We start from the raw sequence: 121705 nt of genomic DNA on the forward strand, positions 1-121705 counted from the left end.
TGGTAAGCTGCTTTCTTTGCTCATGAAAGTTTATTGTAGATCATAAATCATGCCTCTCACGTGGATAGTAGAAGGACGACGATGTAATCCCACAATTTTGTACACTTAGACAGCCAATTTAGACGCGGAGTTGCCGGAAAACAACACAAAAGACGCTTGGTTCCTGTCGTGGTATGGGTTTAAATGATCAGACGGTTTATACAAGCAATGTGTTTATTCCGACCAGCCTCAGTCTAGCATAGGATTCAATGTGTCACGACAACAAGCGTCATTACGTAACATCCGGTCAGGGACATCCTGTATGCTATATCAAAAAAAGGCATAACAGATAACACCACATCTCCCTTTCTAGAAAACTAAACAGACTGTAACAATTACAACTGTATGTCAGACAATGTAAAATCTGTAAACCTTTGCATGAAATATAACATGTATTCACTCAGAATGGAATAATGCACTCCTATGACCTCTCAAGAAAAATAACAAAAGCAAACATAGTCAGGATGGTTACACTATTTGCCTCCAAGGATATTGACTGACTATGTTTGCTTTTGTTATTTTTGCTCAGAGGTCATGTCATACTGTCAGAAAAGATGGCCTGACCGCAGCAAGCTCACAGGTCCAGTGAAGGCTTACTGGCCTGATAGAACCATACTTACAGTACACAATGGACTACTGCTCAGGGGCTCTAGACTAGTTATTCCCACAGCGATGCGCAACTCTGTCCAGACTCAAGTTCTGGTCTCTGAATGGAGGCGTTGGTTTGATCCCACTTCTGACACCATGTCGTGGTATGGGTTTTAATGATCAGACGGTTTATACAAGCAATGTGTTTATTCCGACCAGCCTCAGTCTAGCATAGGATTCAATGAGTCACAACATCAAGCGTCATTACGTAACATCCGGTCGGGGACATCCTGTATGCTATATCAAAATAAAGGCATAACAGATAACACCACAGTTCCAACCCCCTTTTCTTTGCAAGGATTATGAGTCATTCTGATTCTAAAATGGGAATATAACAAGATTCAATCAGTTGGCATCCCAATGACAGCAAACATTGTACAGTGTGTGATGTTTTATTATGTTTGTTGGTTCTCATGAAGTCTGCAGTGAGTAGAAATCAGTGATGTAGTGGGGAAAAAAAACAGACTGATATTTTTTTTAAATTAATGCGCCGTGTATGCTTAAAATTATCAAAATATGTAAATATTAAATGTTATTAGTGTGCCTGTTACTGCATTACATACATACTTTTATAGCATGTATATAAAACATTAATGGAAGTGTCTGGATGTTTTTAAAGGGCTTTTATAGGCAGAATAGGGCGACTCCCATGAGCTCCATTGTAAGTGGACTTTTCATCGCATTTATTTAATATTTAGAAAGCATAAAAAATAGAAAACCATACGTGTGCTTGTCTAACATAAGGATTGTGAATAATAGGCACAATTCCAAAGTGCAGTTCTCCTTTAATGTACATTTTACAGATGGTGCTTCAAGTGCCTTGAATGTTCCCCTACTTCCTTAAGTTGTGTGCTTCCTCTGTAATGTCGGCATTTGTTGGATGTTCACTTACTGAATGTAGAGGTTTGCTCCTTAAACCCTGCTTTTCTGTCAGCAGTTGAAGTTGTCCTATTAAGCAAAACCAATGTTTTTTACCTGTTGGTACCTGTTCTTGTGTATATTGGATCCCCATAAGTCTCAAAAATTTGAAATCAAACCATCGAGGCATGGCGGTGATATTTATAAAAATATATTGACTTCTTTGAAACTTGATCCAGACTAACCGTTTGGAATTTGAGACTTTAGTAATGTATTTTGCTTTAGTTACGTCAGCGGATATCTCCATATATGGTTGAGGTTTACCCAAAGTGGTAGCCGGTGTGTATATTGTAGCGTCCCGGAAGAGTTAGTGCTGCAAGGGTTTCTGGGTATTTGTTCTGTTGTGTTTATGTTGTGTTACGGTGCAAAAGTTCTCCCGAAATGTGTTTGTCATTCTTGTTTGGTGTGGGTTCACAGTTTGGCGCATATTTGTAACAGTGTCTAAGTTGTTCATACGGCCACCCTCAGTGTGACCTGTATGGCTGCTGATCAAGTATGCCTTGCATTCACTTGTGTGTGTGAAAAGTCGTAGATCTTATGTGACTGGGCCAGCACGCAAAGGAAGTGCCTTTAAGGTTTATTGGCGCTCTGTACCTCTCCCTACGTCCGTGTACACAGCGACGTTTTAAAAAGTCATTAATTTTACTTTTTGTAACCGATACTGATAATTAAGAAACCGATACCGATAATTTCCGATATTAAATTTTAAAGCATTTATCGGTCGATAATATCGACAGTCCGATATTATCTGACATCCCTGGTTTGCAACCATGTTGATGTTATGATAGAATATACATTCAATGATAGCTCATGCAATCTATCCAAATTGCTATTATTAACTAACAACACCCAGAGCTAATGCAAGTGCATGTAATACGTACATAGGCAATTAAGTCAGAGAAGACGGAAGAGGACATAACACTTAAAATACATTGAAAAGTTAGCGCCTTCTGGGCATCTGTGTAAATGTTGCAAACAGCCACTTTAACTAAACAGTCGTGTTTTCCACAAGATGCCTTAACTGGAATTACAGCCGTTTCTGAAAAAGCCCTGCATCAGGTCGGTTACCGGCAGATTCGAGTGTGGGTGAAAATAATTTTTGCTGGTTTCCGGTAGGAGAGATCAAAGCACATGTGGGGCAAAGCACAACTAACAATACTAGTAAAGTACAGTACTCTAGTATTTACATACACGTCAAGTGTTAGGCAAAAAGTCAAGACTGATGAAGACTGATGCTATTTTTCCCATACAGCAGTAACATGATGAGTCACTTCTGTTCACACATTTTGTGCTGTTAACTCACCACATGACATGTCATTTCCATAAAAACCCTCAACTCATAAGAACCCAAGCCATTCTTGCTTCAAATAAAATGACGGTGGATGTACAACAAACTAAGTGGAACAGAACATTAAAATACAAGTCTGATGTGTTTATGTTAAATATTACTAATTAATGTAAAAGACGTGTGATGTTGCATATATATTCCTTTTTTTACTAAAATAAGTCAAAATTTGAACCTTTTTGTGTAGTACAAATGCACTTTGATTTGAAGAAGGAACATACATTGATGGAAACTCACTGAAAACTAGGGATGATGTTTGATAAGAAATTATCGAGTTCGAGCCTATTATCGAATCCTCTTATCGAACCGATTCCTTATCGATTCTCTTATCGAGTCCAGATAGGTTGTTGTATATGGAAAAAAACACAATATTTGGTTCAACAAATCACTTCACATTCTCTACTATAGTACTTCACATTCGCTACTATAGTATTACCATATCTGAGTTATTGTGCAGAAATGTGGGGAAATAACTACAAATGCAAACGCTACATTCGTTAACCGTGTTACAAAAAAGATCAATTAGACTGATACATAATGTTGGATATAAAGAACATACAAACACTTTATTGAGTCAAAAATATTAAAGTTCAATGATTTGGTAAAATTGCAAACAGCTAAAATGATGTGGAATTAAATGATGGAATGGATTAAGTAAAGAAGTTAAACATTGTACGGATATGATCCACTTTAAAAGGTTGTTCAAATGAATAGTGCTTACAAAGTACAAAGAAGAAGAATTATGAAAAATACTTTCAACCTTATTGAAAATAAGATATTCTTCATCTCAGTATATTAATAATGACTGAATTAATTAATTACATATTACAAAACTGTTGTATATACTAATTCACAGATATTTTATCATAAAAAGGTCAGTAAATGATGTATATATTTGTAAACGCTCTGAAGTGGGAAAGGGGTAGGATTAAATAAGCTTTACTTCTTCCTACTCCTGTAAAGTGAAATGATATGAAACTGTGATGTACTATGATGTGGTCGGATCATGTTTTGTTTAGTTATGTTCTGTTAGTTTTGGACTTCCTTAGTTGTTTTGTGCACTTCGGGGGTTTGTTTTAGTCACCATGGTTACTTATGATTTTCACCTGCCTTGTACGCGCACCTGTTGCTCATCAGACTCTATTTAAAGGCCTACTGAAACACACTACTACCGACCACACAGTCTGATAGTTTATATATCAATGATGAAATCTTAACATTGCAACACATGCCAATACGGCCGGGTTAGATTAGTAAAGTGCAATTTTAAATTTCCCGCGAAATATTCTGCTGAAAACGTCTCGGTATGATGATGTTTGCGCGTGACGTCACGGATTGTGCGGACATATTGGGACACCATTGTGGCCAGCTATTAAGTCGTCTGTTTTCATCGCAAAATTCCACAGTATTCTGGACATCTGTGTTGGTGAAGCTTTTGCAATTTGTTTAATGAACAATGGAGACAGCAAAGAAGAAAGCTGTAGGTGGGATCGGTGTATTAGCGGCTGGCCACAGCAACACAACCAGGAGGACTTTGAGTTGGATAGCAGATGAGCTACCGTGAGTACAGCTTTGGCTTCCAAACATTTGATCGCTTGCCCGTACGTGCGTGCCGCTATGTGCATGTCACGTACGTAACTTTGGGGAAATATATGTGCTGCATGAACTTTACGGAGGTGAACGGTACTTTGGGCTGTGGAATTGAGTGTGTTGTGCGGGTGTTTGATTTGTATTTGCGGGTTATATGGACGGGAGGGCGGAGGTGTTTGTTATGCGGATTAATTTGTGGCATATTAAATATAAGCCTAGTTGTGTTGTGGCTAATAGAGTATATATATGTCTTGTGTTTATTTACTGTTTTAGTCATTCCCAGCTGAATATCAGGTCCCACCCGCCTCTCACAGCATCCTCCCTATCTGAATCGCTTCCACTGCCCTCTAGTCTTTCACTCTCACTTTCCTCATCCACAAATCTTTCATCCTCGCTCAAATTAATGGGGTAATCGTCGCTTTCTCGGTCCGAATCGCTCTCGCTGCTGCTGGCCATGATTGTAAACAATGTGCAGATGTGAGGCGCTCCACAACCTGTGACGTCACGCTACTTCCGGTACAGGCAAGGCTTTTTTATCAGCGACCAAAAGTTGCGAACTTTATCGTCGATGTTCTCTACTAAATCCTTTCAGCAAAAATATGGCAATATCGCGAAATGATCAAGTATGACACATAGAATGGACCTGCTATCCCCGTTTAAATAAGAACATTTCATTTCAGCAGGCCTTTAAGCCTGCCTTTTCCGGTCACTCGTCGTGGCTTCATTGTTTGCATTTGCAACAGTTACGTTGGCATTCTGGTTTTCGAGCTCATGATTCCTGAGCTAAAGTTACCTTAGCTTCTAGTATTCCTGTGCTAAGTAAGTTTTTGCTTTAGCTTCTCGTGCGAACGGCACGCTTTCCTTTTGTTTCGTTCCTGTCTGTTGTAATGCGTATGATTTATGAGAAATAAATCATCTCCTACCTGCACGCTTTCGTCCGGAGCCGTCAGTTTTGCGTCCTGGGAACGAACCACAGCACGCTGCACCCAGCGTTTCCCACACATTCATTTATTTGTGGCGGCCCGCCACGAAAGAATTACTGCCACAAATAGATTTTTCAGCTTTTTTTTGTTTTTTTTTTGTCCTGTCCAGCTTCTCAGGCAAATCATATAGTTGATGTATAGTTGACCTGACCCCAAAGACTTTCCTTACGATAAGGCCTTAAACTATTTTTTTCGGAAGCCCCGGAAAATTCATTGCCCTAACAAAGGGTGCAAAGTCTGCAGGCAGTAGGAAACACATGGTTAAGTGTAGGGAGTAAAACTGATGGCAATCTAAAGTTCAAGATTTTTGGAGCTCTTTGTTCAATGGATCAGATGTTTGATGAAGCTCTGTGTCTATCTACCACCACTACTGTTTTCTGTTTATTTGTTACTGACTGTGGCAGGACACCTCTGCCTCTGTTTCACTTTATGTTGCTGGTAAATAATATGGTTGTAGTAGTAGGCTAAAGTTAAATTATTTAGTATGCATTAATTAAAGGGGCAGAGCTTTAAGAGACATTTTAGCTTTTATATTTTATAAGATATATTTTTTATAAGAACCACAATTAATAAATATATTTCAGTGAATAACTTATTGTTCAAATCTGTATATAAATATGTACATAAAGTGTTGAAATTATACTGTAAAATGGATGGATGGATGGATGTTTAAAACAAAACTGTTATTATTAATTAGTAAGTATACATTTTTTTAGCCTTTTTAGAGAAAATCATATCATTGTAGTAAATTATGCAAATTACTCGATGATGTCATGGTGACCACGCCCATAGCCACGCCCCCACCGCCACAGGTATCTTGGCAGTTTATGGGAAACACTGCTGCACCTCACCGTGACAAATGACTAAGCTACGTGACGTAATTTCTTGTGATGTCTCAAGGGGCATTTCTTGTCGGGACGAGATTCGTTCCCATGGATTTGAATAAAGAACCAACTCTTTTTCTTTACTATAGTGGTCTCGATAACGGGTACCGGTTCTCAAAAAGGGATTAGAGTCCGAGGACTCGGTTCTTTTCTTATCGAACAACCGGGAAAACCGGTTTCGACCATCATCCCTACTGAAAACTAACATTTATTGAAGGTCTGACATTTTTGATATATTGTATTGACAAATACCTCATGTCAGACTTTCCACCGCAATTTTAGGAAAAAAACCTAGATAGTGATTGTGATATTTTACTTGCTTTTCTTCTATGAATCCATTGAAGAAATAAAAACAGTTAAAGAGGTTATATTATGAAAAACCAACTTGTCTTAACTATTGGTACCTGTTTGTTGTGTATTTGGGTTTCTTCATAAGTCCAGAATTTGTGAAATCAAACCATAGAACAATCTTGTCTTCGTCCAAACTTGCTCCAAACGAGCTGCTTGGAATTTGAGGCATTAGTGACGTCCATCCATGTTCTTCCGCTTATCCGAGGTCAGGTCGCCGGGGCAGCAGCCTAAGCAGAGAAACTCCTCACGGTGGATTCTAAGGTGTTCCCAGCCAAGCTGGGACATAGTTCCCCCAACGTGTCCTGGGTCTTACACCTGTGTGAAGTTTGCCCCCGCGCCTCTCGCAAAGTTCTGTTGAAATAGTCTCATTCGTTTGTGCTGTGTTTGTGCAGTTTAAATGGTCGTTTGTGCTGCTTTTATTTTCGAGTTATTAAAGATTATTTTATAGGTCAATCAAAAGTCACGCAGCCGCCCTTGTTCTCAAAATTAAGTCTAAATTAAGCCAAAATTGTCTAATTCCTTTGTGCTGCAAACATTTTGGTTTAGCTATAACAGTTTTTAATAGGGGTGTAACGGTACGTGTATTTGTATTGAACCGTTTCGGTACGGGGGTTTTGGTCCAGTTCGGAGGTGTACCGAACAAGTTTCCACACGAACATATTAAGTAGCTGCCTATGCTAAAGTCTTAACAAGCTGCTCCGCTCCGTTCTGCCTCTGTGTCTGTCAGTACACAGCACCCAGCATTGTCCCACCCACACAACCATCTGATTCGTTACACGCAAAGCGGTAACAGCCAATTAGCAGTGTGTATTCAGAGCGCATGTGTGTGTGTGCGTGTGTGTGTGTGTTACGACAGCAAAGCCCTGTCTGTCTGTTATTTCACTTTACCTATTTCTGTGTTGATTGAGCTGTGTTGAAGCAGCAAAAAAGGACATTATGTTAAATGAAGAGTTTCTGTCTGTGATAGTTGATATAATAATGTAACTGCATCATTAAGCCTACATGAACTCCATGGTGTTCAGGGATGAATAGTCTCTCCTATTGCTATTGTACTATTTTTTCAGCTATAGTTACATTAATCATTAGTAAAGTAGCAGCCTAGTTTTGAATGGCAGGGTCCCTGCTATCACATGTTGATACAAATATAACATTTACATAATAAAAATCAACTACAGGCTTCCCAAATGCTGTAATAAATTAAGCATGATCAGTTGACTTGAAACGGTTTAATGTTGCACTTTTTTATATGTAAAAGAAAAGTTTTGTCATTTTATTTAATCTGAGCAACAACTTGAGGCAGTTTAATGTTGATTAACGTGGGCAGAATTATTATAGTGTTCCCAATGTTAAAAGGATAAAGCCATTGTTTACAAATTTGGTAAATAAATAACCAAAACATTTATATTTTGTTGTTTTCTTACTGTACCGAAAATGAACCGAACCGTGACCTCTAAACCGAGGTACGTACCGAACCGAAATTTTTGTGTACCGTTACACCCCTAGTTTTTAAGTTATTAAAGTTTTATGTTTTTTATGTTATTAAAAAGTAATTAAGTTGTTATTACATGTCAACAGTCCTTAACTATGTCAAACCTCCCCAAACCAATCCCAAACATTTGTGCTGCGTTTGTTCAGTTGAAATGGTTGTTTGTGCTGCTTTGGTTTCTGAGTTATTAAATACTATTTTATAGGTCAATCAAAGGCCACCCAGACGCCCACTTTCTCCAAATTAAACCAAAAAAATCTATTTTGTTTGTGCTGCGTTTGTAGAGTTGAAATATTTGTTTGTGCTGCTTTCGCTTCATTAATAACTCAGAAACAAAAGAAGCACAAACAACAATTAAATGTTAATAACATAAAAAACACAATAACTTAAAAACTATAATAGTTAAACCAAAAATGTTTGCAGCACAAACTATTATATAAACTCCACAGACTACTTTGGCTTAATTTGGAGACCTTTGATAGACCTATAAAATAATCTTTATGAACTCAAATGAAAAAAGCACAAACGATCATTTCAACTCCACAAACCAGCACAAACACAGCACAAACGAATGAGACTATTTCAACAGAGTTTTGCGAGGAGCGCGGGGCCAACTTCACACAGGTGGTTCTTCCCCGTGGCCTTCTACTAGTTGGACGTGCCCTAAACCAGAGGTGGGACCAAGTCATTGTTTTGCAAGTCATAAGTAAGACTCAAGTCTTTGCCCTCAAGTCCTGAGTGAAGTCCCGAGTCAAGACAGGCAAGTCTCAAGTCAAGTCCAAAGTCCTGCATTTTGAGTTTAGAGTCCTTTCAAGTCCTTTTAACCACAGACTAATATATTTTCAAAACGCTGTATTTATTTATAAAAACAAGTGCATTTGACATTGTACTTCATAATAGCACTATTAACCAGTCATTTTAAACATTTAACTCATTCCTTTACAAAATAAACACATTTGAAAAAACAAGTACAACTGTACTTATTTGCACAAGTGTTAACATTGTAGTTCCATGGCATATTGCATTGTAACTAGTTCCACAGCAGTTTCTATCCTCTTCTTACCTTATCTCATTGATCTCAACTCATACTGTATGTGTGTTGATGTGTGCGTACACATGAAAAACATAACAAATACATTAACATAACAATGAACAGAGTTGTACTTTTTAGATGCCAGGGTCTTATGCAATATGTACACATATTCTTAATATAGTATACATTTTAACTGACCTTTATTTGACTATGTTTGTCTTTTTGTAGGTGGCTAAAATACATGGTGCTGCTGACCGCCGTATAACGTTACTGTGTGTGATACATTGACTAACGTAACGTTAAGTATAGGTACCTCATGCAACCCTGCTTAAAAAAAATAACTTGACCAAAAGCATGAATAAGGTAGTGGACTGCAGTGGACGCAACAGATTGCCGTGTTTGCAATGGCATTATAACCATAGACATCTTAGAAGTAGACGCAGCACTGGCTGCTGTGACGCGAGAAATTCGGCCGCCATCTTGAAGTGGTGATGAGGAGCTGGCGAGCAGCCTAAACTGACAGTTGACAGGTAGAAAACAAAGATGCCGGGCTGGTGTTCAGCGTTTTCCTGCTCAAATGAGCGGACTGTTGAAAATAGGAATCGGGGAATTACTTTTCACAAGTAAGATTTAACATTAACATACTTTTGGTTGTATTTTGTGAAAAGAATATTACCGTACCGATCCACCTGTCGATCTCAGAATCCGCTCTTCCCTCACTCACAAGACTCCAAGGTACTTGAAGTCCTCCACTCCAACCCAACCCAGAGATGTCACTCCACCCTTTTCCGGTCGAGAACGTTGAACTCAGATTTAAAGGTGCTGATTCTCATCTCAGTCGCTTCACACTCAGCTGCAAACTGATCCAGTGAGAGCTAAAGATCCGATCCTGGCCAGATGAACTTAGCAGGACCCCATCATCTGCAAAAAGCAGAGACCTAATCCTGCAGCCACCAAACTGGATCCCCTCAATGCCCATACTATGCCGAGAAATTCCGTTCATAAAAGTTATGAACAGAATCGGTGAGGAAGGGCAGCCCTGGCGGAGTGCAACCTTCACTGGAAACAGGTCCGATTTACTGCCGGCAATGCGGACCAAGCTCTGGCACTGATCATACAGGGAATGGACCGCCACAATCAGGGGGTCCGATACTCTCTGAGCACTCCCCAGAGGACTTCCCAAGGGACACGTTCGAATGCCTTCTCAAAGTCTGCATAGCACATGTAGACTGGTTGGACAAACTCCCATGCACACTCGAGGATCCTGCCGGGAGTATAGAGGTGGTCGGCAATTCCACGACCATGAGGAAAGCCACACAGCTCCTCCTGAATGAGAGTTAAAGTTAAAGTTAAAGTACCAATGATTGTCACACACACACTAGGTGTGGTGAAATGTGTCCTCTGCATTTGACCCATCCCCTTGTTCACCCCCTGGAAGTTGAGGGGAGCAGTGAGCAGCAGCGGTGGCCACGCCCGGGAATCATTTTGGTGATTTACAGTGACGTGCAGTCAGTAGAGGCAGGTGAGGCGGGGCCTCACGTGCCATAATGGAAAGAAAAAAAATGTAAAAAGAAAAAAAAATTAATTAAATTGTTATATGTATCCAGTGATTACACTAAAGTTATTTTCCATTTAACTTCACCAGTTTTAGATTATTTTTTATTTAAAATCGCTGAATTTTCACATTTGCCGTTCAAATACTTGCGGTCAGTCACAAGCCAGTTGAGGCACGTCACTGATTTGTGCCTCAACATGGATTGCGCAATGACTCGGCTAACTGCTGGCCTGCTGTGCAGTGAGACCGTATTGCTATATGAATTATATCAGCTAACTAAACTATGTGATAGTTTAGTTAGCTGAAGTATATAATGTACAGTGTATTTTGTCAACAACTGTATGTGTGTCACGTATTTCTTGTGCTGGGCAATCATAAAACGGCTGCAAAAGACGCACTGGCTGAGGCTCGCAGTAATACGGCCTCCTGGTGGTAGAGGGGTGTAGTGATCCCAGAGATCATTCCTCGGCCACAGAAGAAGTGAGAACAAGCAACAGTTAGCAAGTCAAGTGCAGCGATCGTTTATTTTTTCCTCTCGCCTGAACTTTTATTAAAAACATGGAGGATTACATATGTAAAATAAAACAGTTTTCTAAACTGGACTTTCAATCGAAGCAGGAGGTAATAATTAAAGGTAGACCAACGCCAGAGCTAAAAGGTTTGCTTCAGACTTCGGGACAGAAGACCCGTTCTTTTCAAACGGCGTGGTACACACGCAAAGGCTGGCTGTGTGGATGTCCAGCAAGAAAGGTAAGACCATAATAATGTTTTTTTATTAAATGTGCTTTTTTGTGTTCTATAGTTTGTATGTGTAAAGAATGCTGGTATGAGCTTTTAAACATAACCCGTTAACTGCTGCCAATCACATGGTGAATAAGATACTCTTTAGGGTTCATATGTTTGTAAATCTGACTGCGATGTGTCAGTGCCTCACCAGTCATGAACCTCACCGCACGTCACTGGTGATTTAAAGGCCTACTGAAACCCACTACTACCGACCACGCAGTCTGATAGTTTATATATCAATGATGAAATCTTAACATTATAACACATGCCAATACGGCCGGGTTAACTTATAAAGTGACATTTTAAATTTGCCGCTAAACTTCCGGTTCGAAACGCCTCTGAGGATGACGTATGCGCGTGACGTAGACCGGCGAACATGGGTATGCCTTCCACATTGAAGCCAATACGAAAAAACTCTGTTTTCATTTCATAATTCCACAGTATTCTGGACATCTGTGTTCGTGAATCTGTTTCAATCATGTTCATTGCATTATGGAGAAGGAAGCCGAGCAAGCAAAGAAGAAAGTTGTCGGTGCGAAATGGACGTATTTTTCGAACGTAGTCAGCCACAACAGTACACAGCCGGCGCTTCTTTGTTTACATTCCCGAAAGATGCAGTCAAGATGGAAGAACTCGGATAACAGAGACTCTAACCAGGAGGACTTTTGACTTGGATACACAGACGCCTGTAGAGAACTGGGACAACACAGACTCTTACCAGGATTACTTTGATTTGGATGACAAAGACGCAGACGTGCTACTGTGAGTATGCAGCTTTGGCTTTTTTTTGCGTATGTACGTAACTTTTTTAAAATATATAAGCTTTATGAACCTTGGGTTAGGTGAACGGTCTTTTGGGCTGAGTGATTGTGTGTGTTGATCATGTGTTTGAATTGTATTGGCGTGTTCTATGGAGCTAGGAGCTAGCAGAGGAGCTAGGAGCTAGCATAACACGTACCGTACCGTACGTGCGCGTCACGTACGTAACTTTTTAAAAATATATAAGCTTTATGAACCTTGGGTTAGGTGAACGGTCTTTTGGGCTGAGTGATTGTGTGTGTTGATCAGGTGTTTGAATTGTATTGGCGTGTTCTATGGAGCTAGGAGCTAGCAGAGGAGCTAGGAGCTAGCATAACAAACACGCAGGTGTTATTATGCAGGATTAATTTGTGGCATATTAAATATAAGCCTGGTTGTGTTGTGGCTAATAGAGTATATATATGTCTTGTGTTTATTTACTGTTGTAGTCATTCCCAGCTGAATATCAGGTACCGTGAGTATGCAGCCTTGGCTGCTAAACATTCGATAACTTGACCGTATGTGCGCGTCACGTACGTAACTTTTTAAAAATATATAAGCTTTATGAACCTTGGGTTAGGTAAACGGTCTTTTGGGCTGAGTGATTGTGTGTGTTGATCAGGTGTTTGAATTGTATTGGCGTGTTCTATGGAGCTAGGAGCTAGCAGAGGAGCTAGGAGCTAGCATAACAAACACGCAGGTGTTTTTATGCAGGATTAATTTGTGGCATATTAAATATAAGCCTGGTTGTGTTGTGGCTAATAGAGTATATATATGTCTTGTGTTTATTTACTGTTGTAGTCATTCCCAGCTGAATATCAGGTCACCCCCGGCTCTCACAGCATCTTCCCTATCCGAATAGCTTCAACTCCCCACTAGTCCTTCACTTGCACTTTACTCATCCACAAATCTTTCATCCTCGCTCAAATTAATGGGGAAATTGCCGCTTTCTCGGTCCGAATCTCTCTCACTTCATGCGGCCATCATTGTAAACAATAGGGAACTTTGCGTATATGTTCAACTGACTACGTCACGCTACTTCCGGTAGGTGCAAGCCTTTTTTTTATCAGATACCAAAAGTTGCAATCTTTATCGTCGTTGTTCTATACTAAATCCTTTCAGCAAAAATATGGCAATATCGCGAAATGATCAAGTATGACACATAGAATAGATCTGCTATCCCCGTTTAAATTAAAAAAAATAATTTCAGTAGGCCTTTAACCCCCAATTCCAACCCTTGATGCTGAGTGCCAAGCAGGGAGGTAATGGGTCCCATTTTTATAGTCTTTGGTATGACTCGGCCGGGGTTTGAACTCACAACCTACCGATCTCAGGGCGGACACTCTAACCCAGGGGTCTCAAACACGCGGCCCGCAGGCCAATTGCAGCCTGTGAGACGTTATTTTGAGGCCCCCACCTTAATATGAAAGTTTAATGATAGTGCGGCCCGCGAGTTTTAAATGAATGCCGCTTGACAGCGTTGTGTGCGGAGCTGAAGGAATCTACCAATCACGGTGTGGTATAAGGCTCACTGCCTTTAGTGTCCCCTAGAAACTGTCACCGCATCATTTTTTTCTCCATACTAACAGCGTGCCAGCCCAGACACATGTTGTATGAGGCTTCTGCAGACACGCAAGTTATTGCAAGACATACTTGAGGAACAGCCATACATGTCACACTGAGGGTGGTCATATTTTATTTTATTTATTTTTTAACACGGTTACAAATATGCGCCACACTGTGAACCCACACCGAACAAGAATGACGAACACATTTCGGGAGAACATCCGCACCTAAACACAACATAAACACAGCAGAACAAATACCCCGAATCCTTTGCAGCCCTAACTCTTCCGGGCTACAAAAACACCCCCGCTACCCCCAACCCTGCCCACCTCAACCCCCACACACACACCTCAACCTCCCCCCGCCCCCCATCTCCCGAATTCGGAGGTCTCAAGGTTGGCAAGTATGCATTGACGTCACTTGCGTGATGCAAGCAGAGAAACATTTTGCCGCTTTTCCACGACACCCGCACACGCTCTTCCTCCCTCCCTCCCTCGCTCGCCCAAACTTCATGATGTACAAACCGAACAAAAAAAACAAAAGAAGTAATATGCACCTCACGGGATGATACAAAACAAATACAAAACCAGGCAAAAAATAAGTAAAATAATAAATATAAAGCAAAATGTAAACACTTATGGCTGTCCATATGATCTTATTGTTCTGTCTTTATATATTTTTCAATTGGAATATATTTTTACAATCTTTTATCTCATTGTAAAGAGAATTCCATAGTTTAACCCCCACCACTGATATGCACATTTGTTTTAAAGTTGTCCTTGAATACTGATGTTGGAAATTACCTTTTCTTCTATGCTCTTCATTCTCAGAAGTGATGACAAACATTTTTTGTAAATTTGCTGGTAATGTTTTACTTTTAGCCTTAAACATGACACATAATGTCTGTAACTTTACTAGCTCCTGTAATTTCAATAAATCCAAATTAATAAATAATATGTTAGTGTGTTCTAAGTAATCTACTTTATGAATAATCCCTATAGCTCTTTTCTGTAGTTGATACAGAGAAAGTTGCGGTGCACAAGGAATACAATTTGAAACGTCATTATACAACTAGACATGCTGAGGAGTATGCAAAATACCAGGGAGATGAGAGAGTGAACCGGGTTGCAAATTTTAAAACCAGTCTACTGAGGCAACAAGATTTCGTCAAGAAAGCAAGCGAAAAGAGCGATGCAGCAGTCAAAGCTAGCTACATGGTGAGTGAGATGGTTGCTAGGGCGGGAAAGCCATTCAAAGAAGGTGAATTCATTAAAAAGTGCATGTTAGATTTTTTTTAAGAAATCCTTTCTTGCGGCCCAGCCTCACCCAGATTCTGCATCCAGTGGCCCCCAGGTAAATTGAGTTATAGACCCCTGCTCTAACCACTAGGCCACTGAGTAGGCACAGGATTGACTAAACGGCGTAGCCTCCTCTCCAGTATACCTAAATAGACCTTACCTAGAAGGAAGAGGAGTGAGCTCCCACGATAGTTGGAACATACCCTCTGGTTTCTTTGTTAAAGAGAGGAACCACCACGCTGGTCTGCCAATCCAGAGGCACCGCCCTCAATGTCAACGCACTGCTGCAGAGTCTTCACTCCCAGGACAGCCCCACAGCATCCACAGCTTGAAGGAACTCCAGGCGGATCTCATCCAGCCCCGAGGCCCTGCCACTGAGGAGCATTCTAACTACCACAGCAACCTCAGACCCAAAAATAGGAGAGTCCACCACAGATTCCCCAGGCACTGGTTGAGGAGGTCTTCCAAGTATTCCCTCCACCGATCCACAACATCCCAAGTCAGAGACAGTGCACTGCTTCCCCCTCCTGAGGCAGCGGATGGTGGTCCATAATCACTTTGAAGCCATACGGAAATTGTTTTCCATGGCTTTTCCAAACTCCTCTCATGTCCGATTTTTTGCCTCTGCCGAAGCCTCGGACCGCTTAGCCTGTCGGTACCAGTCCACTGCCTCCGGACTCCTAGCCAAAAGGACCCGATTGGACTCCTCCTTCAGCTGGACAGCATCCCTCACTGGGTTGTAGAATTACCATCACAGCAGGCACCAACCACCTTGCAGTGACAACTCTGATCAGTCGCCTCGACAATAGACACACGGAACACAGTCCACTCGGACTCAATGTCCAGTGCCTCCCTCGTGACATGTTCAAAATTCTTCTGACAGGAGGCTCTGCCAGATGTTCCCAGCCGACAGTAGACGCAATGCGTTTGGGCCTGCAAAGTCCGACCAGCATGCTCTGCCACCATCGGAGCCAACACACCACCAGGTGGTGATCGGTGGAAGGCTCCGCCCCTTTCTTCACCCGTGTGTCTAAAACATAAGACCGAAAATTTGATGACACAACCACAAACTCAATCATCAAACTGCAACCTAGAGTGTCCTGGTGCCAAGTGCACATATGTACATTTGAACCCTTATGGATTATCTGTGATGAGCACAAAGTCCAATTACAAAACACCACACGGGTTTAGATGCAGTTGGTCGTTTCTACCAATCACGCCTCTCTAGGTTTCACTGTCTTTTCCAATGTGAGCATTGAAGTCCCCCAGCAGAACAAGGGAATCACCTGGGGGAGCACTTTGCAGTACTCCCACGAGTGAATTCAAAAAGAGCGGGTACTCAGTACTGCCGTTTGCTGCGTAAGCACAAACAATAGTCAGGACCCGTCCCACTACCCTGTCGTCTACTGCGTTGAACTCCAACGTACAGGCTAAGAGCCGCAGGGCAACAAGTATTGCTACCTCCGCCTGTCACTGTTTGCAACGCCAGAGTGGAAGGGAGTCCAGCCCCTCTCGAGAGGATTGGTTCCAGAGACCTTGCTGTGCATCAAAGTGAGTCCGACAAGATTCAGCCAGAACTTCTGCACCTCGCTGACGTTCCATATCCCAAGAGCTGGCTTCTGTAGCCGAGGATCGGTCCGCCAAGAGCCCTGTCTTTGGCTGCCGCCCAGCTCACATTGCACCTGACCTCTTTGCCCTCTCCTATGAGTGGTGAGCCCATTGGAAGGGGGACCCACATTGCCTCCTATGCCTGTGCCCAGCCGGGCCCCATGGGTACAGGCCATGACCTTTAGGGTCATGGCCATTGAGCCCCACCCCCAGGCCTGGCTCCAGAGGAGGGCCCCAGTGAACCACATCCAGGCAAGGGAATTCTGGGTCCTTGATTGCATCTTTCCCTAGAGGTCAATGAGCTGCCCTTTGTCTGATCCCTCACCTATTACCTGTTTGTCTTGGGAGACCCTACCTGGGGGCTTAGAAACCCGCAGACAACATAGCTCCTAGGATCACTGAAACACTCAAACTCCTCTACCACGATAAGGTGGCAGCTCAAGAGAGTAGATATTAGTGACATATTTTGCTTTATTTACTTCAGCAGATATCGCCATATAGGGTACAGGTTTACTCAGAGCTTTTTTGTGGGAGTCCGCCATTTTCCAGTTCTCGTCTGGAGTTGGGGCAGACTGTGTCTTACATGCACATGCAGGCTAAAATCCTCTGCTGTTGCAATTTCTAATACAAAGTAGTGTATAGTTCTAACTTATATTTCTCAGTAGACTCAATATGGATGCACTAAAAACTGTAACATGGCTGATGGGGAGCAGACCCAGTCGAAGGGGGCTTTGCCTGGAGGAGGACTTTGGCCTGTAAATAAAACCACCCACAAAACAGTGTATTCTGAAGAGACAGTCAGAAAGCGGCTTGAAGATGGTTGGTAAAACCAAATCTATACTAAATTTTGACAAAATAATCACCATTACGTGCTATGTAGACTACAAATAAAGTGTTATAATGTAAAAAAAAATTAATTAACATAATATGATATTAAATTATAATATTTGCCTGCTTGATAAATCATTACAATTGCTACATGGATTTAAAATGAACTTTTATATGAGCTATCTTACCAGTACAGAAAGGACGGTAAATTAACTCAGGCACTATTGTTTTTATTTCAACACAGCCTTGTCTTATAAAATATAGCTGTTGTCAAGAACTGAAGAAGAGCAGCACACTTGCCTTAAAAAAAAACAGTGCTGCGCCCTAAATACGGTCTGAGGGCACTACAACAAAATAAAAGTTTCAGAAAAGTACCTAACATAAGCACTTTATATCTAAACACTGTGGTACATTTACAGGGTTTACCCTTAATGTAATTGAATGTAGCACGCCGGCACGGCATTTTTTTTTTAACGCCACACCTAGAAAATAAGGGCTTTTTTTGTATTTGAAAACAATTTTAAGTATTATAATATATTGTAGCCCCCAGAAGAAATCCCACATTGTCCGACGCTATTTTAACTTTTATTACCAATCTTATGATAACAAATGGCACAATTCCAACAGGTTTTACCATGAAAACACTTTTCACTCTTTGAGTCTTCGCTTCCCAGGACACAGAACTCCGCCAATCACCTTTCAGGCACGGACGGTGTGTTTGCAAATATGGGAAAAACTGACATCAAATCCAAACCATACGAACATGAAACATTTACATTAGCTGGCTGTTTCCGTATGAATTGATATATATAGCCTATTATTTGCGCACTATTGACAAGTGATGTACCGAAAACTTGACCACCAAAAAAAGACTTTGATTACCAAAAACCACGCTACCGAAACCGGATGTAAAAAAAACGCACTCTATTGTCTGGACCGTTGTCAGCATGTCTACGATGTGGACGTGATTTTTATACATATTGAAGATATACCCGTGCTATTAGGACAGTGGCGGCTTTTAAAAAGAAAAAGTCCAACTAGAGCAACAGCGCAAAGCAAGTGTGATGTCATGTTCCCTTCAGCCTCTTTAGTCAGGGACATCAGGGACAGAAGTAGAGTCTCTAAACACGAGTACATTTTATAATAACACCAGAAAAAGATGCTAGATTTATTGCTAGTTGTTTTTAATTTTAAAAAGAAATCAAAAGTCTGTAAACACTTGAAAAAAATCTCAACAAAGTACCTTGTACAAAAACTCGCAACAATATGATGACAATATGGCAAAACGATTAGAAAAATGTATGTTGATACTGATACTGCGATGAGGTGGCGACTTGTCCAGGGTGTACCCCCGCTTCCGCCCGAATGCTGCTGAGATCGGTAGAAAATGAAGCGGTAGAAAATGGATGGATGGATGTTGATACTAATTAATATAAACCAGATTTGTTTTAAATGTATGTACACATTTTTTCAGCCTTTTTAAAGAGAATCATATCATGACGTCATCGTGACCACCCCCCACCGCCATAGGTATCTTGGCAATTTAGGGGAAACCCTGCATTCATGTTACAAAATTATTATGCTGCGAGTTAAAATACTAGTCAAAATTGTCCAATGATGTATTGCATCATTCAAAGGTAGTTTGCATTTACTCAACGGACATTTTAATTACCGACACAAAAAATTATTATTCTCTCTCCCGATTTATTAATCTACTTGTTAGTTTCCTCTTCTTAAGTGGTTACTCTCTGTTATAACAAGCTGCTAGTTTGACTTCTGTTGAAATGTACAAAGCATTTGTTATTTTCTGGTTTCACTATTTCACATTTAAGATAGCTTTGCGCTGCGTTGTGTGTCCGCACAAGTTCTGCATTTTAAAACCATTTCTATTACTTTATTTAACATACAAAAAATGTTGATATGTTGACATTTCTCCATCTATTCATTAATTCTAATCATGATGCATTAGAGAATGAGATAATTTTTCCCACCTCTACATGTGAGTGTTTGTAATATGCAAGGTCCCAAATGTTCTTTCTCCTCATGACAGCATTTCAGTCATATTACATTAATTTTGAGACTTAGTAGATAGTAGATATTTTTATTATACTTCAGGGTTTCCCGCAGCGCTTTGTTGCTAAGGCGGCCGTCTTAGCAACAAAGAGTCACCGCCTAAACTAAGGTCTTAACAAGATCTCCAGCCACACGTGCGCCTTTAAAAAACTATCTCTGTCCCCAAGTAAACGAGTGTCATACGCATGCCAAAATACTGGGGGCGCTGTAGCCTAGGACTTAAGACCATCCATCCATCCATTTTCTACCGCTTGTCCCTTTTGGGGTAGCGGGGGGCGCTGGATCCTATCTCAGCTGCAATCGGGCGGAAGGTGGGGTACACCCTGGACAAATCGCCACCTCATCACAGAGGACTTAAGACCATTTTAGCCAATCAGAAACATCCAAAACGTCCTTTCCGGAGGCGGCATATAGTAAAAATAGCGGGTCACGGCAAGAAAGAATTATATATGTAGACTGACAGAGAAGTAGAGCTACTTTTAAGTATCATTTTGGAGTTTAATGTTAACAAAACTCAACAAAGTGTTGACTGGGAAACTTGCCAGTCCAAGTATGGTGACATTCTTACCCTATTTTGGAACGGTACGGACTTGGAGGGACATCTGAGGAATTTCCTCACCGGAAAGAGGACATCACAAAAACAACTATTAACACTAAACTGAAAGTGATTCATGGAAAGTACAGTGCAGTCGACTAAGGCTGAAACGACGCGTCGACGTAGTCGACGTCATCGGTTACGTAAATACGTCGACGCCGTTTTTGTGCGTCGACGCGTCGCATATTTACGTCACACTACCGTCATGGCGGAGCGCAAAGCAGACTGTGCGAGCGAGGGGGGAAAAATCACGCCAAAAGTGGTCAAAAGTGTGGGAGTATTTCAATACACAGCCTAATAATGTTGTTGTATGCACACTGTGTCGAGCGGAAATGGCCTATCATAGCAGCACAACGGCTATGAACGAACATTTGAAAAGAAAACCATCAACTAGTCAATCGTCCGCGCGAGTATACGTTGTCATCATTACACAAAAACATGAATGTGTCATTTGTATCTGCTAGGGGTGTAACGGTACGTGTTTTGTATTGAACCGTTTCGGTACGGGGCTTTCGGTTCGGTACGGGGGTGTACCGAACGAGTTTCTAAGCTAAAGCTAACTTTAGCTGCTAAAGTGTTAACAAGCTGCTTCGCTCCTTCTGCGGCTGCCTCTGTCTCAGCACGCAGCATTGTCCCACCCACACAACCATCTGATTGGTACACACAAAGAGTTATACAAAGCGTTATCAGCCAATCAGCAGTGCGTATTCAAAACGTTACCAGCCAATCAGCAGTGTGTATTCAGAGCGCATGTAGTCAGCGCTTCAGCGTGGAGCAGATAGGTGTTTAGCAGGTGAGCATCAGGCAGCGGACTCTCCCCAAATGATAATAAACACCTCCCAGTCAACTACTAGTAACATCACTATGAGCTAGGGATGGGCGATACCACACTTTTAGGATTCGATACGATACCGATACTTTATCTTGCCTTTTCATCGATACCGATACCGATACCATTAATTTCTTATTGGCAATTTTTGTCAGTCAAAAATATTATTACTATTGTAATTATTTAAGACAAATCACAAGACAATATATAATAAAAGTAAAATTAAAATAAATAACATAAATATGAAAAATAAATTAAATATTATATATAATAATAATTATATATTAGGGCTTTCCAATTAACTGTCAAATCCGAATCGCAAGAAGCTGCAGTTATTTTTTAAAGTTTGTGATATAATTAGCAATTAATGAAATATGAAATAGGCTAATGTTTTCGAAATGTAAGAAATCATGTTACAGATTAAAACCAAAATCACAATCAATCATATATTCAAGCTTTTCTTGGGAAAAAATAAAACTGTAATGCAAAGATGAAGAATCTCCAAATTGTATCTCTTTCTTATCTTGTTTTAAATACTCAAGCAATTTTCAACTAACAGTAAATTCCCCTGTGTGGAAATTATTTGAATTTAGGATAATCATTTAAACAAAAATATTCAGTAAACATTACTAAAAAAACAAAAAAACAATGCCTGTTTTAAGTCAACAATTGGACAACACTGGATATGCCTGGCTGCATCGTTGTCGGCTGGCTGTGTGTGTGTTGCGCGTTGACGACGCTCATTCGCTGTCTCCTGTCACGTGACTGGGCCAGCTCTATACTCTGCCAGGTACAGGGGTGTCCCAGCACATAGTAAGTTAAGTAAGTCATCAAAAACATCTGAAAGTGATGCTTGCACCCCCCACACGCCGTTTTTTGGTTTATATCGATACTTTTTTCAGAAAAGTGATGCCAAATGAGTAGCGTGTGAGTATCGATATATCGATACCACAGGATCGATACGCACATCCCTACTATGAGCCCGTTGACCTTCTAGGAATATAAACTGGAGCTCAGCTCACTCGCAGTCCTGGCTTGAGGTGAAGGCTACCGGTAATTAGCTCTCAGTTCCAGCCACATCGACCCCTTCTGAGCGCCTATTTTCAGCTGCTGGGAATATTGTAAACAAGAAAAGAACCAGAGCATGTAGACATGCTAACCTTTCTTCATTACAACTGTTAGTCACTCACTGGAATGAGTAGAATTGGTTATTGTATACTGTGTTGGACTGGATGTTTATTTTGCACATTTTAAAAGCAATACTTAATGTTTACAGTGCTCCAGAATATTTAGATTGGCACTTTTTTGTATTGGATGTTTATCTTTATTTTTGCACATTTTAAAGCAAAATAAGCAATACTTTTACTTTTGAAATGCTTATACTATTGCAGAATATTACGATTTGCACTGGATGTTTACTTTTATATTTGCACATTAAAAAGCAAATAAGCTACTTTTAATTTTGTTAAATGTTAAAAGTTTTAAATGTTTACATTGTTACAGAATATTTTGTCATGTTGTTGTCAATGTTGACTGAGTGGCCATACTTCTTTTTTTTTTTAAATAAAAGCCATGCCTTTTGAAAAAACTGGCCTACATTTATTTTTTCATCTTCATTTTGAATAAAAAAATAATCGGCAAAAGGAAAAATAATCTATAGATGAATCGAAAAAATAATCTATAGATTAACCGATTAATCGAAAAAAATAATCTATAGATTAATCGATAGAAAAATAATCGTTAGCTGCAGCCTTACAGTCGACGCAGGTGGAAGAAGTGGTTACGGTAGAGTTGTTTTGCTGTACTTCCAACTATGCCAGCAGATCTGGGGCGGTTCTCCATCAACTACATCCATTCAATTTGGAATAGAAACATCAGATATTCACACAAGCTCTCACAGGAGTTGAGATTCTCCATTCACCCTGACAGCCTAATGCCGAATGATGTACAAGAGCAATCCACAATCTTCTGTGGTGAAAGATACTTCAGGTATGTGGGCAGTAGTGATGGGTCCGGCAACACCAATGCATCGGCGCATGCGTCGAGCTCATAGAGCAAAACCCTGTGTCGGTGCGTGTACCGCTTTTAGAAAGTCACGTGACCGATCATGAGCTGTTTCGGTCACGTGACCGATACGCGAACTGTGTCGCACTGACGCCTCCTCTGTGCACTGTGAGCGGTCTTTTGTACAGCCGGAGAAATAATAACTAAGAAGAGAAATCATCTAAAATTTAATACGTTGGAAAAACTGTTTTTTTTAATAAAAATGTGTAAAAAAAAATAAATAAAAAATTCCCAGTCCACAAGCATCCTCATTCACAACACGTTCTCTTAGATTTCCATGTTGTGATACATGTTCACATTATTTATTGACTGTATCTAAAAAAGATAAAAATATATTTTTATTTAAATGAAGATATGAAATAATCCTAAATGAAATACAATGACTTGGTTTATATTATTGTATATACTAGGTCATAAAATCAGTGTCAGTTGAGTCGGTCCATAGGTTGCCTGTAGGGATTTTTAATGTCCAGCAGATATCAGTATTTAGTGACACAGTATCGACACAGTATCAATACAGTTTTGCAATGTGTCGAAACGCTTCATGACGCCTCATCAACCCATCACTAGTGGGCGCTAACTTCATTGCTAGGAAGTAATATTGTTAAAAGGCAAATAGATGGGGCATCAAAACATTTTTATATGAACTGCACTGCAATTACAAATGATGACCACTTTCAACAATGTGGAATCATATTTTGCCCATTTGTTTGAATATGATCATTGTTTGACAACAGTGTGACAAAAATACTTGCTTTGGAATCAGAAGTCAAGATGGCAAGCATGTATAAAAGTTCAGCTGTTTTAGATGTATTTAAATAGGGTTGTATTAAAAATGCTTTGAGTAGTTTCTTGTAATAAATAATATTGAGTAAAGTAAAACTGCAGTTGCATTAAATGTTTTTGTTTTCTGTCAAAATTAAAATACCTCAAAGTGCTTTATTGACACACATTGTTTCCCGATGATGTTGAGGGCCATTTGACATGTTGTAAATAACATGTCACCATCTTACACCTGTGCTAAAGTGGGTTTATCCCAAATAATGTATTCATGATTATTGAATGTAATTTTGTAAAAATCCTTATAAAAATTTTTTTTTTTCACTAGGCAAAACTCAACAGCCACAAGCACGACAGACTAAAACAAAAACTTCCAATGGAGACAAAGTTGCTTAATACAGTAGAAGAAGATGTCCAGATAGAAAAGAGACTTCTGAACATGATGGAGCATCAGAGAAGCGATCGTCTGACAATTTAGACAAACTAATATCAAATTACTAAGTCAAAATATTGACTCACTAATAATGACATGCTTGGTATCTCAGGTAACTAGGACTGTTTTGTGTTTTGTTTATACTTTACGGAAAAAATATTGAGATATATATCGTATAGCCATTCTGCAAATGGAGCGGAAAACAACCAGAAATTGTAGGCTTCTTTATTTCTCTAATATTTGTATTTATTATAAGAAATTGTTATTTGGTTATTTTTTAATAAACAATGTGTTCAATGTAATCAGAGTCTGTAGTCTCTGGCTGTGGTGGCAGCGATGAGGTGCAGTCCAATTCCATGATTCTCTCTGCAATTTTGCAAAATCATAGCGGCCCCAAACTAATTAGGAAGAGCCATGTTTGTACTTTTAAGAAACTGACACAGAGTTATCTAGTAAAGGTTATACTGTACAGTGCAGTGCAGACCAAACATTTTAATTTTATAATACAAAATGCTAACAAACAATGTATTGTAAAACCTTAACACTGTATCTACATGTGCCAGTGTCCTACTTGCTTAATACATCAATGGTCAAGGGAATGCTACATGCTAACATATCATTACAAATGGTCATGTATCTACTGTTATTAGACTGCCTGCTTTATTGTAACAAAACACAGTTAAGAAGGCACTTCCAATTATGCTGGAGGTTTGTGTAGTAACTCGTGTTTGTTCATACAAGTAATAACAGAGCATTTAGCTTATAGGGTCGCATCTTTGCTGATACTACAACAGAAATAAACAGGGCAGACTCTTACAAAGATACGAGGAAAACATAAGCATATACGCTGACGTCAAAATGGCAAACTATGTCAAAATTGTTGGCAAATCTCAACGGCTGATTTGGAACAAGGCAAAATTGTTTTATAAAGACCTATTTTTTTAAAATTATTATAATAAAGATCTGAACAACGCCCCTATGGTTTGAATGTACAAACCCCAAAACCAGTGAAGTTGGCACATTGTGTAAATCGTAAATAAAAACAGAATACAATGATTTGCAAATCCTTTTCAACCTATATTCAATTGAATATACTGCAAAGACAAGATATTTAATGTTCGAACTGCAAAACTTGTTTTTGCAAATATTAGCTCATTTGGAATTTGATTCCTGCAACATGTTTCAAAAAAGCTGGCACAAGTGGCAAAAAAGTCTGAGAAAGTTGAGGAATGCTCATCAAACACTTATTTGGAAAATCCCACAGGTGAACAGGCTAATTGGGAACAGGTGGGTGCCATGATTGTGTATAAAAGCAGCTTCCATTAAATGCTCAGTCATTCACAAACAAGGATAGGGCGAGGGTCACCACTTTGTGAACAAATGCGTGAACAAATTGTCCAACAGTTTAAGAAACAACATTTCTCAACGAGCTATTGCAAGGAATTTAAGGATTTCACCATCTACGGTCTGTAATATCATCAAAAGGTTCAGAGAATCTGGAGAAATCACTGTACGTAACATTGAATGCCCGTGACCTTGGATCCCTTAGGCGGTACTGCATCAAAAAGCGACATCAGTGTGTAAAGGATCTCACCAAATGGGCTCAGGAACACTTTCAGACCACTGTCAGTAACTACAGTCCATCGCTACATCTGTAAGTGCAAGTTAAATGTTTCTATGCAAAGAGAAAGCCAGAAACGCAGCCGGCTTCGCTGGGCACGAGCTCATCGAAGATGGACTGATGCAAAGTAAAAAAGTGTTCTGTGGTCTGACGAGACCACATTTGAAATTGTTTTTGGAAACTGTGGACGTCCTGTCTTCCGAAACAAAGAGGAAAAGAACCATCTGGATAGTATGGTATGGTGATGGTATGGGGCTGTATTAGTGCCCAAGGCATGGGTAACTTACACATCTGTGAAAGTACCATTAATGCTGAAAGGTACATACAGGTTTTGGAGCAACATATGTTGCCATCCAAGCAATGTTATTATGGACGCCCCTGCTTATTTCAGCAAGACAATGCCAAGCCATGTGTTACAACACCGTGGCTTCACGGGTAAAAGAGTGCAGGTACTGGACTGGACTGTCTGTAGTCCAGACCTGTCTCCCATTGAAAATGTGTGGCACATTATGAAGCGTAAAATACCACAACTGAGACCCCGGACTGTTGAACAACTTAAGCTGTACATCAAGCACGAATGGGACAGAGTTCAACCTGAAAAGCTTCAAAAATGTGTCTCCTCAGTTTCCAAACGTTAACTGAGTGTTGTTAAAAGGAAAGGCCATGTAACACAGTGTTAAAAATCCCCGTGCCAACTTTTTTGCAATGTGTTGCTGTCATTAAATTCTAATTTAATGATTATTTGCAAAAAAAAAAATGAGTTTCTCAGTTCGAGCATTAAATATCTTGTCTTTGCAGTATACTCAATTGAATATAAGTTGAAAAGGATTTGCAAATCATAGTATTCTGTTTTTATTTACGAATTACACAATGTGCCAACTTCACTGGTTTTGGGTTTTGTACATTTTCTGCACTTACAGAATGGGGACTTCAAATACAGTGAAACAGGTAACAAAAGGCAAAAGAAGTAGGTTTTGCATAATATGACCCATGTAAAGGCCTACTGAAACCCACTACTACCGACCACGCAGTCTGATAGTTTATATATCAATGATGAAATCTTAACATTGTAACACATGCGGTATGATGACGCCTGCGCGTGACGTCACGGATTGTAGAGGACATTTTGGGACAGCATTGTGGCCAGCTATTAAATCGTCTGTTTTCATCGCAAAATTCCACAGTATTCCGGACATCTGTGTTGGTGAACCTTTTGCAATTTGTTCAATAAACAATGGAGACAGCAAAGAAGAAAGCTGTAGGTGGGAAGCGGTGTATTAGCGACCGGCTGCAGCAACACCAACACGTAGCCGGTGTTTCATTGTTTACATTCCCGAAAGATGACAGTCAAGCTTTACCATTGGCCTGTGGAGAACTGGGACAACAGAGACTCTTACCAGGAGGACTTTGAGTTGGATACGCAGACGCGGTACCGTGAGTACGCATGAGCTGCGGCTTCCAAACCTTTGATAGCTTGCCCGTACGTGCGTGCCGCTATGTGCATGTCACATACGTAACTTTGGGGAAATATATGTGCTGTATGAACTTTGGGGAGGTGAACGGTACTTTGGGCTGTGGGATTGAGTGTGTTGTGCGGGTGTTTGATTTGTATTGGCGGGTTATATGGACGGGAGGGGTTAGGTGTTTGTTATGCGGGATTAATTTGTGGCATATTAAATATAAGCCTGGTTGTGTTGTGGCTAATAGAGTATATATGTCTTGTGTTTATTTACTGTTTTAGTCATTCCCAGCTGAATATCAGGTCCCACCCGCCTCTCACAGCATCTTCCCTATCTGAATCGCTTCCACTGCCCTCTAGTCCTTCACTCTCACTTTCCTCATCCACAAATCTTTCATCCTCGCTCAAATTAATGGGGAAATCGTCGCTTTCTCGGTCCGAATCGCTCTAGCTGCTTGTGGCCATGATTGTAAACAATGTGCAGATGTGAGGAGCTCCACAACCTGTGACGTCACGCTACTTCCGGTACAGGCAAGGCTTTTTTATCAGCGACCAAATGTTGCGAACTTTATCGTCGATGTTCTCTACTAAATCCTTTCAGCAAAAATATGGCAATATCGCAAAATGATCAAGTATGACACATAGAATGGACCTGCTATCCCCGTTTAAATAAGTAAATCACATTTCAGTAGGCCTTTAATTCAGGCTTAAAATACATAGTATATGCTTTATTTAAGATAACAAAATCAGTGACAGGGTAAAGCTTGATGTGGCGAGGGACGACTATATTGGATAAGTTGTCGATTAATTGTTTACATAATTTTGTAATGTATAAATAGATATCCTAAATGTCCTGTATGAGTTGAATATTTTATGGGGGCTGAGAAATGTGGAAGTAGTAATTCTCATGATCAGTTTGTAAAATGGGGAATTTTGGCTAAAACCTTGGGGTTGTTTTAGGTGGATGTGCTATGAGTTCAAGTCTCCTTAACGTTGTATGTTGGAATAATCTGAATGAGTTGAGAAATGTGGTAGTAGATAAGCGTAAAACAAATGACAGAATAAGATTAATAGAATGTTGGTGAATGCCAGATGGTGTCCTCCCCATCATTAACTACTACCGTTTCTGTAATTATTGCAGGTACATCTTTTAAAAAGAACGAATCACAACGAATCCAATGTTCGAAAAGCAGTAATAGATGCAGAGTTTTCGGAATCTTTGCCAAATTCCTGACAGTCGCCTTCGTGTTTATGCTAGTGAAAGACTGTACTTACTGCTTTAAACAAACATGTATTAACTTCATACACATTCTTGATAGTCAATCCGACCAGACGAAACTAAGACCTCACCTGTTTGTTCGCTACGAGAATCACAGCCGGACGAGCACAGCAGCTCTCCCGTGTCGTCCTTTGCCGACCCGGTCCCATAAAGTGTGGCTGCTGCATGACGGCCACTTGCTGCCAGCAGACAGTCCGATTCCATCCAGCAAACAAACACCTTTCCTTTTCCTGCTTGTAGCCTTCGAATGTAAAAGTACACAAGTTGTTTGTAAACGTGTCTCTGGACACATTTTAATCCATAGCGAGTTTAAAAGGCTTGAACTGTTTGGTGGTTAAAACGTGTGTTTAGGAAGTTAACGTCTGCTCTGTAAAGTGTCACTTGTTAGCGCGGAAAGGGTCAATCCATATATCAGTTGTATCGATACCGGGGAGGTTGGTATCGGGTTGGTAGATGGCACGTTTACTGATTAAAATTTGGCGTTATCGACACTAGGCATTTACTTGGTATCGGATCCATTCTATAATCTGCAGTATCGCCCACCCCTACTTTAGACCGATTTCCTCATCCTAATAATAAACTCCACCTCCATGGCGCTAGGTATTTTAAAAAAGTGCACACATATTTTTTATTAGCAGGCTGTTACTTGAATATTTCCCACATTGAAATAACGTAGAGTGTATATAAGAATAACCTTAATGATAAAGACCCTTCTCACTGACGTCACAATCCACTCGATTACCCACAATGCTAATTTACCGTCCGCCATTGCTGAGGGGGACTCTTTCCATATATATCTTACGTAGAGATCCTGCACCGACCGCTACTGCCTATTGGCGCTGACGAGCCGTAAGGCCGCCATCTTGAACTGGTAAACATCTCCATCTAGTGACAGGATCAATAAAGTGTCAGCACATTCAATCCTTCATAACATTCTCAATATTTAACTGATTATCACACGTTTTTAATGCAAACTTCATACTTGTAGCTATGATACGGTGCTAATGAAATGTCGTATTTTAACACAGAAAGAGAAACTGGAAATTGTGATGTATCATGTTGTATGCTTGCATGTTCGAAATAAACTCAAACTCAAACAGTGGGGTTGACAATAATACAATATTCAGACTCGAATGTAGACAGGTATTTTGCACTTTAAACACTTATATACACTTTTCTCTTTATAATATTTACCTTTATACCATATGCAATTTATGTTTTTATAACTTACTCTAACCTTTCTTCATAAATTATGTTTTATTGGTACTCATTGGGCTAAATTTGGTATAATGGGTGCTAATTTTGTGCCATCTCATATGTGCTGCTATGACAAAGGTCATTGAATATATATATATATATATATATATATATATATATATATATATATATATATATATATATATATATATATATATATATATATATATATATATGTATGTATACATGTATATATATATGTATACATATATATAAACATATACATGTTTATATATATATATATATATATATATATATATATATATATATATATATATATATATATATATATATATATATATATATATATATATATATATATATATATATATATATATATATATAGACTGTATAGTATTTACTATTCATTGTCTATTGTGAGCGAACTTTAGTGCTGAATTTCCCCCAGGGGTCAAAAAAGTACTTTATATTATATTCTATCTATTCTATATATATGCGATGAGGTGGCGACTTGTTCAGAGTGTACCCCGCCTTCCGCCCAAATGCAGCTGAGCGCCCCCGCAACACCCCGAAAGGGACAAGTGGTAGAAAATAGGTGGATGGATATACAAAATATGTTGTATGCAATACATACATAAAGATACACACACATACACACACATTAGAATATCAAGGAAAACTTTGTCTATTTCCACAAATCCATTCAAAATGTTAATTTTAATGACAAATCCGATCACTGACAATTACCTGCACAATATAAATGTTGTATTAGTTTAAACAAAAAACCTCTAAAAAAGCTCCATGTAAAGCAGTTCAATGAATTTCAACTATCACATCCATCAGTACTGTGTAACCAACAATTGTTGAATGCCCACCAGAGGGATGCAAACTCACAAAGAATGAAAATTGTAAACAGCTACCAGGGCAGATAAATAAATAGTTTGCATCCATGTTTTTAGGAATGGGATCAGTTTCTTGTTTAGCTTATACAGTCTACTTTTAGGATAATAAAACAATGCTATTTCAGATATTAAATAACTCACAAGAGAACATACACTGAATACAAGATCAATCTAACAAGAATAATACTTTATGTTGAAAATAATTTAAAGGTTATCATTATACAAACATACTGACCATCCATAACATTGATGTTGTACAATACATAACATTCAGAAGCATCTAGGACCTGCAATACTGTACATTGCAAACAAGACAAACAAAACAGAACAGAACAGTGTGAAAAACAGTGAACTGAGCATAACTTCAGCTAACATGTTGTAATGACACTTGTGTCATACAAGTCTGTTAAACATTTCTTTAACAGAACTCATATTTTGATGCATATTTGTTGATAATGTAGCAAATATGCTAAAATTCATGACAAACTATTGTACAGTCAGATGTTCACTTGTTTTATTTTCAAGTAAAAGTATATTAAGACATGACAGCTAGCTTGTTGTTGGTGACTTTCATGTACATTCTGTGCAAAAAATTGCTTTCTGTTTTATAGCATCATTGTGTTTGTTGTAATCTAAGTCAGCGTTAAGGAAAATTACTAATAAAGTCTCAGTTCATATTCGGAACACTGGCAGTAAATATAAAGTAGCTAACTATGCTAGTTGCACGAACTGGCAACATTTTTGCTGGTGGGCATAAATACTGTACAATAATCTGCGATTTACAAAATATGACCAATAGTAATGTTAACTCTTATTTGTGAAAAGTAATCCCCTGTGACCTGTTCTCCAACACCTGCCGATTTGTGCAAGAATACACAGCACTTCCTTGTAAGAATGAACCTTTGTCATAGCAGCACACATGAGATGGCACAAAATTAGTACCCAATATACCAAGTTTAGCTCAATGAGTACCACTACTACAACATAATTTATGAAGAAAGGTTGGAGTAAGTTACAAAAAGCATAGGTTAAATGGTAGGAAGGTATATATTATAAATAAAAAACTGTATATGTGTTTACAAAATACCTATCTACAGTCGAGTCTGAATATTGTGTTGTTGTTAATCCCGCTGTAACTATTCTGCCATGCAGATGTTATTGCTCCAGAGGTGAATCTCAGACTGAAACTACTGTAGTAGTCTTGTATGAGTTCAGTGATCTTCTCTGGAACATATCAAGGCTGTTGTCACAAGCTTGTGTGGAATGGATCCATAGGCATTGGCAAGGTCAAGCCAAAGGATAGCCAGATCTCCTTGATTTTCCCTTGCCTCCCGGATCAGCTGGGTAACCACTCCTGTGTGTTCCAAGCAGCCTGGCATGCCTGGGACTCCTCCCTTCTGCACTGTGGTGTCGATGTAGGAATTCCTCAGGAGGTACTCTGTCAACCTGTTGGCGAGAATCTTGAAAAAGATCTTGCCTTCCACGCTGAGCAGGGAGATGGTGCGGAACTGCGCGGTGTCATTTGCATTCTCTTCCTCTGTACGTTGGCCAGGAAAAACTTATAGTCTACCTGCTGTGCCGCCACAGTCGGGGAGGGTCTTTTGGCTTTTCCCCCGCTGACAGTGGTGATGCAAAGCCACATCTCCAACCCTAAAGTTTGAGGTCCCTAGGTTCCAGGCAGGGTGCCGGGTCAAATCAGCAAGATAGTTGACCCAGTGTCCACTGGGGCCTTGCACAGTCTTCCGCCAATATCACAGTGCAAGTAGAGTCCATGTGCTCAACCCAGGCGACCAAGTCGAAGCTGAGGTTTCTTGGTAGCAGGACTTTTCGGTGCTGGCGCCAAGCAACAGCGTGCAGCCCTCTTTGGGTTGGTGACTGCAGGGCCCTCTATTTCTGCCACACGTCTGCTGCAGATGTACCCTGGTGGCTTGGTAGGCCACGTTCTCATCATCACTGTCCTTCGGTTGTTGCGGCGGGCTTAGTGTTTTGTATTGTCAGGTCCTCTCTTCTCACAAATTATGTGTTTTACCCGCTCAGTGTCACAATATATTTATAGGGAGCAGGTGAACATGTTATTTGAGCCGTGCTGGTTTAAGTTCCTGGATGAAGGCTTGCAGGGCCAGTTCCTTTTGTGCCATAAGGCTGTAGGTGATGTAGCGTTGCTGTGCGAGAGTGGGCTACATGATTTTGCAAAAACATTTTTTTGCTTAGAAATTTAAGAACACAAAAAGTTGGACAACTCCAACACCACACAAAGTGTAAATGTCTGGTCTTTACACTATGACTCCTTGATCAGATGTATGCTTATTCTACTGTCATTTATTAAGAATGTTAATGTATTGATACTTATCATAAAATCATGTTGCTATATTACATAAATGCTAAAAAAATATATGTATATTTTACAGACAGAAAGTTACAGGAATGTACACTTTATCCCATTGTGCAACATGAGAATATTTTAAGAGGAACTAAATGTGATCTCTGAAAGGGATACATATTATTCCTAAAGTAGGTCCCTCACCCAGACATACAATAATAGTACATAAATCTAGAAAAACACTTTTTTTTGTTGTTATTTTCATTGTAAGTGGGCCAAATCACTTATATTAGAATATAATCGCATGAAAATGATTGCCACCATTTGATTATTAGAATAAAACATTTAAGGTTGTCAGGTTTGGTACAGGTGTGATGCTGGTATGGCCAGAGTGTGCACGTTTGATGTTGCTCACATGTGCTCCACTGAATGCTGAGGGAGTTTTTGCATTTGCTCAGAATTAGAGGGAACATTGGTGAGCAGCAGAAACTTTGCTTATTTTTATTATTGTTGTTGAGCGTAACAACAAAAGAAAAATACATGCTTTTATCTTCCGGTGTCTGCTGGAATTTGGTGGTTATTGCATTGCCTTGTTCAGGGTTGAAGTTATTAGCGTTTAAGGAACCTTGTGATGCAAAAACACTTACAATGAACCTCAGACATCATAGCTTGGCAAGAGTAAGTGTGGGTGACTCTTACCATTACTACTAAGTAGAGGGTATTGTTTAAATCTTTACTGATACTAGCATTAAATCGGTACTGAAAAAGAGAAAACACACAGCTTGTTTGAAAACAATGCATGTATATTTTAAGGACTTTGTGACATTCTAAGTAAACTGAATTGAAATTTAAATACTTCAACAATGTTAACAAAATGTTAATACATTTAACAATGTGAAATACAACCCACAACATTTTGTCATAGTTCACAGCAAAACCAAAATAATTACAGAACACAGCAAATTTGCAAAAACACATGCTTATGAAAGCTGTTTTACTGAGACCCTTATTTTGTCAGACAGGATTTAGCGTGCCACACTTTCATTGTGAATGCTGAAGTGTGTTGTTGGTCTCTTTCACACTTGTATTGTTGAGGTTCAAAATTTCAAGGTTAGTGAATCAACTTGCTCGCCTTAACTGTGATTGGTGCACAATGAGGAAGTTTTGTGTTGTGATGATCACTGGCTGCAGTGAAATATAGATGTTGGATCTCATCAATCAAACAATCAATCAATCATCCATCCATCCATCCATCCATTTTCTACCGCTTATTCCCTTCGGGGTCGCGGGGGGCGCTGGAGCTTATCTCAGCTACCATCGGGCGGAAGGCGGGGTACACTCTGGACAAGTCGCCACCTCATCGCAGGGCCAACACAGATAGACAGACAACATTCACACTCACATTCACACACTAGGGCCAATTTTTTTTAGTGTTGCCAATCAACCTATCCCCAGGTGCATGTCTTTGGAGGTGGGAGGAAGCCGGAGTACCTGGAGGGAACCCACGCAGTCACGGGGAGGAAATGCAAACTCCACACAGAAAGATCCCGAGCCCGGGATTGAACTCACGACTACTCAGAACCTTCGTATTGTGAGGCAGACGCACTAAACCCTCTTCCACCGTGCTGCCCATCAATCAATCAATCAATGTTTATTTATATAGCCCTAAATCACAAGTGTCTCAAAGGGCTGCACAAGCCACAACGACATCCTTGGTTCAGAGCCCACAAAAGGGCAAGGAAAAACTCACAACCCAGTGGGATGTCAATGTGAATGACTATGAGAAACAACAATGTTTCCCCCTCTAGGGGAGACCGGATGCAATGGACGTCGAGGGGGTCTAGCATAATATTGTGAAAGTCCAGTCCATAGTGAATCTAACATAATAGTGAGAGTCCAGTCCATAGTGGATCTAACATAATATTGTGAAAGTCCAGTCCATAGTGGATCTAACATAATAGTGAGAGTTCAGTCCATAGTGGGGCTAGCAGGAGACCATCCCGAGCGGAGACGGGTCAGCAGCGCCGAGATGTCCCCAACTGATGCACAGGCGAGCGGTCCACCCCGGGTCCCGACTCTGGACAGCCAGCACTTCATCCATGGCTACCGGACCTGTGCCCCCCCTCCACAAGGGAGAGGGGGGCAGAGGAGAAAAGAAAAGAAACGGCAGATTAACTGGTCTAAAAAGTGGGTCTATTTAAAGGCGAGAGTATACTAATGAGTTTTAAGATGGGACTTAAATGCTTCTACTGAGGTAGATCATTGCTGTTGACGTGTAAAGAGCGACAATAAAATGTAAAAAGAGTGTCATTACTGTGTGTGTCTCTGCTCTAATGTGTCAAGACATTAATTTACCACCCAAATGAGTCACGATTTGCTACTTCTTGTTTTCGGTCCGGTTACAATTATGTCATTAAGGAACAGAGTTTTGATGCCCATCCATAATTAACAGTAGAGTTTTCATTCATTTCACTGTCCTTAACACAGAAATTCTTCCATCGTAATTTTCCCTTTCCTGTGTTGCTGACTCACTTTAGCGACGCTTTAACATTTGTCGAGGGAGGAAGCAGAGGTGGTCCTGCATTTATTATAATGCAGCATGTGGAGTAACGCACATGATGAAAAATGAGATTACATACAGTACATTTGTGACTCGAGATCATGATCTTTTCAGGATTAATCATGCAGCTCTAGCGTGGAGCTTGAGGTCTGCAGCATAGGCACTCAAGCTCTTGTCTCATCTTCTTTGGCGGTTACTGTAAATGGCTTGCCTCTCACATCGCCAGCATAGGTGAGGTGGCCAAAACATTGTCGCAGGGCTCTGTCAAGCGTTGTCATTTAGCGAACCCATTCTTGTCGGGTCATGTTGCGGAATACTTTGGGTCTGGAACCAAGCACTCAGACTAGATCTGTCCCACCAAAGTCTAAGAGTATTAACTGATGAAGGCAGGGAAAGGTCTCCTAAGACAATCTGAACAGTCCAGTTGCGATTGATTCAATGCCCTGAAAATAAAATGACCACATGAATGAGAATATTCAAAGGCATCCAACAGTTTATCAACTTTGCAAAAGGAATTTACAATTAACCTCTTAAGGCCCAAGCTGTTTGTTTACATGCTTTTTTATTTTATTTCTTTTGCTATTTGGGCTTTTGGACCCTAATTAGAATAACAACTAAGAATCATCTTCTTTATATGATGTACTTAGTCAATAAGTAACCAATGTGTACTTCATGTTTAGTGACATGCTAATTCTTATTAGACGGTATAGCTCGGTTGGTAGAGCGGCCGTGCCAGCAACTTGAGGGTTGCAGGTTCAATCCCCGCTTCCGCCATCCTAGTCACTGCCGTTGTGTCCTTGGGCAAGACACTTTACCCACCTGCTCCAAGTGCCACCCACACTGGTTTAAATGTAACTTAGATATTGGGTTTCACAATGTAAAGCGCTTTGAGTCACTTGAGAAAAAGCGCTATATAAATGTAATTCACTTCACTTCACACTTCACTTATTTTTACACTTTTTTTCCCCAAATTCCATTGTATTTTATACTCTTCTGACACCACCAGATGGCGGTATAAGCGTCCACATAAGCACACAAGACCCCAATTCAGTAGTGTACACAATTTTGGAAATAAGAGCTAAAAGGTGCTGTCCACGCTAGTGGCCAACTAAGCCTTTAGATGGTTGAATCATATTGATGTGCAACGGTATAGTCACACACTGGCTGCATGAAAATTAGCCATGTGAATCACTATACTAGGTGACAATTATGCATGTTATAATTTTATAGCTCTACTTATCAGTTCTACAAGTAAGCAACACATTTGATGAAAAGAGAAACTGTAAATTGTGATGTATCATGTTGTATGCATGCATGTTTGAAATAAACTCAAACTCAACTCAACTCAATAGAGATTACTGAAGATCAGAAAAACACAACATTTTTGAGTGGGTAGTATTTATTATAAGATGAAACAATTTAAGACCTTATCTTTCTCCATCATTATGCCAGATAAAATGTGATTTTTTTTTTACCGGCAGACATTTGAACTGGACATTGACAACGCCTTATTACTTTGGCATGTTGGCTGCCATCTTGGACACCTGAAGAAAAAAGATAATTGTTAATGAATTCCATAGACCCGTCTGAATCGTCTTTACAAAGACAATAAAGCCCAGTTTTGGTTGAAACTGTCATTGAGGTATTCATTTTACAAAACAGTGGTAACTTAGCTTCTGTACGCCTCACTTTTTCTATAATATGGTTTTCAACAAAATTATTTTCCAAAATGTTGTCCCGGTTTATTAACACTGTGTCTGGTATCGACAGCCAAACATTGCACATAACAAACAAGTCTGTTTGCTCATTATCATTTGGTGTAATGGAGAGAGGGTGGCTTTATCTCTGAACTTTTTATGAGTATGAGCACAAAACAATCCACCATGGCCCCAAAGAAAGTGAAAGTGCCCAACACTTTGATAAACACTACTGAATTCAAGAAATACATTGTAGTAAAACACAAAGGTACCTCTCCTCCCACTCTGCTCATTGGCACCACTTAATATGTAATACTTCCACCAGGAGGTGATGTCTCCATTGGGATTTGTTTGTTTGGGGATGATACGGATTATCGTCTGGATTCAGGATTTTTTTAAAGGATTCTTTACTATTGGGAAATAGGGCCTAGCGAATGTCTGCACTCTCCCAGTGCTGTTTCTAGTTATTACTGTGGTTGTAGTTTGCAGTGACGTAAAACTGCACTGCATAATGCTGAGTTCAAAATGATAGGAATGTTTTTAAAAATGTGAGTAAAGCTCAAGATCCTTAAAGTACAAACGTTTGTAGTTTTTATTTCCATGCCTCGGGACACTGCATATTACATTCTAAATCAATGGGTGTCGACAAATAAAAAGTCAATGTCAATTTTGAATCACTTTACATTAAGTGTTTGCATCTTTATTTACCAAGTCAATGTTTTACCGAATAAACTAGCATTCCTGTGTATCACTAAGCTATTTAGTTGTAGAACCATTTTTTCTAAAAACTGCTTCACCATCTAAGATGCATGGAGTTGATTAACGTCTTTGCAATTATTAGTTATATAATGATGTTTAATAGTGTCATCTCACAAGTTGACTATGGAATCAAAGTATGGTGTTGGGCTGGCCACAACATCCTTTCATTTTGTTGTTAAAGAAGAACCAACTTACTCTGGGTGTGTGTGTGTGTGTGTGTGTGTGCAGTATCTGTAAAGAGGACTGGACCAAATTCCCACTCATCAGTGCATTATTTGACAGCTGACAAAATCAATCTTGAGCATTTTATTCTTCTTCTGGGGCTGAAATCTTTTAGGTAAACTCTTGATGATGCGGTCAATGTTTGTTCACTAGTCTTTCCAACCAGATTCCAACAAGAGAAGCGAGACAGTAACTATGCCATTTTCTGGCCATTACTTACTACTACCACCTACTGTTTAGCTTCATTGAAACGCAATTGTTGGGTCAATGGTCTAGGCTGTTGAGATCTTATTTTCACTAAACACATGACGAACAATATTACAAGCTGTGTTCTTTGGCGCAGAAAGTATGTGTATAAAGTACAATTATCAGGCACATGAACAATAACAAGATCTGAGCTCAGGCACAAGCACATTTTATTACCTATTCTGTGTTATGTATTTTATGTTGCACGATTGCACCAAGAAAAAATCCTAGTTTGTGAACCCGTTCTCAAACAATGGCAATAAAAAGTATTCTGATTCTGATTCTGATTCATACCTGACTGTCAATAGACCGAAACTGCCAGTCCCAGCGTGTGTTGTACAGGAACGGTCTGAGGTCAAATCGGTTGTCATCAGGGCTGTAGCTCTCAGCGTGGTAGGACGGAGTGATCGACGTCATCTTGTGGCGGTTGAAAGAATACATCCTGAAGAAGTGCTTAACCTTCTGTGCAACCTGAGGAGTGAGCCAACGTTACTTTTTCAACTTTTTTAATCCAAAGACATTTAACCTAATGGATTGCATCCGGACTGTTCAGGTTGTCTTAGAAGATGTTTTGCCTCTAATCCGAACAGATGAGAGCTGTCAAATTAGTCTTTAAACATAAACTGATAAAGCCTGCTCAGATGAGAGGCCAAATGTCTTCCAAGACAACCTGAACACCCTAAGAATACAATGACATAATTCATGTTTATTTACAAGTGAGTCATTATTGACAGTGTAGTAATGGGTCAACTAACTCATAATACACAAAATATAATGGTTTTGTAAATAACTACATAACATAGAAGGTATAAGAAATCAGGACATGTATTTTGTTTGAAAAGTAATTAAAGACATTAAAAAGTGTCACTGGGGTTGCTAAAATGTTGTAAGTCTGACAAAAGAAATAGACCCAAAGCAAACGTCCACTGCAGATGATGCTGGTTATCAGGAGGCTATAAGCAAAACCACTTCGATGTTGCTTGGGATCGCTTCAAAACGGCGTTCCTAAAGATACTAAATGACATGGCTCCCGTGAAAACAGTCAGGATCAATGCCCGCTCGGAATCATGGATGAATCCGGACCTATTAGCTGCCATAAAAGACAGAGACAGAAAATACTCTGAATACCAAAAGTGTAAAACAGAAGTAGATAAACAACCCAATAATATCAACCTCAAATCACTCCTTTCAACTCTCAAAAAGCAATGCAATACATTAAGAAATAAGTCAACCAATCTGACTAAATCCTTAAAAAAAATTACATTAACGACAAAATAGAGGAAAACACAAATAAGCCACGTGAGTTCTGGAAAATTCTCAACAACCAGCTTCCTGGTTGGAACCCAAAACTTAAAACCAGACTCACCAACATCAGCATCAAGGAGGGTGACTCCCTCATTACAGACAAAATGGAGGTAGCTAGCAGACTTAACGCCTTTTTCACCAGCATAGCCGCAACTCTTGTCAATAAGCTGTCCCACCACTCTGGTCGCTTTGGTGTAGAACACATTGAAGCCTTCTACAGAAAGCTAGGAGTATCCAACGATGATTTCAAATTAGAAATGGTCACAGCTGATGAGGTGTTTAAAAAATTGAGCGCGCTCCACCCAAACAAGGCCACCGGCCTTGTCAATATTCCCTCCAGATTCCTCAGGGACTCTGCCTCCATCATTGCCCCGATCATCACGCACATAATAAACCTATCAATTACACAAGGCCATGTACCAAAAGATTTTAAGATAGCAAGAGTAACTCCCCTCTTTAAAAAAGGAAGCAAATTGGAACCTGGCAACTACCGACCTGTTTCTATTCTCAGTTCCATTTCGAAAGTAATGGAGAAAATAGTTTATTAAACAGGTCGATAGTTACCTTGCCACTAATAAACTCATGTACACATTCCAATCCGGCTTCAGAACTAACCACTCCATTGACACATGCCTTCTCTATCTGACCGACCACATTAAACATGAGGTGGACGCGGGCAAATACTGCGGCATGGTCATGCTGGACCTTCAGAAGGCCTTTGACACCGTTAACCACGCTATACTGTTGGATAAGCTCAGAGCAATCGGTTTTAACAAAACCTCATGGAGCAGGATGCAATCTTACTTGGAGGGGAGGGAGCAGGTGGTAGAGGTAAACGGCACCGTGTCCCCCCCCCTCTCGGTGAGCTGTGGAGTCCCCCAAGGCAGTATATTGGGACCTTTACGGTTCCTAATATACATAAACAACTTGTCATGGGCATGCGACTGTGAATTGTTTTTGTTTGCGGATGACTCTGCCCTGCTGGTATCCGACAAGGACAAGTCACAGGTGGAGAAAATCCTCAGTGCTGAGCTCTGTAGAACTTGCACCTGGCTCGCTGACAACAAGTTATCCATACACTTGGGTAAAACGGAATCCATCCTGTTTGGGTCCCACATCAACCTTAAGAAAGTCAATGACTTCACTATAAAAGTGAGTGACATTGTTATCACCAGGAAAGATGAGGTCACCTACCTAGGTTCCATTCTAGAGGCTAACCTTTCCCGTGATAAAATGGCAACCAAGGTAATCAAAAAGGTTAACCAACAAACGAGATTTCTCTACAGAATGTCCTCTCTGGTCAACAAAAGCACCATGAGGATTCTGGCGGGAACTCTCGTTCAACCCTTTTTCGATTACGCATGCACCTCCTGGTACCCTAGCACCTCCAAAACCCTCAAATCTAAACTCCAAACATCCCAGAACAATCTAGTCAGATTACTTCTAGACCTCCACCCCACATCCCACCTCACTCCTACCCACTTCTCCAAAGTGGGCTGGCTCAGGGTGGAGGACAGAGTAAAACAACTTGCACTGAGCCTAGTCTATAAAATCCGCTACACCTCCCTGATACCGAAGTACATGTCAAACTACTTTCTTAACGTAAATGACCACCATAACCACAACACCAGGGGGAGCTCCACTAACCACGTTAAACCCAGATTCCGAACTAACAAAGGTCTTAACTCATTCTCTTTCTATGCCACAACAATGTGGAATGCGCTCCCAACAGGTATAAAAGAAAGGGCATCTCTATCCTCCTTCAAAACCGCAATAAAAGTTAACCTCCAGGCAGCTACAACCCTAAACTAACACCCTCCCCGGATTGCTAATAATCAAATGTAAACAATCAAATGCAGATACTTTTTCTTATGCCTTCTGATCTCTCTCTCTCTCTCTATGTCCACTACTCGCTGTCAATATCCTACCCCCCCCCCCCTCCACACCCCTGATTGTAAATAATGTAAATAATTCAATGTGCTTATCTTGTGTGATGACTGTATTATGATGATAGTATATATCTGATAGTATATATCTGTATCATGAATCAATTTAAGTGGACCCCGACTTAAACAAGTTGAAAAACTTATTCGGGTGTTACCATTTATTGGTCAATTGTACGGAATATGTACTTCACTGTGCAACCTACTAATAAAAGTCTCATTCAATCAAAAAAAACAACTTGTGTGCGTTCTGTTTAGTCATTTTATGTTAAAATGAAAAATACTATCCAGAACTTTCATAACAGCATTAAAGACATTGTTGGCATCCCAATTCAAGGCTATTTTTGGCGCTTATCGCCACCAAACAATGGATGGTAAAAACACGCTGCTGTCACCCACATACTGTACATTAAACACAAATATTATCATCTTCACTCTGTATTACAAACTCCAGCTCATACTTAGTTACTATTCATTTTGTGGTTTTAATGTTGTGCTTCAACACAAGGCAGCAGAGATGACTCACCTCTGTCGGTGAGAGCACATCCTTCCACATGTGAATAAGTTTACAGAACATACTAAAAGGTCCACATTTAGAGATCTTCCTTAGTCCACCAATGACTGAGAGCTCAGAGTAGGTCATCCCCATGTCGGCCTGCAGCAAAGGATTGGTGTTGGTTAGAGAACACCAGCAGGCTTATTCATATACAAGGTTTGTCAGAAAAGTTCCATAACTGGTGTAAGAGATATATTTCAAATCCAAACTAACAATATTCTACTTGAAAGTAATCCTCCTGGAGTCGAACGCATGTTTCAAGCATTCTCTGCACGCCTACACTCCTGCTCGGATTCTTCCTAAATCCTCTTTTGTTTTATTGTCATGGCCATCTTGACGTGTCCAGATCTTTTAAACAGGTCCCCTTGATGACCCGTAAGAAGGAACAAAAAAAATTAACACGGAACCAGGAGGTTGATCCAGCACGGCAATATTTTTTTTTGCCAGGAAATGTGGGATGCTCAGGGCATTGTGAGTAGACGTGTTGTCATGGTGAAGCAGCTACCGGTAGTCTTGCCACAACTATTGTCTCTTCTTGCGCACTGAACGAAGCAAATGCAGCAGGATCTCTTTGCATCTGTGCTGCTTCATTGTCTGGACTGTAGTCCTGGAACTTTTCTGACACACCTTAATGTAATGAAACGATCACATACAGTCAGTTTGTGATTGTATTATCGGAGTTCAGGTAGACTCAACTTGATGTTTGCGTTTAACCAAACTATTTGACAGTACAGTCAGTGTTTAGTTAGTGAAATAGTGTGAGGTTGTGAACATAGCGTGGCGACGCCCACTGGACTGGTTAACTCACGTCGACATAAGCGGTTGTCGATGTAACTGAAATCAAAACCGGAAGCATTCACTGCTTGCAACTTTACTTGTGACATTGTCAGGAGACAAATAAATTGTGTTACATTACTTTTTTCACCTACCTGCTCTGACTCTTAATTAAAGCAGGCTTCTTACGCTCAAACATACTTGGGCGGAACATGTGCAAAACATACTCCACAAAAGTTAAAATTTTATGACCGCGTGGACTCTGCTCTGCCCAATTGGATCACACAAAACACTACTCAGTGTTTATTTTTCACGTCGACCTGCATTACAGTACATGTGACTGTAAATGCCGTCAGATCCGCCTGCAATCCTCCTTTTCAAGCTTCGAACTGTGCATGTTTGAACTGGGTCTTTCTGATGTCGTCCTGTGTGCCGTCGTCTATCGACCACCCAAGTACCACAAAGACTTTATAACTGACTTTTCTGAATTTCTGGCTGAAATCCTGCCCAAATATGATCGTGTCCTTATTGTGGGTGATTTTAATATTCACACCTGCTGTCCAGACGAGTCGCTTTCCAGGACTGACTCTTTTAACTTTGTACAATCTGTGTGTGGTTCCACACATGAACGCGGGCATACACTCGATTTAGTGCTCTCGTATGGTTTGTGTGTTTTTAATTTGGACATTTGCGACCCTGTGTTCTCTGATCATATGCCGATCCTGTTTGATATTCCCACTCAGTGTCCGGTTAAATTGTGCGCTCCGCCTCAACGCTCTCGCATGTTTAATTCTTCGTCTCCTGCTCTGTTCTCCTCAATTTTTTCGACTCTGTGTGATGATAATTCTGCAGCCTCTGTATGTCTGAATACTGAAGAGTTGGTTTCTGGGTTCAACTCTATTTGTTTACAAACACTGGACACGATCGCTCCTTTCAAGTGCCGCCGCTCTAAAGCCACGCCTCAGCCCTGGTTGAATGACGTCACTCGGGCTGCCAGGCGCAAGTGTAGGAGAGCAGAAAGAAAATGGAAAAAAGACAGGCTGCATGTGTCCTTTGCCATTTTTAAAGAAAGCCTGTTTTCCTTTCAGATGACTGTAAAAGCAGAGATGAATAAATATCTATAACAGATTATATCTTCTAACTGTACAACCCCAGAGTTCTGTTCAAAACTATTAACACTGTCATTGATGCTCCCAAATCTGTTGGTTTTGATGCTCCTTTTGAATTCTGTGAAAATTGTCTCCATTTTTTCACTGACAAAATTGTGTCAACTAGAGCCAGTTTATCTCAGCCTTCATATGACCCTTCTGTTCCTCTACATTTCTCTTCTGTTTTCCATCAGTTTGAGCCGGTGTCCTTTTCTTTTTTAAATGACACAGTTAGTCATATGAAGCCCTCTGGTTCTCCTGCAGATGCCCTCCCACCTCGCCTGTTTAAGGAGGTACTTGCTACTATTGGATCAAGTGTCCTTAACATTATCAATAGTAGCCTCTCTTCTGGAATAGTTCCAGTAGAGTTTAAACATGCAGTGGTACGACCTTTACTTAAAAAACCAAGCCTCGACCCCTCTCTCCTCTCTAACCTTAGACCTATCTCTAATCTTCCATACATTTCCAAAATATTAGAGAAGGTTGTCTACAGTTAGTTGTTGTCCTTCTTAGAGGATAATGGTATCACTGAGCTGTTCCAGTCCGGTTTTAAAGCCCTCCACAGCACAGAGTCAGCGCTTCTAAAAGTTTTTAACGATATCCTCCTGTCAACTGATTCTGGTAAATATGTTGTCCTGGTGCTTTTAGATCTGTCTGCTGCGTTCGACACCGTCGACCACGCCACCTTAATCACTCGTCCTGAGAACTGTGTGGGCATTAAGGGCGCCGCCCTCAACTGGTTCCAGGCGTACCTAACCGACAGGAGTTTTTGTGTAAAAATAGACAGTTTTATGTCTTCCACAGCTCCTTTACCACATGGGGTTCCCCAGGGCTCAATCCTTGCCCCAATCTTATTTGCGCTTTATCTTCTCCCCCTTGGTTCTATTTTTAGGAAGTACGATATTGCATTGAATTTTTATGCCGATGATTGCCAGATTTATTTTCCCATGGCACAAAATAACACGGTTCAACGTCTTATTGACTGCCTGCACGACATCAAAGCTTGGCTTTCAGCTAACTTCCTGAGCCTAAATGAAGACAAAACAGAAGTTATGTTGTTCGGTCCAAGTCGCTCTCCCTCCCCCAACGTTGACCTTGGCACTCTGACCCCGTATCTCAGCGACTGTGTCACAAACCTGGGGGTAAAGTTTGACTCAGATTTTAAATTCGAAAAACAAATCAGCAGCGTCGTTCAAAAAAGCTTTTATCAATTACGCCAAATAGCGAAAGTGAAACCGCTATCAGGACATGATCTCGAGAAATTAATCCACGCCTTTATCTCGACTCGTCTTGACTACTGCAATGCCCTGTATGTAGGCATTAGCCAGGCCTCCCTCGCCCGCCTGCAGCTCGTGCAGAACTCTGCTGCTTACTGCTAACACAGACCCGCAGACTTGAGCACATCACCCCTATATTAGCGTCCCTTCACTGGCTCCCTGTGCGTTACCGAATCAATTTTAAACTCCTTTTATTTGTTTTTAAATGTCTAAACAACCTCGCGCCAACATATCTCTCCGACCTCCTTCAGCCTTACTGCCCCACCCGATCCCTAAGATCAGCCGATCAGCTGCTACTGACGGTCCGTGACACAAGGCTGAAGCTTAGAGGTGACAGAGCTTTCGCCGCTGCTGCTCCCAAGCTCTGGAACGAACTACCTCTTAGTGTTAGACAAGCCTCCTCTCTTCCTGTTTTTAAATCTCTCTTAAAAACATACTTTTATTCCATGGCTTTTAACACTGAGTGATATCCATCCTGCAATGGCGCCCCATAATACACCTGCTGTGAACCTGTTTTTATGTTTTATTTATTTATTTATTATCGTGTTCTGTTTGTGTTGTGTTGTGTTTGCTCGGTTCTCGTATTATCTTTTAACCTGCCCATTGTACAGCACTTTGGCTACCCCTGTGGTAAATTTTAAAAGTGCTTTATAAATAAAGTTGATTTGATTTGATGTGACACTGATCTGCATTTTGCCACAGAAGCATATCATAAAATTAAAATCAGGCCAATTTATGAATCAAATATTTTCCACGACTCACTTCTAACAATTTCCAACACCGTTGATTTGCCTTGTCTAACTGGCTGCAACACTTTGCTCGGAGCAGCTGGTAGAGAGTACTTCCCTTCTTCGTCTCTTGAGGCATTTAATCGCTGTACAAACTTCGAACAGTCTCTTTAGTTTATTGCTTTGCAAAATTAGCAGGTGGAGTAGCTGCACTTCCTCATCGTCGTTTTTTGTTGCTACCTGTTTTTACATGGCACTGGAACCTCCACCCAGTGCCATTGTTTATTGTTCCTACACTACTTATTAAAGACTCCTTAACTGCACGTCTGCCTCAGCTCTGCTTTTGGGGTCCCACTGCACACAGAATGTAACAAATAAAAGATAAAAAAATAAAATGTTAAACCTGTAGCGGTTTGTTGACATCGATTTCCTCCGATTATTCTATTTTTATATATTCTGTACTAGTTGGAACTACTACAAGCTTTTGTTCCAAAAAGCTATTGCGCACATTTTTTTTACAGTTGCTTTACAAAAAAGAGAATAAATACATAGGTGCAATATGTTAGTTGCTGTGCTGTGCATAGTAAGATTTTATTTCAAAGCGTAATTTGCGCTGAAAAGATTAGTAGTTATGTTGCTCTTGTGGTTTCACGTTGCTTAGTGATAATGATGATGTTGGCAATAAATGTCGACATAAACAGACCATTTTTCATAGAAATGACCCCACTGCCTCTCACGTTTGATTTCGACAAAAGTGGTCGACATGTATGTTGACGTTGGATTCAGTGAGTGCTTTTTAGTCATAAGAAGTTGACCAGGACATGATTTTGTACTTAAATGGGTTGTTGACATAAGCAGATCCACTGTAGCAGTGAAAGCGCACATTGACAAATGCTATAAACCCCAAATTGTGAACACTTATAACTGAGAAAACTTTCTGATACCATACCTCGTCTGTCTGTGCCACCTGTCCATCAGTCAGAGGTTCTAGTTCAGCCGTGGGTGGAGCAGCTACTATTCTGAAATAAAAATAAATTACCTGAGAAGTACATTTTACAAAAATAATAAAATAATTCAACACCCCTACTTAAAGCAACCTTTATGCGGATGCCTAGATGTTGCTAACTTTCCAGAATATTTTAAGCATTATACCCCACCCTCTTCGAACTTTGAGCACGTAATGACATAACTGCTTTCGTACATAACACGCACAGTAGCTTTGTGTCTGGTCAGCTAAAGGTAGCGATTTAGCAAAGTTTAGCTACCAAAGTCAGCTATAATTGAATGTATAGCCTATCAAAAAGACAACAAGACAGTTAGTTGCTTCTCTTGGACTGCTTTAGTGTGTGTGCACGCCCTCCATGCGTGTACACGTGGACGAGACAGCTGTGAGTGACAAGCCTGGATACTAGCCTGAATGCCAAGCTAATTGTTACGTGTACAGGAGGAAGGAGATGGCACAGACAGCAGGGACGTCGTTTTAGCTCTAGGTTTATTTATATACAGTATATACACAATATATATAAATAACAAATGAAGTGTGATACTAACCCAAATATGTGTGGTGTGTGACTATGTGTGGTGATTAGCTGTTGAGTGTTGAGCGAGAGGCGGACGACCAAGAGGGGCAAGGCAGGCTCGAAGGTCCGTGAGACAGGCAGGAAGTCGGGGGCAATAGCGAGGCGTCAGAGTCTGTGTCCAGGCGGGAGGTCGAGATCCAAGAGGCAGCCAGGTAACCAGAGGGAATACGGGGAGACGAGACACACAGCTCGTAACGTGGGAACGGAGGAAATGCTGTGTTCAAAACAGGAAACTACGTTCTAGCCCGGAACGCAGGTCTGCACTGGCTTAAGAAGCCCAGGAAGCTCATCAGCGACAGGTGTGATGAGTGCTGATTGATTGCAGCTGTGTACCGGCGCAGGTTCTGCAAGAGTGGCGCGCACAGGTGCACTCTTGGAGGTGCGCTCAGCAGAGCACAGAGATGAATGCGCATTGGAATGCGCCTGGGCCGTGACAGTACCCCCCTCCTTATGGACAGCTTCCAGATGTCCTAAAACTGGAACCAAAAGAACACAGAGATCAAGAGTCAAGGGAGGGTGGAGGGGTGAACTGGTGGTGGGTTGCCGGCCCAAGTGTCCCTGAATCCACCGGGGACGAGTCTGGTGGTGGCGGTGAGTAGAACGTCGCTGCGGCCGGCGAGGCAGGCGACCAAGGAACGGCCACCTTCTTCGAGTTGCGCCAGAAGTTCCACGTCTCTATCCTGGGCGTCGCTGCTGTTGCCGCAAAATGCGTCCATGCACTAGCCACACAGGGCGCCGCGTGCGGGCACCTGATGGCCGTTTTTGCGGCCGGCCAGCCGGAGGTTGCGGGGGCGCCGATACTGGAGACGGGGAGGATGGCGGCGCCGTGGAAAGGTTCACCAGAGACGAGGAGGATGATGCCATCGGAGTCCGAGACGAGGAGGACGATGTCGTCGGAGCCAGAGACGAGGAGGACAATGTCGTCGGAGCCAGAGACGAGGCAGCAGGCAGCAGGCTGAGGAGCTGAAGCAGGCGATGGCCGTTGTGCTGAAGCAGGCGCTGGCTGTGGTGCTGGCACGGGGACCTGTCTGGGTGCCGGTATGGGGACCGGTCTGGGTGCCGGTACGGGGACCAGTCTGGGTGCTGGTACGGGGACCAGCCTTGGAGCGGGTGCTGGTACGGGAACCAGCCTTGGAGCGGGTGCTGGTACGGGAACCAGCCTTGGAGCGGGTGCTGGTATGGGGACCAGCCTTGGAGCGGGTGCTGGTACGGGGACCAGCCTTGGAGCGGGTGCTGGTACGGGGACCAGCCTTGGAGCAGGTGCTGGAAGAAGTCTTGGAGCAGGTAGTGGTGGTCTGGCTGGAGGTTGCAGTTTGGCCTGCCGGAGAACAGGTGGTGGTGGTGGTGTGGCTTGGGGCTGCGGTTTGGCCGGTCAAAAAACAGGTGGTGAGGGTCGAGCAGGGGGTAGCCGTTTTGCTGCCCGCAGCTGTGCTACCCCACCAGCACAGCCGTCAGTACCCCCCCCCTCTGACAGCGGATGCCAGACGCTTCCTGTCAAAAGTCACAAAAGGTGTGAGGCGGGTAGATTCCTCCTCCTCTCTAGATAATCAGTCAATCAATCAATCAATCAATGTTTATTTATATAGCCCTAAATCACAAAAGTCTCAAAGAGCTGCACAAGCCACAACAACATCCTCGGCACAGAGCCCACACAAGGGACGTCGATGTGAATGACTATGAGAAACCTTGGAGAGGACCGCATATGTGGGTAACCCCCCCTCTAAGTACAGTCCCTAGTGGATCCACATAACAGTGAGAGTTTAGTCCATAGTGGGGCCAGCAGGAGACCATCCCGAGCAGAGACAGGTCAGTAGCGCAGAGACGTCCCCAACTGATGCACAGGCGTGCGGTCCACCCCGGGTCCCAACTCTGGACAGCCAGCACCTCATCTATCTAAACAGTCCATTACTCCTTCCTACAGGAGATTGCTGAGGAGGGCCAGAAAAAAATTCCCGAGTGGTGGGCAGAACAAGAGTCATAGGGGGCAGGGCCAAAGTCACTGGGGGAGGAGCTTGAATCGCTGGGGGCGGAGTTTGAATTACTGGGGGCAGAGTTTCCCGACAGCGAGTCGAAGCCCTTCTGGGAGGTCTAGGTCCTCTCCGACGCGAACCCTCGGGGCTCCACATCATCTCTTCCAGCTCTTCGGGCGTGTAGCGGAGGGTTTCCGCTACCATCACGCCATCACTCTCCACGTTCCGGGTACATACCCGCCCGCAGTCAGCGTCGTGGGGATCGGGCACCAGGGGCTTCCATGATTCCTCCTCCTCATCCTCTGAGGAATACCATGGCGTAAGCGGATCTGCCTTCAATTTAGCAAAAATCTTTTGTTTTTGCCAGGTGGAGAGAGACACTCCGCCTGGCTGGGTCAAATCACAGCATCTAGGACGCATGTTCACAGGTAGGGAACCGTGGGAATCGAGAAAGGGGCAGGGACTAAGGTCTCTGTGCCGTCTGGTTCCTAATTATATGGCCAGGACGTACTGTTAGGTGTACAGGAGGAAGGAGACAGCACAGACAGCAGGGACGTCGTTTTAGCTCTAGTTTTTTTTTTATATATATACACAATATATATAAATAATAAATGAAGTGTGAAACTAAACCAAATATGTGTGGTGTGTGACTATGTGTGGTGATTAGCTGTTGAGTGAACTACGTTCTGGCCTGGATCGCAGGTCTGCACTGGCTTAAGAAGCCCAGGAGCTCATCAGCGACAGGTGTGATGAGTGCTGATTGATTGCAGCTGTGCACCGCCGCAGCTTCTGCAGGAGTGGCGCGCGCAGGTGCGCTCAGCAGAGCGCACGGATGAATGCCCATTGGAATGCGCCCGGGCCGTGACACTAATTCCTCGAACCGACAAGCAATTTGTATTCAATATAATTAGAAATTGCAAAAAATACAGACATTTAAAAAATACTAATGCTTACATAATACTAATGCTTACATAAGCTAGCGGGTGGTGTTCCTGAAATATTTTTTTTATTTTAAATAAATTGATTTGTTTTGATCAAAATCTGAATATGTCAGGTTTTTTGTTATTCCTTGCTTCTGATTAGTTGAAGATAGCAAGTTAGATACTGGATCCAGACCTGAAGTCACAACCAGCGTCATCCAAAAGGCTGTACCTCCTGCCAGAGTGGTAGGAAACATACATTTGATCAAACTCACTGCATTACCTGACTTTCCAACGCTACCTTGGACTGCTTCTAAACCACCACTGAAAAGAGCGTGGAATCTTTTTAGAGACTTTTTTTCCATCCATGAATGTGATATAAATGTTGACAATCAATTAACCAGAGAAACCTTTGCTTAACTCTGGAAGTGGAGGGATAATGCTTTAACCGACTTTCTAACTGGTGGTGCACCTTAACCTCTTAAGGCCCAAGCTGTTTGTTTACATGCTTTTTTTTATTTCTCTTTGCTATTTGGGCTTATTGGACCCTAATTAGAATAAAAACTAAAAATCATCTTTTGATATGATGTACTTAGTCCATAAGTACACAAACCTGTACTTCATGTGTAGTGACATGCAAATTTTTATTTTTACACTTTTTTTTTCCAAATTCCATTGTATGTTTATACTCTTCTGACACCACCAGATAGCAGTATAACTGTCCATATGTCGGTATAAGACCCCAATTCAGTAGTGTACACAATTTTGGAAATAAGAGCTAAAAGGTGCTGTCCACGCATGTGGCTCCTAAGACCTTTTTAAGCCCTCTACACTGTACCAAGCATGGATAGAATGGATGGAATCAAACTCGCCTCAGCTTGATCCCAACCCTATTGAAGATTTAGGAACTAAGACAGAAATCTAATTACTGTAGATTAACTCTACCAATTCTGTCAATAAAAGGGTCAAATAGTCAACCAGAAATATGTTGATGGCTACAAAATGCATCTGATCAAGATGCAACTGCCTAAACAGGCACTATTAGATACATTTCTGTGTTTGATTTTGGAATGGAGAAAATCGAAAACACAGTCATGGAAAAAGGATGCACTTTGAGCTCAATATTCAGCTTTATAGCAGAGGCTGCGAATGATTTCTGAAGTAGTTTTTTATTTTATTTTAAATACATTTTCTGACATTTAATAAAAATGTTTTATTGTTGTCATCGCAGTGTTGTTTTTTTCAGTATCCTTACCTTTTCAGAGCGCTGAGCTGGAAATGGTCAACACAGTAAAGTAAGAAGGCCTTTAGGTCATTCTTGCTAATGCCTCCAATCGGATTGATGTCAGCACTGGAGCAGTCATACTTTGTAAAATACCCTGTTAGACTGTGAAGAAACGTGATCAGACAAGAAGAGACTTAATGGGAAGTTTTGAATATTGTTCACAAACTCTTCAGTATTTATTATTTTGGTATTTACTCTGCATTAGTACCAAGCATTGGTAAGGCAGTCATATTTTTTTTTTACCAACATGTCAGGTCCATCAATAATCTCTAGTCAGAAGGTGAAGCAACCTCACATGATTATATGCATGAAAAGCTTTTAAGAGCTTTGTAGCTCTGCATCGCTTTCATTCATTTTTTGCATCCTTGCGCCAAACCCAATCTGCTGTGATTGGTCACACTCTTGAGGGCTTCTGCAGGACTGGTACTTTCCCTAATGTACTTAATGTTAACTTTCCCTTACACCCAACCAAACATTTTCTTGAAGCAATTGCTCAACGTGCTAACACTGTATAACTGTATACAGCAGAGAAGCGCACAGCGAAGCAGAAACAGGGTAGGAGCAGGCCTAGAATGGGCATTCCCATATACGTAAGTAAGTCCAGCACGCATTGACATCAATGTGGCCACATTTTGTAAAAAACAACAACACAGCATGCATCATAATCCTGAACTGCTTGCAGGGCTCACTTATAAATACATAAACCTGATTATTAGACACTTTGGCATCGTTGAACACGAGTATCTGACGTTGTAAGATTTATAGGTCAAAAAAGAGGGACAGCATTACAGGTTCCCTTGAAGTTCCCACACTAGTCGATTATTGTTCGACTAGTCTTCAGGAAATATCATATGTTTAAAAATAATTTCACATGAATACAATGTACAGTAAAATTTGCTCTCTGCATCTAAGTATAACAAGTTAAGACTGTTGTTTAATTTCACCAAAATTATTTCACTATTGTTATTGTTATTTATTACTATTATTTTCTATGTGTGACAATATGTAAAGTGTACTAGTCATGTCATGATGCGTGCACATTCCCGGTTATTTGCGCTTCTGTTATGACCGAGGTAAGTCACAAAGACTGTTCCCTCTCTACTGTGAGTAAGGTAAAATAATGTTTTGAAGTCAATCCATCCAATTTTCTACCACTTGTCCCTTTTAGGGTCGTAGAGGGGCTGGAGAAGACCTGGGCAAATTAAGGCCCGGGGGGCCACATGCGGCCCGTTAAGCTTTTCAATCTGGCCCGCCGGACATTCCCAAATCATTTTTTTTAGATCTTTAAGCTAGAAAGTGTAGCTGCCATTATGATGTGCAGTGATGTTTTCTAATGACCGTAAGTCTTGAACTATACTAAGTCTTTCAATGGTTGGAATCTGCACTTTTGCATGATATACTAGTTACTATGGTATCTAATTAGTTAATACGGTAAGCTAAGTCACAGCAGCTCAGACGGGGCACCAAGCAGTGTGGGTGGGGAGCGTTTCCACTGAGTGTTTCCAGAGCCTGAAATGTGGGTGTCAGGGACAAATGCGGAAGATTTTTACAACAAAGTTCTACAGCTTAGTGATGTATCAGATAGTAGGTGTTTTTTTTACCCTTGGCGATCATATTTTGCTGTGTTTGTATATGTGGATCGAGAGGTGGTGAGATGTTCAAATGTTGTCAATATTCAGTTTTTTATCGTTCATAGTTAATATTGTAAATCTCACATTCTTTATTTTCATGTACATTCTGGGTGTCTCATTCAGTAAAAAAAATTTGAAATTCCATTCCGTTTTCAAGGCGGTCTGTCATAACGTTTTTAGCATTCAATCAGACATTGTTGTGAGGTTTTGTATTAGTGTTCCTAAAAATAATATCGGCCCCAGACGCATTGTTTTCTCTAAATTTGGCCCCCGAGTCAAAATAATTGCCCAGGCCTGGGCTGGAGCCTATCTCAGCTGCACTTGGGGGAAAGGCAGGGTACATCCTTGACAAGTCGCCGCCTCATCGCGGGGCCAACACATAAAGACAACCATTCACACTCACATCCATAATGCTATTATTTATGAGACACAATGTACTGTTAGTAACACTTTTGAGATTTTCTTTGTTAATTTGAGCCAACATCATTGTTGGTAGATTGTACTTTTGTCTGCTGCTAAAAGGAGCTAACATTGCTAGCGCTGGTTCTATGGCTCAATCTCTGTTACTTCCAGGAGTTGAAAGAGAACATCAAAGAGCGTGTCCACACCTCTCGTTGTATATGATGCAATAAAGGCATATCAGTGAACGAGTTTGACTCCTTCCTCAAAAAAACCCAAAACACAACACAGAAATTAAGAGTGGTTACATAAGTCATCAGAGAATCGGTAGTCAAGAACCGGAGGACGAGTTCCTTATGTGTAAGAACCATGGTCAAGCTGGCTTCAATTAACCCATCATAAATGTGTTTGACTAAAGATACCTGGGTTAAGAACAAAATCTGAAGCATGGTTATTCAACTGGCCTGGGAATGACACAATACTGGCCCTCGAGTACAGTTCGAAACTTTGGAGACAACCATTTTTGTAGCAAATTCCTAAAAACACTATAGTGTTTATTGTAATATTGAAGGGAGAAGTGCAGCCCCACGTCCTGAGCTTTCTTGAAATGTGCCCCCTAGAGCAATTTAGTTGAATAACCCTGTTTTCCAGGTTCCCCAAGGTAAGGTGCCTCTTGTTTGTAGGCACCATTTACCCAAGAAATGGGGTTATTCTTATATAATTCAATGTAAAGACAAAAGGTAATTAATTTTGTTTAGGTTCTTTAAACCATTTCTGATGGTGTATATTTAATAACTATGTGAACGTTTTGCTTTTGCCCTTTTGTGAACCTTCTTCTGAAAGAAGGACAATGGTAAGAGAAGAAGAAGAATGTTAAGTGAGATGCAAAATGGTAGTTACAATCATAGCAGCATAAAGACTAGATTCCTGAGTATTTCAGTACCATGCCAAAGGGAGATGGGCAGAAGGTGAACCAATGTAAGCTTCTAGGGTTTAATTTTCATTAGCTGTTATTTAAGGGACAAGCAGTAGAAAATGGATGGATGGATGGATGGATGGATGGATGTACAAAGGTTTATATCCATCCTAGCATTTGTTTTGCTTATCTGGGTCTGAGACATGGGGCGAAGCCCAGACTTCCTAGTCTTTTATGGCTCCACTGTACTTGGAATTAGGAAATAGTACTTACCTTTCATCAACATTGGCTGAGCCGAGCACCAGTAAGCCACCTGGTTTTCCTCGAGTCCACAGACTCAGCTGAGAAAATAAGTAGGCCAGAACCATCCTTATCCGAGCCTACTGACACAGTGTAGAGTAAAAAAAAGTATAAAAAGAATGAGAGAACAAATACGGTAAAACAGATAGAACACACTGACCTGTACATTCTGCAGTGCCAAGTTTTCTCTGTGGCTTCCTCCATTAGCACGAAACTTAGGCCACCTCCCAGTAACAATCGAGAAGATACCCAGAATGCCTTGAACTGCCATGTCGATATTAATGTTCATATGTGTGCTGAAAACCCCCCAAAAATATCATGGTTATTTTCCCCAAAATACATACATACATTTGCAGCAACATATGCCAAAACACAGAATTTTTGTTGACACAAAACTAGGGGTGTGACAATAGACTCAGCTCACAAGATAATACACAATATTGTATTAACAATATTTTGACATTACTGCAGTGACAAAATGTATGAGTGAGTCACAGAACAATGCATGTGTATTTTTAAATGTTTTATAACTGCTTGTATGTCCAAAACATGAGTTTTTAACTATTAAACTAAAACTACACATTATATAAGATCAATTTAAATAAATACAATCAAATACCCGTATTGCTGTTCCAGGTAACGAGCCAACATATCCAAAGTGCTGTTCTATTGCGTTATAACATCCATGATTGACTTGTGGGATGACAGTTGTAACCGCTTCTGCTTGAACATAAACACCACCGAGGATGTTGAACCAAGCCAAGTGCATGGTTGGGTGGTGGGGAAGCGATGAGGCTAGTTTGTAGTCTTTACAGACTACTTTTTGTGCTGTTTCAGTCGCATCTTGCGCACGGACGCTTTCATTCTGTGAAACTCCAAAAGTGGGTGTGGCTTCTGCTCTGTGCCCGAGAACGATCATCACGTTTTTGTCGCCGCTGTTTATTAAATCACCCACAAGGTGCATCAAAGCAGGAAGTGTGTCAGTCAAGTACTGAACCCATCCTGTAGCGACTCAAATATTCCCCAATCTCTTGCTGCGTTGAGTCTGTGCATGAGTCTGCAATTATCCCTTTGCTTATCTCCTTCTTTAACTGTAAATGTTAACTATGGGAAAGTGTCCGGAGTACATAGGAGCAAGGCCTTAGTGGTTATTATCATCTGCTACAGTTCTGCGGCAAAGCCTCTCAACACTTCGTTGTGGCGCCATTTATACCTTCCTTGAGTTAAGCTGACCGTGCAGCCCGCCAGGATATGCTTGAGGTTTGCAGGGGCTGAACACTGGACAACAGGTCGGATCCTCTGGTTAGTTGGAGAGGAAAGGGCATTGTAAGTGGCTCTGGTTATGAAGCACAGACTGCTGGACTCCTTTGTTCCATAGTTCGCCCCATCTAATTTTCCTCTTTTCCACGCTATTCCATCTCATCTATCAACCTTGCTGGGCTTGGGAAACTGCTTTGGCACATGTGGCTGCCTCCTCTTGATGGCGCAGCTCCTTCACCACGGGGTCTTGACATCCTGATGGGGCAGCCTTTTTCCATGTTGTTTTCATCCCGAAGCCCCCCTCTGCTACGCTGTACATGCCCCACAGTGTTCCAGTGTCTGAGGCAGCCTTTGCTTACACTATTTCTGCAGTTGGCTTCAATTTATTTTCTGTTGTTAGTATGGGGGATGTGCTTCCAACAACTGGATCCTGGATTCTGTGAGTGTCATTTCCAGCCTAGTTTTGGTACATTTGTACTCTTCTACCAAGCTTGAGATTGGCAGAGAGAGGATGCCATTCCCATACAACCCTATGCTGCTGAGGCACCTTGGTAGTCCAAGCCACTACCGGACTCTCCAGACAATTAGCAATGCTAATAATATAATATATATATATATATATATATATATATATATATATATATATATATATATATATATATATATATATATATATATATATATATATACACATATATATATATATAAATATATATATATGTATATATATATATATATATATATATATATATATATATATATATATATATATATCAAACCAACATAACAAGGGGGTAATGGCTCAACAATCGATTTTTTATACAAACAAGAAAACAACAGCCAGCTTAAATGTCAATGCGTGCACACACAAAAAGTCCCTTTGTCGTTGGTGCTCTCCAAAACGTTACCAACTATGTTGCTACAATAAAAAACAAAGACAAAGAAAACGCCTTTTTATCTTGTATCTTTGTGTTGGTGAATATTTGTTGCAATTTTTTTTAATAGTCTGAGAGTTTCGGAGTTGTAAACATCAGCTTGTGTCCCTGTTGTCCCTTTACCTCAGTAATTTTTTCCGCCCAAAGAAGCCCGGTCTAATCACAGTTAAAAACTTACTGCAGTAGAAACCCTCTTTGCCGATAAAATCTTCAAAGTGCTTGATAAACTCCTCTGCCACAGCATTATTCAAGCCAGCAGTCTCACCAAGCTGCACCATGCGGTGAACGGCGGCCCCTCTTTTTAAACTTTTCCAACCACCCACAGCTCGTCTTAAATTGTCCTTCCCTGCTGTTCAAGACTGGTCCCTTTTGGACACAAAGTCGCCATAAAATGGGGAACCATTTCGCAAACGATAGCCTCAGAAATGCTATTAGTCTCATTTATCTACACGAGCAACAGTTTTTTGGCTTGGTCTTGAACCTTCTCTCTTTCCTTGTGTATATAAACCCTCAATCCCTTTGGCAAAGTCAGCAGCCATATAAACATCCTTTTTTTTATAATAGCAGCAACCCCCGTGACCCCGAGAAGGACAAGCGGTAGAAAATGGATGGATGGTTTGCAATTGAGGACTTGTTTCTTCCATAGTATTGAGCGAATCCGTGCGCCATTGGCGGTGCCGCCGCCGTTTGCGCCTCGCAAATATGTAAATAGGATGTGACGCAGGGCCCTGCCTCTTCAAAATGGCCTTGCCCGTGTGTACAATGTGATGTGATCAAAATGGGAGCGCCAATAGGGCTTCCAGCGGCACACAAAATAAATGAATGAAGCATTCGTACAAGACATTGTTCGCAGACAGAGGCATGTTTGGCTCGATCTAAAGGTTTCTGAAAAGGTCGCAAATAGAAGTGCTCGTAAATTGAGGTTCCACTGTACTTTAAGAGTTCCGTTTTTTTCTCCCTGACAAAGAGGTTCTTGGTCAACTTGTACGGACCTCTGTAGAATCAATCCTTGTGCGCTCTTCCTTTTTTTGTTGCCTCCAGACATTTTACTCTTTGCAAAGTTGCAAGGCGTTGTATGATGTTTCTTCGCAGCGTCGAGTCCTTTCCTTTGTTCTTCCAATGGTTTCGCAGATTTCTTCTTTCTTTTACAAGCCTCTCAATCTCCTGCTGTCTCCTCTCCTCCTTCGTGTTCTATGGTTACTGCTTTTTACTCCAAATCTCTCTGTAGATTCCATAATTGTAGATGAGGTCTCAAATCTTCTCCAGTTTTCTTTTAATGTCTCCTTTTACACCTTCTAGAAGATGAACTTGGTCTCTTTTGTGGTTTCCCATTATTTTCTCTGGCAGGAGTTAGGCCAAAAGATCTGAAGCTTTCGTCCCTCCATCTTTGTCTCAAATGCCAACTGGGACTGGGTGGGCACTGGACTGTTGTCTGCTTATGTAAATGTACTTGATTGAGCTGTCTGAGGTTTCTGATATCCTGTGGGCTGTGGGAAATATCCTGCTACCGGGCTTCACTTGACTGATTTGCTCTACCTCTGAAGAAGTAGCGATCAATGCGAAGCCCCCTTGAGCCCCCCTCTCAAGCACTTTTTCCTGCCCTGATAAATCTTGAGACCCTTCTCTGATGTTACCTTACTCCAGCCACAGATGCAGCTTCGTAGCGTGTGTCCTGTCAATGCTGTTTTTCCGTTCACGGTCATCATTTGACGCATAGTCAATTCCGTTCCACGGTTTGTTATCAATCAATCAATCATCAATCAATGTTTATTTATATAGCCCTAAATCACAAGTGTCTCAAAGGGCTGTACAAGCCACAACGACATCCTCGGTACACAGCCCACATACGGGCAAGGAAAACTCACCCCAGTGGGACGTCAATGTGAATGACTATGAGAAACCTTGGAGAGGACCGCATATGTGGGTAACCCCCCCCCCCCCCCCCCCTCTAGGGGAGACCGAAAGCAATGGATGTCGAGTGGGTCTGACATAATATTGTGAAAGTCCAACACATCAGCGAAAGTCCAGTCCATAGTGGGGCCAGCAGGAACCATCCCGAGCGGAGACGGGTCAGCAGCGTAGAGATGTCCCCATCCGATGCACAGGCTAGCGGTCCACCCCGGGTTGGGAGCAGAGTAGAAAAGAAAAGAAAAGAAACGGCAGATCAACTGGTCTAAAAAGGGAGTCTATTTAAAGGCTAGAGTATACAAATGAGTTTTAAGATGAGACTTAAATGCTTCTACTGAGGTAGCATCTCTAACTTTTACCGGGAGGGCATTCCATATTAAGTAATTTACAGATGAGGTATCTTCCGCCCCTGCTCTTGCAGACTGAAGGGGATGTTTTTCTTCTTGAACTTTTTATTGAATAAAATTGTCAGCATAATTTCATGGAAAATAAAGACACAAATTAACCTCCATGGAAATAAGGACATACGCTTCACTACTGATTTACTGATGGGATGTTAGCCCTACCATAGTAGATGTGTCAAATAGTGAGGAAAAATCTACAAATACAATTTGTCAAATCCACCTTTGTTTGAGTCATTCTTATACCCATGTGAGCACAAACTAGTTACATCTAAATATGAATAAATACGTTATTGGGTATTGGTCTGGAGAAACAGGAAGTTATTGGTATCAGCTTGAAAAAAAAACGTGCATCCCGAAGAGACATTTTTGTTGAGGAAATAATTACCTTTTAAACAGTAATAATTTTTCCAGAGAAAAAGATTGTTTGAAATAAACCCTAAAGGGCCTAAAATTGACATTAATATATTTTACCTTGTTTTTTTCTGTTAATAAGCTGTTAATAAACATATAGTATGTTAAATATATAGAATTGTGTCCTGACATTTATCTTTCTGTCAGTACAATACAGTAAATATATTTCAGGCATTGTAACAAATTGTGTATAATAATGATTCATTAATTTGAAAACTGTGATTAATCTAATTAAAATCGGTGATCATTTGACAGCTCTAGTAATTACACATACAACGACTGATCACATTACACACACAACAGTGATCATTTGACAGCTCTAATAATTACACATACAACGACTTTCAAAATGTATCTTGCCTACCTGCCGATCTGATTGGCCAACTCTTTGGCACGTCCGCAAGTGTCCTGTGATGAGTTTTCACTGGCCATGTAGCAGGTCGTAAAGATACGACCACAAAGCTCCCTTGGCTGCTGAGGGACGTAGGATTCCTCTCCAACTATCCTACGAACATCTTCCAGTACCTGCTGGTCTGAAAGGACACTACGTTATTGGCTGATGTACAGAAATAGGGAGTTTTGAAGCAATTCTAATTTACTAAAATGTGTGTCCATTGAATGAAAAACTACTCACTGCTGTTTCCTATAGCTTTGCAGACCAGCACGCACATGGAGTAGACAATACAGGCGGTTGAAGAGCTGTCAACACCACCACTTAGCGGTAACAGAAAGCCAGCCTAACACGAGGAATAATATCATCAAATAGACTTACGCTCAATCCGAATACCTCTCCTCCGCCCTTATTTTGCCCTCCCTCCTTGGTTTTGCTCGTTCACGTCAATCAAGAGGCGTTCAAATTATCCGTCAGATAAGGTGGAAGGCCAAAGTACCTCTCTCAAAGCGAAGTGAGCTTGCAGACCTCCCTATACTATCGGGTACGAGGAGAAAGATGACGGACCAGAAAGCCAGACAAGCGTACAAATGTAAGTAATAAGTGTAATTAATGATTTTCAGTGGTTTAGTCAGACTCCAAACCTTTGCTAGTGCATGTAAATATTAGCTTCAAACACAAATACACAATTAAACACATTTTATATTATAAATAATAAATAAATGATAAATGGTTTATACTTGTATAGCGCTTTTCTACCTTCAAGGTACTCAAAGCGCTTTGACAGTATTTCCACATTCATCCATTCACACACTGATGGCGGGTGCTGCCATGCAAGGCGCTAACCAGCAGCCATCAGGAGCAAGGGTGAAGTGTCTTGCCCAAGGACACAACGGACGTGAGTAGGATGGTAGAAGGTGGGGATTGAACCCCAGTAACCAGCAACCCTCCGATTGCTGGCACGGCCACTCTACCAACTTCGCCACGCCGTCCCTATTATGCAAGCTGAAGCGCAAGCACTTGCATATTTCGATGCAGCCATCTCCTCCCTGAAGTTCTTAAAATCAGTGTTATTTAGTTGCAACTGTTGCCGCAATGCTTCCATCTCAATTTTTATGTTCTTTACAACACTGTTGTTGTCCCAATGGGTGTTGTCTTGCTGCTTGTCATTCGACTGTTGGCGCAATGTTGCATTCTCCTCTTCCAGCTTCTCCACCCCCATTTTAATGCTTTGTTGTCTTCACAGAGAATCTTTGTTTCTTCTCTGAACTTTCTAAATTCCATCATATCATTCCGAGATTATTTTCTATCTTCTATAATCTGTTCTTGGAGATCTGCAACATCCTTTTGTACACCTTTGATAATCTGTTCCTGGAGATTGTCAACATTGCTTTGTGTCTTATTTGTACTGTTTTGTAGAGTTCCTACTAACTCTTTTAAGTCTGGAATGATACTTGTATCAAGTGTTCCCTGCTAGGTTTGTTACAATAGTGTTTTGTTTGATACAATTATTCATGACATATGCTGCTCTCTGACTGTTTGCATATTTTCTACATTTCAAAATTTTAGTGCTTGTCACTTTAATTGTCGACTGTTTTCCAATTTCTTTGGTGGAACATTTAGCTGATGTTCTTACAAATACATGTATTTATAGCATGTGTATATACCCCACTGTCCTCTGTACTGGGTTCCAACGCTTTTAAAAGAATAATCAGATTTATTGGCCAAGTATGTTTGGCACACAAGGAATTTGACTTGGTAGACTGTGCTCTCTTTGTTAAATGCAAGAAACAGAAAAACGCAACAACTACGAGAGAGCACAGTACCATTACAATGCAGTATTTGTATTATTTTCTGTTTGTATTATGTTGTGGCGGCCAATAAATATTCACCAAGCACGACTTCCTTGTAAACTATAAACTAACACAGCGCTAATCCTGGTGTACAGTGTCTTCACCATGGTAATGTCAAATTGACCACCTTTTGGCAGAACAGTTTTTTATGGCCTTCATCTTGAGCTTCTGCTTCATCAATGACACATCCCCATATTGGTGAGATTTTGACGCAAGCGATGTTAAACAACCGCAGCTGGATGTAGCAAGGAGGTGGCGCAGCACGTTATGATAACAAGAATGCTTTAAAGTACCAGTCGAGTGGAAAAACAAGTTGCCTCTATTTGAAGCTATTATCATATATGTATGATTTATTACACTAAAATACTGATAAAGTTTGCGAATAAATAGATATGATCAAAATAGTATCAATCTCGCAGAAATTTCTGAGCCATTTTGAGATATAATGAGGAAGCTAGTCCCTTCCCCACCAACAACAATGCAAATTATGCAGGCTTTGTGAGAGCCAACAACGATTACTTTGGGAAAAACTATGATCCAGAACCTTATATTGTTGATCCTGAAAATAAGGAGGATGATTTACAAGTTTTAGAAGCTCTCCTAAACAAACCCAGCTTTAGTGAAACACTAAGCATCATGTAGCAGTATTGCTAAGTGCTAAACAAGAAACACAAACTACAAACATAATAAAACGATAGCTTACTGTACATTGTCTGCTCTCACTTCGATGGTGACTGATAGGATGTCCGTAACTTCCCGTTTAGATGATTATTAAATAATGATGCACATGAAAGGTTAACAAGGAAAAGTTTTCAGGCAGACATTGTCTTCGGTTGTGTGTGTTTGTCTCTATCTCCGTGTGTATAAATTGAATGTCACAAATGAACAACTTCTAGATTCATGGCTAAATCCTCCTATTATCCGGATTAGAGGCATGATTTATAATCTAGAATAATTTTGACGAGCCAAGACACAATGATGCGGGAGCAGCAGGACATCGCTGCCGGCTGACAGTAAAAGCAGCAGAGGGTTACTTAGCTGTCTGTATAATTGTGCCGCTAAAAATGTGTTGGTCTGCGTTAGAGTTTATAATAACAACATCGCTAATATTTGGTTAATATTCAGGTCACGATATGTATTAAGAGTATTGTTGGCAGGTTTTGGATGGTTATTCAGAGGGTTTTGTGGGCGAAATAGAGAGCTGCCCCCTATAGACAACATTGTTGGCAAATTTTTAATGTATTTATTTATTTACGGCTTAGAATGCATTAAAAAAAATTTTGTTCATGTCTTATATAGGAATTGTGAATGATAAACATTACACATCTCTGGCTAATTTTTGCGTATGACTGATCTAATATGGTCAGAGTGCAGAAGCGTTACTCCAGTGACGTCAATCTCCGGAAATAGCCACAGGTATTCTGAGGGGGGGTATTTATTTGTTTTTTCATAAAGAAATACAATCAGGTGTGCTTACGGACTCTATCCCTGCAGACTGTATTGATTTATATTGATATATAATGTATATATTGTGTTTTTTCTGTTGATTATTTTTCTTTTTTTAATTTCTTGTGCGGCCCGGTGCCAACCGGTGGTTGGGGACCACTGGTTTAACAGATACAATGAAACACAATTAAGCATGTAAAGTCAACTTGTTTTTCCACTCTACTGGTACTTTAAACCAGGGGTCCCCAAACTTTTTGACTCGGGGGCCGCATTGGGTTAAAACAATTTGGCCGGGGGCCGGGCTGTATATATTATATATATATATATATTAGGGCTGCAACAACTAATCGATTATAAAAATAGTTGCCGATTAATTTAGTCATCGATTCGTTGGATCTATGCTATGCGCATGCGTAGAGGCTTTTTAAAAATAAAAATAAAAAAAAGTAGTTTGTCTCTTTTACCCGATTATTAATCGATTAATTGAAGTAATAATCGACAGATTAATCGATTATCAAATTAATCGTTAGTTGCAGCCCTAATATATATATATATATATATATATATATATATATATATATATATATATATATATATATATATATATATATATATATATATATATATATATATATATATAATTACACAATACATACATACATACATACATATATATATATACCTGTATATATACATATATATATATATATATTAGCTATATATAGCGCACTTTCCGCGCGCGCGATGATGTCACGTTATCGATGAGAAAATGCATTTTTAGACAATATGATTTGCCTGAGCGGCTAGGAGACACCGTGAGTAGCAAGCGGTACTTGTGGATTCCCGCGGGCCTGATTTTGGACGCTGGCGGGCCGAATCCGGCGGGCCGTAGTTTGGGGACCACTGCTTTAAACTATCAGCAGCTGTCCGGTCAAAGTGGAGATTAAGTTTTGATGCACTTCATCTTCGCCCGGTCAATCTACATTCATATCCTTATGACCGACAGGACAAGATTACAGGTACAAGCGGCTAAAATGACTTTTCTTCGTCAGGTGGCGGGGCTCTTCCTTAGAGATAGGTTGAGAAGCTCTGTCAATCGGGAAGAGCTCAGAGTAAAACCGATTCTCCTCCACATCGTGAAGAGCCAGATGAGGTATTTAGGGTATCTGGTAAGGATGCCCCTTGGACTCCTCCCTATGGAGGTCTTTAGGGCACGTACCGCCGGTAGGAGGCCACAGGGAAGATTCAGGACATGTTGGGGAGACTGTATCTCTCAGCTGGCCTGGGAACGCCTTGGGATCCCCCGGGAAGAGCTGGACGAAGTGGCTGGAGAGAGGGAAGTCTGGGCTTCCCTACTTAGGCTGCTGCCCCCACAACACGATCTCAGATAAGCGATAGGAGATGGATGGATGGATGGATGGATGGATGGATGGTTGAGATTCAAGGATAGTCTGTTTTTGTCAAACCGTCTCTTTAATTTATTAATTTATTTTGTTTTTATTTGTAATAGCTTCTGTTCTCTCCTGAACAAAACAGTTGTATCTTCTGCAAATAATACTAACTTAAAGTATTTTGTAACTTTACAAATTTACATAGATATTGAACAATTTTGATCACAGTATTGATCCCTGTGGCACGCCACAGTATATATTTAGCGTTGTACACGTATGTTTGCCTAGTTTCATGTATTGCTTTCTAATGTTTAAGTAGCTTCTTACCCAGTTCAAGACCAACCCTTTGATGCCATACAGTTCACATTTTGTGATTAAAACATTATGATTAATTGTGTCAAATGCTTTAGTTAGGGAAGTCTGGGCTTCTCTGCTTAGGCTGTTGCCCCTGCGACCCAACTTTGGATAAGCGGAGGAAGATGGATGGATGGATTAAAGGATGGATGCTTTAATTAGCTCCATAAACACTGCCGCCGAACACTGTTTACCATCATTGGTAATCTTTTCCATTGTTTTGTTTAAAGCCATCGATGTTGAAATATTATCTCTGTATCCATATTTGTTCTCTGTGAGTGTTCTATATTTGTTTATGGATTTGTCTAATCTGTTATTAAACAGTTTTTGAATAATTTTTGAAAATTGTGCAAGTAAAGAAACAGGTCTATAATTTGTAAATTGGTGTTTGTCTCCAGTCTTATAAATATATATGGGTACTTATTTCAAGTTTAAAGGGCCCTAATACTGTTATTTCATGTTTAGAGGACTTTAATAATGTTAAACATGCGTTTAGAAGGTTGTTAAGTTTTTTTTAATGCTCTAACTATTAAAGTATTTGATTTATTAATATTAATCCTATTCCACGGAAATGTGTTTATCGGTCATGTCTGGTACTAATTAACCGCCATAAACGAGGGACGACTTGCTTCTTAGACTGCTTTTGTGTATGTGCTTGCACTCCCTAGTGGGGAAGAGATGAGTGACAAAAGCCTAAACCAGACCAATTCCCCATACTGAATTGCAATTTGTATTCAATATAATTAGTAGTTGTGAAAAATATAGACATTTGAAAAATACTTATGTTCTGTTAAACCAGTAATGATAATATAAACAAGCCAATGGCATTCCTGTTTTATTTTTTTGTATACGAAATGTAGTTTAGAGCAAGATGCAAAAAGCCAATTTAAGTATCTTAAACATTAACAAACATAATTACAAACAATTTTTGGATGAAATGTTGCTCACCTGTCCACTCCTCCTTAGGTAGTCCCACAGCCAGCAGGCCGGCCCAAGACTGAACAACACAGGCTGCAAGATTAAGAAAAAAACCAGCTGCAACAAACCACAATTTCTGTACCTGATCTCTTCCTCTGGAGTATGGAAGTTCCATGTGATTGGTTGGTGGGAAGCAAGCCAGACATCATCATAGCTGGATAGAGAAAAATCTACTTTGATCCTATGGGATGGTTTAAAGTCACTTCCCTGGAACAGAAGCACCAAGGAAAGCAAGATTATTTCATAGAAGAAAGTAACATTGAATGTACTAAATTGTAACTGAAACACTAATCAACATATATTATAATAATAATAATGGATTAGAATTATATAGCACTTTTCTAAACACTCAAAGGGATTTAAAGTAATAACTGAGAACCCATCATTCATTCACTTAACTTCCACTATGATGGTGGTAAGCTACATTTGTAGCCATAGCTACCTTGGGGTAGACTGACGGAAACGTGGCTGCCAATTTGCAACCACCACCAAACATTTATTCATATTCGGTTTGGATTACTGGGTAATCATGATTAATCACAAGTGATTACTCGGTTGGATAATTATAATTTGCCACAATATTTGTATACAAATGCCATTTTATTGTTAGAATGTCATCCAGGGACGTTTTTAAACATATTTTTAATTGAAAGTATGTCATTTCTTTGCACAAAAATTGGCAACAGTTTTATCTAAAAGTTCTTTCAGGCTGTATTTTGAAGTGAAATTTACCAGTGAGGACACCAGTTGGAGTCCCCTAACTCCTTTTTGTACTGACGTATGCATTGATCTGATCACTGACCGTATTGCGTTAAGGTAAACAAGCGTGCACGATCAAAATCAATTGCATAATTAATACAGTATGTGCACACTAATAATGCAAAAATATTTTATGTTTAATCACATGAGTTAACTCATTAATGTTGACAGCCCCAGTAATAACACATACAATCACAGTGGTACCTCAATTTTTAGTAATGTGTTCCAAAAAGTGCGACAAACACTGAATCATACAAAAAATTGTTCCAAAAATATGAAGACAAAACACACTTCATACAGATAAAGCAGTGTTTCCCATAAATTAATTTACTTGTGACGGGCTGCCACAAGTACATTTTGTGCAGCTACAGATATAGTTTGCCGTCTTCGCTCATTAATTTTATTGGACTGCGAATGTAGATTGTAGTAACAGCACGAGGCGGCAGTGCGCATCGTAGCTCTTCCCCAGATTAGATGTGCCTTTTCTTACAAGGGAAGAAAAAGACATGAGGTAATAGGAATCATAGAAGAAAAAGTGGCGTAAACCTTATCTAGAGACACTTGCAGCTTGTTGAACAGGTTAATAAACTTTTTTGAGACTGTTGGGCTGGACTTGTGTTCATCCAAAACACGAGAACAACAACAATTGGCGGCAGCACTTGGACTTAGACCGGCTGAAAGGCAGTGTTTGGCGGGAATGGTTTCACCTTTGTTCAGCGAGGGCAACTTTAACTGCAGCCTACAAATCAGACACCCACTTGGTGAAGCAGCCACCCAGAAACATTTATTTGGGCAACAACAACTCATAGAGCTACAAAGTGAACACTTTCCACCACCAACCTGTAAGTAAAAAAAACGTTAGGGATGTAATGGTATCAGAATCTCACGGTACGATATCATATTATTGCGGTATATGTGTCCCCCCCAAAAAGCTTGGTAAAAATGCCAAAGTGTGTAAAATGAAGTGTCAGGAATGTTTAGGAAAAGCATGCCTACTGTAAATGAACACAAACATATAGCTAAAATGTTCTAATCATTTTTTTTTTTTTTACTACAAAGAAGTGTTTCTAAGTGCAAATAATTGTACACAAACATCTACTGTTTCAAGAAAATATTTAAAATAATAACTTACAGTTGATGTCTTTAAAGTAACAATGTAAACATCCAGTGCAAAAGTGCAAAACAGTAATGTTCACTTTAGTGTCTTTTAACTTTTACATTATGGGAAGCAGTGTCCAGTAATATTTTTTTTCATGTCAGTCTGGAAAATGTTGTTTCTCAGAAGAGTAAACAAACAATATAACTTAATAATGTCAAAACCTCACAAACTGATGTTTGGCTTCAAACATATTTTCTGTGACAGTTATGAGGAGGCAACTATCTTTTCCCTCTCCTTTACGACCTCCTGCACACAGACTTTCTACACTTGCGCTATGCAGGCAATTTTGGCAGATGCAGTTTACTTCCAGATCAACCAATTCAAAAGAGCCAGCAAAAAACTACACTGAACAAGTTTTAATTTATACTGTATCACGTCACGGTATTATTGTGATGATTGTGATACCGAAATACTACGGCATTTATAATACTGTTACAGTCCTAGTTTTTGTTGTTAAATACGTTTTTAAAACATTAGATACGACTCTTTTTGAAAACAAACGAAAATGTATCCACATTGCATTTTGCTATTATACAAATTAGATGATGACATCATATATTGGCGCGCCCATAAGCAAATGTTGTCATATGCATTGCCCCAGCCCCTTCGACAACCGACCACCACCTGTCTAATGCATTTCTGTGGGAAACACTGTAAAGGATAGTTGTATACGCAGACAACAAAATAAATAAATATAAATGATAAATAAAATGCATAAATGGGATTTCTTGTTTGGGCACTTAATTCCGTGAAATGTTACGCATTTGTTTTTTACGTGAAGTGTTTGGACCTACAATATCCAAGATGGTATACAAACACTGGGGTAAGGTTTTTGTCATTTGACATTTTCGTCCAAAACTGAATCATACGAGAAGTAAGGCTTATCTAAATTGAGATATCACTTTAATTAAAGGGGACTACGATGATGTTTGTCTTTCCTGACCTACACATGTTGTTATGTTGGATACTGGTGATGGTAAAAGTGATTGTATTTTACGGATTCGAGTTGCACCGCGACTTACTGAAGTGAATCAATTCACTTGATCCAGTTGTCACAAAGCGCTTTACAGACATTTAGTTGCTGCTAAACCCTCCCCTTTTGTGAACACGCTCATAATGACAAAGTTAGAAAATACTGACGTGACTTATCAAGTTATCCTGTTTTTTATTTGTATGTTTCCTTTTTAAGATATTTATCCAAATCTCTCACTGCTGCCTAAGTGATTCTAAATTCACTGATTATACTGTTTGACCAACAAGGCCATTAGCTCTCTGCTGCCATCTAGTGGAAGATTATTATTAGATTATTTAACTGCATTTAAAGGTTCACATGATCAACAGAAACTGAGCAATTTTTTTAACCATTTAGATGAAATGGCAAAATTCCTACAGCACACCTTACTATCTCTAACAGCAGACAAGTGTGCTGTGGCACCCTCAAGTTGAAATAATACTTTTTCTGCGTTTGGTTGCTGGTATGGGCTCTGCGGGGTTGGGTTGGAGCGGGCGGGGGCTGGCTTTGTTTGGCGGGGGGTGGGCCCGCGTGGCGTCACGCTAAAGTGGTCTGGTGTGGGTTACGGGCCGTGGGGGGGGGGGGGGGGGGTTGGGCGGGGCGGCGGCTTCCTGGCCGTAGTTCCTGGTTGTCGGCCGCATGGACTGGGGGGGATGTCCAGGCCCTCTACTCCTCCTACTTATAGCACACACAGTCACACAAATATAGGACTTTGGGGGATTGTCCTGCGGGGAGGCATGGCGGGGGGTTGAGGATGCCTCCTATGGGGCTCCAGTCCTCCTGTCTTGTCCCCTGATCGTCTATCCCTCAATCTTAGCTGGATATTAGACACTTAGGATTTGGAGGGCTCGGCTTGGTTGGGACCCACCAAGACCTTGATGTCCCCCAATTTTAATCGCATTATTAGTTCCCACAAGCATACATATCTCACTCACGCTACAGTACACGCATCAATAGGGACTGGAGGTCGGCTGTAATGGCTGACCTCCTAATTTTAACTACACAGTAGACACTCTGGGGGCCTTGTACACATGCATGGGGGGGGGGGGGGGGTTCGGCGCACCCCTCATTGCCTCGTCGGCCGGCGCGGATTCCGGGGACTGCGTCCTGGTGGCCTGCCAGGCTTTTATTAATTTATTATTATTATTATTATTTATTTATTTATTTATTTTTTAATTTATCTATTTTAAAAAAAATATATAATTTGTATTATTTACTTACTTTATTTTATTTTTATTGTATTTATTTATTTTTATTTGTTATTTTTAATTTAATTTAATTTAATTTAATTTGATTTGTATTTTATTTTATTTTATTATTATTATTATTATTTTTTTTTCATCCATCCATCCATCTTCTTCCGCTTATCCGAGGTCGGGTCACGGGGCCAGCAGCTTAAGCAGGGAAGCCCAGACTTCCCTCTCCCCAGCTACTTCGTCCAGCTCCTCCCGGGGGATCCCGAGGCGTTCCCAGGCCAGCCGGGAGACATAGTCTTCCCAACGTGTCCTGGGTCTTCCCCGTGGCCTCCTACCGGTCGGACGTGCCCTAAACACCTCCCTAGGAAGGAGTTCGGGTGGCATCCTGACCAGATGCCCGAACCACCTCATCTGGCTCCTCTCGATGTGGAGGAGCAGCGGCTTTACTTTGAGCTCCCCCCGGATGGCAGAGCTTCTCACCCTATCTCTAAGGGAGAGCCCCGCCACCCGGCGGAGGAAACTCATTTCGGCCGCTTGTACCCGTGATCTTGTCCTTTCGGTCATAACCCAAAGCTCATGACCATAGGTGAGGATGGGAATGTAGATCGACCGGTAAATTGAGAGCTTTGCCTTCCGGCTCAGCTCCTTCTTCACCACAACGGATCGATACAGCGTCCGCATTACTGAAGACGCCGCACCGATCCGCCTGTCGATCTCACGATCCACTCTTCCCTCACTCTTGAACAAGACTCCGAGGTACTTGAACTCCTCCACTTGGGGCAGGGTCTCTTCCGCAACCCGGAGATGGCACTCCACCCTTTTCCGGGCGAGAACCATGGATTCGGACTTGGAGGTGCTGATTCTCATCCCAGTCGCTTCACACTCAGCTGCGAACCGATCCAGCGAGAGCTGAAGATCCTGGCCAGATGAAGCCATCAGGACCACATCATCTGCAAAAAGCAGAGACCTAATCCTGCAGCCACCAAACCAGACCCCCTCAACGCCTTGACTGCGCCTAGAAATTCTGTCCATAAAAGTTATGAACAGAATCGGTGACAAAGGGCAGCCTTGGCGGAGTCCAACCCTCACTGGAAGCGTGTCCGACTTACTTCCGGCAATGCGGACCAAACTCTGGCACTGATCATACAGGGAGCGGACCGCCACAATCAGACAGTCCGATACCCCATACTCTCTGAGCACTCCCCACAGGACTTCCCGAGGGACACGGTCGAATGCCTTCTCCAAGTCCACAAAACACATGTAGACTGGTTGGGCAAACTCCCATGCACCCTCAAGGACCCTGCCGAGAGTATAGAGCTGGTCCACAGTTCCACGACCAGGACGAAAACCACACTGTTCCTCCTGAATCCGAGGTTCGACTATCCGGCGTAGCCTCCTCTCCAGCACACCTGAATAGACCTTACCGGGAAGGCTGAGGAGTGTGATCCCACGATAGTTAGAACACACCCTTTGGGTGTTGGTGTCTCTTGTTTGCGTGTTGGCGTTTGGGCTGGCCGGCGGGCTGGCGCTGGCTGGTCTCCGTGATCCTGTTGGCGTGTGGTTGCCGGTCGCGTTTTTTTTTGATCGCTTCGATTTGATTGGGTGGTGCTGGCTGTCTGGGGGTGTTGTGGCTGCTGTTTCTGCTGCCATTTGTTTGTGGTGTGGGCGCCCGTGGCTGCTGGATCTGGTGCAGGGGGGTGGCTGATGTTGTGACTGGTGGCAGCGCGTGCGCGTGGTGGTGGTTGTCGGGGCTGACAAACTGTGTGTATGTATGTGTATGTATTTATGTATGTATGTATATATATATGTGTGTGTATGTGTACATGTGTATGTGTATGTGTATGTATATTTCTGGGGGTACGTTCTGGGCCTGCCTGTCGGGTGGGGGTCGGCGCCTCAGGCTACTGCATCCGGACTGCGTGTCTGGAGCTCCTGGGTCCCACTGTCCATCCCTTCCGGGTGCCCGTCTTGGTTGGGGCCTGCTGGGTCTGGTCCCTGCGTCTACTGTGGTAGCTTGGTGCTGCGAGTTGGCCAGTTGTTTGGGTAGCGACCTTGTGTGTCAGCATGTCTGTGATCTTATTTTAATTCTTTTTTAATTTTTTTTAAATAGATTTAATTACTTATTTATTCTTATTTTTTAATATATTTTACTAATATTATTATTATTATTATTGTTATTTATTTTATTTATTTATTTTCCCCTGGGACTCGGCGGGGGCGGTTGCTGGTTGTTCCATCTCCATCGTTGGGGTCCCTGCGGGTGGGGTGGGTGGTCCTGTGGCGGCCGGCTTGGGTGGGGTGGCCGTGGGCTGGCCTCGCCGCGCTCTCCGGGGGTGGGGGTGGGCTCGTGGGGACCCTGTTGCCGGTGGGGCGGGGGCGGTCTTCCCGTCCGGTTGCGGGGGGTCTGCGGCCTGCTGCTGGCCCTTGTGGGCGGCGCGGTGGACCAGGCTCTGGGGTTCCTGTCACTGTCCGGCTTGGCTGCGTGGGGGCGGTGGTCCCTGGTTCCCTGGGCACCACACCTACTGTTTGTGGGATGGGCTCTCGGGGAGGCTGGGGCCATACTCTGGTTCCCGCACACACTGGGAGTCAAATGTATTGTACATGCAAATTCACATATACTCACATACATACATACACACATACATAGTTACCTACGCTCCCACATACATATACAAATACAGTACATATTTACACACTCAAAGTTCGTACATCCACACGCACGCTCATTATACAAACATACTGTATACACATACTGTACATATACATTCACTGTAAAAACATACATATACACATACTGTACATATACACTCACTGTACAAATACACACATACACATACTGTACATATACATTCACTGTACAAACACACACATACATATACTGTACATATACATTCACTGTACAAACACACATATACACATACTGTACATATACATTCACTGTACAAACACACATACTGTACATATACATTCACTGTACAAACACACACATACACATTCTATACATATACATTCACTGTACAAACACACATATACACATACTGTACATATACATTCACTGTACAAGCACACATATACACATACTGTACATATACAAGTACATATGCCCACAATTCCCCCCTCTGTCTTCCTTTTTTTCTCTTTCTATCCCCTCCTGCTGCGGCCCGGCTGCACCAAATGATAATATAAATACATTTAATAAAGTCAAAATACAAATAAGGCAACAAGAGAAGTATCCTACACTTCTCTTTTGTAAAGTAAATCTGAACAGCCGTTATGGGCATCTACATCTACTATATGATTTGCCTGAGAAGCTGGACAGGACAAAAAAAAAAAAAAAAAAAGTTGAAATAATACTAAAATGGTCAACTACATAATTAAACAGAGTAGTATTGCAGTATACTGTATATATTTGAGCATATAATAATAATGATAATGGATTAGATTTATATGGGGCTTTTCTAGACACTCAAAGCACTTCACAGTGAAAACTGAGAACCATCATTCATTCATTCTACATTCAAGTGGAGGTTTAGTAATACCTACAGTACAGGTCAAAAGTTTGGACACACCTTCTCCTCATTTAATGTGTTTTCTTTATTTTCATGACTATTTTTTACATTGTAGATTGTCACTGAAGAAATCAAAACTATGAATGAACACATGTGGAATTATGTACTTAACAAAAAAAGGTGAAATAACTGAAAATATGTTTTGTATTCTAGTTTATTCAAAATAGCCACCCTTTTCTCTGATTACTGCTTTGCACACTCTTGGCCTTCTCTCGATGAGCTTCAAGCACACCTGTGAATTGAAAACCATTTCAGGTGACTACTGCTCATCGAGAGAATGCCAAGAGTGTGCAAAAAAGTAATCAGAGCAAAGGGTGGCTATTTTGAAGAAAATAGAATATAAAACATCCATCCATCCATCCATTTTCTAGCGCTTGTCCCTTTTGGGATCGCGGGGGATGCTGGAGCCTATCTCAGCTGCATTCTGGCGGAAGGCGGGGTACACCCTGGACAAGTCGCCACCTCATCATGTTTTATGTTATTTCACCTTTTTTTGTTAAGTACATAAGTCCACATGTGTTCATTCATAGTTTTGATGCCTTCAGTGACAATCTGCTATGTAAATTAGTCATGAAAATAAAGAAAACGCATTGAACGAGGAGTAGGTGTGTCCAAACCTTTGGCCTGTACTGTATATACCGTGGTATGTGGTTTTAAACCAGACTTCTTTCTTGCATTTTTCAACTGTAACCTTAATTATTTAAAAAAGTATAATATCTATCTATAGTATATCTAATATCTTCATAAGAATAGTGTTCTTCCTGTGTGACGTAAACTGAGAGTTAGGAAACAGATTTGCGGTACTGGAAAATCTTGGAGACGAGGACATAGACAAATCATGGGATCGTTCCAAAGAGGCAGTAACTGATGCTGCAGAAAACACAATCGGAAGAAAATGAGGCACACATAAGGAACAATTGATACTGGATGAAACATGGAAAGTCATCGACAAAAGGAAGCAGCAGAAGGAACGGGTCTTTTCCACACATAGAGAAAAATGCGAAAGGCTTGATAAGGCAGTATAAAGAAAAGGTGCAAGAAAGACAAGGAGAACTGGTATGAAGGGAAATCCAAACACGCAAAGCAAGCAGCAGCAAAAAACTACACAAGAACAGTATACAGAACAGTAAAGCAACTTTCAGGAAAAAGAAAGAGTAGAAACTAAAGAGAAAGATGAATAAACTCTAAAAACGAAAGAGGAAGAAGCAGGTTGATTGGTCGAACATGTTAAAACTATCCTGAATCAGCCAAATCCAGAAGAGGAACTGGAAATAGTCCTGACAGAGACACAACAACTCAACATAAACTGTGGAGACATAACAGTAAATGAAGTAATACAAGCTTTAAGGAAACTTAAAAACAATAAAGCACCAGGCGTTGATGAAACATATCCAAAATTGTTTTAAATTATGGACGAAGGATCCATCCAAAAACTCTGTAAACTATGCAACATGGTATGGCGGAAGGAACAGGTTTCAACAGAGTGACTTACTCTTCTTACAATAAAACTACCCAAGAAAGATGGCCTAACAAAATGCTCAAACTGGAGGAAAGTAACTCTGCTATCTGTGGTTTGGAAGGTAGTTGCAGGCATCGCACTGGCAAGAGTAAAGAAAGAAGTCAATGTAAAGTTAAGGGGACAACAATCAGGCTTCAGAGAAGAAAGATCATGCACAGGCGCCATACATTCCCTAAAAGGGATTATTAAATGTACATTGAATATCAACAGACACTTTCAGTAACGTTTGTTGACAGGCCGTTGACAACGTTAACAGGGAAACGATGTGGAATATAGTGGGATACTATTGACATTCCTGAAAAAATCATGGTTGTAATGTAGGCCTTCTACGAGAACTGCAAATGATGTGTGCAACTGAACAATGAACAAAGGGAGATATTCTGTCATTTTTTTCTGTTCCTCCAGGTGATTGACTTTGGGATAAAAGAACTGGAAAAGGAAAATGTTGTGGTATAGTCTGGTGAGAAAGATCTGTTTGACTTTGATTTCGCTGATGACATCGCACTCTTTGAAAAGAATACACAAAACCTACAGTGATGCACTGACAAAACTAAAGAAGTCATGAGCAAAATTGGCCTAAGATTCAACAAAGTTAAATGTAAAGTAATGGATATCGGAAAAGAAGGCACACAAATTAGAATTTATGAAAAAGACATTCAGAAGGTGGAGAAATTCCAGTATTAAGGGAGCACCATTAGCAACGATGGTAAAAGTTCAGAAAAAATAAGAATACCGATTGGTAATGCAAACTCAGTATTTGGAAATCTCTATAACCTATAGCAAAGAAAATATATGAAAATGGAAACAAAGTATATGAAACTGTAGTACTATCTCTGATGCGTGTGAGACATGGCAAATAACTCCAGTAAATAAAGAAGAAGAAAGATGCATTCCACTATAAATGCCTGGAGTAAGATATGCTATGAAGTTTATTTTCTACCATGTTTGACAAAGAAAATAGCGATGTTTGTCTTCAAAATAATATTTCAACACAGGCGATGCATGGAAGAATTAATTGCATCTAAAATGACCACCTATCCAAATGATCCAATTGCAAGCATTCTCACATGTGACTGAAAAACAAAATTTACATTACTAAATGTTTCAAAGGATCAACTTGTGTCCTTTTCTCATTACCTTACAACAGGAAAATTTGCTGGCACTCCATTTTGAAAGTCTCTATTTGACAGTATGTAGATTAAAGGCCTACTGAAACCCACTACTACCGACCACGCAGTCTGATAGTTTATATATCAATGATGAAATCTTAACATTATAACACATGCCAATACGGCCGGGTTAACTTATAAAGTGACATTTTAAATTTGCCGCTAAACTTCCGGTTCGAAACGCCTCTGAGGATGACGTATGCGTGTGACGTAGCCCGGCGAACACGGGTATGCCTTCCACATTGAAGCCGATACGAAAAAGCTCTGTTTTCATTTCATAATTCCACAGTATTCTGGACATCTGTGTTCGTGAATCTGTTTCAATCATGTTCATTGCATTATGGAGAAGGAAGCCAAGCAAGCAAAGAAGAAAGTTGTCGGTGCGAAATGGACGTATTTTTCGAACGTAGTCAGCCACAACAGTACACAGCCGGCGCTTCTTTGTTTACATTCCCGAAAGATGCAGTCAAGATGGAAGAACTCGGATAACAGAGACTCTAACCAGGAGGACTTTTGATTTGGATACACAGACGCCTGTAGGGAACTGGGACAACACAGACTCTTACCAGGATTACTTTGATTTGGATGACAAAGACGCAGACGTGCTACTGTGAGTATGCAGCTTTGGCTTTTTTTTTGCGTATGTACGTAACTTTTTTAAAATATATAAGCTTTATGAACCTTGGGTTAGGTGAACGGTCTTTTGGGCTGAGTGATTGTGTGTGTTGATCATGTGTTTGAATTGTATTGGCGTGTTCTATGGAGCTAGGAGCTAGCAGAGGAGCTAGGAGCTAGCATAACACGTACCGTACCGTACGTGCGCGTCACGTACGTAACTTTTTAAAAATATATAAGCTTTATGAACCTTGGGTTAGGTGAACGGTCTTTTGGGCTGAGTGATTGTGTGTGTTGATCAGGTGTTTGAATTGTATTGGCGTGTTCTATGGAGCTAGGAGCTAGCAGAGGAGCTAGGAGCTAGCATAACAAACACGCAGGTGTTATTATGCAGGATTAATTTGTGGCATATTAAATATAAGCCTGGTTGTGTTGTGGCTAATAGAGTATATATATGTCTTGTGTTTATTTACTGTTGTAGTCATTCCCAGCTGAATATCAGGTACCGTGAGTATGCAGCCTTGGCTGCTAAACATTCGATAACTTGACCGTATGTGCGCGTCACGTACGTAACTTTTTAAAAATATATAAGCTTTATGAACCTTGGGTTAGGTAAACGGTCTTTTGGGCTGAGTGATTGTGTGTGTTGATCAGGTGTTTGAATTGTATTGGCGTGTTCTATGGAGCTAGGAGCTAGCAGAGGAGCTAGGAGCTAGCATAACAAACACGCAGGTGTTTTTATGCAGGATTAATTTGTGGCATATTAAATATAAGCCTGGTTGTGTTGTGGCTAATAGAGTATATATATGTCTTGTGTTTATTTACTGTTGTAGTCATTCCCAGCTGAATATCAGGTCACCCCCGGCTCTCACAGCATCTTCCCTATCTGAATAGCTTCAACTCCCCACTAGTCCTTCACTTGCACTTTACTCATCCACAAATCTTTCATCCTCGCTCAAATTAATGGGGAAATTGTCGCTTTCTCGGTCCGAATCTCTCTCACTTCATGCGGCCATCATTGTAAACAATAGGGAACTTTGCGTATATGTTCAACTGACTACGTCACGCTACTTCCGGTAGGTGCAAGCCTTTTTTTTATCAGATACCAAAAGTTGCAATCTTTATCGTCGTTGTTCTATACTAAATCCTTTCAGCAAAAATATGGCAATATCGCGAAATGATCAAGTATGACACATAGAATAGATCTGCTATCCCCGTTTAAATAAAAAAAATTCATTTCAGTAGGCCTTTAACATATTTGGAAAGGACAATGTTACCCAGAACAGCATAATTTTTTTTAACACAGCCAGAATCCTGCCAGCAGTTTACTGAAAAACACTACTTTGAAGATTATAGCAGGCCTCACCATCTGCAGCTGACAGGACTCTCCTCTGTAGCAGCGTACATCCTCAAGGTCCAAAGTGGCAGTAATCACTTCCTAAAAGATAAGACAATGGAAACACAATTTGACATGAACATATTTTTTTGCAAAACGCAACTTTAATTAATGTTCCAACATATGGCTTTTTGTTGTTAATGTAAGATAATGAAATATTATTATCACATATTCCCATTTCTGTCAATTTAAACCTGGAAGTGAGGACATGGGGACAGTGCTAGGTTATACTACATTACCCAGAAAGGTTAGCGCTGTAGACAAAAACCGTCAGAAATGGACAAGCCATCTGGGTGTACCGTGAGTTTTCCCAGTGGACCGATAAATAATGGGCGGATCGATGGACATCAATTTATTTATCTAATGAAAAAAAAAATCCATGTCAACATGTAATTTGTAACGAAATAAGACAATAAAAAGGATAAAGAAATTTTAAACATATATTTTAAGACAATTATCTGTTGTTAGTATCAATATTTCAGGCTTTTTCGCATTACATTATGCCTGATAAATGTATTTGTTGACATTTACAGTATGTTTTGGTATTTATTTCTACAATGTGCCATGCAAAAAAAGCAATGTTCCAAAAATGGCCCATGGGCCACACTTTGACAATCTCTGGTTTGTGTACTGTATTTCAACAACAAATGCTGCCAACAATGGAAGATTGTCACCACGTTTGTTTCAAGCAATGGTTAACACTTTTGAAGGTTTTGTACACGCAATGCACACATCTCCGCCTGCACTCGCTCCCGCAGCAAACACTCACTACCCTTTTCACTTCGGGTGCGTGCCTCTTCTGGCAAAGCGTGTGTGTGTGTGTGTGTCTGTGTGTGTATGTTTTTGTTTTGAAGAAGAGTAACAATGCATGTTGTACACACTTTCATCATGAACTATTAATGAATGTGGGAACCTGGAAGCAGCAAATAGCCATTTGTGGCGGGTCAAATTTAATTGGTTTCTAAATGTCAAATAAATTTAAAAGTTAAAGTACCCATGATTGTCACACACACACTAGGTGTGGCAGCAGTGAGCAGCAGCGGTGGCCACGCCCGTGAATCATTTTTGGTGATTTAACCCCCAATTCCAACCCTTGATGCTGAGTGTCAAGAGGGAGGTAATGGGTCCTATTTTTATAGTCTTTGGTATGTCGAATAAATTAACATATGGGAAACATTGCATCCATTTCCTCCTTTGGCTGTGCGTGCAAGGGAAGCATTGTTTCGGGCATTGTGCATATATTAATAAAAGTCAATCAATCAATCAATCAATGTTTATTTATATAGCCCTAAATCACAAGTGTCTCAAAGGGCTGTACAAGCCACAACGACATCCTCGGTACAGAGCCCACATACGGGCAAGGAAAAACTCACCCCAGTGGGACGTCGGTGAATGACTATGAGAAACCTTGGAGAGGACCGCATATGTGGGTAACCCCCCCCCTCTAGGGGAGACCGAAAGCAACGGATGTCGAGTGGGTCTGACATAACATTGTGAAAGTCCAGTCCACAGTGGATCCAACACATCAGCGGGAGTCCAGTCCACAGCGGGGCCAAAAGTAAAAGTACTGTAGAATTAGTTTTGGCCAATTTACAGTTGTACCTGCTTAACACAGAGAAAAGCATCTGATTGGCTTTCCTTTGTAAGTCACTGCCAGACCAGACCCTCTCTCATGCACTGTTAAAGAGCTCTGATTGGATATATTCCAAACTTGTTCCACAGATTTACAAGACAAAATAAAATATAATTGGATTTGGTTTATGTTAACATTTTCATCTCGTTTTTATTCGTTTACCAAAATTTCAGTTTATTTTGTCATTGTCTTAGTTAATGCGCATTTGTTTTGATTAGTTATTGTTTTATTTTAGTCAATGACAAATAGGTTGTTGATGTTGACGATAACTAAGATGAACATGTTTATTCAGCAAAATTAACAATGTGGCTGAAAGTTATCGTGTTGTGACATATGTATTTGTTGTGCTTTTTGCAATTGTTTTTACATTTCTCGGCCACCATAGTAAGGGAACAAGATGCAAACTATAATTCTGCTTATAATAGTTTACAACACGAGTTTCCAAAATGTTCCACCATGTCCACCATTCAGAAGAATTGAAGAGTGTGTAGAATGCTGCCAGGGCTTCAACAGGTCCAACCATCCATTATCTATATTGCATGTCCTCATTATGGTCACAGGAATGCTGGAGCCTATCCCAGCTGACTTGAAGGGCTAGGCAGAGCACCCTGGATAGGTCGGCAATCGCTGGTTTTAACAGGTACTGTAGCATTTTCACTCTCCACTGATAGTGTCGTCTGAAGTCTCCCAATGTATCTTAAGTTGTAATGGTTCCATGCTCTTGTGTGACACATTATTTGTGTTATTAAACTTAAATAATTTAGTAAAGGACATTTTTGTCTTCTATGTTGCATGCACTAATGTTTCTCGGTTTACATGTCTGCAGCGCACATGCACATGTGCAGATTAAAAGACTGTAGTGACTGTAAGGTTTTTCTCAAACTTACCACATCGTTCAAAGAGAACTGTGCTCCGTGTGCCACAATGTCCCCGTTGATGGCCACCATGGCACAACCGTCATAATACAGTCGGTCTCCATCGCATCCCCTCTGATTTGCATACAGGTAAATTCCTCCACTCTACAATAAATCACCAAAATACATTGTCTGAAGAACACCAACTTTTCTGACAATAGCCCAATCAACATTCCCTAATATGAATGAACACTTACATACTGTTCTCATGTGATCGGAAACATCTTCATCAGAAGTGCTTCAATCATAGTTTTCCTGCTCTGACACATTCTCCCCCAAACCATGATCATCTTAAAAGATAAGATCAAGGGCCTGTTGTACACTAATTCTGTGTCTCAAATGATTTCCATCAGTACACTTCAATGCACTGTGTACTTCCTGTAGTTCTGAGCATGTATACTTTAACAGTGTAGTGCTGTCCAAAATCAAATACTAACTATTGCAATATTTACCCACTTCTTTCTCTTCTTCTTTCCTTTTTGAAAAGGGTGAAATTATGCAACGACATTGGGATCGCCTGATGAAATATATTTCAGTGTTTGCCATGCTTCTTAGTTGTACAATCGTTAAAAGTGAATGTGGTTGTTGTTTTTTGTTTTCCCATCCATCCATTTTCTACCGCTTGTCCCTTTCAGGGTCACAGGGGGTGCTAGAGCCTATCTCAGCTGCATTCGGGCGGTAGGCAGGGTACACCCTGGACAAGTCGCCACCTCATTGCAGGGCCAACACAGATAGACAGACAACATTCACACTCACATTCACACACTAGGGCCAATTTAGTGTTGCCAATCAACCTATCCCCAGGTGCATATCTTTGGAGGTGGGAGGAAGCCGGAGTACCCGGAGGGAACCCACGCAGTCACAGGGAGAACATGAAAACTCCACACAGAAAGATCCCGAGCCCGGGATTGAACTCAGGACCCTCGTATTGCGAGGCACATGCACTAACCCCTGTACCACCGTGCTGCCCTCTTTTTTGTTTTTGCATTTTTGAAATAAAATATTGTGGTTCTGTACTTTCCAGTGCTATGAGTTGCTTCTCAAATGCCATTGTATCAAGTTAGCTAAAGAAGTCATTATGCAAAACCAACTTTTCTTACCTATTGGTACTACCTGTTTTTGTGTATGTGGGATCTGCATAAGTCCCGAAAATTAGAAATCAAATCATGGAGACAGGGTGGGGATATTTATAAAACAATCTTGCCTTCCTTTATACTTCCTCCAAACGAGCCATTTGGAATTTACACAATCTGTGACGTTTTTCCCGAGTGTGACATCAGGGTACATCTTCATACATGGTAGAAATGTACCCAAAGTGCTTTGCTCGAGTCCGCCGTTGTAGTCCGACATTGTAGGCCATAAGCTTTTTCTTTCTCTATACAAGACCTGGGCAAGTTAAGGCCCGGGGGCCACATGCGGCCCGTTAAGCTTTTCCATCTGGCCCGCCGGACGTTACCAAATAATTTTTTTACATCTTTAAGATGGAAAATTTAGCTGCCATTATGATGTGCAGTCATGTTTTCTAATGACTGTAAGTCTTCAACTATACTAATTCTTTCAATGGTTGGAAACTGCACTTATGGATGATATACCAGTTACTATGGTAATCTAATTAGTTACTATGGTCATCTAATTAGTTACTATGGTCATCTACTTAGTTACTATGGTCATCTAATTAGTCACTATGGTCATCTAATTAGTCACTATGGTCATCTTATTAGTTACTGTGGTCATCTTATTAGTTACTGTGGTCATCTACTTAGTTGCTATGGTCATCTACGTCACACCAGCTCAGACGAGGCACCAAGCAGTGTGGGCGGGAAGTGTTTCCACAGACGCGGAAGGAGATTTTCACAACAAAGTTCTAAAGCTTAGTGATATATCACATATATCAGATTGTAGGTGGGTTTATTTTGTACCCTTCGCGTTCATATTTCACTGTTTGTTGCGTTTCACTTGATGGTAAAATAATGTCGTTTGAAAGGGGGTGTGACGTTCATATTTTGTCAATATTCAGTGTTTTATCCTGCGTAGAAACATTTAAAATTCCATTATGTTTTTTAAGGCGGTCTGTCATAAAGTTTTTAGCATTCAATCAGACATTATTGTGAGGTTTTGTATTAGTGTTCCTACAAATAGATATACTGGCCCCCAGACACATTTTTTTCTCTAAATGTGGCCCCCGAGTCAAAATAATTGCCCAGGCCTGCTCTATACCCTCTTTTGCCCTTTCTAATACAAAATAGTGTATAGTTCGAATTTATAACTGTCAATAGATTTGCGATGGGATTGCTAAAAAGTACAAAATGGATGACGTGGAGAAAATGCTGTCGAAGTAGAGCCACGAACCAACCACAAAACGGCACATAATGAAAAGGAGATCAGAAAGCGACTTGAAAACGGTCTGTATAATTTTGACCAAAGAACCACCGTTACATGTTGTGTAGACCCCAAGGAAGTGTTTTAAATGTAGAAAAAAAATCATAATAAAATCCCCTTCAATTCCAAGCCTCGGTTTCTTCAGTGTCACTCTGGTACATTGATGTATGGTTGGATGCAAAAATCCATTGCTCTTGCTATTTCTAATAAAAAGTGGAATATAGTTCTGTGTTGGCCCTGCGATGAGGTGGCGACTTGTCCAGGGTGTACCCCGCCTTCCGCCGAATGCAGCTGAGATAGGCTCCAGCACCCCCTGCGACCCCGAAAAGTGGAATATAGTTCTGTGTTGGCCCTGCGATGAGGTGGCGACTTGTCCAGGGTGTACCCCGCCTTCCGCCGAATGCAGCTGAGATAGGCTCCAGCACCCCCGTGACCCCAAAAGGGACAAGCGGTAGAAAATGGATGGATGGATAGTTCTAATGTAAGATATTTTTCAGAACCTAGCGGGAAATATATCTCAAAAACTACCTTAAAGGCTGACAAAGCAGGGAAGGAGTTTTAGTCAGCGTGAGAGGGCGGGATGGGGGAGGAGGTTATTTGCATGTAAAACATTCCGTTTTTAGAGACAGTCAAAAAGGGGGCTTGAAAATAGGTCTGTAAATCAAAATGTATGCATAATTTTGACCAAAGCACCACCATAACATGTAATGTAGACCACAAAAAGTGTTTTAAATGTAGGTCAAAGACCCCTATAAGGCCATTTAAGTTTTACAGTTTGAAGATCCCCTTAAACCACAATGTTTCTTGATCCGACCTACGGGTAGAGCTAAAACAACAGATTTGGAAATACTACAGTAATTTCCGGTCTATAAGCTGCTACTTTTTTCCCAAACTTTGAACATTGCACTTTACACAATGCTGCGCCTAATTTATGGATTTTTCCGGTTCACAAACCACACATGCCACCAATAAATTTACCGGTACCAAAATGTATTTTGATAATTTTCAATACTTTTCTAAAAGAGGGAACCACAACAATGGCACTATTGGCTTTATTTTAACAACAAATGCAACAATAAATTTAAACATACGTTTTGTATTACAATCAAAGAACAATTTTGCCATTAAATAATAGGAATGTGCATCTTTGGGCACAACACGATTTGATATGATTCAATTCCTGGCATTAACGATTCGATTCAGAATCGGTTCTCGATTCAAAACAATTCTCGACTCAAAATAAATTATTTTTTAATAACATTGGATGCCAGTTCTATGATTAACCTCATTCTTCCATAAAATAGACAAACAGATCTGATACATTTTTGTACTACTTAAAAGAAAACTGGTTATGTTTAATAAAATGCTACCCAAACATTTAATAAAGTCAAATACAAATAAGGCAACAAGAGAACTACCCTACACTTCTCTATTCTAAAGTAAATCAGTACAGCAGATATGGGCATATACATCAACAATACGATTTGCCTGAGTGGCTGGACAGGACAGATAAAAAAATAGTATATAGACATATACTGTATACTTTTGTATAACGCCTTTTGATTTTTTCTTTTAATCGATTAAGAATTGTTACAAGAATCGCGATTGATTTGTAAATCTTTTTTTTTTTTACACCATTATCAAGCAACAGTGAACATACTAGAAAACTTTACTTTTAGTAGGAAGCAAGCAAATGGGATATAAAGGCTCCTAATTTGGCTGCTGACATATGCAGTAACATATTGTGTAATTTCTCATTGTACTATTTTGTCAAAAATGAGGGAAAAGCGGTAGAAAATTCAATTTTTTCATTCACTGATAATATCTGGTTATGTTCTGTTTTAACATGTTCCAGCTACACTTCTGTTAAAATATAATAAGCAATTACTATTTTGTTGCATGGATACTTTACATAAGTTTTGGGTGATACCATAAATTTGGGTATCGATCCGATACCAAGTTGTCACAGGGTCATACATTGGTCATATTCAAAGTCCTTACGTGTCCAGGGACATATTTTCTGAGTTTATAAACATCATAAAAAAAGGAAAAAAAATATTTTGTGATGTTAAAAAATATCAACGTAATCATTGTAGTGCTGAATAGATCTACTTGATATTGTTTCAATTGATATCTGTGTAGACCACCCTTGTTTACATTCAGAAGCCCTGGCTTGCTGTTAGCGGTGACTGTGAGCAATTGTGTCCTCCAACGGTGTGTAGTGAAGCATGTTTTGCTATTCCTCGTCTGCAGGGATGGTATTAGTAAGAATCATAGTTTGTCGCAATCGAGGCAAGGATTAAAAAAAAAAAAGAATACGGATAGACGTTAGACACTAGCTAGCTAGGTATGTTTAAAGCACCACTTGCAGATCAGCACTGCAGTGTTTATCGCTCCAACTTTATCGTTAGGTTTAAAGCCAAAATACGTCCATTCTCTATTTTCTGTCTTTACACTTTCTCTGCTTGCAAGTGCTGTGTGTGTTGACGAACATGTGCCGCGGTTTGTATGCCAGCATTGGTAGACTGTGCTCTCTTTGTTCAATGCAAGAATGAAAAAAAAAAAAAACACAGCAAGTACGTGACAGCAGATTACCGTGGCGGTTATCTGCGGCGGTTATCCACGGCATCAACTTATTTTCACAAAGTTTGGATTTTTGGCAGAAATATCTTTCTGGGACCCGTCTGGGAAGTGCAGGGTAACTGCACTTTTTTTGGAATGTTGCTTATCGCTCACAATCATTAGGAGAGACAAGAACACACGTCTTTTTTTTTTTTTTTTTAGGATTTTAAAGATGATAAAAAAACGCTTGCGGCTAATGGCAGTCATCATTGTAGCCTTCTAAGCCCTCCATCAACGTTTTGTATACACACTGCAAATCTATATGTAATGTAGTAACAGACACGTTCATAACAATATCTAATATGTACAATATTTACCGTATTTTTGTCATATTAATCAATGACTGACTTCTTCCGCGCATTGATTTCTGTTTCCTTGCAGCGCACTTACTACTTCTGGCAACTAATGTGTGTTCTTACTTCCGGAAACAAAGGCGTGTGTGTGTTCCAATCATGGCAGACTTAATGGTAATAGAAAACGAAGATGACTATTTTTGGACTAATGACAACCTTATCTTTTTAAAGCTGAATGACTTTCTGTGTGGAGTTTGCATGTTCTCCCTGTGACTGCGTGGGTTCCCTCCGGGTACTCTGGCTTCTTCCCACCTCCAAACACATGCACCTGGGGATAGGTTGATTGGCAACACTAAATTGCAGTGTTGTGTGTGAATGTGAGTGTGAATGTTGTCTGTCTATCTGTGTTGGCCCTGCGAGGAGGTGGCGACTTGTCTAGGGTGTACCCCGCCTTCCGCCTGAATGCAGCTGAGATAGGCTCCAGCATCCCCCGCGACCCCAAAAAGGGACAAGCGGTAGAAAATGGATGGATGACAGGAGGACGAACTGCTGCTTCTAAAAGCCAGCACTGAGAAGAGGGTGAAACATTGGAGCAGACGGAAGACTATAGAGTGAGGTCGGTGTGACACGAAGCTGCAAATGAAGAATTTGGAGACAAGCTATTTCGACATAAATGGCGTGCTTAGCCCAAATAAACTGGGGAAAATGTCCCCGGCCAGGTGAACCAAACACACAACTGTCCATCAAGTGAGTTACATTTTAATATCGATCATGATACACGCAGCATGTCAAGCATGCTATTACAACTACACTGCATACGCTGTCTGGCTAGCTGTGTACAAACAAAACATGAAATGTGGGCTAATACTTTACAGATACAGTAATATGATTGTTCATGTTTTTCAGTCAGTACAGGTTATCCTATCACAGTGTTGTGCAACACAAAGTCAAACGTGTTTTGTGCTGACATAGAAGCTAGCTTATCTCTGGCCGTAGTTAGCTTTAACGGCTAATACCGAAGCACGCCCATGTGTTACCATGCTATAGAAAAAGAGTTCCTCAGTGTTGGCTCTTACAATAACAATGTCGCTATAGTTTGGTTATTATACATTACGGAACGTAAATTAAGTATTGGTGACGGTTTTTGAAAGCATTTTGAAAGTGATTTAGAGGTACAATTGATTGCTCCCATTAGTTGCATTGCAAGCCAAGTGGAACAAACCGATTTTTATATGTGAGAATGCAAAAAACAAAACAAAACCTTTATCTTCTTGTCTCTCATAAGGATTGTAAACGATGAGGCAAAATTCCAAAAAAAGTGCAGTTCCCCTTTAATATTGGTATTATATGTGTAAATATTGTATCTGCTGATGTAGAACTGTTGTAGTTGGATAAAAAAAAAAGACAGATACCGATATAAGTCAAAATGCCAAATATCGGTGCCGATAATCTGTTGATCTCTTGTTAGAACTATATAATACTTTATATTAGAAAGAGCAACAGCAGAGGATACATGTGCTGTGCATGTACGGGCAGTCTACCCTACAACAATAAGATAGAGAAAAATAAGGAACTTACTGACTGCAATGTTGGAGATGTTCTGGGGCGGTGACGTTCAACAGCCATTACACATCCAGTGGAAATCCGGGGTGACGTGGACAATGATCAGATTGACCAATCTTGTTATTACTGTACATATGGTGATTTACTGACTGCAATGTTGGAGATGTTCTGGGGCGGCGACGTTCAACAGCCATTACACATCCAGTAGAAATCCGGGGTGACGTGGACAATGATCAGATTGACCAATCTTGTTATTACTGTACATATGGTGATTTAATCGATTCTACGTGAGCCTGAAGTCCAAAGACTAATACTTGGTGAGTTGTTGACAATGAATGGTAAGTACCTTGCTTGCTGCAGCGGGGATGTTGCTTCACCCGCTGACCTGTCTGGCTTTTATGATGGTCATTCCCTTTTTCCCGCTTGCCTGTGTTATTGCTTCGTGTTTGTGTGACGATCCTTCCTTTGCAAGGGGATCAGCAGCTATACTAAAAAACTATTATTTTTTTACCTAAATTAAAACTCATGCTGAACTAATGAAGTTTAGGGTATTTTAACTTTTGTCCAATGTCAAAGTCAGTCAAATTGACCTGAACAGTTTGTAAGGGTCAAAAAGCTTGATGAAGATTGAATGAATCAAGAAAAATAAACATAGCGTTTATACATATTTTTCACACAAAGACAATTGTTGGACATGATCTACCGTACAGTACCTTGGTGGTGGCAGACTTGATCAAGTTGATCCTTTGACCAGCTTTTCGGAGCACATGGTGGCTCGCAGAGGAATTCGTAAAGATTTCAACCCCATCAAGACCCATCTGAATATGAGGGCTTATCCAAAGAGTCCATAGTATTGAGTTGCAATACAATAGCAAGACAAGCTTCAAAAATGACATAGATAACTAATATGCCTTATTGTGTTACCTTGTAGGGTGCCACAGCTCTTCGCACATCTCTGTACCAATACATGTATCCTTCGTTGAGAGCACACAATCTCCAAATGAGACTGTATCCTAAAGAAGACAGAGGTGGACTTTGACATGATAATAATAGACAATTATAGCTTCATACTTGGAAAGGAACGATTTAGAAATTCTAAACAATTTGGTTGACCTGACACGGTTTATCATGCATTTTCTTTCTTCTTTGTGTTAGTCTATCATTGACAATCGTTATGTGAGACAAGAACACATATGTCTTTCTTTTCTTTATGCATTTTAATTTGTAATATACAGCAAGTACAAGGTGGCTAACAATGGCGGTAATAGGATCCGCTCTAGTCCACATAAAAGCGCTCTAAAAACATCCATCAATCAAACATTTCTTTTACATTACACACACACACATATATATATATATATATATATATATATATATATATATATATATATATATATATATATATATATATATATATATATATATATATATATATATATATATATATATATATATATATATATATATATATATATATATATATATATATAAAATCTGTCCTGTCCAGCCACTTAGGCTAATCATATTGTTGATGTAGATGCACACATTGCTATACATATTTCCTTTAGAAAAGAGAAGTGTGGGATACTTCTTTTGTTGCCTTAATTGTATTTGACTTTATTAAATGTTTAGGTAGAATTTTCTTAAATAAAACAATTTTTTGTAAAATAATTTATCAGAGCTGTTTGTCTATTTTATGGAGGAATGCTGTTAATCATAGCACTGCAGTTAATAACTGGTCACCCAATGCTATTAAAAAAGTATTGATTTTAAATCGAGAATAGGTTGGACACGAGAGTCAATTCTGACTCGAATAGTTACCCCCAAGAATCGAATCGAATTGTGCCCAAAGATTCACAGCCCTGCACTGTAAATATGTATGTAATGTAGTAAAAGGCACATTCATAATATTTACGTATTTTGTTCATTTCAAGCATATGGCGGCGCATTAAGTTCACGGACACATCACGTCGTTTGCAATTTCCTTCAACAACAAAAAACACAGAGTGGTATTTTATTTTGTTATTGGGCGTTTGTGCTTGTCACAGATTGTCCATAACAAACACCATGTTATGGTTATGGTTTAAGTTTATTTAAACAACATGATTCATCGTATAATCTGCATATTCTCATTTCTCTTTGCAACATGTTTGAAAAGGAGTCGAACAAAGAAAATTTTTTTTAATCCTACCCCATTCCAATTCATAGCAATTACTAACACATTTGTTCACTTCCTGTTCTCATCTTTTGACACAATTAACATCAATGAAGGTTCTCTTGCATCCAGGTCATTGTCATCTCAGGGCATTCAATCGATCGCAACTGGACTGCTTGGTTTGTCTTGGAAGACGTTTCGCTGCTCATCAGAGTAGACTTCATCAGTTTGTGCTCATAGACAGACTAGATACGACCAATCTAAATCAATTGAATGCCCTTAGAAAATTAACATCAATAATTTCTAAATACAACAGCTTTTTTAATAGTTGAACCAGTCATGATTCAAATAATGAGATGAATAATATGTAATTTTAAACAAAGTTCAAGATGATTATCAAGATTCTTCTTCCTTGTACTTTGTAAAACTCCCGATAGTATGAACAACGTCTTAAACTGGATCACATTAGTACATTGTTTGACTTATTTGCTTTATCCACTCCATAAATTAATTCCACATGTTGATATACTAAAGGTTTTAAGTGTAGTACCGGTACATGCACACAAATGTTTCTTAGATTTTCATCTAAGGTCCCCCCCCCCCCTTTTTTGAGAATAAATGTTATACATTCTTAGGTAGCTGGCTAAAGTTTGCTTTGTGCATAATTTTAGCTGATTGTAAAAGCACCAAATCATTGAGTTTCAGTATTTTGGATTTAATAAATAAAGTGTTTGTATGTTCTCGATGACCTACATTTTATATATCATTCTAACTCATCTTTTTTTGTAACACGATTAGAGAATGTAATGTATTTTCGTAGTTATTTCCCCATATTTCTGCTCAATAACTCAGATATGGTAACATTGGCGAGCTGTAGAGGATATGGAGTGATTTTTGGTCAAGAATATATTTTGCTTTATTTATTATTGAAATATTACTTGCCACATTATGTTGTATAATTTTATATGAGATTTTCAGTTCATTTTATCATCAATAATTACACCCAAAATTAGATTTATTTCCCCCTTTCAATGTCTACTTCTATTTGTATTTTACTGTATTTTCTATTGCTACCAAATGGCATTATTTTAGTTTTGCTGATATTCAAAGATCGTCTATTTTTGCCAAACCCCATCTCTTTAATATATTAATTTATTGTTATTATTTGTATAGGCTTCTGTGTGTTTTCTCCTGAACAAAACACAGTTGTGTCGTCCGCAAACAATACTAACTTTAAGTTCTTTGTAACTTCACAAATGTCGTTTATATGGAGATGAATCATTTTGGTCGCAGCCTTGATCCCTGGGATACGCCACAAGATATGTTTAACTCTGTTGACGTTTTTTTCACCTAGCATCACATATTGCTTCCTGTTGGTTAAGTAGCTTCTTATCCAGTTCAGTATGAATCTTCTGATGCCATACCATTCTAATTTATTTATTAATATGATAAATATACGTGTATATATATATATATATATATATATATATATATATATATATATATATATATATATATATATATATATATATATATATATATATATATATATATATATATATATATATATTCAGTAACAGTACAACAGAAAGTCAAACACAAATACAAATGGACGCAATAGACATTGATTATTGATAAAACTATACAACATAAGGTGGCAAGAAATACATCAATAATTAATAAAGCTAAATATGTATTTGACCAAAAATTTCTTCATATTCTTAACTACTCGCTAGAGTTACCATATCTGAGTTATTGTGTGGAAAAATGGGTAAATAACTACAAAAGTAAGCTTCAGGCACTAACCGTGTTACAAAAAAGATCAGTTAGAATAATACATAATGTTGGATATAGAGAACACTCAAATCCTTTATCTATTGAATCAAAAATATTGAAATTTCACAACATAGTGAATTTGCAAACAGATAAAATTATGCACAAAGCTAATTATAACCCAGTACCCAAGAACACACAACATTTTTTCTCAACAAAAGAGAAGAAATATAACCTTAGAGAAAAACGTAATTTAAGACATTTGTATGCACATACAACACTTAAAACCTTTAGTATATCAGTATGTGGAATTAAATTATGGAATAGATTAAGTAAAGACATCAAACAGTGTACTAATATGATCCAATTTAAGAAACTGTTCAAACTCAAAACAAAAAACATGATAAACATTCTGAAGTTATTGATAATCTTATCCATCTCACCATATGAAATACAACTCACTTCACTAATTATTATGTATTCATTTTTAATGTTATTTATAAAGTATGTTGAGAATAAATTGAGAACAAGAATTTAACAAAAGTGTTAGCAATTGCTATGTAATGGAAAAAGGGGTGGGATTAAATAATCTTTGTTTCTTCCTACTCCTTTTCGAACATGTTGAAAAGAGAAACTTGAAATTGTGATGTTTCATGTTGTAATTGGGTGCATGTTTGAAATAAACTCAAAAGGAAACCAAACCAAACTGATTACTACATTTTATATTTTTCATGACATAGTTCAATAATTATACATTCTGATATATTATCAATAGTGCAAGTCCTTCATGTAAATTGCAACTTCGCCTCCATTCTTGTTGTTTCTGTTAATGTAATTTAGTTCACAACCCCCCAGGTCGAAATGTATTCCTTTCTTAGCATCGATCCATGTTTCTGATAAAGCAAATACTTTGAAAGGTTATTTGAATTATTCCAAAAATGCTTCATATTGTTGTAATTTGCAAATAGGCTTTTACAGCTAAGATGAATAATTGTCAGTTTGTTTTCGGATTTTATGTTGGTGATGTAGTGTTCGTTTGTATAGTATTGACAATCATGCTTAAGATGGGAAAAACAAATTGTTTCAGGGTTTCTGTCATCCTCTATTACATACTTTTATGCTCTATCTAGCTAAAGGTTTCCAATTCCTTGTCCATTTGAGTCCAATGTGTGTGTCATGATTATGTTTATTTTGTTTGTAGTTATTAAAATTGATCCAGTTCCTCTTTTTTCCTGATGACAATTACTTTAGCTTTTTCAGGTGTACAATTTGTTTTGATGAATTTTCTGTTAACGTATCTTATGATTATTGCCGCTGTGGATCCTTCTATTTTTCCGCGTAGTGGATGACATGCTTCGATGTTCTGAACGTTCAGTTCCACCTCTTTGGTCTGCATTAATGCGGCCACCTGCCGTTCTGTGACGTTGATATCTAGTTCTCATTGTTCTCCACCGTAGGTGTCCACAGCCTGTGCATGTGTACAGGGCTTAATGTGTAGCCCTGTCAAAATAACATCAATAATTAGAACTGTTCGAACTCCGCACTCTGTCCGTTACTCGTCGGTCATTTTTGTCATTCTGTCACCTGGGGACGGCGTGGCGAAGTTGGTAGAGTGGCCGTGCCAGCAATCGGAGGGTTGCTGGTTACTGGGGTTCAATCCCCACCTTCTACCATCCTAGTCACGTCCGTTGTGTCCTTGGGCAAGACACTTCACCTTTGCTCCTGATGGGTGCTGGTAGCGCCTTGCATGGCAGCTCCCTCCATCAGTGTGTGAATGTGTGTGTGAATGGGTGAATGTGGAAATACTGTCAAAGCGCTTTGAGTACCTTGAAGGTAGAAAAGCGCTATACAAGTATAACCCATTTATCATTTATCATTACCTCCTTTATTATGCAATATAGGTTACTGTTGTTTTTTTTATGGCTATTGTCTCCGCAGTCAAAAACTCCAACGCTCGTATGATCTCCTCACTCTACTCAGCTGTGCGTTCTTTCTTTGAACCCATGCTGGTCCTGGGATTGATGATCTGGGTGTCTCGTCTGCGGAGCCCCGCGCTAGCCTTGCTGCGCCTGCTGCTACTGCTGTGCGCCGGACCTCGATGCTGCCGTTGCTCACTCACTGGGTCTCGCTGATGTTTTCCAGCCTTGTGCTAGAATCACTGCAGCCTTCGCTCTCTGTGCCTGGTGCTAGCCTCAATGTTGCAGCTGCTCTCCGGGCCCGTTGGCTGCAGCCGCCACTCTCCGGGTCGGTGGTAGTCTTGCTACTTCCGCCGCTCTACGGGTCCAATCCCTATACTCGGTCGCTCTGGCCACCAAGGCTCGCTCGCCACCAATGCTCGCTCACCACCAATTCTCGCTCGCCACTAATTCTCACTCGCCACCAATGCTCGCTTGCCAATGCCTGCTCTCTCTGGCCAGCAATGCTCACTCACTCTGGCCAGCAATGCTCACTCGCCACTGCACAAGGGTGCAGTGCAATTATGGAAACCCTTATGCTTGAACATAAGGATGTTCAAGCATAAGGGTTTCCATAATTGCACTTGGCAACAGGACACCCTAGGCCGCAGTTCGATGATCAACTTTATGGTTGTATCATCAGATTTGCAGTCTCATGTTTTGGACATTCGGGTGAAGGGAGAGGCGGAGCTTTCAACCAATCACCTCCTAGTGGTGAGTCGCCTTTAATGGTGGGGGATGATGCCAGACAGACCTGGCAGGCCCAAACGCGAAGTGAGGGTCAGCTGGGAACGTCTGGCAGAGTCTCCCATCAGAGAGAGTTTAAATTCTTAACTCCGGAAGGCCTTTGAACATGTTAAAAGGGAGGCGCTGGATGTTCAATCCGGGTGGACCAATGTTCCGTACCTCTATTTTCGAGGCAGCCAATCGGAGCTGTGGCCGCCAGGTGGTCAGAGCCTGCCGTGGCGTTAATTCCAAAACACGCTGGTGGACACCAAATGATAGCGTCAAGCTGAAAAAAATAGTCCAATCGGGTCCCCGGAGGCAGCAGACAGACACGGACAGGCTTTGGCGGTTGCAGAGGCAAAATCCCAGACATGGGAGGAGTTCAGAGAAGTCATGGAGAACGATTTCCGGAAGATTTTGAAGTGATTCAGGACAACCATACGCCGTCTCAGCAGCGGGAAGCAGTGCACTGTCAACACCGTGTATGGTAGGGATGGTGTGCTGCTGACCTCTACAAGGAGATGTTGTGGATCGGTGGAAGGAATACTTCAAAGACCTCCCCAATCCCACCTACACGTCTTCCTGTGAGGAAGCAGTGCCTGTGGACTCTGTAATGGGCTCTCCTATTTCTGGGGCTGAGATTGCCGAGGTAGTTAAGAAGCTTCTCGATAGCAGGGCCCCGGGGAAGGACGATATCCGCCAGGAGTTTCTCAAGGCTCTGAATGCTGTGGGGCTGTCTTGGTTGACAAGACTCAGCAGCATTGCATGGAAATCAGAGGATGGTGCCTCTGGACTGGTAGGTGGTGGTGCCGCTATTTAAAAAGGGGAACGAGAGGGTGTTCCAACTATCGCAGGATCACACTCCTCAGCCTTCCTCAGGTCTATTCAGGTGTACTGGAGAGAAGGCTACGCCGGATAGTCGAAACTCGGATTCAGGAGAAGCTGTCTGGTTTTTGTCATGGTCGTGGAACTGTGGACCAGCTCTATACTCTCGGCAGGAACCTTAGGGGTGCATGGGAGTTTGCCCAACCAGTCTACATGGGTTTTGTGAAATTGGAGAATGCATTCGACCCTTAGGAAGTCCTGTGGAGAGTGCTCAGAGAGTAAGTCAGAACGCCTGACTGTGGCGGTCCACTCCCTGTATGATCAGTGTCAGAGCTTGGTCCGCATTGCCGGCAGTAAATCGGACCCATTCCCAGTGAGGATTGGAATCCTGCCCTGTGTCACTGATTCTGTTTACAACTTTATGGACATAATTCCTAGGTGCAGTCAGGGCATTGAGGGGATATGGTTTGGTGGCTGCAGGGTTAGTTATTTGCTTTTAGCGGATGATGTGGACCTGCTGCCTTCATCTAGCTAGGATCTTCAGCTCTCACTGGATTGGTTGGCAGCTGAGTGTGAAGCGACTGAGATTAAAATCAGCACTTCCAAGTCTGAGTCCATGGTTCTCATCCGGAAAAGGTTGGAGTGCCATCTCCGGGTTGGGGACAAGATCCTGCCCCAGCTTGAGAAGTTCAAGTACCTCGGGATATAGTTCACAAATGAGAGAAGAGCGGCTTGTGAGATCGACAGGCGGATCGGTGCGGCCTCTGCAGTGATGCGGACCCTGCATTGGTCCGTCGAAGTGCGGCCACTGCAGTGATGCGGACCCTGCATTAGTCTGTCGAAGTGCGGCCTCTGCAGTGCTGCGGACCCTGCATTGGTCCGTCGAAGTGAAAAAGGAGCTGAACCGGAAGACAAAGCTATCATTTTACTGATCAAGCTATGTTCCTATCCTAACCTATGGTCATGAGCTTTGGGTTATGACCAAAAGGACAAGATCACGGGTAAAAGTGGCCGAAATGTGTTTCCGCCGTCGGGTGGCGGGGTTCTCCCTTAGAGATAGGTTGAGAATCTCAGTCATTTGGGAGGAGCTCAAGGTAAAGTCGCTTCTCCGCCACATCGAGAGGAGCCACATGAGGTGGTTCAGAATTCCCCCTGAACGCCTTCCTGTAGAGCTGTTTAGGGCATGCCCGACAGGTAGGAGGCCACGGGGAAGACTCAGGACACGTTGGCGGGACTATGTCTCCCAGCTTGCCCGGGAATGCCTCAGAATCCCCAAGGAAAAGCTGGACACAGTGGCTCAGAGAGTTATGTCAGGGCTTCAGCAAGTAGCACTATTGCTAAGTGCTAACCAAGAAATAAAAACTATGAATACAACAAAACAATCACTTAATGTGCAATGTCTGCTTTCACTGGTATGCCAACTGATTCAATGTTGTGTACCTCTGAGATGAAGAATTAATCAAAATCGTAACGCAGGTAAAATGATAAAAAAATGTAAAAAGGTGGGTGCAAACGAGGACCTTTTTGTGACTTTCTCATGATCTATGAGTATAAGTTGAATGTCAAAGTTGATCAACTTCTTAGTTTATAGCCATAACCTTCTACTACACAAGTGAGAGGCATGAGGCGCCTGTACAAAGATGATGAAGATGTTCTATGAGTCGGTGGTGGCGGGCGCTTTCTTGTACGCCGTGGCCTGCTGGGGCAGCGGACTGAGAGCGGGGGACGCAAACAGGCTGGACAAGCTGGTAAGGAAGGCCAGTAACGTGGTGGGAGTGGAGCTAGACTCTCTGGCGGTGGTGTCAGAGAGGAGAAGTCTAGCAAAGCTCCTAGCCAATATGGACAACACCTCCCACCCACTACACTCGGACCTAGCGGGGAGAATGAGTTCAGTGGAAGGCTCAGACTCCCAAAATGCAACACGGAACGACACAGGAGGTCCTTCATACCGACAGCCATCAGACTGTATAATGCATATGTTCCTTTTTGACTGTACTTAATTAAATGTATAATAGACTGTATTTATATTATTCACATGTGAATAATTCTGTATAATAGACTGTATTTATATTATTCACATGTGAATAATGCTGTATAATAGACTGTATTTATATTATTCACATGTAAAAAATACCTAAGTGTTTATTGTGAGCGAACTGTGGTGCTGAATTTCCCCCAGGGATCAATAAAGTACTTTCTATTCTATTCTATTTATAAACTATAATCAACTTTTACCAACTCAGAGGCAATGTAGCAGCTCACCGCTTCAATACATCAATAGCTGTCAAAACCAGTGAACACGGTGCCGCTAAAAGTAGTTTCTCTGTGTTAGCTTTTTAAAATAGCAATATCACCAATACCTGGTAATATGCAGGTTACAACAGCTTGGCTGTTTTTGGATGTTTTTTATGGGCGTGATAGATTACTCCCATTAGCTGCATTGTTAGCCACCTCAGACTTGCCGTGTATTAAAATTTACAATGAAAAAAGAAAAAGAAAAAGAAAAACATGTGCTCTTCTCTTACAAAGGGATTGTAAATGATAGGCAAAATTCCGAAAAAAGTGCAGTTACCCTTTAAACACGCAGAGTCACCGAAAATGACGTATAGTAACTGAATTGTTGTCATTGTGAGGAGAAGGAATGTTTGTTTGAGGAAACTGTGTTTACGATGACACATGCAATTTCTCACAAACCCTCAACCGCTCCCATCAAAACTAAACCTTTCACTCATTTCCATCGAGCACTTGAGCCGGCTGGCTTATCGTGCGAGCTCAATGCCTGCCTCCGGGACTTGAAGCGAGCCAGGGATTGTGGCATCTTAAACTTATAGGGTAACTGCACTTTTTGGGGGATTTCCACATCATTCACAATCCCTTTTTAAGACACGTCTTTCTTTTTTTATGCACTCTAATTTGAGATACACGGCAAGTACGAGGTGGCTAACAATGCAGGTAATGGGAGTCATATATTGCGCACATAAAGCCCTCTATAAACATCCAAAAACCGCCAACAATATTCCATTTACACCTTGTAACCTGCATATTACCCAAGTACAGTATAAGCGATATTATTATGAGCGCTAACGCAGAGGAACTACTTTTAGCGGCAAAGTGATCACAGGGTTAACACAGCTTATGCAGCTATTGACATACTGAGCCAGTGAGTTGCTGCATCGCTTTTGAGTTGGTTAAAGATCATTTTAGATTATACTGTAAATTATGCCTATCACTTGTCTAGTAAAAGATTTTGGCATAAGCCGAGAAGTTGGTCAACTCTGACATTCAACTTGGACCCGGAAAAAGACACAAAAAGCTGCTTGTTTACACCCACCTTTTTTATTCTTTTTCCTGTATAAGATTTACGATTAATTCTTCATCTAAACGGGAAGATATAAACATCCCGTCAGTCGGCATCCCAGTGAGAGCAGACTTTATATAGAACCTGATAGTTTTATTATATTCGCAGTTTGTATTTCTTGCATAGCACTTAGTGATAGTGCTACTTACTGGATCTGCTTATTTTATAATATAGTTTTTTTTTAGATGTTTTTTAGAATGTTTTAGAGGGGGAATTAAGCGAATCCCATACCTCCATTCACGGACACGATAGCATTTATCTGTGAGTTAGAATGCATTAAAAAAAGAAAAACATATGTGTGCTTGTCTCACATGAGGATTGTGAATGATAGACAAAATTACAAAACAAGTTTACTTGGCTTTAAAGGCCTACTGAAATGAATTTTTTTTATTTAAACGGGGATAGCAGATCCATTCTATGTGTCATACTTGATCATTTCGCGATATTGCCATATTTTTGCTGAAAGGATTTAGTAGAGAACATCGACGATAAAGTTCGCAACTTTTGGTCGCTGATAAAAAAAGCCTTGCCTGTACCGGAAGTAGCGTGACGTCACAGGTTGAAGGGCTCCTCACATTTCCCCATTGTTTACACCAGCAGCGACAGCGATTCGGACCGAGAAAGCGACGATTACCCCATTAATTTGAGCGAGGATGAAAGATTTGTGGATGAGGAACGTCAGAGTGAAGGACTAGAGTGCCGTGCAGGACGTATCTTTTTTCGCTCTGACCGTAACTTAGGTAAAAGGGCTCATTGGATTCCACACTTTCTCCTTTTTCTATTGTGGATCACGGATTTGTATTTTAAACCACCTCGGATACTATATCCTCTTGAAAATGAGAGTCGAGAACGCGAAATGGACATTCACAGTGACTTTTATCTCCAAGACAATACATCAGTGAAGCACTTTAGCTACGGAGCTAACGTGATAGCATCGTGCTTAAATGCAGATAGAAACAAAAGAAATCAGCCCCTGACTGGAAGGATAGACAGCAGATCAACAATACTACTATAAGGAGACACCGAACCAAACACTGGACCTGTAACTACACGGTTAATGCTGTGCCGCCTGTCGAAGCCTAGCAATGCTGTTGCTAACGACACCATTGAAGCTAACTTAGCTACGGGCCCTCGTCAGAGCTATGATAAAAACATTAGCGCTCCACCTACGCCAGCCCTCATCTGCTCATCAACACCCGGGCTCACCTGCATTCCAGCGATCGACAGCGCGACGAAGGACTTCACCCGATCATCGATGTGGTCGGCGGCTAGCGTTGGATAGCGCGTCTGCTATCCAAGTCAAAGTCCTCCTGGTTGTGTTGCTGCAGCCAGCCGCTAATACACCGATCCCACCTACAGCTTTCTTCTTTGCAGTCTCCATTGTTCATTAAACATTTTGCAAAAGATTCACCAACACAGATGTCCAGAATACTGCGGAATTTTGCGATGAAAACAGAGCTGTTTGTATTGGGATACAATGTGTCCGAATACTTCCGTTTCAACTATCGACGTCAACGTCATCATACATAGACGTTTTCAACCGGAAGTTTTGCGGGAAATTTAAAATTGCACTTTATAAGTTAACCCGGCCGTATTGGCATGTGTTGCAATGTTAAGATTTCATCATTGATATATAAACTATCAGACTGCGTGGTCGGTAGTAGTGGGTTTCAGTAGGCCTTTAAAACTTAATTGAAAGTTAAGAATTACTTAGCAGTTTCTAAAAAAGTGCTATAGTTTGGCTATCAGTGTGGAAACAAAAGCTAATGCATTCTTGTATGTGCGTTATTTTACTTTAAAGCATGTAAACTTAAATCATTTATTGGTACATTATTTAGTTCCAACATCATTATGCTTTGACTTGACATACTGGGAGAAATTGTTCAATTATAGTATCGACAAATGTAAGGATGTTTGCATTCAATTCAAGGGTCAGAGCTTTAAGAGCCATTTACATGTATGTTTTATTTTATAAGATATTTTCGTAAGAACCACAACTGATAAACCATAATGGCAGACTATATCTGGTATTCTGGGGTGTTAACAATGTACACCGAAACAGACCAAAAACTGTGTCAAAAAACCTTAATGAGTTCCAAAACCGCCAATTTTTTTAACTGTTCCATACATACTTCATTCTCATGATAATGCACATACCTGCCCTGTGACAAGCTGGATCATTCGGGGCAGGAAGTACTCCTCTACTTTCCTGGAAGATACAAGCAAACAAAAAACTATTTTGTCCATTTGTTTGTTTGTTTTGAAAGCTGAGCATCGTCTTCTTCATAGCAGCAAACTTTTGACCTTTAAAGCAATATGTCACCCATATCTAGTCAGCATAACCAAATCCAACAAATAGGTGCACCTAGAGTTGTACGGTATACCGGTACTAATAAAGTACTGCGGTACTAATGAATTGAAAACGGTACTACTGCCTTTGAAAAATACCGGTATTTTTTTTTTTTTATTCGCATGCTTGCGTGCGGCGGTGACGTACAGAGCGCAGGGGCATGTTGAGTGTGTCAGTGCACAAGGAGAAACAGTGTGGAGAAGAAAGATGGCAAAAGCAATTCTACTGGTTACTAAAGAGGGTGCGTGAAGTGCAACATGGAGGTTTTTGGACTTCAAAACTATCGATAAAGATGATGCTTTAAAGGGGAACTGCGCATTTTTTGGGAATTTTGCCTATCGTTCACAATCATTATGAGAGACATGACGATGGATGTTGTTTTTTTTTGCATTATAAATATTAAATAAATGTGATCAAAAGTTTGGTTACAATGGAGCCGATAGGAGCCGTTCAATTCTGCCTATAAAGCCCTTAAAAAAACATCCAAACACCTCCATTGAGATGTTATATTCATGATGTAAGTATATATGTAATGTAGTAATGGACACATCTATAAAAACAATGAATATTTACGTATTCTGATCATTTTAAGTATACGCGGGTGGCGGCTAATTGTCTTTTCGTGTGTTTGCCATTTTCAGGCTCTAAACGGCTGTCAAAGTGTACCAACTTGTCAGATTACTTATCAAGGTGAAATGCATGATTTATGAGCTACAATAATCTTCTAGGGAGCAAGGAAGCGAGAAAACAGCAGTGCACTCGATAATGTAAACATAGGGACACGCGGTAGTGATCACAGCGCCGCTATAAATAGTTTATCTGTGTTAGGGCTCATAATAACAATATTACTCATAATTGGTTAATATTCAAGTCACAAAATGTAAATGGACTATTGTTGGTGGTTTTTGAATGGTTATTTATTGGATTTTATGGGCGAAATAGAGGACCTCCCATTGGCTACGCTGTAAGTGGACTTTTATTTACGTTTATTACAAGTTAGAAAGCATTTTTTTAAAATCCATCCGTTGTCATTTCTTTCATAATGATTGTGAACGTTAGGCAAAATTTTAAAAACAAATGAAGTGGCACGCTGCATGCGCCGCTTTAAAACATGCCTCGCCAAAGGTGGCATGAATAAAGTATTACCACCTTTGCTTCAAATTTAGCTAAACAATTAAATAACAAGCAGTCAGATCGACAAGTAATGTAGTTAACTAGCTCCTTTGTTGTGCACATACAGATACCTAGACACGCACACAGCTGCTTGGCTTGATGCCAAATATTAGCGGAGTAACCACTCATGTGGCGAAAACTATTGCAAGTGAAATGACTGAATTTGAAAACAAAGTGCTACAATTTGTGTTTTATCTTAACAATGTGTGTTTTACCTGCTACATGTCTTATATGTGTAGTTTCAGCTATAGTATTGTTTTTATTATTTAGTAATGATTGTATTTGTCTTAAAGCACAGACCAAGCTGGCAACCACAAATCATAAAGCCTAATGTCAATAAAGCTTTCTATTCTATTCTAACCTAACCCTAAATTAGGGCAGGCTATATGTTATATATACAATTTTAAATTGTTATTTGAGAAGAAAAGCCCAATGTGTTTAATGCCTTTTAATTTTATTTCAATCTTCTAAAATTGTTCCTTGACTGCAATAAGAATCATATGTTTAACGTATCGTAAGATTTTTTGTTAAAATGTAGCCAAAAATAAAATATTTGTGTGGTCGCCGTATCAAAGAGTATCAAAACACATTTTGGTATCGGTACCAAAATATTGGTATCGGGACAACCTTGTAGAGTTGTATTTAAAAGTTTGCATACACACATCATGCACAAAAATTATTAATCAACTTTAGGCCCTTAATAATTTATTGAACTACTCTTTTTTCCAGTGAAAAATGTATATGTGCTATGTTGTTTTTATTATTTTTATTTTTTTTTACAAAAAATTATGTGTACATGTTCAGATCAAACATAGAACATTCCACAGAATAAGTGTTCTTTGCTTGTTGTAACTCCCTCAAAATAAACTTAAATGTATGTCTTTTTTAAACCCCAATGGTCACTCTGTCAGAGCTACAGCATTCCTCTGTGGAGAGAGGAGAACCTTCCAGAAGGACAATCATCTCTGCAGCAATCCACCAATCAAGCCTGAAAGATAGATTGGCCAGATGGAAGCCATTTCCTAATATAAAGTTTGCCAACATGAACCAGAAATACTCTCAGTCCATGAGAAACAAAATACTGTGGTCTGTCGAGACAAAGCTTGAACTCGTTGGCGTGAATACCAGGCATTTTGTTTGGAGGAAACCAGGCACCGCTCATCACCAGACCAATACCATCCTTACAGTGAAGCATGGTTGTGGCAGCATCATCCCGTGAGGATGCTTTTTGGTGGCAAGAACTGTGAGTCTAGTCAGGATAGAGGGAAAATTAATGCAGCAATGCTACCCATCCAACCTGATGGAGCTTGAGGGGTGCTGCAAAGAGGAATGGGCAATGGGTAATTAATAGGAATGGGTAAACTGCCCAAAGATAGGTGTGCCAAGCTTGTGGCATCATATTCAAAAATACTTGAGGCTATAACTTCTGCCAAAAGTGCATCAACATAGTATTGAGCAAAGGCTGTGAATACTTATGTACATGTAATTTTTTTTTTTAATGTTTTTTTTTTTTAAATAATTTTGCAAAAAAAAACTTTAAACAACCTTTTGACAATGTCGTAATGTTTTGAGGACAAAAATGTATTTATTTCATTTTGGAATAAGGCTGTAACATAAATGTGGAAAAAGTGAAGGGCTGTGAATACTTTCTGGATGCACTGTCGTAACAGGACTGAGCAGAGGCTTGTTTGCGATGGCAACATTATGAAATTCTGGAAGGTCTGATTATATTATACTTTAACTATTTTCAATAACTCTTGAATCCCATTTGTCACCTACCAGATTTGTCAGGTAAACAATAACTTATTCCAAGGTTAAAAGATGAAGCTATGACTTGTTTATATCATACATTGTACTGTAAAATACAGTGTAATGTTGCTTTCAAGATTACTAACCTAAACTTTGTCCATGGTGAGAACCAGCGCATCTCTCTGTAGTTGCCATGGTTGGCCATCAGCATCTTTGGCCGAATCAATAGGATCTGTCTTTGGATAGACAATAAATATGTCAGTATCATACATTGTAATGCAGTGTATTACGTATACACTACATATGTTGGGCAATTTAGCAATATATTGTAGTGAATTGCTGTCCTTCAAAAAATGTCATGCAGTTGTATTTACAATGTTTCAAAGGCTGAATGAAATACAGTAAAAGTAACTAAAATAGTGATAAAAACATATTTGGTGGTACTGTACTTTGGTTTTCATACACCCCGCTTAAAATAACATTTTGGCCAAAACTTCTTGGTTATTGTAAGATCAAGCATTGCACGTAACAAAATATTGTTTTTGTCCACGTATTATTCCGAAGCACAGTGTCTAAAAAAGCAATCAGAGGCGGTGGTGACTTTTTTTTTTTATTGGGTAAGACTGCAAAAAATCCACCATGAGACCAAAGAAAGTAGCGCGTGAAAGCACTCAGATAAAGAAGGTAAAAACACTACTGAATTCAAGAAATAACTTGTAGCAAAGAATGTAAGGCATCTGCACTCTCTCCTCTTCCCTCATAACAATGGGAAATGAAAATATATATACAATTTTGGTTCCATTTTCGATTCAGCTTTGCGATTAGGTTATTAATGGATTCTCTTACCAATTCTCATTTGGAAAAAAGGATAATAAACAGGTTGATTAGCATAAATGTTGTTTAGCTGTGAAGTAACGTGTGTACAAACCCAAAAGAGGCCAAGAATGGGAAAGCGGGGGGAGCGCAGAAAAAAAAAAGTTTTTAGAAAATAAGTATAAAAATAGAATAAATAATGTAGAAATGAAAAAAATGCAACATAAATTATTGTTATTATTCAGTTTCTAATCGAAATTAAAATCATCTTTTTAAAAAGGCTATATGAGCTGAGCACTCAAAAGCAAAACTACATCAGCTAGTGACATAGCACTGTCAAGCAAGTAATGTCCAATAGATGTGTGCGCTGTGGAATTCTGATTGTAATGTAATGTAAATGTAATGAATTAGAAGCATTTATTTAGTTGTTTCAGTTAGTCATAGAAGATTTTACAATGAAGCAATTGGCACTGCGGGGTGGAGGCTCACTCCGAGCAGATTAAAAACGTGTCATTCACTTAAAGTTATCAGATACTTTGTGTGCAAATGTTTCTGCATATTGGTGGTATTTCTTTACATTGACGAAATATCCACTTTGCGAGTTGTCCTGTTGTCATCCTTTATCGTAAAATGTACTGTAACTCTCAAGCATCGCTTGGGCATGGTGACATCATTTACACTAACAGTAATCGATAATGGAAATGATTCCACGGAGTCAAAACATTGTGAAACGTTTCTCAAAAATAACCGGTTCCCTGTTTCTGGAACAGAATCATTGGATTTACATTATTTGTTATTAGGAAAAATGTATTCAGTTTTCCTCTGACCTTTCGATCAGATTACTATAAAAACCTAGGTAGCACTGTACAAAGAATTATAAGTAATGCCACTAATATCAACAAAAAACCTACTACTTTACGACAAAACAAGAATTAGACATGTTGCCCACTCATTTATAAAAAAAATAAAAAGATGAGGCTGTCAAAATATTTAATATTTAGTCGCATTGTCCATACATTTAACTAGTAAATTAATCGTGATAATAGCAATTACCTTTGGCAGAACATTAGAAAGATAATTTTCCAGTTATAGTAATATCAACATGGGGCTGGACAATTTATTTGCCTATTAAACACTATGCTTTCTTGAACATCTTAACACAAAATGCACATAAATGTCTCTTTTACAGACACACGCAGTGGAACATATTTTCAGCCTTGGAGTTTCATGCCTTAGACCAGCCAACTTAAGATCATGACTGAACTATTTTATTAAAATTAATGTAATAATAACCATGAATGTTATGGTAAGTCTGTTGTCTAATGCCTTGTATGTAATTTGGTGCATGTTTCTTAAGAATAATTTCCAATTTCGAGCAAATTAGGTTTTCTTCATATTGTAGATTTGTTTGAACATGAGTTTAAGTGCAAATTTTCAAAATTTCCAAACCTTGGAAATTAAAGTTTACATAGACTGAACTCCACCTCCATCATAAAAATAATCATCTGTAAGTCTCTAGCACATTTGATTTATATTTTGTTTTTGGACTGAAACAAGTGACATTGTTTCCACAGTAAAATATGGAGGTTCCATCCTATTGTGTATTCATTAGTGTTAGTTGTGAAACCAGTAAAATGCCATTAACTCATTATTTTCACATTAAAACTTTGACAGCCCTAAAAAAAAACATTGTTCTTACAAACCCCGTTTCCATATGAGTTGGGAAATTGTGTTAGATGTAAATATAAACGGAATACAATGATTTGCAAATCCTTTTCAACCCATATTCAATTAAATGCACTACAAAGACAAGATATTTGATGTTCAAACTCATAAACTTTTTTTTTTTTTTGCAAATAATAATTAACTTAGAATTTCATGGCTGCAAGACGTGCCAAAGTAGTTGGGAAAGGGCATGTTCACCACTGTGTTACATCACCTTTTCTTTTAACAACACTCAATAAACAATTGGGAACTGAGGAAACTAATTGTTGAAGCTTTGAAAGTGGAATTCTTTTATATTCTTATTTTATGTAGAGCTTCAGTCGTTCAACAGTCCGGGGTCTCCGCTGTCATATTTTACGCTTTATAATACGCCACACATTTTCGATGGGAGACAGGTCTGGACTGCAGGCGGGCCAGGAAAGTACCCGCACTCTTTTTTTACGAAGCCACGCTGTTGTACCACGTGCTGAATGTGGCTTGGCATCGTCTTGCTGAAATAAGCAGGGGCATCCATGAAAAAGATGGCGCTTAGATGGCAGCATATGTTGTTCCAAAACCTGTATGTACCTTTCAGCATTAATGGTGCCTTCACAGATGTGTAAGTTACCCATGCCTTGGGGACTAATGCACCCCCATACCATCACAGATGCTGGCTTTTGAACTTTGCGTCGATAACAGTCTGGATGGTTTGCTTCCCCTTTGGTCCGGATGACACGATGTCGAATATTTTCAAAAACAATTTGAAATGTGGACTCGTCAGACCACAGAACACTTTTCCACTTTGCATAAGTCCATCTTAGATGATCTCGGGCCCAGAGAAGCCGGCAGCGTTTCTGGATGTTGTTGATAAATGGCTTTCGCTTTGCATAGTAGAGCTTTAACTTGCACTTACAGATGTAGCGACCAACTGTATTTAGTGACAGTGGTTTTCTGAAGTGTTCCTGAGCCCATGTGGTGATATCCTTTAGAGACTGATGTCGGTTTTTGATACAGTGCCGTCTGAGGGATCGAAGGTCACGGTCATTCAATGTTGGTTTCTGGCCATGCCGCTTACGTGGAGTGATTTCTCCAGATTCTCTGAACCTTTTGATGATATTATGGACCGTAGATGTTGAAATCCCTAAATTTCTTGCAATTCCACTTTCAGAAACGTTGTTCTTAAACTGTTTGACTATTTGCTCACGCAGTTGTGGACAAAGGGGTGTACCTCGCCCCATCCTTTCTTGTGAAAGACTGAGCATTTTTTGGGAAGCGGTTTTTATACCCATCATGGCACCCACCTGTTCCCAATTAGCCTGCACACCTGTGGGATGTTCCAAATAAGTGTTTGATGAGCATTCCTCAACTTTATCAGTATTTAATGCCACCTTTCCCAAATTCTTTGTCACATGTTGCTGGCATCAAATTCTAAAGTTAATGATTATTTGCAAAAAAAAAATTTTGTATCAGTTTGAACATCAAATATGTTGTCTTTGTAGCATATTCAACTGAATATGGGTTGAAAATGATTTGCAAATCATTGTATTCCGTTTATATTTACATCTAACACAATTTCCCAACTCATATGGAAACGGGGTTTGTAGTAGGTTGATTGTTGGCACTTCAGTTCAGCAGCCACATTAACGGAATCAATGTACAGAAATGAAAACAGCGCATTTAGCACCACAACTCCAATGCATTTTTGGCATTTATTTACCACGAAAGCATTCTTCTGTGGATTAAATCAAGAATTACTGTATGTACTGCCATGAAGTATTTTATTCTACAGAGCAATAGGTATTTACCATTGCAATGCAAAACTACTTTTCAATGTTTTGTCCTTAGAATGACATGGGCATCTACAAGCATGCAATATATACAACATGGCAAATGTAAAAGTTACCTGTTGAGGAAAATCACCCGGCAGTTGTATCGTACATTATGATGCATGATGGGCCTGAATGAAAATAACACTCAGTTAAAACATTACACTTGTACTGGAATAGACATTTGGAAGAAACTTAAACAAGTATATTGACTTCGGTACGCTTGAGTATGACAATATTGTACAGACTACTTCAAAGACATGTACAGATGCACGTTGAAACCTGCATTCTATCTTTTCCTGATAGTAAAGTGTGTTAACCCCGGATTTCCCCTGGATGTGTAACGGCCGCTGAACAGTGCCAACACATAACGTCTCCACCATCTGCATATCCCCACCGCTGTTCTTATGTGCCTTGTTGCAGCTCCCCCGTGCAGCAAAGTAGGCGGGACTTTTACTTTTACAAATAGCAGAGTTGATATCCTGAGACGCCCCCTAGACACAACTTAGGGACACAGTTGAATGCCTTTTTCCAAGTCTACCAAGCATCTGTGTACCAGTTGATCAACTTCCATGCTCCCTCCAGTAAAGTGTAGAGCTGGTCCAGTGTTCTACGATCCGGACAAAAACCATATTGCACCTCCTGTTACTGAGACTGTTCCCCAAATAGCTGTAATCTTCTCTCCGTCACTCAGGAACCTATGTCTCTGGGGGTCTTGCTTGATACGTTTGAAATTTTTGTTTCCAAAGGGGATGCGCTCAATCAGCATGGGAACTATAAAAACTAACTTCTTCCATTCTGCTACTTATTCAACAAGTTGGTTGTTCTTCCATACATACAGTATACTTTGAAAATATTGACCTATTTCAGCTGTATTGCTTGGCTTTTCCCATTGTTATAAGTTTATCGAATAACTTTTTTTGCAGCATGTACCATAATTTCAACAAATATAAGCTGCACCCACCTAATTGCTGACTAATTTTATTTTGTACGTATATTAGCTCCACAAATTGAAACATTAAATATTTACACAGGCGCTTGTGTTCATTCACAAATTTGACAAAAGATGGTGCTTGTAACACGCAACACAGGAGCCTACCGTAGAGGCCATGGAGCGCTGTCTCTGTTCTCCTATGCTCTAAAACCGGTAAAGTTAACTTCTTCGGCGCACAGCAGTCCGGTCTATCAGGTCCGTTTGTGGTGGATTTTCCTTCTGTGCGCCGGCTATATATTTTTTAAAGCCGGGTCGATTGTCTTCGGCTTTAGGGCTGCGTCAGGTGCATTTTGTCGTTTCTTTTCCATTAAGTTGGTGACGATCTAGGCTTAATGATTGTGCAAGTGCGTTTGATTTAATGTGAACAAATTAATTTGTCCACTGTAACCCATTCGGCAATTTCATTGGTCTGATGTGACAAGACTACATTTATTGGCGGCATGTAAAGCTTGTGAACACAGGAACACCCATAAATTAGCCACAGCATTGTACAAAGCACAGGGTTCAAAGCGTCAGAAAAAAGTAGGGGCTTATAGTCCGGAAATTATTGTACAGTATTACATATATTTAAAGAGTATAGTCAAAACCTTTCTTTACTTTTTTTTAATATGCTGTATATTTTTGCCATGCCTCAAATTGAGATACGAGGGTTCAAACTAGGGCTGAATAATCGAAAAAAATAATAATCAAATTACAATTTTCATCCCCACAATTGCAATTTGTTATGCAAATTTAGGTCTTACACTACAGAGTTGATTTATATTTTGTTAAAATTTTAATGAACGATTTTGATAAATATCTATTCTGCAAAACATCCTAGCCGATATGTTGGACTAATTTGTTATAATGAATGAAAAGAAAAGTTACATGACCCGAAATAAACGATGTGTATGCTAGTAGTAAGAGCTATGCCTCAGTACCATTTTCCCTGTTGGTATTTCTCTCTTTGTAGAAATAGCATGACAGTGACATGTGATTGGTTGCCGACATACAAACGTGTACTGTGCTTGGTGCAAATTTCAAAGATTTTGCTCCACTATTACCCTGTCAGACGTGTGTATTGCTTTGGGCTTAGATCGCCACTCACGCTGGTGAATGAATGATAAGTGGTGGTCGAAGGGGCCGCAGGCGCAAATTGGCAGCCACACTTCCATCAGTCTACCTCAGGGCAGCTGTGGCTACAAATGTAGCTTACCACCACCAAGTGTTAATGTGAGCGCTTTTAGTATCAAGTTGATAGAAAAGCGCTATATAAATCAAATTCATTATTATTATTATTTTACAGATTATGCCGGACACTAACCTTTCATAGTTTGTAGGTTTCTGACCACAATTGTGCATATGAATTTACTAAAAGCCTCCTACTTAGTATTGTTTTATTTTGAATGTAATACTTACATCCCAACATCACAGATGATGTCCTTGGTGATGGGAGATTCCAGAAGCTTCTTCAGAACTTCGAAACAGTGGAGCAATGTGTCCGATTCATAGAAGTGGTCTGCACAACCATAGCCGCTATTGAAAAGAACGATTATCAGCGTATATGTGACAACAAAGGCTCCCTAATATGATATAATGATGATGATGATGATGATATGAGGGAAACACTGCCATGGCATTTCACTTGAAAAGTACATACTGTCAGACTCAAAGTAAGTATGAATGTTGATCATTCATTTTATTGATTTATTGTAACCATTATTTTTCCAGGATGACTGATGATACACTAACGTACATCTTCAACGATATTTGTGCACTAGTTTGAAATACCGGCAATTTCAATTATTTTTAAATCCACACACAGAAAACATTTTCATACAGGCTCAAATACACAATATAGACACCAATAGAAGTGTGTTACAATAATTGACTATTCGATGATTTGATTCAGAGGAGTCTGATTTAACAATCAAACTCGAATCGTCAAGACACTGAGCCATAGTAATGAGGCAAGTTGAGTACCTGAAGGCCTCAGACTGAGGGTCCCGCATACGGATGTTACGAGATGGAGGATGCAGGGACACCGGATCTCGCCGTGACCCCCTGGGACGCACGGATGGAGCGTGAGTTTACTGCCTCCTTTCAGATATTAATGAGTCAGCGACGCAAAATACGCACTTAGTTCTCGCCTAGTGTGATTGTGGAGCTTGGGTAAACATGTAGTGCCTGCTCGGTTTGCCAAAATAAGAGTTAACATGCAGCATTTAACTCTTTTAATTGCTTTTGCTGCTATAAGATAACCTGCAAAACAGCAACACCCACACATAACACGCTATTAATGACATTGATTGGCTGCATGTGAATCGCATTAGTGTGTCGACCTGGTAGTTACAGTTAATGTGTGGTGTTGAAGCTTTCCCGACTATTTTTGTGGCCATGAACGAACGCATCACTGGCTGAGCCAAGTATGTGGTCTTTTGGCACAAATGAAAGAGAGAGGCTGCTGTCAACACGACATATAGTTTGTTTGTCTTGGTGTGATTACAACAGAAAGTGACCATTTTTGCCAGATAGTACTTTTGTTGCGAATGTTGTTTGGGAGTGGATACAGGCGACAGTTTTGCTCAATAAAATTATTGTTGATGCAGATCACCTCCTTTTCGTCCTTAAAACATCTTGGCAGGCGTCGTCATTGTTATATCTGTTATCACCACTTGTTGTCACCTGTCACTTACAGAATTGCATGGAAAATGGTACACCGTACATTGTTATGTGTCGAGATTAGATTAGATTTTGGATTTGGATTTTGTGCGCTGCATAGATTTTCTGGCTCCAGCACCCCCCGCGACCCCAAAAGGGACAAGTGGTTGAAAATGGATGGATGGATGGACGTGAGCAGTGTGCAATTGCCCAAGTGCATGCCTTAGAGGGAATATTGAAATTGTGTACTTTGAAAAAAAAAAATCATACCAGATTTCCAGTTCAGGCCCCAGTCTGTATTTGGCTCCACTTGCTTTGGCAAGTTCAATGCCTGTAAGTACAAAAAACACATTGAAGGCATATACACACAAACGTGTGTATATGTGTATGTATATATATATATATATATATATATATATATATATATATATATATATATATATATATATATATATATATATATATATATATATATATATATATATATATATATATATATATATATCCATCCATCCATCCATCCATTTTCTACCGCTTATTCCCTTCGGGTTGCGGGGGGCGCTGGAGCCTATCTCAGCTACAATCGGGCGGAAGGCGGGGTACACCCTGGACAAGTCGCCACCTCATCGCAGTATATATATATATATATATATATATATATATATATATATATATATATATATATATATATATATATATATATAAATACACACACACAGCTACATTTTTGTTTCATCTGACCACAGAATTTTCCTCCAGAAGGTCTTATCTTTGTTCATGTGATGTCAGATGAAACAAAAATTGAGCTGTTTGGCCACAATAGCCAGCAATTTGTTTGGAGGAGAAAATGTGAGGCCTTAATCCCAGGAGCACCATTCCTACCATCAAGCATGGTGGTGGTAGTATTATGGTCTGGACCTGTTTTTCTGCCAATGGAACTGGTGCTTTACAGAGAGTAAATGGGACAATGAAAAAGGAGGATTACCTCCAAATTCTTCAGGACAACCTAAAATCATCAGCCCGGAGGTTGGGTTTTGGGCGCAGTTGGGTGTTCCAACAGGACAATGACCCCAAACACACTTCAAAAGTGGTATAGGAATGGCTAAATCAGGCTAGAATTAAGGTTTTAGAATGGATCAACTATATCCATTCAATTTGGAATAGAAACATCAGATATTGACACAAGCTCTCACAGGAGTTGGGATTCTCCATTCACCCTTGACAGCCTGGTCACAGACAAAGATATGGCGAATGATGTACAAGAGCAGCAAGATTCCAATGGGAGCAATCCACAATCTTCTGTGGTGAAAGAGGGAAGAGTTCTACTTCAGGTATGTGGGCGCTAACTTCATTACTAGGAAGTAATATTGTTAAAAGAATCCATGAAGGTCATCTAGGGGTTGAAAAGTGCAAGAGACGAGCACGCGACACTGTATACTGGCCTGGAATCAACAAAGACATTGACAACATGATTGGCAGATGTTCAACATGTCAAAAATACAGAAACAAACAAACCAAAGAACCCATGATATTGCCTGACGTTCCTACTGCACCATGGCAGAAAGTGGGAATGGATTTGTTTCATTTGAAGGGCAAAGAGTATGTTGTTGTAATTGACTACTATTCTAATTTCCCTGAAATGGCTTTGCTATCAAGCACATCATCAAACTGTGTGATCACGCATGTCAAATCTGTATTTGCTAGACATGGTATACCGCCAACTGTGGTGAGTGACAATGGACCATGTTTCAACAGCAAAGAGTGGCAGCAATTTGCAAAACACTATGATTTGAGACATGTGACTTCAAGCCCTCTGTACGCACAGTCAAATGGAAAGGCTGAGAAAGGAGTACATATTCTCAAACAACTTTTGAAGAAAGCAGTGGATAGTAACTGATCCATACCTAGCACTACTTAGCTACAGAGCAACACCTCTTGAGTGTGGCTTGTCACCCTCTGAACTACTGATGAACAGAAAGCTTTGTACTACACTACCAAGTATGTCAACACCAACGCAGAGTCAAAAAGTACAAGGAAGCTAAAGCAACAAAAGCTAAAGCCGAAGTCGTTTTATGACAAAGCAGCCAAATCGCTCCCACCACTATCACCAAGTGACACAGTGAGAATTGAAAGTCCTGATGGTTGGAAAACAAAAGCTACTGTTCTCCAAGAAACATCACCACGATCATATACTGTGAAGAATGAAGAAGGACAGATACTACGTCGCAGTTTGCTGAAGGTTCCAGAGACTGTTTCAAACCAAGCAACAGCTGAGTCCGAGGTTTCATCTACACCTACTGACTTTGAAACAATGCCAATGCAGCACATGAATGAAGATGTGACTGACGATCCTGAACCTGTGTTGAGAAGATCCACAAGGCAGATCAAGAAACCTGTGGATGATGACTACGTGTATTATTGAACTCTTTTAATTTCAAACTGATTGACAAACTAAAGAGTTAATGTTTTCTAAAATATTTAAAATGTTTTCTAATACTGTTGTGTATGGATAGTTTTTGAAAAGATTGCATATTCATGTTGTCAAGAAAGAAAAACAAGTTATTTGTTTAATACATGACATTGTATTAGCAATGTGTGCTTAGCTTAGAAAGGGGGATGTAATGATAGTGTTTGACCACATGGTGGTAGTAATACTCTACAAATGACTAGGAACCAATTATAGTATGTGTCGAGTAGGACTCTTTAGAGGTGAACACACTTTGTACGCACGAATGTTGAAGAAGCGCTTGTAATATGTTATCGTTATTAAAAGACAGTTCTACAAGCCATCCAACGACGTGTTATTTAAAACAATAACATAACAGGAATGACGACAATGAAGGTGAAATAAAAGACCATACAAACAGTAATAGTAAAAAACAAAGTGAATACACGTCTCTTACTTTTCAGTATCCTCTCCAAGTTGCCGTCAAAGTCCAAAGCCCACTGATTCAACGAGCAAGTTGCAAGAGTCACTTTTCGACCCATTGTTATTACTAAGACGTTCACAATTTCACTACCTTGGTACTATTAATCAGTGAACACACCTTACTGTTTTACATAGGCTGTTGTGATTAAATGTAATATTATAATGATCTACTTTTCTGTTTGCATTCTTCCTGTGTTCGCCTTTTCTTCGTCTTGTGTACTGCAGTCTGTCAGTGTCGAGAATAACCTTCGAAGTTCAATACCGCCATCTCTTGGCACGGCTGCTGTACTACATCTACCCCTTTATTTGGTGAATTACTTATTTTCACTTTTTTTTTACGAATACCACTCCATTTGTGCTTCAAGTAAAAACAATGAGAACTATACCACGGACCAAGTGGAACCAGGCCCGTTTCAAGGTATTTGTGGGACCTAGGCAATGATTGATTGATTGATTGAGACTTTTATTAGTAGGTTGCACAGTGAAGTACATATTCCGTACAATTGACCACTAAATGGTAACACCCGAATAAGTTTTTCAACTTGTTTAAGTCGGGGTCCACTTAAATTGATTCATGATCAGTGTTGGGTTAGTTACTGAAAACTAGTAACTACTTACAATTACTAGTTACTTTATTTCAAAAGTAACTCAGTTACTAACTCAGTTACTTACACCAAAAAGTAATGCGTTACTTTGAAAAGTAACTATTTAGTTACTTCTTTTTTCCCCCTTTTTTTTAAGGCTCCTATTAATGCCCTTTTAGCCTTCATTTCAGTACTGTTATTGCACTGGAGAATAATACCATCTGTTGATCAACTTGACATGCATTTGCATCACTGAACTCAGAAAGCAATGTGGTCTACATACAACACACAAACAATGTGGTCTACATACAACACACAAACAATGTGGTCTACATACAACACACAAAGACAAAGATATGTTTCAAAGGGCCAATTTATTTCAGGCCAGAAAAAATTGACAAAACTATTTTAAATAGCTGCAACACAATGGCACTTTAACTTTAACTCTAAGTAGATAGGATGTTTGATCCAAGGCACAACTTACATTTAACTAAAATGTTATTTTCTTTGTGCTCGACAAAAGAAAAGTATTGAGAATGTCTCCATGTTAAAAAACTCGACTTCTGGCTTCACCATGATGTCTTGTTAGTTGTTATGAGAGTAGCGTATGTGTGTGTGTGTGTGTGTGTGGCCCTTTAAGATATGACAACATGTGAGGTGAGTGACGTCAGTGAGTGAGTGGGCGAGAGAGGTGAGGGAGCGGCGACAGTGAGTGCGTGCAGGTGTTCTAGCTTGGTGGATGGCTGCGTCCAATAAAGTCACAAAGTTGCAACAAACCGCCGGTCTCGTCATTCACCCTCAGCTGTAAAGACCCTCTTGAAGGTTGTTAGCCCTGCGGGGAGGCGTGCTTTCCCCCACCCACAGAAAGCACGCCTCTTATTTTCCACCGGAGCGCTCCAATAAAACACACTCGGATCTTCTGTTTCTAGCAGATACTACATAAAAATAACGTAAAATAACGCAGTAACGCATCATGCAGTAACGGTAACTGAGTTACTGCATATAAAAAATAACGCGTTAGATTACTAGTTACCGCCGAAACTAACGGCGTTACAGTAACGCGTTACTAAGTAACGCGTTAGTCCCAACACTGTTCATGATACAGATATATACTATCAGATATATACTATCATCATAATACAGTCATCACACAAGATAATCACATTGAATTATTTATAATTTACAATCCGGGGTGTGGAGGGGAGGGGGGGGGGGGGGGTAGGTTTGGTTGTTATCATCAGTCATCAACAATTGAGAACAGAGAAATGGATATTGGAACAGTGTAGGTCTGACTTGGTGGGATATGGACAGCAAGTAGTGGGCAGAGAGAGAGAGCGAGAGAGAGAGAGAGAGAGAGAGAGAGAGAGAGAGAGAGAGAGAGAGAGAGAGAGAGAGAGAGAGAGAGAGAGAGAGAGATCAGAAGGCATAAGAAAAAGTATCTGCATTTGATTGTTTACATTTGATCATTAACAATCCGGGGAGGGTGTTAGTTTAGCGTTGTAGCTGCCTGGAGGTGAAATTGTATTGCTGTTTTGAAGGAGAATAGAGATGCCCTTTCTTTTATACCTGTTGGGAGCGCATTCCACATTGATGTGGCATAGAAAGAGAATGAGTTAAGACCTTTGTTAGTTCGGAATCTGGGTTTAACGTGGTTAGTGGAGCTCCCCCTGGTGTTGTGGTTATGGTGATCATTAAGGAAGTAGTTTGACATGTACTTCGGTATCAGGGAGGTGTAGCAGATTTTATAGACTAGGCTCAGTGCAAGTTGTTTTACTCTGTCCTCCACCCTGAGCCAGCCCACTTTGGAGAAGTGGGTAGGAGTGAGGTGGGATCTGGGGTGGAGGTCTAAAACTAATCTGACTAGCTTGTTCTGGGATGTTTGGAGTTTAGATTTGAGGGTTTGGAGGTGCTAGGGTACCAGGAGGTGCATGTGTAATAGAAAAAGGGTTGAACGAGAGTTCCCGCCAGAATCCTCATGGTGCTTTTGTTGACCAAAGAGGAGATTCTGTAGAGAAATCTCGTTCGTTGGTTGACCTTTTTGATTACCTTGGTTGCCATTTTATCACAGGAAAGATTAGCCTCTAGAATGGAACCTAGGTAGGTGACCTCATCCTTCCTAGCGATAACAATGTCACCCACTTTTATAGTGAAGTCATTGACTTTCTTAAGGTTGATGTGGGACCCAAATAGGATGGATTCCGTTTTACCCAAGTGTATGGATAGCTTGTTGTCAGCGAGCCAGGTGCATGTTCTACAGAGTTCAGCACTGAGGATTTTCTCCACCTGTGACTTCTCCCTGTCTGATACCAGCAAGGCCGAGTCATCCGCAAACAAGAACAATTCACAGTCGCATGCCGATGACAAGTCGTTTATGTATATTAGGAACAGTAAAGGCCCCAATATACTGCCTTGGGGGACTCCACAGCTCACTGAGAGGGGGGGGACACGGTGCCGTTCACCTCTACCACCTGCTCCCTCCCCTCCAAGTAAGATTGCATCCAGCTCCATGAGGTTTTGTTGAATCCGATTGCTCTGAGCTTATCCAACAGTATAGCGTGGTTAACGGTGTCAAAGGCCTTCTGAAGGTCCAGCATGACCATGCCGCAGTATTTGCCCACGTCCACCTCATGTTTGATGTGGTCGATCAGATAGAGAAGGCATGTGTCAGTGGAGTGGTTAGTTCTGAAGCCGGATTGGAATTTGTACATGAGTTTATTAGTGGCAAGGTAACTATCGACCTGTTCATAAACTATTTTCTCCATTACTTTCGAAATGGAACTGAGAATAGAAACAGGTCGGTAGTTGCCAGGTTCCAATTTGCTTCCTATTTTAAATAGGGGAGTTACTCTTGCTATCTTAAAATCTTTTGGCACTTGGCCTTGTGTAATTGATAGGTTTATTATGTGCGTGATGATCGGGGCAATGATGGAGGCAGAGTCCCTGAGGAATCTGGAGGGAATATTATCAAGGCCGGTGGCCTTGTTTGGGTGGAGCGCGCTCAATTTTTTAAACACCTCATCAGCTGTGACCATTTCTAATTTGAAATCATTGTTGGATACTCCTAGCTTTCTGTAGAAGGCTTTAATGTGTTCTACACCAAAGCGACCAGAGTGGTGGGACAGCTTGTTGACAAGAGTTGCGGCTATGCTGGTGAAAAAGGTGTTACGTCTGCTTGCTACCTCCATTTTGTCTGTAATGAGAGAGTCACCCTCCTTGATGCTAATGTTGGTGAGTCTGGTTTTAAGTTTCTGGCTGCAACCAGGAAGCTGGTTGTTGAGAATTTTCCAGAGCTCACGTGGCTTATTTGTGTTTTCATGGGGGTAACTGGGGCGCCCAAATCCTCCCTCCTCAAAAGGAACCTAAAAAAATAACCTAAATATTTTTAACTGTTTGTTGCACTTCACACAGTAATTTTTTTTCAGTCTTAAATATTTTTCACAAAACAGGAATATTTTACATGAAAAAAATGTATACCATGTATATCAGTGTGTATACATTCTATCAAATGTGAAATTAACCTAACTTGAATAAATATAAATATGTGCAAGTATCATTCATAAAAAATACAATATTTACAAATTTACAATAGGAAATAACTTTGGTTCCTTAAATACAGTAGTTCCATCCATCCATTTTCTACCGCTGGGGTGGCAGGAGCCTATCCCAGCTGCATTCAGGCGGAAGGCGGGGTACACCTTGGACAATTCGCCACCTCATCACAGGGCCAACACAGATAGACAGACAACATTCACACTCACATTCACACACTAGGGCCAATTTAGTGTTGCCAATCAACCTATCCCCAGGTACATGTCTTTGGAGGTGGGAGAAAGCCGGAGTACCCGGAGGGAACCCACGCAGTCACGGGGAGAACATGCAAACTCCACACAGAAAGACCCCGAGCCCGGGGATCGAACCCAGGACCTTGTATTGTGAGGCCCACCGCGCTTTTTGTGTACAGGTGGGGGGGACGGCAAACAACAGGGGCGTAGTATTTAGCGCTATATTTATTTATATATACATACTATATATAAACAAGGGAAATGGAGTGTGACTAAATCCAAGAGTGTGTATGGTGCGCGACTGTGTGTGTGAATTAACTGTTGTGTTACCGAGACTGTTGAGCGAGAGGCGGAAGTCCCGGAGGGGAAAGTCAGGCTTGTAGATCCGTGAGCAGGCAGGAAGTCGGCGGCAATAGAGAGGCGTCGAAGGTCAGGGTCCAAGCAGGAGGTTGAGATCCAAGGGGCAGCCAGAGAACCAGAGGGGAACACAGAGGAAGACGAGACAGCTCGTCACGCGGGAACGAAAGATTGCTGCAAGATACGGGGACACGGGACCAACACGAAGAGGGAGAAACACAGAGAGAGAGTATATCATAGAGCTAGACAGGTTTGGCTTACTGTACTGTACTGTACTAGTTCTGGCCCGGGATAGCAGGTTGTGCAGGCTCATGAAGGCGGGTCTGATGATCAGCTTCAGGTGCGCTGATTGCTGGTGATTGCTTGCAGCTGTGCACCGGCGCAGCCTCAGCAGGAGTGGCACGCGCAGGTGCGCTCTTGGAGGCGCAATCAGCAGAGCGCACAAATGAGTGCGCATTGGCATGCGCCCGGGCCGTGACAGTGCTGCCATCTTAAAAATAGTTAATAAAATAAATAAAAATAAGCAAAACAAAAAATGTAAACATCATGTTTCTATTTCTATTTTACTTCCAAGTTTATGTTGCATCAGCAATAGTCAGTGCTGTGGACTCAAGTGGCCTTGATGAGGTGGTTGCAGACACGGTCATGGTTTCTTCATCTTTGTCCTCAGAAACATGAGGTGAAGTTAACAGCACTGTTGGAAAAATAAGAATGAATCTATCAAGCACCTTTTCCATGCTTAGAGTGCAACAGTTGAGTACTTGTTTCATAGTTACTAGCACAGGCCCTACATTAGAAAATATAAAATGTCCATTAGTGACTGTATGGAGAGTGGGTGTGAATATGTAAAACAAAAGATGAAATATGTATGGATGGATCTATATACCCGTATGTATATATGTACTGTATGTACATTGTACACTATGTATGTACTGTATGTAACATTTACTGTATTATGTTAAAACAAGCAATCTTACAGTCAGACAGGAGAATTTCAGTGTACCTCCATCATCACTGGTGTCAGAGACAACAATTTGGGGGTGAGGGGAGTCATAGGAATTTGAGCTAGTTTGTATTTATTTATTTATTTTTAATTACTTAAAAATAAATCCTAGCTTATTTTTATGTTTTGTACACTGGCTACGGGGCTAACAAAGCTCATTTAAAAGCATGAAACATCTGTTTTGGCGTGCTTTGTGGATACTATATGAGCAGTAAGCTCAGTCGGTGACCACACGTGACCACAGGACGCCATGACTGCTACAACTTTGAGCTGATGCTGTGTGTCACTTCCTTGTTAGTTTTTCGTCATGTATAAATGTTCTGTTGTGCAGCATGGGGCTGCTCCACCTGCGAAAATTGTGGAAAGCTTTTACAT

General features: G+C 40.4%; 2 protein-coding genes across 7 annotated transcripts in view; both read right to left on the bottom strand.

The window, feature by feature from the left end:
* The window catches only part of tpcn2 (two pore segment channel 2), a 164566-nt gene extending 135289 nt beyond the window's left edge, over positions 1 to 29277 (bottom strand). Inside the window, exon 1 of one of the 3 annotated variants that reach the window (XM_062030168.1) lies at positions 28921 to 29277. In XM_062030168.1, the coding sequence (XP_061886152.1) occupies positions 28921 to 29053 (133 nt within the window). In that variant the 5' untranslated portion in view covers positions 29054 to 29277. The remainder of the gene's footprint in view (positions 1 to 28920) is intronic. The other 2 variants (XM_062030162.1, XM_062030154.1) reach the window with 2 other exon arrangements.
* Positions 29278 to 37241: 7964 nt separating this feature from the next.
* Positions 37242 to 115860, bottom strand: nadsyn1 (NAD synthetase 1). 4 transcript variants are annotated; one of them, XM_062030180.1, is made up of 21 exons: positions 115579 to 115860; positions 112946 to 113006; positions 111434 to 111550; positions 109119 to 109172; positions 104845 to 104934; positions 101584 to 101635; positions 89559 to 89647; positions 89348 to 89465; positions 81751 to 81882; positions 79201 to 79272; positions 66919 to 67043; positions 66807 to 66855; positions 61058 to 61160; positions 60788 to 60956; positions 55666 to 55801; positions 55479 to 55585; positions 52230 to 52361; positions 47454 to 47523; positions 42548 to 42676; positions 39068 to 39244; positions 37242 to 37393 (listed from the first exon to the last, which is right to left on the bottom strand). In XM_062030180.1, the coding sequence occupies exons 1-21, from the start codon at positions 115661 to 115663 to the stop codon at positions 37361 to 37363; spliced, it is 2100 nt and encodes a 699-aa protein (XP_061886164.1). In that variant the 5' UTR covers positions 115664 to 115860; the 3' UTR covers positions 37242 to 37360. The 4 variants fall into 4 exon arrangements, with proteins under 4 accessions (XP_061886164.1, XP_061886174.1, XP_061886193.1 ...); XM_062030190.1 differs by lacking the exon at positions 81751 to 81882; XM_062030209.1 differs by lacking the exon at positions 112946 to 113006 and having other exon boundaries at positions 115579 to 115859.
* Between the last annotated feature and the right edge of the window lie 5845 nt (positions 115861 to 121705).

Source organism: Entelurus aequoreus, linkage group LG02 (assembly GCF_033978785.1).
Source record: "Entelurus aequoreus isolate RoL-2023_Sb linkage group LG02, RoL_Eaeq_v1.1, whole genome shotgun sequence".
Lineage (NCBI taxonomy): Eukaryota > Metazoa > Chordata > Actinopteri > Syngnathiformes > Syngnathidae > Entelurus > Entelurus aequoreus.

Coding starts and splice junctions, on each gene's coding strand:
- nadsyn1 (XM_062030180.1), bottom strand. CDS start 115,663: ATGGGTCGAAAAGTGACTCTTGCAACTTGCTCGTTGAATCAGTGGGCT. Junction 81,883..89,347: donor TCAAGTCTGCCACCACCAAG/GTACTGTACGGT, acceptor GATTTATTGTAG/AGTGGAGGAATTTACCTGTA. Junction 67,044..79,200: donor AGTCCTGTCAGCTGCAGATG/GTGAGGCCTGCT, acceptor CTTCTGTTCCAG/GGAAGTGACTTTAAACCATC.